The 144,179-nt window shown below is 41.4% G+C and overlaps 3 protein-coding genes across 7 annotated transcripts; 2 read left to right on the plus strand and 1 right to left on the minus strand.

The window, feature by feature from the left end:
- Positions 1–52,095: 52,095 nt before the first annotated feature.
- Positions 52,096–69,003, minus strand: Spryd7 (SPRY domain containing 7). The gene is made up of 5 exons (XM_036198471.1): positions 68,721–69,003; positions 64,127–64,243; positions 60,976–61,142; positions 55,480–55,582; positions 52,096–53,019 (listed from the first exon to the last, which is right to left on the minus strand). The coding sequence occupies exons 1-5, from the start codon at positions 68,824–68,826 to the stop codon at positions 52,922–52,924; spliced, it is 591 nt and encodes a 196-aa protein (XP_036054364.1). The 5' UTR covers positions 68,827–69,003; the 3' UTR covers positions 52,096–52,921.
- A 179-nt stretch (positions 69,004–69,182) lies between these two features.
- Positions 69,183–111,124, plus strand: Trim13 (tripartite motif containing 13). 5 transcript variants are annotated; one of them, XM_036199630.1, is made up of 4 exons: positions 69,183–69,259; positions 70,905–70,985; positions 102,148–102,250; positions 108,748–111,124. In XM_036199630.1, the coding sequence occupies exon 4, from the start codon at positions 108,754–108,756 to the stop codon at positions 109,975–109,977; it is 1,224 nt and encodes a 407-aa protein (XP_036055523.1). In that variant the 5' UTR covers positions 69,183–69,259; positions 70,905–70,985; positions 102,148–102,250; positions 108,748–108,753; the 3' UTR covers positions 109,978–111,124. The 5 variants fall into 5 exon arrangements, with proteins under 5 accessions (XP_036055523.1, XP_036055524.1, XP_036055522.1 ...); XM_036199631.1 differs by lacking the exon at positions 70,905–70,985; XM_036199629.1 differs by lacking the exons at positions 69,183–69,259; positions 70,905–70,985 and adding an exon at positions 101,827–101,880.
- A 219-nt stretch (positions 111,125–111,343) lies between these two features.
- On the plus strand, positions 111,344–118,309 carry Kcnrg (potassium channel regulator). Its single transcript, XM_036200020.1, has 2 exons — positions 111,344–112,628; positions 117,496–118,309. The coding sequence occupies exons 1-2, from the start codon at positions 112,051–112,053 to the stop codon at positions 117,728–117,730; spliced, it is 813 nt and encodes a 270-aa protein (XP_036055913.1). The 5' UTR covers positions 111,344–112,050; the 3' UTR covers positions 117,731–118,309.
- Positions 118,310–144,179: the final 25,870 nt, after the last annotated feature.

A 144,179-nucleotide genomic window follows, 5' to 3' on the forward strand; every position in this document is an offset into this window, starting at 1 on the left:
CACTCGGGAGGCAGAGGCAGGCGGATCTTTGTGAGTTCGAGGCCAGCCTGGTCTACAGAGTGAGTTCCAGGAAAGGTGCAAAGCTACACAGAGAAACCTTGTCACAAAAAACCAAAAAAAAAAAAAAAAAAAAAAAAAAAAAGAAAGAAAGAAAGAAAGAAAGAAAGAAAGAAAAGAAAACAACTTGCAGGAGCCAGGGGATTTGTCCACATGCACAGAGCTTGAGGACAGCAGCACTGGCCCCGACTCTGTTTCATCTGCTGCTGATGTTGTGATCTCTGCTCCTGCAAGCAGCTATGACAGGCAAGGTGGGGACTCAGGACACCTAGCTTGGGAAAGGAGCTTAGGTAGGAACTGTGACAAGGACATGGAGACCTCCTTCAGAGCTGAGGACTGGCTCCAGCCAGCTAGACCAAGGCTTGAAAAGTCTTCTCAGACATGTTGCTCTTCCACAATTTTATCTCCAAGCATCTTCCAAGAGACGCTGCTGAGCCTCGACCTCACTGCTATTTACCAAGCCTTCGGTGGTGATGTCTTCCCACAAAGCTATCAGAAGAGAAGAGGCCTTGGAAAGACTTCAGAAGCAGGAAGTCCACTTCTGTCCTTTAACCTACACAACAGGAGCTCACTGGCCCCGGAGGTGCTTCTCCAGAAGAGTCAGGACAGTCTTTTTGCACATGGACATCATTATGCCTGTGAACTTTGTTGCTGATAGGAGAGATAATAGAGGCATTCCCAGAACTAATGATGTTAGTTTGTGACAAAAGAGACTGGCAGAGCCAGAAAGTAGTGTGTGTTCTTTATCTTACAACACAAGGACTCAGGACCTCAGCCACAGGGTTGGACGGGGGACCTGTACAGAGGACCTAAGCCCTTGCCTCCTGTGAGTGTTCTAAGTCTCCTCAACAGAACTACTGTGCACAGCTGAGTGTGGTGACTCATGTCTGTAACATCTTAGTGATTGGGACGATGAGGCAGGAGGATCACTGCAAGTTTGAAGACAGCTCAGGCTACATAAGGAGACCTTATTTCAATGCCCTCACCTCACAAAACAAATCTCCACCACCAACAAAACCACATAAACTCCAAAAAGCGTTGGCAGGCTCTGTGTGGGCACGGCCTCTGTTAAGAATGACTCTGATAAGCTTTCCCTGCCCTTCTCCAGCGAGGGCCGCACTGCTGGACCTTGTATCCTGACTGCGTGGGGGCAGGTCCGCCTTTCCACAGCACAGTGTGAGCTTACCCCGGACTCTGAGGTTTTGGTGGGAGGTGTGGATGGAGGTGAGTGAGGCTGTTTAGGAAGGGTGAGGAGATGTGGTCTTGTTGGAGGATTGTGTCACTGGGAGTGGGCTTTTGGTTAAAAAAAAAAAAAAAAAAAAAATCCAGGGCAGTCCTTGTTCTTCCTCTGCCTGTGACTTATGGATCAGATATGAGCTGTCAGCTGCTGCTCCAGCGCCTTGTCTATCTGCTGCCAAGCTCTCCGCCATGATGATTGGCCATGGACTAACTTTCTGAAACTGCAAGCAATTCCCCAATTAAATGCTTTCTTTCCTAAATTGCCTTTGTCACGGTGTCTCTTCACAGCAATAGGACAGTATCTAAGACACATGTTGTCAACGTCATTGGCATATTTCATTTTTATTTTTAATTGATAAATAATTGAACATTTACAGGAGTACGGTGTGGTCTTTTTGGGATAATTTTCTTTTCTTTTTTTTTTCTTTCCCGGAGCTGAGGACCGAACCCAGGGCCTTGCGCTTGCCTAGGCAAGCGCTCTACCACTGAGCTAAATCCCCAACCCCTTGGTGTGGTCTTCTTAAAGTCACATTTATTTGTTGTATGAATGTAGTGTGCCAGTGGTGCTTGTGTGAAGGTCAGAGAAAAACACATAAGAACTTCTCTCCCTTCCTCCATGTGGATTCTAACGAGCTAACCTAGGTCCTCGGGGTGGGGCCAAGACAGCTTTTCTCTGAGCTGTCTTCCCTGCCTGGTATGATGGTCACTGTAGCTGTATACAGCTTGCACTGCCAGACCAGGATATTAAGATGCCCATCACCCGAAACATTTCCTGTTTTTCTAAGTAGAGGACATTCAAAGTCCTTTCTTGAGAGCTGGGGGTGTGGTAAAGTGTGGGTTTAGCATGTGTGAGGCCCTGGGTTCACAAAAAACAAACAAACAAACAAACAAAAAAACCCCAAAAAACAAAAAACAAAAAACATTAAAATAATAAGAAAGCATTTTCCTCTAGGTCTTTTGAAGCACTGCTGCATGGTTTGTGTCAGGCCCCTGAAGTGGCCCTGTAGTGGCTGCTCTGGCTGGCTCTCCTTGCTTAAGCCCATGACTAAAGCCGCCTAGCTCCTTGGCAGGCTGCACACTTTAGCTACCAGATGGCTAATTCCCTCTAGCTGTGTGACTTTAGGCCAATTACTTAAACTGAGCCCGTCTTTACTCTGTTGAGTAAGACGAACAGGACTTAGCCATACTTCTGCCCTAGAAGCAGCAGAGCCCAGAGGCAGCTCCATCCCTTCAACCCCACAGCCAAGTGCAGGCGCGGGCTGGGGCTAGCGCGCCCCCTAGAGGCCGGCCACGGGAACAGGGCTGCTTCCAGGACCAGGCCAACTACAAAGCTTCAGGGCACCCCAGGAGTGAACACCTTCCATAGCAAGGCTACTTAAAGCCCGCGGAAGTCCTTGATATCCTTCTCTTGGGGCCCAGGGCAGATCTGCTGCCGTTCTCAATGCCTCAAGCTGGTGAACTGACCACCATTGGCTAAGCTGAAAACAAAACAAAACAAACAAACAAAATCCGCTACTTATTTGTTTAGCTGACATTTATCTACTGTGTCCCAGTCTTCTGCTGGGAGAGTTATCATTTATGCCTCTGAGAAACCCACCACCCATCACCGCACTCAGCTTTTTTCTTTCTTTCTTTGTTTTTTTTTTTTTTTTTTTTTTTTAATGCGAGGTGATTGGACTCTCAACCCTCACGCTTACATGTCAAACATTTTACAGGCTGAACCTATCTCCCCAGCCCAACACTGGGTTTTCAAAAGTTCTTCAAAGTAGGTGGGGTGGTGCACAGCTTTAATCCCTGCATTAGGGAGACAGAGGCAGGAGGATCTCTGTGAGTTCAAGACCATCCTGGTCTACACAGTTCCAGACCCCTCAGGGGCTACTTAGTGAGACCCTGTTTAAAAAAAAAAAAAAAAAAGCAAACAAAAACAGCAACTTGTGGTTACAAGTTCCTCATTCATGATATGGCATTAATATTAGAACCATCCGTTTAGAAAGGTTTCTGTCACTGTTTAGTGGGACCCATCACCCAGGAAGGCATGTCTTCCAGCCATGTAGACCAAGGAGAGGAGACCACGTCTGTCTAGAGTGCACATTTCCTTTTGGCTTGTCTGTGTGTGTTTGGTTGTTGTTGGGGTTTTTTACTTTGTTTTTGAGACAGGGTCTCTCTCTGTCACCCTGGCTGGCCTGGGAGTTGCCATGTAAACAAAACTGGCCTTAAATTCACAGAGATCTGCCTCTGTCCTCACCCTCAGTGCTGGGATTAAAGGCATGTACCACCACAATGGGTCCCAATCCCCTTCTCCTATTTCAGCATACCTGTTCTAACATGCGTCAGAGTCAGAGAAGCCGGCACAACACCCAGCACATGGTAAGCCGGAATAATGTTTGTAGAAGACAAGAGGGGAAGAAATGTATGGAAAGAAACAGAAGGAGCCAGAGGATCTGGCCTAGAGGAAGCTTGAAAAAGACACCCGGGGCAGAAGGGATGCTCTGGTACCCACTGGGGGAGGAGGTTGCACAAACAGTTCCAACTGATGAATAACTCACTACCAGCTTGCCTCCAGCAATACTGATGTCGCCTAACTTCCTGACAAGTCAGGATACCTTTCCTGCCAGAGCTGTCCAAGTGCAGCGCCAGGTATAGCCTGACTTCCTGTCAGAGCTGTAACACTCACCACCACCCTTGCTTGTGTACTGAAAGAGTTCCACATCCCACTATGAAGATATTTTCACAGCTACGCTTATTGCTGCTAAGTCACTCACAATAGCTAGGAAATGGAATCAGCCAAATATGGTGCAGGTACACACAGCATGGGACTTTATTTGGTTGTAAAGGAAAGTAAAAATTACGAAATTTGAAGGTAAATAGATGAAACTGGAAAACATTATGCTAAATGAGGTAACATAGGACCAACGAGACAAATGCCACATGTTTTCTCATATGTGGATGCTAGCTGAAATGTTTTAGAGTTGTGTGTTTAATTTTGAGTATGTAAAGGTATGTCGGGAAGCTAGAAAGGGCCCATGAGAGGTGGGTGGAGAGACTCTGGTGGAGGAAGAGAAGAGTGGGACACATGTGATAAGAAGTGGAGGGTGACTAGGCCTAAAGGTCTACACAGATTGGAGTGAGGGGAGGAGGGAGAGGGGAGGGCTAACCCAAACTAAGAATAGATGAAAAGCCTTGTGCAAACAAACTACTTTGTAAAACAACTTAAAAATAAACAATTTTCAAAGGGAGTTTGATGGAGAAACTCTGCGTGAGTGAATAAAGCTGCTCCTAGAAGCCAGGAGTTTTCAACAAAAATCCCAGTGCCAGGCATGAGATCCCTCCCTAAGAGCTGCCAGCCGAGGAGACCTCAGAACAACATGGGCAGTTGCCATTTCTCTTGGTTGCCCACCAAAACTAGGTGGTAAGACTCCCTGCTGCAGACACAAAACCCTTTGGTTACAGGACACAAAGAAATGGAGCTGGGAACTCCCTCCTTCCCAGGTAGCTGTTCCAGGGCTGAAAAGTGATATGCAGAACGATGGGAAGAAAGGACACCAATACCTCACTCAGTGTGCGCATGCTATGGTACTAACAGCTTTCTTTCTTCTTGAAAGAAGATTGTTTTTTAAAGTGTGTGTGTGTGTGTGTGTGTGTGTGTGTGTGTGTGTGTGTGTGTGTGTGTGTAATGCCCACGGAGGCCAGGAGAGGGTAGAAAAGAGCAGGAGGCACTTTTAAGCACGGAGCCATCTCTCCAGCCCCAAATGACTGCTTTCCAATTGGATTTTGTCTGCTCTACAGTCTGCTCCATGCCTGGCTCTATAAATCCGCTAAACAAGCTAACAAAGCTGGAAGATCCTGGAGGGAACTCATGCTGTTTTCAGCCTTGGTCAGTGAAGCTTCTCTCTGTAGTGGTGATGGATAATGCGGAAACGCGTAACTGGTCAAAATGATGAGCATGAGTAACTGTTGAGAGTTCAGCCCTCCTATGTGGAGGTCTATTTCACATACCTCTCTCCCTCAAAGCTCAAGGATCACCACAGAATAAGGGGGGAAAGTGACCCTGGAGGTTGGGGAGGAATGCTGTGGCACACTCTGGACATGGCATGGCCACTGTGGTCATGGACTCACAGTGGCTGTACTAACCCGAACAAACAAGACCTGTGCGAGCAAGATCAAGCCAGGCAACGTTCCAGTATGGGCGGGAGACTCTAGAGGCATCATAGGATGCTCATACTTCCGTAAATAATACCCCTGCAAAGAAAACAAACCAAGGAAAGTCTAGAGACTGTCCCCGCCCACCCGCCATCATGGACTCTAATCCTCTGGAAGCCTAAATAAACACTTCCACTAGTGGTCTTGGTCACAGTGCTTTACCACGGCAGCAGGAAAGTCACTGATACAGTGTGTGTCACTTTGTCCACGTTAGTACAGTCCCCCCAGAAGCCAGAAAGATAGTGGGTCCCCTGGAGTTACAGGCAGTTGTGAGCTACCCAAGGTGATGCTAGGGACTGAACTCAGGTCCTCTGGAAGAGCAGCAAGAGCTAATAAACACTGGACAGTCTCGCCAGGCCCTCAACATTCCTTTCCTGATAGTAATGTGAGGAAACCCTCAAAATACTTAGAATTCATTGTGAGAAATACAGATAGAGAGCTTAACTTTCTTGTCGCATGGAGTGCAAAAACCAGAATCATTCTCATGCTCCTGAGAAGGTTGACTTTTTGGTGTGCTGTGTCCAGCCTCCTTAACCTCGGTGAACGACACGTGGCAAGTTGAAAGGAAAGAATGCTTTTAACAAACGTCCTCTGTCAGAGACATTAAAGAAAGTTAGGAAGCCTCTCTGGAGGAGTTTAAAAAAAGGGGGTGGTGGTGTTTGTATTGTGGAACTATCTGGCTTCTAAGAGACAATAGGTTTCTTTCCTCTTTGTCAACCAAGTGTTCACAGGCAACAGGATGTGAGTGCTTATTGTAAGGATTGTCAACTATGCTGATTAAGCCAATTAACATTTTTAAGTCCTTTTTGCTGATGGCCACACCCAGAGTGGGCTGGTTGCCTCTGCAAAGTCTCTTGGTGCCTGAGCTCAGGGGTACAGCGTTTTTAAAGGCAAAACCCACAAAGGTCATAATTTACATCAGCATTAGATGAGGGTCAGAGGGTCTTGAAATGTTCATTCCTGGCAAAACATAGTTGTTCTTTTAGACATAGCATGTTAATTTTGGTTAATACATCTGGATCACGGTCAATCCATGGGAATCTCAAATGTGTTGCCAAGGTGGATGTGACGTTAGAGGGAAGAAGGGTAGAGGGTTCAGAATGGTCTAAGCAAACACAAAATGGAGTCAGAACAGTACGACATTGTTGTAGAATATTATTTTATTCTTATTTTTGTTTATGTTGCATTTGTTTAACTCTGTGAAGCTGTGTTACTGTGTCTGTCTTGAACACCTGATGGTCTAATAAAGAGCTGAACAGCCAATGGTGAGGTAGGAGAAAGGATAGGCAGGGCTGGCAGGCAGAGAGAATAAATAGAGGAGAAATCTGGGAGGGAAGAGAAGTGGCCAGAGGAAGAAGAGGACTCCAGGGGCCTGTCACCCAGCTATACAGGAAGCCACGGAGTAAGAGTAAGATTTACAGAAGTAAGAGAACTAGAAAAACTCAGAGGCAAAAAGTAGATGGGATAATTTAAGAAAAGCTGGCTAGAAACAAGCTAAGCTAAGGCCGGGCATTTATAAGTAAGAATAAGCCTCCGTGAGTGATTTATATGGGAGCTGGGTGGCGGGCCCCCAAAGAGTAAGAAAACAAACAACAACATGGCATTACCTGAGTCATTTGACTTATTACACAAAAAGGATTAGTCCCAGAGGTAGGAAAACTATTTTAAAACAAAACACAAAAGTATTAGGTTGGTGTGGTGGTCCATACATGTAATCCCAGCATTTGGCAACTTGGGCTAGAGGATCATGAATTCAAAGCCAGCCTGTACTACATAATAAAAACCTGCTTATGATTTGAGCTTGGTCCCCTCAAAATAAATGTTAAAATATCAACTCCTGGAACTGGATTTGGATAAAGGAATCCAAGACAGAAAATTCATTAAATTGGAGGGGATTGAAACCAGCTATGAGGCTGGGAAAAATAAAGGAAATAAAGAAAAAAAAAGAATAAGCCTGGTGGTGGTGGTATGCATGTTTAATCTCTGCACTCAGGAGGCAGAGGCAGGTGGATCTCTGTGAGTTCAAGGCCAGCCTGGTCTAGAGAGCAAGATCCAGGTCAGCCAGGTCTACACAGAAAAATCACCACCCCAAAGAAGTCAAATTTGGTTTCTATGAGAAAGAAAAACCTAAACTGTCATGGCCATGTAGAGATGAACAGGCAGCAGTTAGCTTTGACAGGAAGCAGCGACAAAAATAAATATTAATCAGAGATTTACATCAGGGATTTGCAAGTTCTGAAGAGGAAATTAAAATATAATGGTGACAACAAAATGGCAGAGGCGGCCGTTCTGGATAGTTTACGGCAACTTGACAGAGCTGGTGTCATCTGAGAGCAGAGAACCTCATTTGAGAAAATGCTTCCATAAGCTTGGGCTGCAGGCAAGCCTTAGAGCATTTTCTTAGTTCGTGATTGATGAGGGAGGACCCATCTCATGATAGGTGGGACCACTCCTGGCCTGGTGGTCCTGGGTTCTATAAGAAAGGCTGAGCAAGCAATGAGAAGCAAGCCAGTCAGCAACACTCCTCAATGACCTCTGCATCAGCCCCTGCCTCCATCAGTTCCTTCCCTGTTTGAGTTCCTGTCCTGACTTCTCTTGATGATGAACTGTGTTGTGGAGGTGTAAGCCAAATAAACCCTTTCCTCCCCAACCTGCTTTTGGTCATGGTGTTTCACCACAGCAATAGTAACCCTAAGGCAGAAGCTGAAAGGTAGCTCAGCAATTAAGAATGCTTATTGCTCTTCCAGTGGGCCTGAGTTTGTTTTCTAGAACCTGCGGCAGCTGACTCACAGTTGTCTGTAATTCCACAGGCAGGGGGTCCAATGTCCTGGCCTCTTCCAGCACTTGCAGACATATGCATATACATAGACATTTACAAATAGTTAAAAATGAGATTTATTGTTTGTTATCTAGGGTCTCATTATGTAGACTGTAATTTTTTAATGTAGACTAGACTTGCCTTGAACTGATGGAGAATATGCCTCTGCCTTTGGAGTGCTGGAATAAAAGGCTTACATCCCCATGCCAGCCCTGAAAATGAGATCAATCTTTTAAAAAAGGAAAACACACACACACACACACACACACACACACACACACACACACACACACACACACGTGTATGTGAAGACTGTGTGCATGCATGCGTGAGCATGTGTCTGTCCTAGAGAACAGGAAAGCTTGCCTGTGGTCAAAATGTAAGTTTGGCTTTTTTTTTTTTTTTTTTTCTCTCTGCAAACATCTCTACTTCTTTCTGGTTTTGGAATTCTGTGAACAAAGTATTTCAGACAGCTTACCTTTCTGCAGCCAAAGCGCAGGTGGAATTGACAGCACAAACATGCTTTTCTTGCATACACTGAGGAAGTTGCTAGGCAGCTGCTCACAGGTAGCCCTGGCATACAGTCAGGCATGCCAAGGGCAGCTCATACCCAGGAGGAAGAGGTTCCCAGGCCAGGAGCTCTGAGCCGTCCCTGCTCTGGAATTCCAGGGCAGAAGTTATTTTTTAATGCCAGGCAGAATGTTACAGGGAGAGAAAACACCAAGTCTCCCAAACTTCTCTCTTCTAAGTAAAAGTTCAAACACACCACTTGAGGAAGTTTGCTTTCTCTCATGCTTGGAGAGTTTGCTGTAGGGACAATCATTGCTGCCGTTCACAGTAGATGTTCCCACCCTGCAAGGGAATCTGAAGCTTTCTCTGCTGAGCTCCCTCTCAGGTTTTGCCTTGTGAGTGCCGCCTGTCTGGAGCTGGACAGACTTCTGTGTGATTCCCCGGGAGCTCCTTCCAGTACAGGCTGATAGGAAAGGCCTGTGCTCTTTACGATAACTTGCCCATCAGGCAAAGCACAAAGTATGCTTAGCTGTTGGATTTGGCTCAGATGGGTAAAGGCTCCAAAGAATGCTGATAAAACAGAAGGAAAAGAAATCAGGCCTAAAAATTCTGAGTGTGTACCCAAATTTAAGAGAAGGAAATTGATGATGGTAGTGGCAGTCCTCAAAGGAAAGGCATGCAAATGACATAGGGGAGGACCCTGGTCTTCCCTGGCTTCTGTTCCTCCTGAGAACACTACCCATGACACACCAACATTTCACTGTCTTCTGTCATACTTCAAAATGATCCGAGAGTCCTTATCATTAGGAAATATCACTCAACCTTGAACAAAACCTAGAAAATGGTCTGAAGATCCCAGTTCTCACAGATGCAGGAATAGCTCAGCAGTTTAGAGCACTGGCTCTTCCTCCAGAGGACCCTGGTTAGATCCCATCACCCACACGGCGTCTCACAAACACCTGTGCCTCCAGTCCCCAGGTATCCAATGCCCTCTTCTGGCCTCCATGGCACCGGATATGCATGCGGTATTGCCATACATACAGGAAAAACATCTACACATAATATATAAATGAGTAAATAACTAAATAATTTAAACAAGATTACAGCTCTCATCTTGCTATTGTTTAGTTCGATCCTAAGCCCAGAAGTATCCCTCACTACAGCAGAAGAAATGCCCCGAGCTGAGTAGCAACCTTCCATGGTTGGCCAGGAAGATAGTACAGCCTTGAACATCGGCATGTCTTCGTGGGGATGGGAGCTCAGAGTGGCAGAAGGAGCAGCAGCCCAGGTCAGCAAAGATGAAGTGGATGCCACCACCTTTGGAACAGCTTGGCCTGCAGAGCCTGCAGGGTGGTCTGTACACTATCGTAGTGTTCCTAAGAGTGAATGAATGCAAGGGGTGCTCCTAGAATTTTGCCTGGCCTACAAAAGAAAACCCTCCAGGTCAGGTAGCCACACACCTGGCCCAAGTACAGTGGACACTACTGGCCTCTGCTACTGTTCAAGACCAGAGGCCCCCAAGCTCCTTGAGTAAAGAGAACCCGGGGCCTTCTAGGGAAGACCCTTACTACTTCCCACAAGGCTAGAATCTTGAGTTCAGAATCAAGGGGAAGTGGGTCTGGCTCTTTCTGCTATTGTATCCAATTACACACTTACAGCAGATTTTCACTTCTGCTCCTGGCAACCATGAACTCTGCTGAATGTTAGTTTCCAAAGAGAAAAATGTCTCAAAACAGAATGAGGGGCAGCCACTTGGTCATTGAGACTCCTTGTGCTATTGGACCAGTAGGCATAAAGGGTTGGCTGGGCTGATTGTCTTAGTCACCAAAGGGAAAAGTACACAAAGAGAAGTATGTCTTTCTGGGGTTTCTTTTAATAGGCCCGTGCCCAGTGGCCATCACAGAAACAAGCAAACAAAACCTTGAGGCAACAGAGTCCCCGGTCCTTTGAGAGGGAAGGGCAGGGGAAATACAAAATGGGTGATAAAAAGGAAGGAGCTGGAAACAACAGTAATGGTCTGGTGGCTAATTAAAGAAATGGAAACACGTTTATATCTGCATGCTTTCTCTTTGCTTGTTATACGCGCATGGAGACCGGAGGCTGACGTCTTCCTCAATCACTATCCACCTGTTTTTTTTTTTTTTTTTAGTTCTTTCAGTGACCATGAAGCTGGCTGACTCAGCTACGGAATCAGTGGGGATCCTCACAGGCACTGATGTCGCTGCTTTCACTATGATACCTCAACTACTACATCCCCTGTGGTGAGGAACACCACGTCCTCATGCCACAGAAGAGCAGGACAGACAGGAGTCTCAGCTCTCAGCCCACAGCGGCACTAACTTGCCTGTGACCTTATGACCTATGCACCTCTTGTTAAGGAGTTCATCCCTCAAGAGTGAGACACTGTTGATTAAGCTTTTAATGGTTAAATCCCGAGAAAATAAAAACACTTAAACCCTGAGAAATTGAAGTGTGAGGTCATAAAAATAGAATCTATACAATTAAAATGGAACAGATGAGTTACGGTTCTTGCATTAAGAGCAGGAATTGCGTACACAGAATGCTGACAAGAATGCCGGATTAAATAGCATTTGGGTGCGGTAGAAAGCAAATACAAAAGCCTCTGAGGCACTGGTCATGTCCTATTTTGGGCTGTGCGGTGGTTAGATCTGTGTATGTACAAGATGATCATTCAGGTGTTCACTGTGGGGGTCTCTGAAACCACCACGGTCAGCAGAGTGACATTTGAGGGAGACAAGAAGGCAGTTTGGCTCAACATGACTCATTTCAGACATATACAAGCACAGCACAATTTGGTGAAAACATATTCTGGTGATAATAACTCAATCCCATGTTCACCACAAAGCATACATGAGTTTCTTTGAGGAACAAAGTCAGCTAAACCCAGATCAGACATGACTACCTCGACATTCTGTGTAAAGTCCATAGAGACGGCTCTATAGATTGGGGTCTGGGGGAAGGTCTGACTTCAAAATTTGGATATAAGGATATGTTGCTTTGGAAAAGAGTCTCTGCTTTTGTTTCCACAGAAAGCCAGAGGCTATGGACTTGTTCCAGATTAAGATACATCAGGTTTGATCAGCCAAGACCACCTGAAAGGTTTCCAATGACACCATGGCCCAGATGATCTGACATCCAGAATGGTTTCAAGGCAACTGGCTCAGAGGTTCACCCTAATGGACTACTCCATAATCCTAAAATTTTCTTTGTGTCCCCATAAGATACAGCGCCCCCCCTCCAACAGGAAGTAGTAATAAAAACTACGCCCACATTCCCAAAATTATCAAGCTGGCTTTGGAGATGGAATTGGCTCACTCCTTCTCTAAACCCAGACGTATTGTTAAAAGTAAAGGTTAAGAGATTCTTGTGTCCCAAATCAAAAGAGCCCTCTGGTGTGGGGCAGAGAAAAACCAATATTTTTATTTAAATCGGGTTGATTATAAATGCAATCTCTTTCTAAAGAAGAAAAGGGGATATGATATAGATATAATAGGATGAAAGGGTAGATTAAGGAACTTACTTCTAAAGAGCAACAACTTGTTTAAAATGTTTTACATTGGTATAGACTTAGTCTATTGATACAAACTTAAAGTTAATTTTGTTATACTGTGTGCATATTTCTACTCATGTTTAAGGTATTATGTTTGTATAGCTCATTTTAAATTGTAATGGATAATTAAAAATAGATTAATAATTAGTCATCTAGGATAATCATACTTGTAGCCATGTTAGTTAAGTCTTCTAGGTATACATAGAGATATTTCAGACAGATAGGTAATCTTCAAATACTTCAAAGACCTACAGAATATGGCATTTAAAATACTTTTAAAATTTAGACTTTCTGGACAGTGAGACATGTCTGCTCCTGGCAACACCAATTTACTTCAGAGAGGAGGATGGGCATTGGAGACACTTCATATCTTATCTTCACCTTTACAAAAATAGCCATTTGGGCAAGAAACTGTTCTTGCCTGGACTGCTTGATCGACTGGACATGCAGGACCCATAGAAAGGTGACCACTAAACTTTGCTTGACAAAATGGTCCTTCAGGTTCCTGCTTCGAAGAGGAAACTGCCAGACATTCTACAGGACACTGAGAGAAGTGATCGAGAGACTCTAGCCCTGTGGGCTGAAAACAAATGCCCCAACTTTACAAAGGAACATTAGGTGACTGTCCAGGCTGCCAGCTGTCTCTGTCTACTCTTACAAGACTCCCGAAAAATGCTTGCATCCTTCTCCCGGTTCTCAGGTAATATTATATCCTTCTGAGGTCTTTGATGTGGTTAAAGACTAGATAGTTATAATTTCCTCAATTATGATAAAAGATAAGTAAGATATAAAACCTTAGACTCACAAATATAAGATAGATAGGATATCTTCTTTAATATTATAACTGTAATTCTTGCTTGATAATTGTTTTGTTATATGTAATTGTACTATGTAAAAGTTAAAACCTTCCTTACAAAAAAAGAAAAGGGGAAGTGCTGTGGATATGGCTCTGTGTAAATAAAGTTCTGATTGGCCAGTGGCCAGGCAGGAAGTATAGGCGGGACAAGAGAAAAGAGAATTCTGGGAAGTAGAAGGTTGGAGAGAGACACCACCAGCCACCGCCATGAGAAACAACATGTAAAGACACTGGTAAGCCACAAGCCATGTGGCAAAGTATAGATAAACAGAAATGGGTTAATTTAAGATAGAAAAAGTAGATAACAAGAAGCCTGCCATGGCCATACAGTTTGTAAACAATATAAGTTTCTGTATGCTTTCTTGGTTGGGTCTGAGCGACTGTGGGACTGGCGGGTAAGAGAGATTTGTCCTGACTGGGCCAGGCAGGAAAACTCTAACTACATACAAGCACAGCACAATTTGGTGAAAACATATTCTGGTGATAATAACTCAATCCCATGTTCACCACAAAGCATACATGAGTTTCTTTGAGAAACAAAGTCAGCTAAACCCAGATCAGACATGACTACCTCGACATTCTTTGTAAAGTCCATAGAGACGGCTCTATAGATTGGGGTCTGGGGGAAGGTCTGGTGCTGGAAAATCTCGGGCCACACGGGAAGAGCAAAGGTCACCAGGCTAGCAAACACATGTGCTCCAGCCTTCTGGGTGGATGACAGGTATAGCATGTCTTTCATTGAAGGAACAACCCTGTGTATTAACATGCCAGGTTCCCCTAGTGCTTATCTGTGAGCACAATGACCTCCTCGGCTCCTACAGCTTGCTTTTTAAAATGAGGGTAAATTAATATGATATAAACTAACTTAACAATCAGCCTTTTGAAAGTGGAGAGTGCGTGACGCCACAGGCTATATCTAGTTCCAAGATATCCCCACCATCCCAACAGGAAACCCTTCCCACTGAGCAGTCTTTTGCCCTCTCCTGTTACTACAATAGGATTTTTAAAAAAAATTTTTTTTAAAGGTTTATTTATTTATTATGCATACAGAAGAGGGTGCCAGATCTAATTTCAGATGATTGTGAGCCACCATGTGGTTGCTGGGAATTGAACTCAGGACCTCTGGAAGACCAGTCAGTGTTCTTAACCTCTGAGCCATCTCTCCAGCCCATACAATAGGATTTTATTTCAATCAAAATGATAGTTTACTTATTTGGTTTCTTTATTTGTTTGTTTCGCCTTTGTTTTGTTTTGTTTTTTTGTTTTTCTCAAGTCAAGGTTTCCTTGTATAAAACTGGCTGGAACTCACTCTGTAGACCAGGCTGGCCTGGAATTCACAGAGACCCGCCGTTGTTTTTAATAGTGTAACTATGTAAGTTTATGGGTGGATTTTCTCCAAAATATTCAACTCGTCAGATTCAGGTAAAAAGCAACTTCAAGGCTGAGGGTATACCTCAGAACAAACCAGAAAGGCTTAAGGAGTGGAGGGCATTCACAGGGGTCATGTGCCTTTTCCTGGGGAGACAGAAAACACACCTCTGAGCACTGAGAACAGACCAAAGAAATGAGCACATACTCATGAACTCAAGAACTAGTAGGTTTATTGGATTTACTTAATGAGCATTAGTGAGGAGTTACAGCGGAGGTGAGCCCACCCTGACAGAGGTGACAACATATAAACACTGCCCCCACAAAACTTCCACCAGCCTCCAAGCAGCTTCAAAGAGTCTCATCCCCCATTCCTTACCACTTCTATAACACTGGGAAGGACCCATGTGAAAGCTGTGAGTCCTGGGAGCCTCCCTCTCCCTGTAGGGAGCCATCTATTAATTCAGAGGAAACAGCTACATAGCAATAAGAGACCAGCTATAATGGTGGCCCATGAAAGCTAGGATGTCAAGCATCAGAAAACCATGAAATTATGAGTAGGCTGATGAGTGTGCAGCCGAGGCAGGAGCAGGGACTTATAGCTCTCAAAGTCAAAGAGGTGTGATGGGTACAAAAGCTAGGATGCTTGTTGTGGAGTATTAGTTGAAGATGTGTTATATTTGTTTACGCTGTGGAACATTTGTTTTATGATGCAAAGATGTGTTGTTTTCTTTTATGTTACATTTATTTAACTCTGTGAAGCTGTGTTACTGTGCCTGTCTAAAACACCCTAATGGTCTAATAAAGAGCTTAACATCCAATAGCAAGGCAGGGGAAAGGATAGGTGGGGCTGGCAGGCAGAGAGAATAAATAGGAGGAGAGATCTGGGAAGAGAAGATCAAGGAACAAGAAAAGAAGGAGAGAGGATATCAGGGGCCAGCCACTCAGCTACATAGTAAGCCACGGAGTAAGAAGTAAAGAAACGTATATAGAATAGAGAAAGATAAAAGCCCAGAAGCAAAAGGTATATAGGATAATTTAAGTTATGAAAAGCTGGCTAGAAACAAGCCAAGCTAAGACCAGGTATCCATAAGAAAGAATAAGTCTCCATGTGTATTTATTTTAGAGCGGGGTGGAGGGTCCCTGAAAGAGTAAAATAGTATATGTGTGTGTATATATATAAACAACTACAGATGCTCCAAGATTTCAGAGGACAGAACAAGAGCTGGGAGGGCGGGAGGCAGGAAGCTCGTAGATTTTTGGGAGGGAGAAGAGAGAAGAGGATTCATTCAAGAGAAAGACACTGAGATAATCTCCATCAGGTATGAGATTTATTATGAGATTGTTAACACCACAGACCGTGCGGCAGGGAGAAGAGGTCTTGGTCCCAGCAGACCAGCCAGGTGCCTCCCCCTCCCAGTGTTTCTGAGGGAAGGAGGGACCCCACACCCTGCTCCTGGGATAATGGAAATATCTGTGAACTAGATAGAGGTTGTAGGTGCACACACTGTGACCAAGGCAACAGAAAGATTACAACTCACCCAAGTCCTTTGTTTTAATTTTCTCATTTACCAAGATAGTAACTTTACAGTTCTTACCAAGGCTTTTAAGATGTTTTTAAAGATTTTCTCAAAAGCGCTTTGAGATTATGAGTGGTAGTGCACACCTTTAAACCCAGCACTTGGGAGGCAGAAACAGGAGGACATCTATGAGATTGAGGCCAGGGCTACTTAATGAGACCCTACTTTTTGGTAAAAAATAAAAAAAAAATGCTTTGAGAATCACATGTTGTAGTGATCTGAACTGAAATACAGAATGAACATTGAAAATTCACCAATAACCAAACAACAACCCAATTAAAACAAAGGGCAAAGAACACGAACAAGTGGGTAACACCATTACTCATTAGGAAAATACAAACGAAAGTCATGAAGTGACATATTTCCTGTCAGTTCCTGGAGAGATGGATGGGCATCTATTCACCCCAGGTGGGGCACCAACTTCAGCCCCAATGATCCCACTGAAGTCCAAGTTGAAGGAATGAGATTACAGAGCTTGGTGAAGGGTTACCCACTCAAAAAAGCTTCGTCAACACACAGTTCCAACCTAGTACGGATGATGTCCTCAGGGAAGCTTCACCCGTTCAGTTCACCGCCACCTCCTCTATTCTCTAGTGTCCTCCAAGACCAGTACGGCTGGAGGCAGGAGGGAGCGGTGGGTAGAATCTCTAATGGGAGTCTAGCGACCTTGGCTCCTGTCTCTGCTGGGGAGAATTACCAGCCCATGTGAGTTTGGTTTTCTGTTGCTATGGTAAACGCAATGACCAAAAGCAACATGCAGAGGAAGGGGTTATTTGGCTTACACATTCTTATCACACTCCTTCACAGAGGGAAGGCAGGTCAGGAGCTCAGGGCAGGAACATGGAGGCACGAGTTGATGCAGAGGCTGTGGAAGAATGTTGCTTATTGGCTTGCTCCCCGCAGTTCATTCTGCTTGCTTTCTTTAAGCACCCAGGACCACCTGCCCAGGGGTGGTACCACCCATAATTGGCTAAACCCTCCTACTTCAATCACTAATTTTAAAAAAACTGCCCCACAGGCTTGCACAGGCCAGTCTGGTGGAGGCATTCCTTCAATCAAGGCTCCTCTTCCCAGATGACCCGAGTTCATCTTGACAACAACCAGTGCAGCCCCATCATTGTCATAGACCTCCACTGGCTGCTGCTCATCTTGTCTCCAGCAAAGGTGCTGGGGTGGTCACACTGTGTCCAGTGAAAAGGCTGTATCACAGTAACATAGTGCTGTACTTTTGATAAAACTCCCAAAGCTCGAAAGACTGGCCATGATAACTTAGGTGGAAAGGTGGGGGACCTCATCCCTCTCTGCTGAGGCATGGGAAAATGACGTAGGAGGTAAATGAGTAACTAGGTCATCTGCCACACAATCCAGCCAGCCACTGTGAGAAATAAAGCAAATGTCCCCAGAGACAGCAGCGCTATCGTTTGAAGTAGTTCAAAACCGAGAGCCAAAAGTGAGTGAATAGTAACACACCAGATGCAGTGGAGTACTACTCAGCAATGAAAAGGAATGAACTCTTAACACGTTTAACGTCAGGAAATCTAATAATTACGCTGAGTGGAAGAAGCCAGACTGTTGTGAGTACACTGTGTCAGAAACATAGGCAAACACCTTTTGTGTGTTGTTCCACAAAGTCACAATTTATTGAATTACAATAAATCCACAGGGGTTAGCAGGGTTCTTTTTGGGAGACAGGATTGAGGTTACAAGTCAAGAGAGCACTATTAAAATGAAGAGATCTCACAAAGGCAACTTACTCCTGACCAGAGCGTGCTTAGCAGTCCAAAAGCAGTCATAATGGTGCTCATCTGTTATCCCAACACAAGGGGGACTTGGCTGTCCCTTGCTGGTGGAAGTGTTACCTTATGACCTATTAGCCTTGGAAAAGAAAGGGAGTGGGGCAGCTCTGCCATGTCCAGGCTTCACGGAGAAAAGATGATTGACAGGTGGGATGGGAAGTGGGGGGGGGGGGAGTGCTGGGGGCCGGAACTGATGCACACCTGCTGAGCTCATTGGACAGAAAAGACAATATCCCCCGTAGTTTCGGTGACGGAAACTTGACCTGCAATCCTGCTTTCTTTGGTGATCGGGCCAAGGCGAGTGCAGGTGCTTTCTTGTGATCTTAATTGCTAACGCTAACCCTCATATCGCATATCACACAGTAAATATCCCTATATACACATGCATGGTCTATAAAATCAATACATGAGGCAGAGCAGGGCTGGAGGGAGCTGCTGGCTAGAGTGCCTGAAGTCAGCGTTTGAGAGCTGCAAAAGGCAGCTGTGAGGTGAAAGGTCAAGCCAGGGCCTGAGAGCAGAAACATCTGGTTAGGTCCAGAAGGGCAACCAGGGCAGGCAGTTGAGTCTGCTGCATCAACACTGAGGGGCCAAACTGAGCAGAGCTCAAGGGACAGTTGGGGGGTCAGTCCCCTGCTTGGTCCTTGACACACACACCAGGCATCAGATGATAGGTTGGCACTGGGCTATGCCACTTCAATGTCATCACTTTATGAGGTCCAGGTCGGGGAGTAACACCTTTTTCTTTGGCTGGTATGTCTGGTAAGTTCTTGGGCATGGTTTTCCTGATAAGATTTTAATGCGCTGATGTAGCAGGAATCTTAAAGAGTCTTACTAATAAAACAAACTCAGGGCCTGGTATTGGGGTGAATGCTGGAAGATCAGAGACACAGAACAAGCCACAGCTACCTCACCTTGCCAGTTCCTTAGCAGATCCTGTTTCCTCAGAATGGAAGCTTCTGAGTCCTCATCCAAATGGGTCTCAGCTGAACTGCTGCTAGAAGCCTAAAAGCTTAACCAGCCAAATGCTTCTAGTTCCAGGTCTTCATGCCTTATATACCTTTTCTGCTTTATACCACCACTCCCTTGAATTAAAGGCTCGCTTTCTGAGATTAAAGGCAAGTCACCATGCTTGGCTGTATCTTTGAACAGATGGATTTCTGCCTCTGGAATGCTAGGATTAAAGGCGTGTGCTACCACTGCCTATTCTCCATGTCCAATATTGTGGCTGTTCTGTCTCTGACCCCAGATAAGTTTATTAGGGTGCACAATATTTCGGGGAACACAATACCACCACACGCTGACGCGTCTCTACAGTCTCAAATTACCCTCCCCATAAACTACAAGATGGATCCCTTTTTATTTCCAGGAATTAGTCATTCATTAGTTCATGCTGGATGGGTGGTGCCTAATGGATCATTCAGTCTCTGTGTCCACCCAGAGGCTGCCTCCTTCTCCCTCACAGCGGAGTCAAAAGCTGCTTATAAAATGGGGTCTCCTAGGGCAAGGCATAGCCTGAAAATCCATCGCTTCATAATTGTGTTTGATTCAATAACTTGGAGAAGGAGCTTGCCTGATCTCAATACAGATCTTTCCCCTTTAACATAAAAGAGTGAATGGGGCTGGAGCAATAGCGCAGTCAGGATGGTGCTTGTCACAAAGCATGAGGACCTGAGTTTGGATTCCCAGCTCCCACAGAAAAAATCTGGGCACATCTGTGCGCTTGTAATCCCAGCACTGTGGATTACAAGGCAACAGAACCCTTGGAGCCTGCTCGTCAGCTATTATAGCTGAATTGGCAAGTCCACGTTTAGAGAGAGAGAGACTCTGTCTAAACACTAACAGACAAACAAACTGTTGAGAAATAGTCAAAGGTATTCGACATTGGCCCTCTGACTCTGTACTCATGCACATACACGTGCATACGCACCTGCTCTCTCTCTCTCTCTCTCTCTTGTGTGCGCGTTTGCGGGCATGCATACACACACACACACACACAAATACTTTTTTGTTTTGTTTTTTTTAATTGCTTATTTTTTAAAATATATTTATGTATTAAGTTTTTTCATTTTACATACCAAACCCAGTTCCCCCTCCCTCCCACTCTACCCCCATCCACTCCTCAGAGTGGGTAAGGCCTCCCATGGTGGTCAACAAAGTTGAAGGAGAGCCTAGCCCCTCTCCATTGTATCAAGGCTGAGCAAGGTATCCTACCACAGGGAATGGGCTCCAAAAAGTCAGTTCATGCACCTGGGATAAGTCCTGGTCCTGCTGCCAGGGACCCCACTAACAGCTCAAGCCACACAACTGTCATCCACAAAATACTTTTATTTATACAAAAGTATATGCTATGATTCCATTTCTGTAATACTATAAAATTAAAACTAATCAGTAGTGTCAAGGAGCAGGTCAATGGCTTTAGGCGGACAGTTTAATATTTTTCCTAACGTGTTTCTGAAGGATGGGTTTGATCCCTAGCACTGACTGCATTAACTGGACATAGTCATAGATACTTGCAATCCTAACACTTGGGAAGTAAAGGAGGGAAGATCAATAGTTCAAGGTTATCCACAACTACACAGTGAGGACAAGTCCAGCCTGGGATAGTTGAGACCCATCTCAAAAAAATAATGTTATTACCACTAGACATCTAACCAGAAATCTAACCAGAATTCAAAGTCCAAGTGTTGGGATGGACTTTCCACAATCACTTTTAAATATCAGGATTTCGTCCAGCAATGTGGTACACACCTGTAATCCCAGCATTCTGGAAATTTGAGGCTAGCCTGGGCTTCATAGGGAAATACTGTCACAAACAAACAAGCATGTGGAATATTCCTTTACATTGTATAAATACATGTCACTGTGATTGGTTTAATAAAGAAGCTGACTGGCCTATAACAATGCAGGGTAAAGTTAAGCAGGAGAACCAAACTAAGGAGGCTGGGATGAAGAAGGGCAGAGTCTGGGAGAGTCTGAAGCAGATACAGGAGAAACAAGATGGGCGTGTCATACTGGGAAAAGGTACCAAACCACATGGCAAAACATAGATAAGAATTATGGGTTAATTTAAAGACAAAGGTTAGCTAGTAACAAGCCTGCTCTAGTGGATGAGCATTTGCAATTAATATAAGCCTCTGTGTCAGTTCTTTGGGAACTGGTGGGCCAGAAAGAAATGTCTGCCTACAAATGGTACCCAAATGTTCAGTAAGAATTTCCACATAAAACCTGAGAAAGCTTTAAAAAAGTTCTAAAGCAGAACCAAATGCATCTTCCTAGCCTCATGTCTCTCATGCCAGCTAAGGTACAGAGAGACATCTCCCAGCTGCCACCTGTGAGCTTGAACCACCATGAGCTGAGCCAAGGCACTGCATGGTGGGTTTGGGGTTTTGTTCATGCAGACTGAAAAGGTTGCAGATGTGCAATAAGGACAGATGCAGATGAATAGAGGCTCTAAACAGGCCACAGTGTGTTTGAAAATATGCATAGGCGTGGAAGAAAGAAGAGGAAGAGTATATAAAGTCTTAGATTAAAAATATAGTTTTAAAATAATAAAGCCCTTAAAAAATACAGTAATAAAAAATATAATGAGCTACATAAAGATGGAAAATATACCGAGACTCTGGATACTGTATGGTATTGTGTTGTTTTTAATTTCTTGACTGCAGAGGAAGGAGCAACAGCTGCTCATAGATATTTGATTATAAATGTTGCTGGATTCATCCAACCTATGTATTTAAAAATTTCTTGACTTCAAAATTTAAGTCAAAAGGTGTATTGTTATAAGGGGAGGTTGTGCTTTTATTTCCACAGAAAATGAGAGGCTGTGGATTCATTCTTGGTTAAAGAAAATCAGACAGGAAGAGCCCCTGAAATCCTGTCTACAGACATAAAATAGTAATAATAATAATAAACCTACAAGAGCTACAAGGCATGTTACATATATTTTATCTTATCAAACATAAAATAAAAAAGTCATCTTTAACTGACTTGTGCACATCACATATTCCATACTTGTAATGCATGTTACCTTTAAAAGTTTATATATTTTCAGAGCAAGGGGACTAGATACTAATGAAAACGGGTGGTCCACATGATCCAGACGGCCTCTGTTACAGTTTCCTCAGAGTTCTGCATCCAGAATAATTTCAAGGCTGCTGGCTGAGATGATCCAGCCTCACATACTACTCCAACCAAGATTTAACAATTATATTGATTTTATCAAGGTTCCCCCAAAGATAACAGCATCCACAAACAACAGGAAGTAGTCTAGAGAATGGCACCCACATTCTCAAAAAATAGGTTATGGATATTTATTATCACTTAAGGGGGGTTGGTTACAAGTTGTTATTGGTATTGGTCAAAAAAAGCTACCCAAGGGAGATTAGATTCAATGACCTTGTTCTGTGGAGAAAAGGGAGGATATAGAAATGACAGGATGAAAGGGTAGATTATTGGCTCTACTTTAATCCAAAAAACAACCATTAGTCTAAAAATATTTTACATTAGTATGGATTTTGGTTTATTGATACAAATTTAAGGTTAATTTTGTTATGTTGTATGTGTATTTCTACTCTTGTTTAGGGTATTGTGTTTATGCAAATTATTTAAAAATATAATGTATAATTAAGAAATACAGATTAATAGTCATTTGTAATAGACAAACTTATAGTCATGTTAGGTATGTTTTCAAGGTCATATATAAATATATTTAGACAGATAGATGGTCTTCAAACACTTCAAAGACCTACAGAATATGGCATTTAACATGTTTAATAACCTAAGACTTTTCATGACAGTGAGACACATCTGCTCCTGGCAGCACCAAGCTACTTCAGAGAAGATAATGGGCATTGAAAAACCTCCATATGGAGTTTGTTTTCTTTATGGCAAAAGCTAGCCATTTGGGCAAGAAACTGCCCTTGCCTTAATTACTAACAGTTACTGTCCAAACTGGACCAGCAGGACACACACACACACACACACACACACACACACACACACACACATTGGCTGCCAGACTTTGCCAAGACAAAGTAAGTCAGTCCTTCTCTGCTCCTCAAAAAAGTCTATTGGATATTATAGGCCATAGGCCAAAGATGGATGCCACAATGTTGCAAAGGAACTTTGGGTGACTCTCTAGGCAGCCAGCTGTTTCTGTCATTTCTCCTATTTTTGGAAGTTGCTTGCTATGCATTTCCTGCTTACTCAGATAATATTATTTCCTTCTCAGGTCTTTGATAGAGTTGAAGACTAGATAGTTATAGTTTTCCTTAGTTATCATAGAAGGTAAATTAGGTACAAAACTTTGAACTCACAAAGATAAGATAGAGAATAGAGAATTTTCTCTAATTTTGCCAAATATAAATAGACTACATATTATAACCGTAATTTTTAACTGTTTTTGTTGTATATAATTTTACTATGTTAAAGTTAAAACTTTCCTTTTAATTATACAAAAGGGGGAAATGTGGAATATTTCTTTACACTGTGTGAACATATGCCACAGTGATTGGTTTAATAAAGAAGCTGACAGACCTATAACAAGGCAGGATAAAGTTTCCTGGGAGAACCAAACTTAGGAGGCTGGCATGAAGAAGGATGGAGTCAGAGGAGTCCCCAGAGATGCAGAGAGAAACAAGATGGGCATGCCATACTGAGAAAAGGCACCAAGCCATATGACAAAACATAGATAAGAAATGTGGGGGCTAGGGAGATGGCTCAGAGTTAAAGAGCACTGACTGCTCTTCCAAAGGTCCTGAGTCAACTCCCAGCATCCACATGGTGGCTCACAACCATCTGTAATGAGATCTGGTGCCCTCTTCTGGCCTGCAGGGACACATACAGATAGAATACTGTATACATAATAAATAAATAAATAAACAAATAAACAAATAAATAAATAAATAAATCTTTTTTAAAAAGGGTTGGGGATTTAGCTTAGTTGTAGAGTGCTTGCCTAGCAAGCGCAAGGCCCTGGGTTTGATCCTCAGCTCAAAAGAAAAAAAGAAATAAATAAATGTGGGCTAATTTTAATTTAAGAGTTACCTAGTAACAAGCCTGAGCTATTGGCCAAGCATTGGTAATTAATATAAGCCTCTGTGTGGGTTATTTAGGCAGGTGGGAAAGAAACATTTGCCTACACAGGCAAATGAAACCAAAGTCAAGATTGGAATAAGTACAGTCAAGTTGTAGCTTTTCAAGCACCCATGACACCCTCTCCCCTATAATTCTTTTCTTCATTTAGCTGTTTGTGTTGAACATAGGTGACATATTCTGTGAAAGTCCTAGGGATTAGAGTCTGAAGATCTTTCCCTCCACCCTGGGAGTGGGGGATATTGTTATCTGCAGCCCTTGAAATTTCCTATCAATTGGGTGAAGCCTGGAAGTGAGCCCAAACTCAGGTTCAATGTCTGTGGCAATACCATCATAGGTGGTGGATGTTTGAAGGAACTAATGTCACCCAAAGCAAATATATTTACTGGACCTTCCCCTCCCTGGGCTGACTGCGGAAAGCCACTGAAGCAGGTTATCTGTGAAAATCTTAATGGGGAGGCTACACCTCACACCCTTTCAATTTATCCAAGTCCTTCATTTCTCTGCTTGGTGACTTAAGTCCACGGGGTTGAAACTCCACAGCCCTTGCTAGCCCAGGGCCTTTCAGGTCTGTGGGCACTCTGGCGACATAACCACAGGTCACATGTCCGGGTAAAATGTACAAAAATAAGACTTAGCCACAGCAGCAAACGGCTGTCTTTTCTGCCCCAGCTTCCTGTCTCACTTCCCCTTGTTTGGGGTAAGAGCGGTCACAGGAGCGAATGATAAAGGGATGTTCACCTGGGGAATTCTGCAACTTACTCTTCTCATGGCTGTGACCAGACACTTGACACAAACAGCTTAGAGGAAGAAAGGTTAACTGTGCTCATGCGCTCCTCGGTGGGGGTGTGGTGGGACACAGTGCCTCCTCCTGTGGCTGCTAGAAGGCAGAGAGAAATGCAAGAAGGAGCGAGTAGAAGAAAGAGCCCCAAGGACACACCTCCCAATGCCCCTCTTCCTCCGGGTAGGCCCCCCTACTTCCTTTTACCATTTTCTAATAATGCCGCCATGTTATTAATCTGTGAAGCAGTTACTCCATTATTTTGGCCAGCATCCTTATGCTCTAACGGTCCCTGGATACACCCTCACAGACAGGTTCACAGGCATATTTGCCAATTACATGTTTCTCAATCCAGTCACATTGGTGATCAAGATTAGTTAAGGTTTCCTGGGATGTATCCATATAGTTCAGATTATACATACACACACATACATACATACATGCATACATACATACATACGTGTGAGAATGCATATGCATGAGAGTATGTGAGACTATATATGAGAATATATCATATCATATCTGCATTTTCTCAGTGTCCCAGCCTTCTCTGATGTATTAAATTTCCAATGTGCCTGCTGTTCCAAATGACTAAAGAACTTCTCAGTAATTCCTACAATGCTGTTAACTTTTATGAACGTTTATGTTCTACTTGGAATTTCTCTCTCACATGCGGCTTTCCTGCCCTCATGAGTGGGGTCATTCTTTGCTCTATGCTGCATGGCTGACTGCTAACAGCAGCACTGTGGGCCAACCTAACAACACCCTTACACCATATATCCAAGACACCGTGTACAGTGGAGATGAGACCCCTCTGAATTTCCTATGGACACCAGAAACTCCACCGAGACTAGCGGGTCCCTGGCCCTCAGGCTTAAAGAATTGTCATCTAGGATTCTGACCATGTCCATCATTCCCCTTACTTTCCCAGAACGAGATGTTTCCATTCTTACAAGCCAAGTCGCCTGCGTTTGCCACCACTGGAGTCTGAAAAGTGCCGGACAGCTGTGTGCTATACTTTTCTCGTCACTCTGACTGGACAGGTAGCAATTACAGGGAGGAAAGGTGTACTTGGTGCGCAGTTGGAAAGGGTACAGTCCACCATGGCGGGAAAGGCGAGGTGCGAACAGCTCCACGGAAGCCAGAGTGCGGGGCTGGGACACCAAAGCCGGAAGCCGGAATTCCGGGCTGGGACGCCAAAGCTTCTCAAACCTTGGGGAACAAACTGAGACATGAAACAGAGCTGGGTTATAGACTTCAAGGCCTGATCCACTTCCTCCAGCTGGCCAGCCCTGCAGGTCAAAGGTCCCACAACTTCCCAAATCAAGCACCATCTGACTGGGGCCGAATGTTCATACCTGAGAACCTGTGGGGACTTGTACAACCGGGCCATAACATAATCCTGAGCCTCCAGCTTCCTTTCTGAGCTTCGGAGTCTCTCACTGAGGACTAGTGCTGGGTTAAGCAGTAAAGTAAGGTTTATATGAGACGGAAATGTATTTGCTCATGCACAGGGCAGAGGGTGAGCAGTCCAGAGCATGAGCAGTAGTTCATGGTGACAAGGACTTTCCACGGCGTTGATACTATGTAAATTGTCTGTGTCTGAGATGAGGCCATCTCTTAAGGTGTCCGCTTCCATTGTCTTCTTCCAAGAAGACACATGCTCTACCCTTTAAGAAAACACCCTGGAAATTTTATATGCCATCCGTAGGCCAGAAGAATACGTAATGCAGGCATTGGGCTGCAGTAGAGGCTGGGAAACACCCCTGTTGTAGACTATTGTTTTAAGGTGTGTTACTTTTGTTTATGTTGCATTTGTTTAACTCTGTGAAGCTGTGTTACTGTGCCTGTCTAAAACATCTGCTGGTCTAATAAAGAACTGAACAGCCAGTAGCAAGGCAGGAGAGAGAAATAGGCAGGGTTGGCTGGCATACAGAAAAAAGAGGAGCAAGAAAAGGAGGAGGAGGACACCAGGGGCCAGCCACCCATCTACACAGCAAGCCACAGAGTAAGAAACAATGGAAGGTATACAGAAATAGAGAAAGGTAAAGCCCAAAGGCAAAAGGCAGACAGGCTACTCTAAAGAAAAGCTGGCAAGAAACAAGCCTCGCTAAGGCCAGGCATTTATAATTAAGAATAAGCCTCTGTGTGTGATTTATTTGGGAGCTGGGTGGCAGGCCCCCAAAAGAGCAAAAGCAACCAACTATACACCCCCATCACCACATGATCAGCTAATAACTGAAGATTCTATTTAAAGAAGGGAAAGAAGAGGGAGGAGGAGGAGGAGAGATGAGACCCATTGCAGTCTCTGACACAACACCTATAAGTTATTATTCCCTTTTCTGAAGTTCTAAATACTAGAGAGCAAGGTCAAAGTTCAGCTTTCATTTTCCTTTGGTTTGAATAGGAATGTCCTCCAAAGGCGTATGCCACCATGGCCTGCAGTACTTAAAGATCTTATGGGCCTATGCCCCAGCCAGCGGGGTCCTCAACAGGGACCTGAAGGGAGGGCCGGTGAATGAGAGGGACAAGAGACACAAAGAATGAGAGCAAGACAGGATGTCTGATCAAGCTCCAAAATTTTATTTTCCTCTTAAGGCATATATAGGCAGGGGCAAAAGGGGGGGGGTGCAAGCAGGGAGGGGACTTTACTCATGGGTTGTGCAGCCAACAGGGAATTGTTGCTATGGGGATTATCTATCTACTCTTGCCTAACTGCCTAACTGCAGCACAGTCACCTGATTTCTGAGAAGAGGTTCTGGCATTTATGAGAAGAGATTCTGGTGCTATGGAGACTTAAGCAAGGCCTAGATCTAGAAAAAGAGGAGAAAAGCCCAATTTTGGCAGCATGTGTGTCAAGGGTCACTTAGGCTTATGGCTCCCATCAGGCCTAGACAAGGTGTGTTTTAGAAACCTCAAACTGGCCGAGTCTTAATGACACTGAAGATGCCACTACCTCACCCTTCCCCTACACCAGGATTGCTAGACTTAAAGACCTCTGTAGATGTAACCGTCTTGTTAAATAAGAAACACAGAACCAATTGCAGAGTTAAAAGCCAAGAACTCAGAGCAATAGCTGAGAGCTGAAAACCTTACCCTTCACTGCTGCTCTGTCTTTCCTCTCCGCAAGAGAGCTACTTCCTGTGTCCTGTCTTTTATATAGGCTTTCTGTTCTGTCTTCTCATTGGTTGGAAGCCCAGCCACACGACCTCCTCGTCACTGCCTGTCTGTACAGACCTCCAGGTCTTCTATGGTTGGTATTAAGATTAAAGGCGTGTGTCACCATGCTGGCTATATCCTTGAACACACAGAGATCCTGCCTAGCTCTGCCTCCCAAGTGCTGGGATTAAAGGCATGTACCACCACTGCCCGGCTTCTGCTAAGGCTTGCTCTGACTCCAAGGCAACTTTAGTAATATACAAATAAAATCACATTTCAGTACAAATAAGGTATCACTATAGACCTCACTTCCTGCAGTTCTCAGGCTCCACAATGCACTCTCCACAGACTGGAAGAGATCAGCTGGCTCTCATCCCTCTCAGCTTTGACTTGGTGGTGCAATGGCTCCTGGGTTTTTGCTTCCAGATACCCAGGTGTGATCTAGAGAAACAGTTCTTCCTTACATTGATTGACTTGTGGTGTGTGCTGGCCATTGCACCTGGCCTTGATCGTTCATGACAGGCAAGGGTTCTAACAGGAAACTTCATCCTGAGCCAACAACTCTCCTTTAAAACCCCCAAAGAAAATAGTTCATTCTGATCTGAACTGTGAGTGACCGTGCTTTGGAAACATAATTCAACTTACCCAGAACATCATCAGGTAGACAGGCAGCCTGAGGCAGGGAAAGCTCTTTGTTGGGTTCTTGTTAAACCCAGTGTGCTGGCTAGTCAGTCGTAAGTCAATTTGACACAAGCTAGAGCTGTCTGAAAGGAGGGGACCTCAATTGAGAAAATGCCTCCTTTCATAAGATCCTGTTGTAGAGCATTTTCCTAATTAGAGATTGATAGGAGAGGGCCTACCCCATCATAAGTGGGGCCCCTCCTGGGTTGGTGGTCCTGAATTCTATAAAAAAAAAGCAGACTCAGTAAGCCATGAGGAATAAGCCAGGATGCAACACCACTCCATGACCTCTACATCTGCTCCTGCCCCCAGGTTCCTACCCTGTTTGAGTTCCTGTCCTAACTTCCTTTGATGATGAACAGCTACATGGAAGTACAAGCCAAATATATCTTCCCTTCCCTGTTGTGGGATATTTTGTTCACACTCTGACTCTCCCAAGACTGCCAATAAAGTTTCTTTGAATCAGGGGATGGAGCTAGTTACTAGCTGACCAAAATTAGCCATGGAAGTTTTGGAGGACCAAGGACATATAGAGAGACACAGGAAATAGTAGGGAGGTGCTTAGAAAGAGGCTCAGATCTTTTGGATCAAGGAAGGAGAGAGAGAGAGGTCACTGGTCACTTCACCACTTCTCTGATCAATCAGGTTCTTACCCTGATATCTGACTCCTGAGTTTTTATTGATAAATGCTTCATCTGGCATCCAATGCAGGGCTCAAGATCATGCGGCAGCCACTCACTGCCGGCTTTGCAGCTGTCAGAGTCACTGCTGTGGCTGGATTTCCCTCTTTCCCCCAGGTCTTCCTTGTGAGTCTGGGGTTTCCCCATTGCAGCCTCTCTACAGCAACCTCCACCTGTCACCTGTCACCTGGCCCTGGCCCCAAACGCCACATGTGGGCTTCTTCCTCATGTCCCCCTGTGTCCACTTTTCAGGGGCCCCTTCTCCCTATGGGCCGCAGGTGTCCCCTGGACCCTCTCCTCAGGCCGCTGTCATGCCAGATTGTTTGTCTCAACATTCCTCAGATACCACCAAGACCCAGCAGTCCCATGGCCCATTTATAGAGTAATCACTCAGAATCCTATATTAATTATAACTGCTTGGCCATTAGCTCAGGCTTATTACTTACTAGCTCTTACACTTAAATTAACCCATAATTCTTATCTATGTTTAACCACATGGCTTGGTACCTTTTCTCAGTTCTGCCTTGTTATCTTGCTTCCTTCATGTCTGGCCAGGGACCGGCATCTTTCCTGCCTCTGCTTTTCTTCTTCCTGTCTCTCTCCTTAGATTTCCTGCCTGCCTCTAAGCTGCCTTGCCATAGGTCAATACAGCTTTATTTATTAACCACTTAGAGCAACACATATTCACAGCATACAGAACAGCAGTCTCTCTCTCTACACACACACACACACACACACACACACACACACACACACATACACACACACACACATACACACACACATACACACACACACACACACACACACACACACACACACACACACACTCAGGCTTTTACTACTGCTCCATCCACCACTCAATCTCAGCCCCCCAGTACACGAAAGCAGCTGCAGCTGCCCTTGGCCAGACTGTACACCTCCCAATTCTCTGCCTACCCATGCGGCGCAGAGACAGCCCACCTCATACTCATTCCTCACTGCCATTGTCAGCAGGTCTAGTGAAACACCTGGGAAATTTTAAGGTGGAAATTAGTTTTTAAAAAAGTTTTTCTCCATGTTAAGAATGGGGAAATATTATGATGCAGGGAGTTAGGTCTCTGTATGGTTCCTCAATGGATGGTTTGAAAATGGAAAAATTAAATGAAGAGATAAGCAACTTAGCCTAGCCAGGACTGACATAATTGATTATAATAATTATCAGTTTGATAATTTATGTTTTATCCTTTAAAAAGTAGTTTGATATTTGTACCAAATATGAAAAATTGACTGATAAGAATCAATCCTTAGAAATACCTACTAATGAAACTAAGAAAAATATTCACACACAGACAGAGGAGTTTAGAGCAGAACCTACCATACCATTGCATTATGAAATTGAAGAGGAGTGGCCCAAGGTTATTAGAAAACCAACCTTAATTTATCCAGGTACCATGCAAGAATGACCACCAGGCTGGGCAGTGGTGATACATGCCTTTAATCCCAGCACTCGGGAGGCAGAGCCAGGCAGATCTCTGTGAGCTCAAGGCCAGCTTGGTCTACAGAGTGGGATTCAGACAGGCACCAAAACTATACATAGAAACCCTGTCTTGGGGAAAAAAAAAAAAAAGAATGACCACCAGATGACATGCACACACCCCCCCCCCATGGCTATTCAGAAGTTAACTGGGATCCTTAAATATTTGAAGATATTTAAGGAATCAATAGTTTCATATAGTATGTATTCTCTTTTTGTGAAGCAGATGTTAAATTTATGGGCAACCCAGAACAGAATTATTCCACAAGACTGGAAAGGTTTAGCTACAGCAATATTGGAAGCTGGTCCTCAGTTACAATGGAAAAACATAATGGAGAGAGGAAGCTAGGGTCATGGAACAACTAACATGAAGTTAGTCTAGAGATATGGAAATTTCCCAAGACCAGCTTCTCGGTGAAGGTCAGTATGCTGATTTGCAAAGACAGTTTAGATTGGATGGTCACATTGTGACCTTATGCCATATAGCAGCTTTGAATGCTTGGGACAGGGTTGAAAATCAGGAAAGAGGACTGAGTCATTCACTAAAATTATACAAGGCCCAAATAAAGCCTTCACTGATTTTTTTTTTGTAAAGAATGATTTCAGCTGTAAATAGAATGATATCAGATCCAGAAGTTAGACTAATATTAATTGAATCTGTGGCTTTTGAAAATGCTAATTCATAATACAAAAGGGTAATTAGACCTTTAAAAGCAAGATCAACACCAGTAGATAAAAGAATTAGAAATATAGCTGATGTTGGATCTCACATTTATGATGATACTTGGACAAGAGAAGTGATTTCTAAAAATTTTAAGAAAAACCAAGCCGGGCCGTGGTGGTGCATGCCTGTAATCCCAGCACTTGGGAGGCAGAGGCAGGTGGATCTCTGTGAGTTCAAGGCCAGCCTGGGCTACCAAGTGAGTTCCAGGAAAGGCACAAAGCTACACAGAGAAACCCTGTCTTGACAAACAAAACAAAATAAACAAACAAACAAAACCCCAAAAGATTAAATGTTTTATCTATGGTAAACCAGGTCATCTGAAAAAGAATTGTAGGCAAGGCATTCCTAGAAACAATGTTTTTTCTATGATAATCAAAACAGAAGGCCCTGGCCTCCTCCTGGAATATGCAGGTATGGCAAAGGCTGGCATTGGACTAATGAGAATGCAATCAGCCAAGGTAACTCTTTGCCATCAGTAAACATTATAGTGGGGGCCTCTTGAAGGCTCCAGTGTCACATTTGGTTCAACCATTCTGTGTCAACATCAAGGAAACTCTTTCACAGAGCAATTAAAAGACTGCATGCCTGTTGTTAAAAGCCATACTGCTCTGGATGACAGAACAGCTTCATTGGATAAAACAAAACTTTCAAGAGAGGCCATAAAACAAGTATTTTAACAAACTTCTATAAATGATCAAAGACCAAAGCTAAATATACAAATAATATCATTGTGATTGAAGATTTACTAGACATAGGTACAGATGTAACAATAATTTCATCAAAATCTTGTCATCCAGATTGGCTTCCTCAGGGGGCAAATATTCAGCTTCTATACAAAGCACAAGATGGATAGAATGTACAGGGCCAGAAGGACAAGTAGGGAAATTAAAGCCACATGTGGCTAATATAGCAATGAATTTTAGAGTTCATGATTTGTTATAGCAATGGAAAACCCAGATTAACATTCCTCCAATCTCAGAAACAAACTATAAACTAAAGAATGCATCTAAGAAAAACACTAAAAGGTATTATCAAGAACACTCACCAACCATTCAGGTTGTACATAAGCAGGACACAATAGCTGCTGATCTTTCAAAAGTACCAACAACCCTACCTTTAAAATGGTTAACTGACAAACCTGTGTGGGTAGAATGATGGCCTTTGACATCAGAAATATTACAGGCACTAGAAGAGTTGGTACAGGAGCAGCTACATGCTCAACATATTGATGAATCAACCAGTCCTTGGAATTTTCCTATATTTGTCATTAAAAAGAAATCTGGAAAATGAAGAATGGTAACAGATCTGAGAGCTATTAATAAGGTGATCCAGCCAATGGGTTCTTTACAGCCTGGAATTCCCTTGCCTTCTTTATTGCCTAAAGGATGGTCTATTATAGTGATTGATTTAAAAGACTGCTTTTTTACTATAACTTTACAAAAACAGGAAAGAGAAAAAATTTCCTTCATAGTGACTACTATAATAATTCCCAGCACATTAAGAGGTTATCAGTGGAAAGATGTTCCATAAAGGATGTTAAACAGCCCCATCTTGTGTCAATATTTTGTACAACAGTCATTGGAAATAATTTGAAAACAGTTTCTTCAATTTATAATTTGCCATTATGTGGATGATATCTTACTAGCTAATTCAGATTCAAGTATCTTAGAAAAAAAATGTTTGAAGAGGTAAACAAAATTTTGCCTTGTTGGGGATTACAAATTGCTCTTGAAAAAATAAAAAGAGAAGATTCTACTAATTACTTAGGATATAAGATAAGTTTACAGAAAATTCAACCACAGAAAGTACAAATCAGGAGAGATCAATTACAAACTGTTAATGATTTTCAAAAATTGCTGGGAGATATTTACTGGCTCTGGCCCACAATTGTATTGACTCAAGGACTAAGTAATTTATTTCAAACCTTACAATGTGATAAGGACTTTAAAAGTCCAAGAAAATTATCAGCTGAGAGAAAATTGGCTCTGGTAGATGAGACACTATAGGATGCACACATGGATCTCTTGGATCCAGAGCTTGATTGTATCATGGTCATACCACCTATGCATTCTCTTACAGGAATTCTTATACAGAGAGAACATAATATCTTAGAATGGACCTTTTACCACACAAACAGAGTGAAAAATTAAAGACCTATGTAGAAAATGTTTCTGAGTTGATTCTGAAAAGAAAATTAAGACTTTGTCAATTAATAGTAATAGACTCAATGGAAATTGCGTTACTTTTTACTAATGCTGAAATTGTCTCATTATCGACAGAAAATAAACATTGGCAAAGAGCTTTCAGTAATTTCTTGGGAAAAATTAGCAACAAATATCCCAAAAGCAAGAGACTTCAGTTTATAAAGAGAACTAATTAGATCCTTTCTCACATTGTGCAGGAAACACCAATTTCTGGAGCCCCTACATTCTATACTGATGCAAAGAAATCAGGGAAGGCAGGCTATAGGTCAGAAAACTTAAGTAGTGGTCAAGGCCCTTATGATTCTGTTCAAAAGTTGGAATTACATGCTATTCTCATGGTATTATTAGATTTTCCAAAACCTCTTATAGTTACTGACTCTCAATATACAGAAATTTGTTTTACATATTGAAAGGGCTGAACTTATTCTAGATCATTCAGATTTAACTTTATTATTTATTCAATTACAAGAAAAAAATCAGAAATAGATCACCCCTTGTATATAACACATATCAGGTCCCATACAGGTGGACCAGGCCCTCTATCACAAATAATGATGAAATTGATCAGATATTGATAGGAAATGTGCTAGAAGCCTCAGAATTTCATAAGAAACACCATGTTAATAGCAAGAGTTTGAAAAAAGACTTTTCTATCACTTGGCAACAAGCCAAGTAAATTATAAGGAAATGTCCTATTTGTTCTTTATACAATCTATCTCCACTACCTGCAGGAAGTAACCCAAAGGATACTCAAAGAAATGAAACCTGGCAAATGGATGTGTTTTATTTTGTAGAGTTTGGAAAATTAAAATATGTACACCACACCATAGATACATATTCAAGATTTCAATGGGCAACTGCTTAGAGTTCAGAAAAGGCTGATTCTGTAATTACACATTTATTAGAAGATAGGGTCATCATGGGAAAACCTATACAAATTAAGACTGACTTCTTCAGCATATGTCTCTGGTAAAATGAAACAGGTTTTTCTTTGCATATTACAACATAAAGCATATTACAGGTATACCACACAATCCTATAGGAAAGCAGTTATAGAAACATCTAATTACACTTTAAAGATATGCTTAATAAACAGAGATAATAAAGACCCCCAGAAATACATTGCATAATGTTTTATTAACTTTAAATATTTTTAATGCTAATGAGAAAGGAACAACAGCTGTGCAGAGACATTTGATAGTAGGGGGAAAAAAAACCCTGAATTAAATCAGCCTGTATACTTTAAAGATGTATTGACCTTAGAATGGAAGCCAGGATATGTGTTGTGTTGGGGAAGAGGTTTTGCTTTTGTTTCCACAGGAGAAGATAAGCTATGGATACCATCAAAATTGATAAAGATTAGATTCAAACAGGAGAGACCTCTTCATTAGGAAAGACAATCGTTTATCAGACAGCATGGGTATTTGATCTAAACTCACTTAAAAAATGAACAGATATCTTTCCTTTGATCAGATATAACCTGCCAAAAATGGAAACTCCCCAAAGTTAGGCTTGGGTCAGAATTTTGCTTTTGTCTTTCCAGGAAAATAAAAGCATCCAACTAAGAAATCTGAAGACCACTGGACAAATCAGACATCTGAAGAAGGGAAAATCATCCAGAGAAAATGTTCTAAGAAAAAGAGTAAATTGGTCTAATGGTATAGCACATTTCCAACAGGATAAAATTTCATACATCTCCCCAAATGTTTGTTTCTGCTGATTTATTTATTTATTTATTTAATTTTTTTCTTTTGAGACAAGGTTTCTCTGTGTAGGTTTGGTGCTTGTCCTGGTTCTGTAGACTAGGCTGGCCTCAAACTCACAGAGATCCACCTGGCTCTGTCTCATGAGTGCTGGGATTAAAGCCCAGCCTCTACTGTTCTTTATAGACATATAAGGCCAATGGTCTTTTTGTAGTCCCAATTGAATTACAAATTAAAGCCAACTTTGGAGTTGGAGTGTAGCTCTCTCCTTCTCTAAACCCAAGCATGCTTGTTTAAGAAAAATCTAAAATTTGTCTTATGTCAGAAGAGCCACCTGATATGGGATAGAAAACCAAAATTAAGGGACTATTCTATTGCCACTAATCTCATAATCATTTAGTTTTATTTTGACTCTTTAAAACTTTTCTTAAAGTATAAATATTATCTCAAAATTGATAAGATTAGCATATATACACATATATTTTAACTTTCTGTTGTGATATTAATGATCATATAGAGTACTAATTAATTCTAGAAATAGGCTCCATCTAGCTTCCTATACATGATTTCAGGCTTGAGTCTGAAGCAGGTAACTAGGAATTAAGTTTGTGTATCCCAGTTGTATTTAATAATAGATTGTGGTCTTTTAACCTCTCTGAGGTCTGCTGCACATGACATTTAAAATATTTAAGTTTTCTGCAGTGAACTGTGGCCATTCCTAACAGTGACCTTTGAAGTCTCCAAAAAAAGATGGGCCCCACAATGATGATTCCACCTAGATTGTAGTAATGCCACTAAGCTGACAAACACCACCCAAAGATCAGCTTTGAACTACAAACTGCTCAGGACAGTTTCAAGGCAGTTATCTGAGGTGGTCCAGCCTCACAGACTACTCCAGCCAGGACTTCAGATAAGCTCTACACTTTCCCATCCATAGAGACTAAACAAAAGATAATACAGCCAGCTCTCCCAGGACTTGACCATTATCCCAACTATCCCTGAAGACCCCATCACCCCCAGAAACAAGAAGCAGTCTAGAAAACAAGATGCCCACATTCCCAAGTGGTGGGGTGGGTGTTTTTTGGTCATTCAGTAGATTATGGATGTTTGTCATTGTTTAGGGGGGTTGGTTGCAAGTTGTTACCGGTCATGACTAATTTGGATAAGCAGGACACAAAAGAAAGTAAGTACCAAACTTTGCCAAGACAAGGAAAGACAGTCCTTCAATAACAAACTAAGAAAAAAACTAAGTTAAAGAAATTAGTTTAAGCTGGGTGGTAGTGGCATACACCTTTAATCCCAGCACTCGGGAGGCAGAGCCAGGAGGATCTCTGTGAGTTTGAGGCCAGCCTGGTCTACAGAACAAGATCTAGGACAGGCACCAAAACTACACAGAGAAACCCTATCCCCCCAAAAAACAAAAACAAACAAACAAAAAGAAGTTAGATTCAGAGATCTCTTCCTGAAAAGAGAATAGGGGAGCATATAAGAATGATGTGATAAAAGGGTAGATTATTAAATCTACTTTTAGACTAAAAAAGCAACTACTAGTCCTAAATATTTTGTATTGGTATGGATTTTTGTATATTGATACAAATTTAAGGTTATTTTTGGGGCTGGAGATATGGCTCAGAGGTTAAGAGCACTGACTGCTCTTCCAGAGGTCCTGAGTTCAATTCCCAGCACCCACATGGTGGCTCATAACCATCTGTAATGAGATCTGGCACCCTCTTCTGTATACATAATAAATAAATAAATCTTAAAAAATGTAAGGTTATTTTTTATTATATATATATATACATATATATGTTTCTATTTCTTGCTTAAGGTATTGTACCTATGCAGCTCATTTAACAATGTAATGTAAATTTATAGTCCTTGAAAGTTATTATTACAAACTATTTAGGATAATTAATTAAGAAATACAGGTTAGGGTTTAGGATTTATCTCAGTGGTAGAGCACTTGCCTAGCAAGCACAAGGCCCTGGGTTCAGTCCTCAGCTCGGGGGGGGGGGGGGGGGGGAGGGGGGGGAGGGTGGGGGGAGAGAAAAAAAAGAAAGAAATACAGGTTAGTGGTTAGTCACCTAACAATCAAATTTGTGGGCATGTTATATACATTTTTAAGGTCAAACAGATATGTTTTAGGTACATAAATGGTCTTCAAACACTTCAGAAATCTACTGAATATGGCATTTAAGATGTTTTAATAGCATAAGGTTTTTCATGACAGTGAGATACATCTGCTCCTGGCAGCACCAATCTACTTCAAAAAGGCTGATGGGCATTGAAGAACCTCCATTTGGAGTTTGCTTTCTTTGTGGCAAAGTTAGCCACTGGGCCCTTGCCTTGACTGCTGACTAATTTGGATAAGCAGGACACAAAAGAAGGTAAGTACCAAACTTTGCCAAGACAAGGAAAGAGAGTCCTTCAAAAATTCCTGCTTCACAGAAAAGTCTATCAGATATTCTAGGCCTGTAGGCTGAAGATGGATGTCCTAATATTACAGAGGAACCTTGGGTGACTGTTCAGGTAGCCAGATATTTCTTTCATTTTCTATAATTTTGAAAGTTGTTTGCTCTACATTTCCTGTATACTCAGGAATATTATATTCTTCTTGGGTCTCTGATAGAGTTGAAAACTAGACAGTTCTAGTTACAGTTTTCCTTGTTACCAAATTAAAAAAACAAAACAAAACAAAACAAAAACTCATGAAAGAGGTAAAAAGTATATAAGATTGAGAGACATAAAAGCTTAAATTCTTTATCTAAGAAAATGTCTTAAGGTCTAAAAGGATAGTTTTGGTATAGTAATACAAGTTAGGATAGAAAGCGAGTTAGGTAGAAACTTTGAACTCACCAAGATAGGATAGATAATGGAGTATTTTCTCTGAATTTGCCAAATGCAAATGGACTGGACATTGTGAATGTAATTCTTAACTGATAATTGCTCTTGTATATAGTTTTACTGTGTTGGAGTTAAAACCTTCCCTTTTTATTTAGATATTTTAGTTGTACTCTGACACTCCCTGGACTGCCAATAAAGTTAACTTTGAATCAGAGGGCAGAGCTAGCTACTAGCTGACCAAAATTAGCCATAGAAGTTTTGGGGGACAGAGAACATATAGACACAAAAAGTAGAAGGGAGGGGCTTAGAAAGAGGCTCATTTTGGATCGAGGAAGGAGAGAGAGGAGGTCATTGTTCGCTTCTCTGATCAATCAGATTCTTACCCCAGTATTTGACACCCAAGTTTTTACTGATAAAAAATAATCTGGTAAACGAGGGTGTTTTGTTCCAGCAATAGCCCTGACTAAGACAGCCAGGACAACTTTACAAGATGCAGATAATGTCACATGGGAATGGTAGATGCTAGAGGTCTGCAGACTTGGTCTACATGCAAAGAATTTTGTCTAGTAGTTCCAATGGTCAGAGCAGTGCTTGATGGTAACTGTCTATTGAATGGGGCTAATGAGGACCCAAGATAATTTTGACTTCTTCATTTTTTAAAACATTTTTTACATTTATTATTTATTGTGTATGTACATGCATGCACATGTGGTATGGTGCATGGCATGTCTGGAGGTCAAACGATAACTTTTGGGAGGTGGCTTTCTCCTTCTGGGTCCCAGGGATTGAACTCAGGCCTTCAGACTTTATGGCAGGGTCCTTTGTCTACTGAACTATATTGCCAGCCCAACTCTGTCTCCTTGATCTGCAACATTGTATCTCTCCACACTCCCCAGGCCCCAGCCAGCCAGCATCAAAGGTTTACAGGCTTCTGAATGCAGGTGCATCCTCTTGGAGAACCTGGTTCACCCACACTTGCATTCTAGGTTCTCCAACCCTGGCTCTTCACCTAGAGCAGGGACTGAGAAACTAACTTAGGGAGTCCTTTTTTAATTCATACCATGTCCACACCCAACTCTACCACCACAATATCCTGCCCCTTTAAGACAGTGGCTGCTCTTAAAAGAGGAAGCAGATCTACATCCCTCAGCCCAAAGGGATCAGGATCCTCCTAGCTTCTGGGGGATGAAGAGTTAAGCCACTTTTGGCCCTAATCAGTACCTGGCTTCTCCATGTCCTTTGTCACTTAGGCTATGTTAAACTAAATCAAATAATGTGAAATTCCCTGCCAATGTGAAATTGATGTCAACAGGTCTGGGCCAGTCCATCTGATGGTGAGGACCATTGCCAATGCCCTCAACTTGGTGAAGATAAGGAAAAACTAACATACTCCAAGTCATAAAAGTTTGGTTTTTCCTTTGTTCCTGTGATTGTTCGGGATTTCTCTGGAGACTTCCTGGCTTCTCTACCACATACATGCTTCTCACAGTGGGTGTCTCTCTCTCATCTCCCTAGCTTTCCTGCATTCTCACTCCTAATGAAGCTACCCTCCAGGTCTTAAAGAGAAGCCTCTCCTTCCATTGAAAGGTGTGCCATTTCTAATGCATTGTACCATTTTCTGTCTAATGTTCCTCCCACCCATTTTGAGGTCTAGTCATGGCCTCCAGGCCCTTTATCCTAATAAACCTCTTTCTGAAAGGAATGATGTCATTTTTTCCCCTGCAGCAACAAATGTGACTTTCATATTCTGTCACTGGAGTTAGCTGTATGCTCCACTTTCGATCTCCTTGCAATGTCCAGCCATAGTGGACACAGGAGATGCTCACTTGTCACTGTCCTCTTACAGACATGCAGGCTTGCAAGCAACCCAAGCACCGCTCTTACTACCCTGTACTGCATTCGGTGCATTTAACTGTCAAATGGGAGAAGCATTCTACTGGAAAAAAAGAAAAAGAAAAAAAATCTACTGGATATGGATTTAAGAGAACACTCCAGAATGATCCTAAAACAATGAAATAAAACCTCACAGCTGTAAGTAAGTCATAATGTTCTGCTATCATGTGAGTGATGTTAGCACTCCAGAGTTATGGATCTAGGGCCATTCTCTGGATACTCTCTGAAATCACCTATCATGTCAGCTGGGCAGCCATCTTGTCTTTCAAGAGCCTGTCACACTGCCAGGAGCTTTGGGTTAGTGCTTGGAAACATTTTCGTGATGGCTCCTGAAGTTTCCCTGTGATGGCATTTTCATTATGCTCGGAGAAGTGCCCTCCAAAATCAAAACATAAAAAAGGGCACTTCAGAGTTTGAATCTGAGTTGGTAAAATCCAGCACATGGCAAACCTTTCCCCAAAGACCAGTTTAATGGAATAAACAATCCAGGAGAAATTTCTAAAATACAGATGTGGAAATATATTGTCATAAACTTACTTAAAGCTTGTGGATTGGGTTGGGGATTTAGCTCAGTGGTAGAGCACTTGCCTAGCAAGCGCAAGGCCCTGGGTTCAATCCTCAGCTCAAAAAAAAAAAAAGCTTGTGGATTGTCAGATATTTTTAGATACTGTGCAGTCCAGCTGGAGTATAGGAATACACTTGCAAAACCCAAATATGTTCTCCTTATCTGCCATTGGGCCATCCCTCTACTAAAAATAACCCACAGTGCTCCAGTGGTGCATGATGAGCTGCGGATGTATCTGTGCTGATGGAGAGACATCACACAGGTAAAGCACAGGTCTGGTGACTCTTGGCACTTCCCCAGCACCAAGCAGTACACCCGTAGTAATCAAGTGCCATCTCTGATGGTCTTGCCTGGCTCTGCTCTGGCCCCAGTGGTCGTGTGAGGATTTGTTTCCTTAGGTTTACGAATCTGTCCTTTGGGCTGTCAATGTTAAAAAAGAAGGTACTCCTAACTTCCTAGTTTCTATGAAGACCCTGCAGGAGTTACAAATGGATTTATATAACCACACAGCAAGGTCTGATGAACCCTAATGGTGCAGCAGATTAAATGCTTGACTTTATGTGATGAACACTGGAATTCCTGGAATTTGCTGTGTCACCTCGGCAAAGACACCTACCCTCACTCAAGTTACTCTCCTAATTTGTACAGTGAAGATTTGGGACAAACTGTCTGTAGTGTGGCTTCTTGCTTCGCCATTCACTTTCCAAACTCCGAGGCTAGAAATGTAGATCAGTGGTGGGATGTTTGCTTAGCACACATGAGGTCTCCAGCACTTCAGACAAAACAACTGTCTTCCCCTGCCAGCCTTGGATGGAACAATTCTATCCCTTAACACACCATGAAAGTAACATCAGCTTCTTGGCCTCTAAACATCCCCCCCTTTTTTGGTTGGGGTTGGGGGTTGAGAGGGGTTGTGTGAACATTGTTACCTCTCAGAAACCCATGACAAAAGACTAAGGTGCCTATTTACAGACGACACTGGCCAACTCTCCCAGCATCACTCAGTCCCTGAGGCCCCTCCCAGCACTTCTAGCCCCACCCCCACCCTAAACCTCTCCCTCTCAGGAGCTGGGTTTCTGCTTCCTTTCCCCAGCCTGACCCTATATAACTCTGCAATGTTGGCTCTTGGTGGGTGGCTCCTCTCTTACTCTCTCTCCCTCCCTCTTTCTCCTCTTATGGTCAGGTTTAGTCTGTTGGCCATGCTCAACCTGGACCCCTCCCTCTGCCTGCTTTCTGCCTTATATCTGCAATAAAAATCTTCTCCATACTTCAGTAATCATGTCCTCCTCCTTTTATTTCATTTTTTCATTCAAACATATGTTTGAGTGCATGTGAAGGGCAGAGGTCAACCTTGGGTGTCATTCCTTATTAGCTATCCACCTTGGTGTTTAAAGCAAGGTCACTCACTAGGATCTGGTGTAAGCATTGCAGCTTGGGTGGGAAGGGATCCTGGCAGTCGGGAGCCAAGAAATACCTCAAAGTGACTTAAGCTTAGCAGCTTACAGCCAAGTAACAACTCTGCTCTGGCAGGGAAGGGTTTCGCCAGAGAAGTTGTTATAGTTCTGCTCAGGAACCTTGGAGTGCAACAACTTTGTTCTGCTTGAGGAAGGTTCCCCCAGAGAAAGTGTTACAGTTTTGCTCTGCTGGCTGGCTTCGGTTAAAACTGGTACTTCAAGTTGTTACTTCTCTGCCCCACTCGGGCGAAAGAAGGTCTTCGCCCAAAACTCATTCAAGAGATTTTTGGGAAAGAAGAACCCAGACAGGTGGCTGCATCTGCCAATGTAGAAAAAGGTAGCTGCCAACTGAAGAGGAACAGGGCTTATATAGCACTTCTGAGGGGCGGAGTTTTTCCAGGGTGGGAATTGGTCAGATTTCAATCCCTGAGCTCAGGCAAGCTCAGAGATTGGCTGGATTTCGTGCTCAGGTATTGGTTGGTTTTTGTGCTGAGCAGGTCAGGTGCAGAGTATGTTTCTTTGGCTCTGGTTTCAGGGCCAGGGTGAGTTTCTTTGGCTGGCCCTTTTGCCTTACACCTGGAGCTTGTTGATTTGGCTAAGCTGGCTAGCCAGTGAGTCTCAGGGATCCTCTAGTCAGTGCCTCCCCAGTGCCAGGATTACAGAGGCGCACTGCTTTGATGTCTTATATACATGGTGCTAGAGAGGGAACTCAGGTCCTCTAGGCTGCATGGAAAACACTTTACCAGTGGAGCTATCCACTTGCATAGCTATCTCCTCAGCCCCTAAAAATCATTTTGATTTTATTGAGGCAGGGTCTCACTAAGTCGCTCCTACTGCCCTGGACTTGACTTCACTATGTAGACCAGGTTGACCAATCTCACAGCCATCCACCTGCCTCTGCCTCTTGAGTGGTAGGATTAAAGATATATGGTGCCACACCCAGCTCTTTTATTTTATTCTTTTTATTGATGTGAATGTATGTATATAAATGCATGTGAGTACAGGTGCCCATGGAAGCCAGAAGAGAGTGTTTGTTCCCCCTGGAGCTGGAATTACAGGCCATTATGAGTCACCCAACACAGGTGCTGAGAACTGAACGTCAGTCCCTTGCAAGGGCAGTATGTGCTCTTAACTACTGAGTCAGCATCTCTCTGGCCCCAAGACTGGCCACTTCTTTAGTTTCAGGAATTTGATAAGTGAACTCTTAAGTTCACTCATTCATCAACATTTATGGGGTGATTCTGATTGTCAACCTGATTGGAATAGGGAACGACTAGGGCGTTAATGCAGCGTACTATGTCTTGTGTCTCTTCCAGAGAAGATTGTTCAAAGGGGAAGTGCCTGCCTTGAGTATGGGTGGTAACATCTGATGGCTGGAGTCCCAGACTGGGTAAAGAGAGAAAGAGGAAAGAGCCAGTTGAACACCAGTATTTCCCTTTCTTTGTTTCCTGGTCCCCTGAAATGTGAGAGGAACTTGTACTCATATGCCATGGGGAGGAGCCTCCTTGCCCCCATGCCTCCCTGACAGGATGGACCGAACCCTCAAATGTGAGCCAAAATAAGCCCTTTCTCGCTTGCCTGGTATTTGGTCATAACAACTAGAAAAGGTTCTGGTACACTCGTGGTATATGTATGATATATGTAGATCTGCTCAGAGTCCTTCTGGGTCTTGACACTCAGAGCTAAAGCCTGCCTAGTGGCCTTCACTTCTTTCAATCTCTTTTGATTCCCTCTGGGGTTTTCACTGGAAATGCCATAAACCAAGTCCAGAAAAAAAAAAAGCTGGGAAATGTAAGCTTTATGTTTTGTTCCTTATAACCGTTAGTAAGATTCTCTGTTTAATTTACAAAGTGTCTTTCTAGTGTGTCCAGCGGCTACTTTGGGTGGTCATGACAAATTGTACTGGTAGTTTCAGACTTCTCCCTCAAGTCAGAACACATGGGAGACTGTCTGCATTACTTCTGCTCTGACCAAAATACTCACCACATACCAGGAGGAAATACTCATCTGGGCTCCTGGTCTTAGGACATTCTCATGCTTATGTGGCAAGCCCTGTACCAACTGAGCTACTTTCCCAGCCCCTCTCATTTATTAAAATTATTTTTCTAACTCAAAACAAGTGATTTAAGGGGGCTGGAGAGATGATTTAGCGGTTAAGAGTCCTGACTGCTCTTTTAGAGGACCCAGGTTTAATTCCCAGCACCCACATGGTGGTTCACAACTATCTAACTCCAGTTCCAGGGGACCTGACACCCTCACACAGATGTACATTCAGGTAAAACACCATGCACATTAAATAAATAAATACAAATAAAAAACCCAAGTGATTTAAAAAATTACCAGGTAACAAAGAAGAGATCAGCTAATAAATGAGCCTGTAATCTGATCGAAGATTAAATATTTCAGTGTAAATTACTTTATACTATTTCCAATGCAAGAGGCTCTAGGTTTTCAAAAAATGGAGATTTTGCATATTGATGTTTAACAACTTGTATTTTCATATACTAATATCACTTGGAAACTGCAGTCATATTTATGAATGAATTACAGTTAGTAAAATTCTTTGAGGAAAGGCTATGCTATGGTAGTTTATGAAACACTGTGCATAGTTAATTGATAAATGACTTCATTGTGATGACTTATAAGGAACTACAGATTACACGTTTCAACTAACCATGGAGCAAGTATTCCTTTAAATTTTTGTATTACTCTTAGATGTTGTGTGATTTGTTTACATTGCTAATTATAGACAACATTTCATTTTATGCTGTTACTGATTTAATTCCAATTATTGACAAAAAGCAGGTTGAAAGGGAATTTCCTATCTGATTCAGCAAATGGCAGAACAATGATTCCACTATGTTTTCAGTCATTCATGTGAATGAGTCAGCTCTTAACAGTGTTACCCGTAGGTTGCATTAATAATGTCAATTAATATAAGTGGCAGTTGATTATATTCTACTTATGATTATGGCATTTGGTTATATCTATATAGAATATAATTCTAGCTAGATTCTCCATCCTACAATGTGCTATTGTATTATATATGAACAAAAGAAATTATCAGTTTAATGCCACATTGATTTTACTCATATTTCTGACTTTCCTTCTGGCCTGTATATAGGCTTATATAGACTTACACTAAGAAACAAGCAGAAGGGCTGGGAAGATTGCTGAGCAGTTAAGAGAACGCTGCTCTTGTGGAGGACCTAAGTAAGGTTTCCACCCTTGCTGGTTGGTCCATGACCGCCCATAACTCAGTTCTAGGTGACCTGATACCCTTCCCTCCTCCACAGGCACCTGAATTCACATGCATACACACACACACACACACACCAGAGAGAGAGAGAGAAGAAGGAGGAGAAGGAGGAGGAGAAAAGAGGAAAAGGAAGAAGAGGAAGCGGGGAGAAGATAAGCATTTACTCTCCCTGCTGACTGGATGCTTCGGTTCCTGCCCTGACTTTCACACGAAGATGGACTATAACCTGGAATTGTAGACGGAATACCACCCACACCCTTCCTTAAAGTTGCTTTTGTCAGAGAGTAATTTGTCACAACCACAGGGAGCAAAACTAGGACAGAAACTGGTAACAGGCAGTGGCGCCACTGCTGTGATTAACCTGCGCTTCTCGTGACGCTTGAATGATGTTTTGACTGGGATAGGGAAGCATTTGGTACTTTGGGCTAGAGAAATTGAATGCTGGAAGCAGAGCTTAATGGTCATTCTGCTGAGAGCTTAGATGACCGTAAAGGGCCAGCACATGAGGTTTCAGAGATGAACAAAGAACTGGATGCACTAGGACCCATTCATACGGCATTTGGGCCAAGGATCTGGCAGCATTTTGCCTATGTCCTGAGAGCTTGAATGTGGTTCAGTATAAAGATGGAGGACTGGATTGTTTGATGGAGAGAATTTCAAGGCAGGTACTATTCAAGCCAGCGCAGCTGTAACTGAGATCAGCACCACTGTAGGGAAGCCTCGGTGCTGTACTGGGGCAACAGGAAAGATGTTCCATCCTTGAGGGGATCCGAATTCATTTAAAGGAAGAGAATCTTTTTTTTTTTTTTTTCTTCTGAGACAGGGTTTCTCTGTGTAGCTTTGCGCCTTTCCTGGATCTCACTCTGTAGACCAGGCTGGCCTTGAACTCACAGAGATCCGCCTGCCTCTGCCTCCCAAGTGCTGGGATTACAGGCATGGGCCACCATCACCCGGCCAAGGAAGAGAATCTAAGCTGAAGGAGTTCCCTGCTCCTCAAAAACAACTGCCTAGGAAAGTGTATCTGTGTCAACAAACAGCCAGAAGTTGAAACAGTTGTGGTTCATGGGTATTAGGCAACATCTCCACCAGGCATCAGAACTTAATTTGACAGTGTCTTAAGCATTATGCACATGACACTAGCTTTGAAGACATCAAATATGCAAAGAAAAACAAACACAAGGGTGATGGCTATGATAAAGACAATCCAGGCCTTGGATGTGGAATTCGATAAGAAAACAGAAATGTTGAAGGAGAATCAAGCTGAAATGAAGATGGAATTGAAAAACCCAATAACTCAATGAGAAAACTCAAGGGAAAGCCTTACAATTAGAATGAATTAAGATGGAATGTCAGGACTGGAAAATATAGTATCTAGATCAAATAAGCAAGGATTATGAAAAATTAAAACACACACACACACACACACACGAAGGAAACGAACATACAGGAAATATGGGATCCCCATAAAACAAAACAAAAACCTTTGAATTAGAAGTATAGATGAGGGAGAAAATCCCAAGTCAATGGCACTGATCAGATCATCAACAAGATCATAGAAGAAAGTTTCCCCAAACTAAGGAAAAATATACCCATACAGATACAAGCAGCATGTAGAACACTGAATAGACAAGACCAGAAAAGAAAATCCATGTGGCATATCATAGTTAAAATACTAAGTATACAGAGCAAAGAAAATATATTAAAAGCTGTAAGAGAAAAAAACGTAAGTCACATATAAAGGAAACCTCAAGAGTAACAGCTGATTTCTCAATGGAAACCTTGAAATCCAGAGAGCTTGGAGCAATGTGTTTCAAGTCCCAAAAGACTATGATGACCATCCCAGACTAATATAGCCAGCAAAACCTATCTAGCATGAATGAGGGAGAAAGAAAAACTTTGCATGACATAAATACCCTAAACATTTTATATCCAACAAACTAAACCCAAAGAAAATATAGGAAGCAGTATTTGGGGTTGAAAAGAGGGATGAGAATAGCAGAGAGACTGTGAAAAGAATTATAAAGCCATAATTATTATAATACAAACTACCACTAAGAATAGAAACACCACCATCAAAAATCAACACCGCCATGACCACAATTAACACACATATTTCAATGACTTTAAATATCAATGGCCTCGATTCTCCAGTCAAAAGACACAGGCTTACTGAATGGATCAAAAACCAAAATCCATCAGTGTCTACAAGAAACACAGCTTTAAAGATAGGCTTGGCCGCCAGGCGGTGGTGGCGCACACCTTTAATCCCAGCACTCGGGAGGCAGAGCTAGGAGCTGTGAGTTCGAAGCCAGCCTGGGCTACAGAGTGAGTTCCAGGAAAGGTGCAAAGCTACACAGAGAAACCCTGTCTCGAAAAAACCAAAAAAAAAAAAAAAAAAAGGGCATGGCTTTAGAATAAAAGGATGAACAATGTTTCTTCAATCAAATGGGATCAGGGAGCAGGCAGGCATCACTATCCTAATATCTGACAAAATAGAATTCAAATTAAAAACCAATCTGAAGATATGATGTGAGGAAGCTGGCTGTGGCTTGTTCTGTCTCTCTGATCTTCCAGCAGTCACCCCAATAACTGGCCTCAGGTTTGTTTTTATTAATAAGACTTTTAAGATTCCTACTACAATGATGGGAGATACTTCATTCTTATCAAAGGAACAATTAACCAAGAAGACATTACTATCCTAAACATATATGTACCAAACTCTGGTGCACTCAATTGCATAAAAAAATCTACTGCTGAATTTAAAGACAGATTAACATCAACCCTTTTTTCCACAAAACTTCTAGAAATGATAAACAAATACAGCAATGTTGCAGAATACAGAATAAGCTTGCATAAAATCAATAGCTTTTCTATACACCACCAACAAGCATACAGAGAAGATCGTGGACGCACCCCCATTCACAAAAGCATCAAATAAAATAGCTAGGAATAAACCTAACCAGGGAAGTGTTGGACCTCTACAATGAAAACTTTAAACCTCTGAAAAAAGAGGTAGAGAAAAACACTAGAAATGGAATCTCATTCTCATAAATCAGTAGAATAAATATTGTGAAAATGACCATCTTTCCAAGAGCTATTTACAAGTTCATTGCAATCCCAAATCACCAAAATACTCATCTCATCGTTCACAGAAAAAGCCACCCTAAAACTCATATAGAACCACAAAAGACCCCAGAAAGCCATAACAATCCTCAACAACAGTAACAACAACAAACAATACTGAGGATTGCAATTCCAGATTTGAAGATCACTGAATGTCTACATACAGAATGAAATTAGACCAGCATCACACAAAGAAATCCAACTGGATCAAAAACCTAAAAGTAAAACCTGAAACACTGAAACTGTTAGAAGAAAATAGGCAATACCCTCCATGTCACAGATGTAGCAAAGTTCTTGAGTAGGACCCCATTTACCCAAGGAATAAGGCCAACAATTGGCATGAAACTATTACCCCAGTAGTCAGAATAGCAAAGATCAACAAAACAACCAACAACAAATGCTGAAGGGGATGTGGGAGAAAAGGACCCTCATCCACCATTGGTAGGATGGCAAACTGGTGCAGCTACTATGGAAATCAGTATGGAGAACTCTCAAGAATAATCTACTGTCTGACCCAGCTACACCCTTCATTGGCATATGCCCAAAGGACTCTCCATCCTACTCCACTGATACTTGCTCAGCCATGTTCACTGATGCTCTATTCACAATAGCTAGGATATGGATACAACCTAAATACCCTCAACCAACAAGTGGATAATGAAAATATGGTACACTACTGAATACTATTCAGTTGCAAATAAAGTGAAATCATTAAGTTTGTAGGTTAAATGGATGGAAAGATCATATTGAGCAAGGTAACTCACTCAGACCCAGAAAGACAAATGTTGCATGTTCTCTTATTGGAGGCTCCTAGTTCTAAATCTTCAGATATGAGTGTAGTCGTCATTCCTCAGTGAAACTTCTCTTTGCAACAGATGGAGACCATTACAGAAAACCACAACAACCAAAATGCAGAGTTGTGGAATACAGTCCCAGTGGACAAGACAAGTCCTACACCTATGGCTCAGTGAACATTGTTCTCTGAGAGAAAAGGGAGTTGAAAGATTGGAGGATCAGGGAGTTTGCAGTGAGACTGTGTCTCCTAGTAATGTCAGAAGCTAGACCCTGAAAGTCTTTTCAACATGACTAACTAACCATGTGTTGAACAAGGACAACAGACACGCCAAAGTGGACAAAGGAAAGGTGGCCTCAATCCTACACAAAGAACTGCAGGCAACCAGAGAATGCCGAGAATGGGAGAAACAGCTTTCCCCAGGGCAGAGCACACCAATAGGTTATCCAGTTCCAAATGGTCAGCCCTGCAAACATGAACAGATGAGTTAACATTATACAAACTGGGCAGGTTATATTTAGGAATATACATGTATATACATCTATGCATGTAACAACAATTAATGAAAAAAAAGAGGCCATGAATTTGAAAAAGAGCAAGGAGGGGTATATGAGTTTGGAGGAAGGAACAGGAATGGGGTGGGGGATTGACGTGATTATGTTATAATCTTAAAAATAAAAGAAAAATAACAACAAAAATATAAAATTGTCAAAGAATAAATACAGTATTAGAAAAAGAGACCAGAGACCATTTCAGGCTGCCAGAAGTCTAGATTGGTGCCTAGCCCAATCATCACCATCAGAGAGGCTTCCACAGACAGTTAATAGGAGCAGAGACCCATAGCAAAACACTAGGCGGAGAGAGAGCCAAAATTGAAGATCTCCATTGGGTCCCTCCCCTTGGAGCTTGGGGAACCCCATGGAAGAGGGGGGAGGAAGAATTGTAGGAGCCACTGGGGTGGTGGACACCAGGAGAATACAGCCCACAGATACCAAGTAGCAGCAATCACTGAGTCTGCATGGGTCTGCACTAGGTCCTCTGCACATATTATGATTGTTAGCCTTGTCTTTTTGTGAGACTCCTAACACTGGGAGTGGGTGTGTCTCTGACTCTTTTGCCTGCTCTTAGGATCCTTTCCTTCCTAGGGTTGTCTGGCCAAGCCTTGATATGAGGGTTTGTGCCTAGTCTTACTGTATCTTGTTATGCCATGTTCATCCCTGGGTGAACTATCCCTGGGAGGCCTGCTCTTTTCTCAAGGGAAACAGAGGGGTGAATCTGGGGGAGAGGAAGCATGGTAAGAGGAGTGGAGGGAGGAAAAATTGGTCGGGATGTATTGAAAACAATAAATAAATAAGACAAAAAGCAATGTAATAATTTTAAAGTTAGCTTATAAAAATATAACTAAGAATTTGGGGCTGATCAGATGACTCAGCCATTAAAAGCACTTGCTGTTCTTGTAGAGGACTGAAATTTGGTTGTCAGGACCCACAATGGGCAACCCACAACTGCATGTAACTCCAGCTTGAGGGGATCTGATGCACTCTTTGGACTACTGTGGGTACCTGCATGCAAGTACACACACACACACACACACACACACACACACACACACACACACACATCAAAAGAAATCTAAAAACATAACTGAGAAGTGGATATATTAGGACCACTAAAGGTAGTATACTTAAAGTAGGGAATCCTCTTTTCCACGTACTGCTGTTTTCCTTTGAGACAGGGCGCATTTCAGTACAGTCTAGTTGGCCTTAAATTTGTGAGTCTCCTTCCTTAATTTCCCAGGTTCTGGTTTTTTGTTTGTTTTGTTTTGTGAATCAAAATTCTTAAAACAGAAAGTCAGATGAAGATGAATAAATAACACATATCAATCTGAATTCTATGTATCTTTAGGGGTAAAATATGGGTTTAGTAAATATATGTTTACAAAACACATTATCAGATGTTTGTCTACCAAATAACAAATATGCATTGTTCATAACTCAATAGCTTCTGGGATAAAAACAAAACAGGCTACCTTAAATCCTCAGGAAATTTGTATCTTGTAATCCCTCTCAAAAAGTGTGCACAGGTTCCTGAATGCCACCCCTAAGTCTCTCTTCTGGTGTCTGGGTTGGTTATGAGAATGTTCCCTATTCTAACGAGTTCCTCAGTGACCCTGCTGGTCTGAGACACCATGAAAACCACGGCTTCACAGCAAAGGCAGCTACGTTTAAAGGCAGCTGAGTGTCCGATAATTAAAGCATTTTACACAATATCAATAGTTACAGGCTCTCAGAAAATCAGTATGATTACCTACCCTTTGCATAAGATGGGAAACAACCAGAGCCCCAAGGCTCTAAGGAAACTCAGCAGAGGGCAGGAGATAGGGCAACTGTTCTCTGCATTCTAGCGCCCATGTGTTCCCTGCTCCACGCACATGCGCCATACCACTTGTGATGCATCCTGACTATGCTTATCGGAGAAGGAGAATGTACTGAAGATGTGGTTACTTCAGTCAGGGTGTTAACTAAAGGACAGGGACTCATAAGACCAAAGGCTCAGGATCATCAGGACTCACCTCAAAACTTCTAAAATTATTACCATGTAATAAACAAAACAGGAGAATGTTTTAAATATAATATTGAATAATCCTTAATAAGTGTTTATTATTCCTTACAGCAAACATACAATTAGATTTTTTTGATAGGGTCTCCCTACATAGTCCTTGCTGCCCTGATATTCAAACTTAATATATGAACCAGGCTAGCCTCAAACTGTCTCCCAAGTGCTGTGTGCCACCACACTTGGCTCATTTAAAGCATCATAACTCTTGTAAATGTCCGCCAATGTACTACGTACATTCAACCACTACTTACTCAGCTTTATGGTTTTCAACAAGATGGTCTGATAACTATAGTTTCTCATCTTTCAAAAAGGCAACAGAAAGCAGTGATATAACACAGCAAAAGCAGCAGTCTGTTTTAAGAAAAGTGGTCCATGAACAGAGGAAATATGTCAGCAAAGCTAAGCTGCCAGGTATATAAGCTACTGCCGTTCAGTTTATCACAAAGGACAAGGAGACACAAAACTATTGGCTTAGAAGGACAAAAAAAACCAAAAAACCACTCAGTTACACATTACTGTCAAACAAATACTTTATATAAGAAAAATCCCTTTAAATATTTATATACATGTTACCACGTAATACTGTTAATCAAACCCATGGTTTATTAGTTTAAATAAGATTAAATAAGAGGCCCCAAATGCTGATTTTTCATCACAATGCCTAGACATTTTAAATCCAACTTCAGTATGGTATGATGAATACACGGGTCCCTTAGACAACAGTAAGAAGAGAAATTTCCAGAATGTGTTCTCATCTCTAGATCAGGGAGAGCTTTATTAAGTGGTGAACGCTTGTGTGATGGTGCAGAGGTGCAAGTTTTGAGAACAAACACATTCAGAAGATCTGCTGCTCAAACAATATTTTTTCAAAACCAGGTGGAGGAGTATGATAAAATTCACTGAACTGGCAATCCAAAATTGCACTGTCATCAACTAGAAGAGAGAATAAGAAAGAAATGAAATTAGAAGGATATTCAAATGCACACATAATTATAAAACATACTGTTTTCAGGCAGGGATGTAACTCAGGGAAAGAGCACCTGCTTAGCAACATAAGTCCTGAGTTCTAGCATCATAAAACAATTCTCCTAACATCATAATGTTTAAAATTTTTTAAATTTTTTATGTGCATGGGTATTGGCTTACATGCCCAGTGCCTGGGGAGGACAAAAGAGGGCACTGGATCCCCTGGACCTGGAGTTACAGATGGTTGTGAGCTGAACCCAGGTCCTAACAAGAGCAGCAGTTAGTGCTCTTAACCCTTGAACCACATATACAGTCCTTAATAGCATATTAATTGTCAATAAGAGTAAAAACACCAGCCATCTGGGTTATGAAGTCTTCAAAAATGATTATTCTTTTTTAGTGTGTGTGTGTGTGTGTGTGTGTGTGTGTGTGTAAGTATGTATGTATGTGTGCATGAATGGTACACACTCAGAGTTAGAGGACAACTTTCAGGAGTCAAGTTCTCTCCTTGCACCATGTGGGTCCTGAGGGTTTAACTTAGATGTCAGGGTTGGCCGCAAAGGCTTTCATCTGCTGAGCCATCTAACTGGCCTTGGGTTGCAAAATCTTTAGGTAAAAATACCCACAACAAATTCTGCCAAAAACATATGGAGGTTATCAAAACATTATTAATAATAATCCCAGCCACATATGGTGGTGTATGTCTGCAGTCTCAACTATGTGGAAGGCTGAGGCAGGAGGATCTCCTGAGCTCAGGAGGTTGAGGCAATATGGTAAAACTCTGTCTCTCTCACTCTGTCTCTCTGTCTCTCTCTTTTCTTTTTTTATCTTCTTCTTTTATTTTTTAAGACACTGTTTTTCTGTGCAACTGTCACTGAAAGTGAGTTTAAGGAGAAAAGAGACTACAGGGACACAACTGAAAAGCAAGCCGCCAGCTTTGGTCATCATTAAATATTTATCCCCACGGCTGCACTCCTTCTCACACACTAGCCTATCATTGTTATAAAGGGTCAATAATAGCTTTTACTATAACCCAAATCTAAGAACTTACACAATTAAGGCAATGTTTTAGACAGTAAGCCACAGGCAGAAAAGTCATGTATTTATTGACCTGAAGTTGTCAAGGTAAGTAATAAAAGCAGGACAGAATGATAAAGGCATTAGCTACATGTTTTCAGAGCGACAGAGTTCCTATGTGTCTCTGGCTGGACTGGAACTCTGAGAGATGGATTTGCCTCTGCCGCCCAAGTGCCGAGATTAAAGGTGTGTGCCACCGTGCCTGCCTGAAGATCTTAGAGTTTAGAGATAAGTATAAAGTATTTACTAACAAGATGATATGTCTGACAGATGCCTCAGAGTAATCCAAGGAGGGAAAGAAGTGCTGGGTAGAAGAACCCTGACTGTCTACAGATGGTGATCAAGTACCGAGGGCTCAGTATAATAGTCCCTTTACTTCTGTGAAAGTTTCAATTTCCTAATAAAAAATTAAAGGAATTAAGAGTCATCTACACTGCCTGATTCTTAGGAACCAACTCATACAGAAATGATAGCACCTATACATACCCGCTTATCAAAAGCAAAGCAGTTAACCTGAAATTATTCTAAGTCAAAATTTCTCTCAGAAGAGTGATAATATTTAGGTAATTTTATAAAGACAGTAAATGCTCAATTCACATAAAATTGCCTAGTTCCAAAACACCTGTTACAATTTTCTTTCCTGGTCATCTAATCTTCACTAGTAATTAGTAGAAAAAACTTTGTAAATTCAGTGAAGTTTGAACTTTCTAGAACATAAAACTACACCATAGGTGGCTGGAGAGACGACTTGATGGTTCAGAGCACTAGCTGTTCTTCCAAAGAAGCAGGATTCACTCAGTTCCCAGCACCCAACTGGCAGCTCACAACCATCTGTGACTCCAATTCTTCTGGCATCCTCCGGCACAGGCACACATGTGGTGCACAGACACACACTCAGGCAAAACACAGTCACATAAAATTAAAAACAAACAAACAAATGATATGATAAAAGGGGACGTGGTTGTAGATGGTTAACTACAACCACTATATTTAACAAACTTTTTAATATGTAGGGAATAAACCTGGTGGTAGCACACACCCTTTAATTCCAGCACTTGGGAAGCAAAGGCGGGTGGATTTCTGTGAGTTTGAAGCCAGCCTGGTCTACAAAGTGAGTTCCAGCATGGGCTGTTACACAGAGAAACCCTGTCTTGAAAAACAAAACATATACCTCGTTTATATAGTATTATCCTTAATTCTGCAGATAATGTAATGGTCTGAGTACATTCCACATGAAATGTCCTTATTAGCAACTTGTTCAGACTTCTGAATGATAACTATAAAATTAATATAAATTGCCAAATAACAGTTAACATGTATTACTAATAAATGAGTAACATATTAGCTTACCATACACAACTGGATACACTGTCCCTCGTATACCTGATGCTGGACAATGCATGTTTTTCCCATTCAAATACACATTTAATTCTACATGGTCATATGTAATACCCTATGAAGGAAAGAAATAAATTTAAAGGTAAAAATATAAATGTTGGACAAAAACCTGAATAACCTAAAGCACCAACTGAGAAGCATGCACACAGAAACTAAGTGTGGGGTCACAGGAGCTTTTATCAGGGCTGACAACCTGGCAGACCACTTTAACTAAAACATTACTAGTGATTATAGGGGAGGGGGTTTGCAATCTAAAATTCCAATTGGAGGTTAAACAATGATAAGAGTTTAAATTACAGTATTATATTTAGATAACCTGAATTTTATTATTTAAATAGTAAGGGTAAACTCATTATGTCATGAATACTATTTTAAATCTATAAAGAAAACCTTGGGCAGGGCAGTGGTGGCGCACGCCGTTAATCCCAGCACTCAGGAGGCAGAGCCAGGCGGATCTCTGTGAGTTCGAGGCCAGCCTGGGCTACCAAATGAGTTCCAGGAAAGGTGCAAAGCTACACAGAGAAACCCTGTCTTGAAAAAAAAAAAAAACAAAAAAAAAAAAAAAAGAAAACCTTGGTCTTTCTCTAGAATTTAATCTGATGGGAAAAACACTGTTCTCCATTAGGGACTACCTGTCACTCTTTTCAAGCCATGAAGAGATTAAATGATACCTGTCATTTTCTTTTTAATTTTAATCATTTTTTTTAGAAATATTTTTATTATTTTTGTATCTGGTTATGAATGTTCACATAAGCAGGCAGGTATCCAAGGAGGCCAGAAGAGGACATTGAATCCCCTGGGGCCACCCAACGTGGGTACTAGGAACTGAACTCAGGTCTTTAGAGGAACAAGTACTCCTACCCACAAAGCATCCCCAGACAAGTTGTTTCTAAGAAGTCATACATTTCTCTCTTTTTACCCTGGTCTCAAGGTAAAACCAACATGTACAATTCAATATGAATGATGCTGAGTATCCAGTTAAAAAGAATAGTTTACAGGATTTAAAAAAAAAAAAAAACAACAGAATAAAATGCATTGCTGTATACACTAAAGACGGTTTAAAAGTGACATTGATCATAATGTTAAAGTGTTGAAGGTCACCTGAGACAGTCTGCACTGTGAAGCATTATTCTAGGCTTTCATACTTAGTCATTTAATGCTTACAAGACAGCTATATCCACTTAACAGATGAAGCAGATGAAGCACAGAAAGGTTAAGTAACTTACCTAAGGTTGCATAGCTAGAAGTGGCAGAACTGAGATTGAATCCATAAGGTTGGCTTCAGGACACTCTTACTCACCATGTCATATACATACTACTTTTCTTTAAAGTTGTACAAGACAGGTTGGAATCCCCAGTCAGAAATATGAAATGCTCCAAAACCTGGAACTTTCTGAGCCCTGAGACTACACTGTTATACCACACATGGAAAATTTGAAAACTGAGCCATATAATGGACCACAGTCAAAACAAAGGCACACTAAAAATACTGTGTAATTTAGGCCAGCAAAATGGCACAGCAAGGGAAATACACTTACACAGAACCTGAATCTGATCCTGGACAATGGTAGAAGGAGAGAACTCCTACAAGCGGTCCTCTGAGGGCCACCAGTTCCATGTTATGTGCAAGCCACCCCATACTACAATGTAAATAAAGTTCTAAACACCTTATGGTGATGCACATCTGTAATCCCAGTACTTGGGAGGCAGAAACAGGTGGATCTGAGTTCAAGGCCAGCTTGGTCTACAGAGTGAGTTCCAGGACAGCCAGGATAACATAGTGAGACCTTGTCTCAAAAAACAAAACAAAACAACAAAAAACCACCTTACACTCCAAAGATGCTCAGTGGTCACACTGGCTGTGCCTGTGGAGGACTGGGTTTGGTTCCCAGCACCCACAAGGCAGCTTTAATTCCAGGTCCAGGGATCTGACACCCTCTTCTGGCTGCCACAGGTACTAGGCATGTACATGTGCACATGCACGCAGGAAAAACGTCCAGACAGTTTGAGGCCAGCCTGGTCTACAAAGCAAATTCCAGGAAAGGCGCAAAGCTACACAGAGAAACCCTGTCTCAGAAAGGAAAAAAAAAAAAACACCAAAAACCAAAAACCAAAACCCAAACCAAACCAAACAAACAAAACAAACCGCCCAGACACACAATAAAACAAAATAAAATACATAATACAGATTATCTCTCAGCTGAGTATATAGGTGGATTCCACGCTTACTTAGGTCCCGTCACATCAAGAACTCTCACTGTATATATATATATATATATAAAAGAATTCCCACGTCAAACAAAACTCTGGAGCTGGAAATACTTCTAGTCCAAGTATTTCAGATAAGGCCTAATGAACCTATAGTTACTAACTAGTGGCAACAGCAAATCTTTCTCTTGAAGAATTAAGAACAGAAACACCATGGGTTGGGGAGGCAGCCTATGTGAGACCTGAGCTTTGAGACCCAGTACAACAATAACAGTCATTTTTAAAAAGAAGAATAAACAGAGGCCAGAGAGCGCTTACAAATGATACACACCACACACACACAAAAACAAACAAACAAACAAACAAAAAAACAACCACCACCAAGGATAACTGGACATGGCAGAGAGCTTTCTAGTATGCCCAAAGCTCTAAGTTTGATCCCTGCACACCAAAAGTGGATGTGGTAGTGTATGCCTGTAAGTCTAGAACTTGGGGTAAGGCAGTCTTTGATGAGCTAAAGGTCATTCTATGTAGCTACTTAGCAAGCCTGTGGCCAGTCTGGGCAACAAGGGACCCTCTCTCAATAAAAAACAAACATACACTGAACTACTGATTTGAGGTGGAGTCTCACCCAGTAGCTCCGGCTGGCCTGGAACTCAGTATGTAGAGCTCAGGCAGGCCTTGAATTCCAGGTGATCCTCTTATTTCTGCCCCTCTAGTTCTGTGATTAGAGGGTCACCAAAAGTACATTTGTCACATTTTTAGTAAAGAGGTCTGTTTTCATTTTTAAAAAATCAAAACATAATTACATTAAAAAGAAACAAAAAAAAATGTGATCCTCTTTATGAGACTTTAGTTCAGGCACCCTTCACCACCTTGTGGCAGCTTAATCCATTGCAAATTAAGTTATAAACCAGCCATCTATCAGGATAATAAAACTAAAAAAATGTGGAAAGATGTAGGAATCCCACCTCCTCCAGCCGAGTTCAGTTCAAATATTGTTCAAACCCAGTCTGTTTCTAATATGACATCAAAACCAAGTTTGAGTCTGTCACAGCCACACCATAAAACACAGCAACAGTTTCCTGTCTTACAATCCTCCTTCTGCTGCCACTGTTTACAGCTTCGGACAGGTTATCCGCAAGTGTTAGATAGGAAGATGACACGGTTGGCTCTCCTGACTCTGTATACACTGAATGTTCTAGGTCTTGTTTTTTTTATTAGACCGGGCATGGAAACTCAAAGTCTAATAATAATGTTGACAGACTATGAGTGGCATTTTTAGATCTGTTAATATGTGGTATCAGTCATCTCAATGAATGAGATGGGACAAGAAGGCAAAATATGCATCAGTTCAGTATTACAATGAAGAAAACATCTGTTTCAATTTCATCTTTTATTATAACTAGGTTGACAGCCTCAACTTGACAGCAAAATTCTCTTTCAAGAAATGATCAGTTAGCTGGGCATGGTGGCACACTCTGATGTGTGTCAGCACTCAGAAGGCAGAGAGGCAAGCAGACTGCTGTGATTTCCAGGCTAGCCTGGTCTACACAGTGAGTTCCAGCCCAGTTAGTAGGACTGCATACTGAGATCCTTCCCCCCAATTTTTTTTTTTGAGGATATTCCATATTATAGCTATCTGATAACAACCTAATACACAAAATCAACTAATGTTAGTTTGCTTTTTATGCTCTGATGAACTCCATGACTGAAAGCAACTTGAGGAGGAAAGGGTTTATTTCATCTTACAGCTTATACTCCACCATGATGGGAGTCAGGGCAGGAACATGGAGGCAGGAACTGAAGCAGAGGCGTGGAGGAGTGCTGCTTACTGGCTTGTTTTCCATGGCTCATTCAGCTTGCATTTTATATGATATAGGATCTAGGAACACTTGTGTTGGGATGCCACTGTCCACAGTGTGTTTGACCCTGGCATACCCTCAATTGAGGTCTCTCTTCCCAGATGACCCAAGCTTGTGTCAAGTTGACAAAACAACAAAAAACTAACCAACATACAACTACTTTAAAAAGGAAAAGCAGACTTTATAAGAGTTTATGCCTTTTGTCTCTTTTTCTTTAGCAGGTAATTATTTTCTCTTTTGAGACAGGATCTTGCTATATAAGCCAGGCTGTCCTGAAACTTGCTAAAACTACTAGTACCAACAACCAAACTGAAACAAAAAACTTCTATAAGCAAGCTTTGAGACTGTGTTTTGGACAAGGTCTCACTATGTACCCCTGGTTGGCCTGGAACTCACTATACAGAGTGGGCTATCCTCAAACTCATAGAGATGTCCCTGCCTCTGCCTCCTGACTGCTGGGACTAAAAGAGTGTGTCACCATGTTCTGTTCTAAACCTTGGGATTTTTGAGTCCAGTTCTTTGAAATGTTCTAAAAGTAGAGGCATTTAACAAGATTAAATTTAACAAGGATCAATACTTGCAGTAAAATGCTGTCATTTCTAATATGTTTCTATCTTAGTTAGGGTTTCTATTGCTGTGACAAGACACCATGACCACAGCAACTCTTAAAAAGGAAAACATTTAGCTGGGGTGGCTAACATTTTCAGAGGTTTGGTGCAACATGGTGGTATGCAGGCAGACATGGTGCTAGAGAAGACTCTAAGAGTCCTGAATCTTGACCCTAAGGCAACAGAAAGTGGTCTGAGACAATGGATGTGGCTTGAGCATAGATGAGACCTCAAAGCCCACCTCCACAGTGACACCCTCCTTGACTTCCTCCAACAAGACCACACCCACTCCAACAAAGCCACACCTCCTAATAGTGCCACTCCCTACGAGCTTATGGGGGCAATAACATTCAAACTACCACAGTTCCTAACATTAATAAATGTAAAATATTTTGAGAGATTTCTGGCCTCAAAAATACCTAACATCCTGTAATATGATAAGAAAAGCTTTTAAAATTATGTGTCAAGGTTTGTCTGTGACAGTAGTATATTGCCTAGTAGCCAATCTGTAAATGATCTTGCTTCATGGAAATACAGGGTCAGTCATCTTCATATCCTGGTCTGCCAGCAATTCCAGAAAGGCCTGGGCAGAGAAGCTGAGGTAGCAGTATCTGGCAAGTGTTCTCTCTGGAAATGGTACTACCTCATTAGACCCAATCCCAGGGCTTTGGAATAAAAATTACAACCTGCCATGTAAAACCATGTCTAGTCAAAACAACTCAGGTTTAATAATTTACAATAGACGGGAACTCTACCAGGAGACTCACCACTACATCTCCCTCCTGAGGAAGGCTGTTTGCTGGCAGTCTGTTTTTTTCTTCGTTGTTGTGGTACAGGGCTCCATCATTTCTCATCACCAGACTATGCATGTCTCGGCCAAGAGGAATCTGGTTCAAGTTAACTTTCTGAGTTGCAACACCTATACCCCAGATTCCTAAAAATACAAGTTTAAATATATCACAAATCTGAAGAACACAAATGAAAAAGTTATTTTAAAAGGAAATACTTTCTCTCTCCCTCTCTCTCTCTCTCTCTCTCTCTCTCTCTCTCTCTCTCTCCCCCTTCCTCTCTCTTCTAATCAGGTCTCACTATGTAGCTCTGGCTGGCTTGGACTTGTAACTCACTATGTATACTGACTGGGTTGGCCTTGGATTCAGAGAAATACCTGCCTTGGCTCCTGAGTGCTGGGATTAAGGGTAAATCCTTGTGTTTTGTAAAGCAAACCTTTTAAAAAGCAGATTGCAGGGCCAGAGTGATGGTTCAGCCGACAGTGACAAACCTGAAGAGCAGGTGAAAGTGAAAGGACAGGCCAGCAGATTCTTTAGCGGAGCTCCGATTTCCACACCCCACCAGACCATATACACACACAACAATAACAAAGTTTTCTTGAAGTAAGCTGCAAAGTATGCGAAGTTCTCTATAGGTAAACTAGGAGGCTAAGAGCTGTATTGCTGAGGTTCACACAATCACAGCTATGTTATCTTGGGCAAAGTACTTAACGTCCCTAGTTCCTTTCTGTTGAGTCTAACAGTACTTGTGAGGTGTGGTAGTTTGAATGAGAAGGCCCCCATAAGGCTTATATTTGAGTGCTTGGTCTGCAGTGGGTAGACTGTTTAGACAGGGTTAGGAGGTCTGGCATGTGGCCTTGTGGAGGAGGTGTGTCACTGGGGGCAGGCTTGGAGATTTCAACAGCCCACACCAGGCCCAGAATCTCTGTCTTTGCCTCCTGCCTATGGATAAGATGTCAGCTCTCAGCTATTGCTCCAGCAGCAAGCCTGCCTGCCTGCCACCATGCTCCACTCCATGAGGATCACTCTGAAACTGTAAGCAAGTCCCAATACAGTAGAGGGCACCAGATCTCGTTACAGATGGTTGTGAGCCCATGTGGGTGTTGGGAATTGAACTCAGGACCTCTGGAAGAGCAGTCAGTGCTCTTAACCTCTGAGCCATCTCTCCAGCCCCTCAGTACCTACTTTTATAAGTTAACTTGGTCATAGTGTCTCTTCTCAGCAATAGAACAGTAGCTAAGACACAAGGAAAAGATATAGGACTACCCAAACACAGCACTTAGGATAGGCTAAGAAGTTTTTTTGTTTTTGTTTTTGTTTTTTTTAAATGAGCAACTAAAGCACACATTGGGTATTTAAAAAATGCTAGTTATTACCATTACTATTTTCTCTTAAGATTTTTTTTTAAAGCACTGTAGGGCTAGAGGTGGGAGCACACTTTGTGGTAGACTTGGCCTTGGGCTGAATTCCCAGCAAAGCACACTCCTGCCCTGCTCTGTTTCTAAGAAATGTGAGGTTACTGTCTTTAGTTAAATTTATGATTAACAAGTATATATGCTATGAACAATAACATAAAGAACACAAAGGTTAAACATGAATAAGAGACACAATCATTTTCTTAACGCTGGGGATCTAAATCCAGCACCTCACACACACCAGGTGTGTTACCACCAAATTATATCTCCAGAAGCAGGCATTCTCTTTCCCAGCCAAACAAAATACCTAGTGTCCTAGACTTTTCCTCAAGCTGCCACCTTTCAGTTTTCATTAAAATCAGAAGAAATGCTACACATGGAAGGAGGTTTGAATTCTATGCTGTTAATACTCTTTCTGGATTGACTGAATCCATCAGAAAGCCGAGTGCATGTCTGGATCTGACTGACATCAGAAATACTCTGACCTATGTACAGTTCTTCTCCCCAGAGACAACTGTGAGGATGACCCAGGTGACAATAGTGACTTTATAGCATCTGCAGACAGGGTTCTGCAGTCTCCTTACTCCGAAGGACTGTGTACCGGATGACTAACGCTCCAAGAACCATCTGTCCCAGGATGGCATGTGGAGAATATCCCTGACAGAAAAATCCACATCTCATTTTTTACTAGGCTTGAGGCTCAAACATTATTTGCTTCTTTTATGAAGAAAAAATATATTTGGGAAAACAACAGTCCACAGCCACTGAGAAAACTTACAATAGCACAGTGGACAGACTTGGATTTACGTCATTTACTTTAAAAAACAAAACAAAACAGCATTAATCTACTTTAAAAAACCAGCTCCAGAAGTACCATATTGTTTACGGAACAGGATTCACTTATTTCATATAGTCTTCTTACTCTGCACTTAGGCCACTCATGAAGATTTCATGGTTTTTTTGTTTTTTTGCTTTTTTTTTTTTTGAGCTGAGGATCGAACCCAGGGCCTTGCGCTTGCTAGGCAAGCGCTCTACCACTGAGCTAAATCCCCAACCCGATTTCATGGCTTTTACTAAAAACAAAAACGCACCAATCTCCCCACATGTAATACTGCTATAAGTTATGAACCTAATATAATTCAAGAAACTCCTTAAGTGGTAAGAGAGAAGTGTCCTCTCGAAGGCCCAGGCGGATCCCTGCTGGTGGATTCCCCCATGGAGAAGTGACTGTGTTGGGGGTTCCTACCATTGAGGGGTTATTCGTAGTGTGGTGGGGTACCAGAAGGTTGTGAAGGTAGGAAGTAGGGATGGTTGGAGGAAGGCGGCTACTGGAAGCATGCCTTTGCAGAGTCTATCTTGTCCCCGCCCCTTCCATGCCATTACTGTTTGCTCTCGTGAGGCGGGTAACTTCTGCAAAACCAGTCTTTCCCCATGATTTTCTGCCTCACTGTGGCTGGGTAACAACAGAGCCAGTGACCATGAACCTCAGAAATGAAGAACCACAATAAATCCTTCCTCTTGAAGCTGTTTTCTGGGGTAGTGTGTTGCAAACTGACTAATGTAGCCTGGATCACAGAGGGAAGACTTCAGTCCTGTATAGAAGAGTTCGTGACTTTTCTCAACCATTTCCTGAATTGTTTTCATAATCAAAATTATCTTGGATATTCTAAATAACTAATGTTTAACAGTTAAGTACAATTATAAACCATACGAACCAGTAGACTGGATTTTGAACTCAAAGTAGCTTTTGTTCTGATGTAGAGGCGCACTGGCTAAACACCCTCCGGTGCCGCAGATTCTTCTTCCATTTTTCACAATGACGACATCTGTTCCTAAACAACACACACAGACAGCATGTCACCATCAATCTGTATACTAACTGTGTGCATAAGAGCGGCCAGGAAGGGAGAGGGCGGGTAAGCGCACGAGTGTGGTGATTAAAGGTCAGTGCAATGTCTTCCTCCACAGCTTTCCACATTATTTTCTGAGATGGCACCTGGAGGTCACCCATTGGTTAGACTGGCTGGCCAGTGAGCCGCTTGGACCTTCTTGTTTTGGCCTATCAGTGCCTCAATTGCAGACATGTACTGTCATGCTCAGCTTTTTGTGTGGGTGCTGGGGAATCCAAACACAGCAAGCACTTTACCCACAAAGCTATTGCCCCATCCCCTGTTCAGTAACTCAGACAACAACAACAACAAACCAGGAATATTATAAGTCTCCTGAAGTATGGGGAATATTGATAAGTTATTTTAAATACTCAGTTTTCTACTTTTTGAGAGACTGATTATATATAATATTCATTTGTAGCAACAAGTCTTTTTCAATTAAGTTGTTTCAAATAAACTAAATTATGCTGACCATTTAAATTATTTGTAAGGGGTCAATGAGATGACTTATCTGGTAAAGGCACTTGCCACCAAGCATGATGACCACCGGAATTTGATCTCAGGAACCCACAGGTTGAACTGACACTCAGAAGGTGTCCTCGGACTTAATATAAAAGTCATGGCATGTGTGTACCCCATACACGCACACAAAATAAATAAAATGTCTAACATTTATGCCGGGCGGCAGTGGCACAGGCCTTTAATCCCAGCATTTGTGAGGCAGAGCCAGGTGAATCTCTGTGAGTTCGATGCCAGCCTGGTCTACAAAGCAAGATCCAGGACAGGCACCAAAACTACACAGAGAAACTCTGTCTCAAAAAAATAAAAAAATAAAATAAAAACATGTATAAGTAAAAGTATAAGTAAAACTCATTTAATTTTTAACCAATAAACAGATTTGATAATTTCACAATTTTCATTTAAGCCAAACCATAAACACTTAAAAAACACTTAGTATATTGGTACAATTTTCAATTCTAACCAACTGCATTAAGACAATCTATTAAAAGACAGCTGAGGGTCTACTAGACAGAAGGCATTAACCACCAGTTTTATACTTACTCCTCCTCCTCACACTGGAGTGGTCAGGTAAGAGCAGAGGAGTAAGTACATCTGGCTTCATGCTGAATTGGCTGACACTGAAAAGTACTTAGTTTTTGGATCTTAACATGTTCACTAAGAAAGCTTCTGTTAGGCACATGGCAAAAATGTAAGCAAGTTGTTTGTTTTGAGACAGGGTCTCTCTGTATTGTCTGTACTAGACTCAAACTTTTGACTCTCTTGCTCTTGTGATGGGATTACAGATGTGTTCCACAACGCCTCACTATAAATAAGATCTTAACATCATTAAACACACTTTTTTTTCATAGAAAATTTTAGTTTCATCTCAACTTCATAGACGACAATAAAATAATACTGCTTTTGAAATGTGAACCTACTAGTACTTTGTTTCTGAATTTTGGCTTAGGAAAACAAGTCCATCAGAGATCATAAAGAGCCAGCACAATTCCTATATGTAAGAAAAATCCTTTAACATTAATACACATGACTCCCAAGGTCTATGGCCATTATTATTTCCTCACCTGTAATAAAGCCATAAGCCAAGCAGATACAAATATTAGGACTAGGTGGCACTCCTCCAGAGTGGCTAATAAAACTAGACAACAGTAATAAAGGGCTGAGTTCCTACTTAAACAAAACAAAATAATCACTCTAAACCGGCCCTTTCAAGATCATATACTGTTACGGTTAAGTAGATTTTTTTTTTGTTTGTTTGTTCAATTAAAATTTTAAGGGCTGACACCTGCCACAAAGCCTGAGGATACCTGAGTTTGACCCCTGGAACACACATGGTAGGAGAAAACTAACTCCTGTAAGTAGTCCTCTGACCTCCATATACACTCACTCTCTCTCTCTCTTTCTCTCTCTCTCTCTCTTTGATAAAACCCAATTTCTGAGCTGGAGAGATGACTCAGCAGTCTCAGGCACTTGCACCAGATCTAACAACCCTCCATGTGTTGACTGGAGAGTGTACTTCCACATCACAATCCATAGAAGGAAGACAGGAAGGTCCTTGAGGCAGGAAGTGAAGCAGAGGCCACAGAGGAGCTCAACATGCTTTCTTATGCAACTTGGGACAACCTGCCCAGGGATGGCATCACCCTGAAGTCCACAACAATCACTGGTCAAAACAAAATAAAACAAAACAAAACAAACCCTACAAACTTGCCTACAGTAGACAATCTGGATGGAGGCAAGTTCCCAAGTAACTTTAGCTTGTGTCAAGTTGTCAAAAATAAATAACAATAACAAAACATAACCAGAACAAGTACTGTCCCTTTCAAAACAGCTACCCTGAAAGGCATCTGTTTCTAAAAGACCTAATTTACAATTAAAAGAGTCAATGAAAATATGTCCAAAACTCCAAAATAGTCTTAAGTAATGCAATATCGATTGTACATTTCCTAAAAAGAAAAAAAAAAAGAAAAAGAAAGAAAACAAGTTGGATATGGTGGTACACATCTGTGGTCATAGATATGTGGAAGGCTGAGGGGGCAGTTAGGCTTTAGCCTAGGAATTGGAGACAACCTGAACAATATAAAGAGACTGACCCCTTTAAAAACAAAGTAACAACAAACCCAACAAAACAAGCAAAAATGAAATAAGTATGAAACAAAAAAACCCAAATATATTCTTTAGGTTTTGTAATTTTTCCATATCCAAATACATACAGTATGTTTCTCATGTTTCCAACTTAAGATCAATTCATGTTTGAATCATTCTTCTAATGCAACATTCCTCTTTCTTTTTATTGTGGTTCTCATATCAAGCTTTTCTGTGTTTGAAGAGTTAGAATTTATTGGAAGACAAGAAAAAACTTTGTGGGCAGTGGTGGCGCACGCCTTTGATCCCTGCACTTGGGAGGCAGATCTCTGTGAGTTCCAAGCCAGCTAGGTCTACAACTACACAGAAAAACCCTGTCTCAAAAAAAAAAGCCAAAACAAAAAACAAACAATAACTTCCATGGAAGAAAAGAAATTGGGAGATGAGATCACTGTGCTACACTCAGGACCTGAGGGTGATTGCTAGATAACACTGTAGAAAGGGAAACAGTAGATCATACTAAAGAAGACAGAGATCCGAGATCATGTTCTACAGAACAGAGAGCACAGCAGAGGCTCAAAAGTCCACGAAAGTCTTCAATTGTTAACACAAACTGTCTTGTTACCATGTTCGTCCAGTGAGTGAGTAAACTAAATAGAAATGTTTCCTGAGAGAAAGTACAAGATCTGAACATCTACTGTCTATAGTGATGGGTAAGAAAGAATTTAGCAGAATGGTGGTGTCAGAATTTGGGAGGCAGAGTCAGGAGGATCTCCATGAATTCAAGGCCAGCCTGGTCCACAGATCCAGGCCAGCCAAGGCTACACAGACAAACAAACAAACAAACAGAATTTAAAGGCATTTATTTAAATACCGAGACTCTGTACCACACTAGAAACTTAGAATTAAAGTACTGTAAGTTTGTATTGGTATTGTACAAGGTACTGAACAATGACTGCATATTATTTTGCAATAGAAAATATAATGGGCAATGTTTCCAGAATTGTAGATTATCCGGGCTGAAGAGAGTTTTGCTATAAATATTAAGAATGCATGTGTTACTTAAATACACAGTCCTTTAGACAATGAGGTACTTGGGGACATCAAAAGTGCACTAGTTTATTGTAATAATCCACAAAAAGACAGTAACTGAAATAGTTATATTGGGAAATCTCTCCTGCCTGGACAATATTTCAGAAGCTTGGAAATATATGGGGGGAAAAAAATCTAAAAAGTGAAGTAATGGTGTATGGGAAAAGATGCTACGGAGGGGAAGAAGAATATTGGATGAGAAATTATTAAGCCATTGGGAACTGGAAAGAAAACAACGTAGACGAGAAGGAGCAAAGTGCTGTTCTGTTTTGCAATCGCTTGATCCGAAGGCAAGAGGAGCGTGAGATGAAATTACAGCGATCCCAACAGTGACTAAGGAGTCCAGCCATGGAGATCTTTGTGGGAGCGGTACGGAAGGACCTGAGGTGCTGCTGCTCCTGCCTTCTGCAACCGGCCTTGTTCGGGCTTCAGGGAGCGAGGGGGAAATTACTGCCCCAGAACAAGCTTCAGCCTCTATCCCCTAGTGCTGAAGACAGGATTCTGCAAACACGGGGTGACACCCGACACCCTGGCACGGACGGCGGGCGCCCCCGCATTCCTCACCTGGGAACACCTGACTCCTCGGATGGAGTCAACCTCCCCGGCTCGGTGGCCGCAGCCAGCGAGGCCACGGGGTGTCCGGGCGGCTGCGTGGTCACGTGGTCCCCGCCCCCCTTGCCCGCGGGCCCCCACGGGCCGTTGGGTCCAGTCGATAGGCCCTTACCCATGTGCTGCGTGTCCAGCTGTACGGCCGGCATCTCCTTGAGAGGAATGTGGCCGGTCCCGCCGTCCCTGCAGCAGCGCAGGCAGCACCAGGCCGACGCGGCCATGGCGCAGCTACACAGCCCCGCCGCTCCGCCCGTGCCCGAGTGTTTCTGGGTCGCGGGAGCTTCGCAGCCCGCACAGCTACGCCCCGGCGGGGAGGCGAAGCCACGGCTGAGGAAAGGTTCCTGGTGAAGAAGCGAGGACTGCCTGGAGGGGTGGGGCGGGGCGGAGCGGGGCGGGGCGGGGCCGGGCCGGAGGTGGGCGGGGCCGACCGACTGCGGGCAGGCAGGGCGGTGTTCGGAGCTGGGCGGGGCCAGTGGCCTGATTTACTGGGAGGGGGCGGGGCCGGTGGCTGACGGATGGGAGAGGGCGGGAGCTGCTGTATTTCCGGAAGTGGGCGGGGCCAGTGGCCTGTCGGATTTGGGGGCAGGCGAAGCGGCGTGCGCCTGCGTGCTGCGATGTCGTCCCCTGTCTCGAGGCGGCCCCTGACGCTAACAGGTGAGTGGCTGGGAGCCGCTCGGGTTCTCCGAGGCTGTGATTCTGTTGGTTTGTCTTGCCGTGCTGCCCAGGGTCTGGAACTCCCGGCCTCCATTGTAGCTCCGTGCTGCTGCCTCGTGGTTCCGTACTGCCCGTGTGTGTGTGTGTGTGTGTGTGTGTGTGTCAGGGTGTGTGTGTGTGTCAGGGTGTGTGTGTGTGGTGTGTGGTTGGGGGGGGCATGGGGCTCCGCAGTGATTTTTTAGGGCGAGTTGACAGTAGCAGATCTGCTTTGGGGAAGGAGCTAATAAAACGTAAAACGCCCGGAGTTTTCCCAGCGAGCGAGCGCCGGGGCTCTCGGCACCTTGCTAGTCGGGTGCACTGCTCTGTGGACGTGAGGCAGGGCTCCCCGGTGGCGCCGGAGCACTTTCCGTGCAGGGGCGCTCATCGCTGGGCTTGTTGCTGTGCTGACCCAGGATCTGCAGGCGGCCAGCCCTGTGAATGGACCAGGGAAGGCGGGGCACGACTTTTTAAAAAGTCATTTCTGTGTTCACGTGCGCACGATGTTCAGGCGCTCTCCTGCCACGGCGAAGTCAGAGGACAACTTTTGGATATAGGTTTTCTTTTCCCACCTTGGGGATCGAATTCGGGCCTCCAGGCTTGCTTTAGTGGCAGAGCCATCTCGCCGGCTCCTGATAGGCCACGTCCATGCTCAGCTCCCTGGTGCACCGAGAATTACTTACTAGAAGTGTGAAAGGAATCCAGGGAGGCACTCTGAAGGGAAACTCGGAGTTCTTCCTGATACCACAAAGGCGGCCCCACCGGTGGCCACTTGTCATCTCCCTCATCACTGAGATCATCCTTCAGACACCATCTGGTGTCCAACAGAATCTGGCTCAAATGTTTCCACCCTGAAAGTTTTCCTGGGGTTCATCAAATCCTGGGAAACTGAATATCAATTCCCTATTTATTCATTTATTTGTTTGTTTGTTTGTTTGTTTTTCAAGACAGGGTTTTCCTCTGTGTAAAGGCTCTGGCTGTCTTTGGAACTTACCTTGTAGACCAAGCTGGCCTCAGACTCACAGAGATCTGCCTCCCCATGCCTCCAGAGTGTTGTGATTAAAAAGGCATGCACCACCACCACCACCACCACCACCACCACCAGGCACATTCCCAATTCATAAGTAATGGTTTTCCATACCTAACTTTTTAGTCACCTGAGTATGAATATCCTTTATGGAGATTTTTATCTATAGAATGAGGGAAATTTTCAGGCTTTGGTCTGTTTTCTATTTATAAAAATATTTTCATTATAATACTAAGGAAAATATCCAAAGCTTGTACTTTGAGATTTAGTTACTACAGAATTAATATCCAGAGTAATTGCTAAAATGATTGAGGGCTGCTCCTGCCCTTCATTGCCTATGTACCTTTGAAGTATTGTCTTGGTAATCATTTTCTACACACACACACACACACACACACACACACACACACACACACATGTATGACAGAATCCTTGCATATTTCAAGGCAAATACTTTCCCCACTTTATAAGTGAAGAAATAGACTTAGATTAAATGACTGTGCAATTTCATAAGGGTAGAAAATATAGAAAGCAGGATTCAAAACCCAGGGTTCTGACTCCAACCTGTATTTACTTCACCAGATCGTGTTGCCTCTGGAATTCTGAAGTTCAAACTTAGAATTCAAGCTACAACCCTCTGAAAATGATCAGTTTAAAATGCAAGTTTGTACCTCATGTTTTGTGTGTTTTATTAGTCTCCACTTTAGCTAATCTGCTATAACTTATGTGTAAAGAATAAAATTGTTTTATAAACTACACCTGTTGCTTAGAAGTGTTATTAAAAGTAGTACATGTATTAGATGTGTAATAATCTGTCACATCTTCAAACGAAGACTGTTAAATGGCTGTGAATAGGCCAGTAATGTAGAGAGGCAGAAATCCTGGTTGGAAAAGAAATCTGTCAGGGCGCTGCCCAACATACTTTGCCCTTACAATCGAAACTCAGGTGTACTCAGCAGAATGAAGCAAGCAAAACCGGTTAGCTCTTGGAGCAGACTTTCCAGTCTTGGCAGGTGAATGAGTATGAGCTCATGGACTTTCTTATATCTGGCTTCTATTCTGTTTATTACTTTCAAAGGTGTTACCAGTTCTTTTTGTATTTTGACAGTCTTTACCATCACTTTAAATAACAACCACAAAGAGAACCTACAAACGTTTTCAGCAGTTAGAAAGTTGTTTAAGTCAAAAGCAGTAATGAAGAACGACAACCAGGCAAAAAATTCCATCTGCCTCCCTGATGTGTGCTCCAAACAGGTGAACTGATAGGATAATAACGTATGGCATGTGGCTGATGGTCAACTGTAAACATGCTGGGGATTTCCTCTGATGGCTTTTGTGGAAGACAGACACTCTGTGCTGGGTCATGAAAACAAACTGTTTTCATCATTTATCAGTTTTTAACTTTGTGGACTCAACCATGTTTTAGATTCTTAAAAATTATAAATAGTAACAAACCAACCCCTACTTCTGTAAACTAGCATGTTTCTGGTGGCTGTGACCCAGTCACAGTTATGTTTTGAAGTAAGGTTAGCTGGACCTTTATCTAGTGCTTCTGAAGGTCAGGCGCCGATCAAAGTGCTTTTTGTAAACTGACAGTCCCCTGTGGGGAAAAGTCATTATTTTACAGACAGGGAGTCTGAGAAGCACACCCACAGCCCCATTCTCCAAGGATGGCACTGCATTCAAACCATGCAGTTTGGCTTTTACGCCTTTATTCCTAGGCACTTTGTAAACTGTCTGCCTAGGGTACTATGTTTAAAGATACATTCTATCACTGGGCGGTGGTGGCACATGCTTTTAATCCCAGCAATTGGGAGGCAGAGGCAGGTGAATCTCTGAGTTCAAAGCCAACCTGGTCTACAGAGTGAGTTCTAGGACAGCCAGGACAACACAGAGAAACTCTGTTTGGGGGGGGGGGAGGAGAAGAATACATTCTACCATTGTTTGAATATGAAATGTAACCTACAGTCTTATATGTTTGAACACTAACCCTCCCCTGGTGGGTGCCCCATTTTAGTAGTTTGTAGAGCCTTTGAGACTGACCTAGCTAGCAGAAGTGGGCTACTGTGGGCAGCTTTTGAAGGTTCCAGCTAGAGCTGACCTTTTCCTCATCTGTATCCTCGGACTCCTTCCACCACAGATGGAGCTGCCCAGGTCTGAACCCTCCTGTACTATTAGCAAAGTAAATCCTTTCTTCCTGAGTTGTACTTGTCGGGGACCTTGTCACAGCAACTCAAGAGGTGGCTAGTATGACAGTTATTTTTATTCCCTTCAAGTCTTTACCCCAAATGTTGACATTTCAATTTATCTGGTGTTAATTATACTCATTTAATTCAAATTTACTGAATTATAAAGTTTTATATATATATCACAACCAAAAATATAAATTTGATTTTTGGTTGTGAGCCTAGCCTATAATGGCTGAGCCAGCTCTCCAGTTCCCAAATAGACATTTTAAAATGAAAATTTTTGTACTTCATTGAATTACTGTCATTAGTTGGCTTAAAAATGCTCTATTAGCAGCACCAATGAACATTACTCATTCCTCACAGGACGTCTTTAAAGGTTACTTAATATTTTTAATTGCTAAAACCATTAAGCAAGGTTAGTGACTTGGAAAATTCAAAGACTGATCACTAGGAATAAAAGAAAATATTGGGTAAAATAAAGGAATTTGAAAAAGGTACTGAAAAATTAAAGGGTATTACAAAATTTTTTTAGTATAAAAATAAGAAAGTAATAGCAAAGTCTCTCTAAAGAAGGCCCTATGAATCTTTTTTAATAATGTCATTTCTTCAAAACTTTAAACCTTCTTCCCTCCAGTGGAAGATAAAGCAGCTGTCCCTGCCCAGCCATTAGTCCCCTTATTCTGAATGGCCACCTCTTAATCTCTTCCTTACCAGTTTAGATCTGAGACTGCTGCTATAACACGTTTCAGGAACAGGCTATTGAGGAGACGGAAGGGAAGTGTGCTGGCTGTTCTTGGTTGTCAACTTGACTACATCTAGAATGAACTACAGTCCAGATAGAGGGCATGCCTGTAAGAGATTTTCTGCTTGGTTTGAAGTAGGTGAATCCACTTCTAGTCCAGACCTTTGAGCTGGAAGATACACACCTTTAATCTGGATCTTGAGGTTGGAAGACATGACTTTAATCTGGACCATACCTTCTCCTGATATTCGGGAGAGAAGGCAGCAGCTTCTGCCCTTCCCTTCCTAAGTACATCCATTCCATTGGAGCTGACTTCTTCAGGATTCCAGTATATACCAAAGACCAGCTGAGACATCCAGCCTGTGGACTGAGAAACTACTGGATTATCAGCCTTTCTGTTCACAGCCATTGTTGAATTAGCTGGACTTCAGCCTGTAAGATGTTTCAATAAATAACATAGATAGATAGATAGATAGATAGATAGATAGATAGATAGATAGATAGATGGATGTACATATAGATATATAGATATAGATATAGATAGATAGATAGATAGATAGATAGATAGATAGATAGATAGAAAGAAAGAAAGAAAGAGATTCATTCTATAAGTTCTGTTACTCTAAAGAACCCTGACTAATACAGGAATCAAAGCAAAGTCATTCCAAAGTTGCTTTTACATCCTTAGAAGAGATAAAGGTGATTAGGTGGGACTCAGTAAAACTGATTCTCAGATCTGCACTCCTTGACTATGGGTAGAGAGGGCATTTCAACCTGTGGCTTGCCTATAGAGGGCAGATAATGTTCTGGACAGTTTTTATAACAAATAAGACTACCTACATAAGAATCTAGTATTTCAGGGAAATCTACAAATGTGCCAAATAGTCAAAGGTTTCCCATAGCAACTCAAATATTCAAGTGGTGTGTGTCTGACTTACATTAGGGCCAGTGAGCAAGAGGTCACTGTGTCCACACATGTAACCTAGTACTCAAAAAGCTGAGGCAGCCTGGGCTACATAGGGAGAGCCTGTCTCAAAAAAATTTCTTCTGACACTTGCAGATCAAAGCCAAACAAACAAACAAAAAAACCTTCTTGGTGTATGTATAATATTTATGACAAAACAAAATTACATATAGATGATTGAGATTATGAAAAAAATTCTAAAATTTGTAATAACAAGGATGGGCACATGGATTATTAGTAAAAAGTATATCAAACTTTGTTAACTTAAGATATGTAACAATGTCATCATCTATAATTCTATTTTGGAAATGTAAAAAGTAAAATTATCTGAATTTTGAGGGTTTTCAGAAGCCTTATTTTGTTCTGAGAAGAAACTGTCATGTTTGTGAAGACACTTGTCTGTGTTGTAGATGTACTGGGTAGGGAAGTGCAGTTCTGTGGAACCATGTGGTCACTGCACTTTGAATAGCCTGAGTCAGAGGATGTGAGACTACCCAAAATTGTTGAACGTGTATTGAACTTTTTAATGCAGAATGCCCTAGATTTGATCTGTAGTATTCCAAAGACAAAACACAACAGAACCCTAACATGTTTGAAAACTACTGAACAAATAAATACCCATGAAACACCCTGGGACTATCAACACTGAGGCGATGTTCTGGGGATTGGCCAAGAAAGCTTTATAATTCAGCAAGTGGTGAGTGAACCTGCCAAGAACAAATGCTATTAAAGCTTTTTCTTTTCTTCTTTGTCTTCTCCTCCTCCTTTTCCTGTAATCATCATCATCTTCATTATCATTATCATTCCTCTTTGTCATCACTGTTGTTGGGTCTTTTTGTTTGTTTGTTTTCCTTTTTTAGATGGGGCTCTCTTTGTGTAACCCTGGTTGGCCTAGAACTTGCTGTGTAGACCAGATTGGCTTCAAACTCACAGCAATCTGCCTACTGCTCTCTCCCAATGCTAAGAATTTTTTTCTGTAGCAGAGAGTTTGCCCAGAATGCTCTTGGTTCAATTTCCAGTAACACCATTTTTTTTTTCTATTCTAAAATTTAATCACATGCTTTAATAATTATTTTATAGCCCTGAGTGGAGATGTAGCTCAGTGGTCAAGCTCTTGCCAATCATGGTTTGAGCCCTAGGACTGGAAAGACACTAGCAAAACTATATGCAAGGGGGCACATTAGAGAAACTGCCGACATGGCCACTCCACTGAGGGGAAGGTTTTTATTGTGGGTGAGAGAGAGACAATATCTAGAGGCACCTGGAAGAGTCCAGAACAGAGATAGGAAAGCAGACAGACATGGCCAGACCCAGGGAAGCAGGAGAGCCAGAGAGAACAGTGGAGATAGTAAGAGCTAGAGCATAGCAAGGCAGTGCAAGGTACAGAGAGAAAAGATGGCAAGAAAGCAGACAGATACGGTCAGTGCTAGGGAAGTGCAGGGAAGTGGGGAAGAATGGTGGAGACAGCAAGAGACAGCATAGCGAGAGAGCAGGGGATGACAAAGCATGTGGGTTATTAGGGGAACCAATAGCTGGGGAGAGGGACTCCTTTGGGGGACAGAAACCCCACTTGGTAAGTTCCTGAGGAATGCTAGCTTTTATCTAACTGCCAGAAATCTTTCCATAGTCCAGCTGAGCTCATTTCTGGATGTATGGACTTCCTGAGACCTAACAAAAACCCCAGGACTTGTGATTTGTAGATGTAATGTCTAATAGTTAATGTAGATATCAGTCTCCATTAAACATGTAGTAAGTCTATAAAAAGAGGGAAGGGAAGAGAAAGGAAGACACTTAAGTTTCCTACTTTTTAAGGGAAAAAAGAAAAAAACTCCATTTTAGCTGTCTTAATTCATTGCCTCTTGTAGTGATCACTCAGTAAATTATTTATTTTAGAAGGAAAACACTGAGTACTCTGTGAGGGGGCAGCAGGCTGAGCAGTAACCAGAGTGCCCGCCTGTAGCATTGGTAAATATCAAATTAATTCATGAAGCCCTAGATAACTAAACAGGTAGCACAGGAGTGGATCTCAGAGTCTCTACATTGAAGGCACCAAGACAGGTTGCGATGTAAAGGAATCCTGTATCCAGAAAATTTAACAAAAAACAATTTGATTGAGCTACAGTCTTCATGCTACAGAATTGATCCTGATCCTGATTTCCAGCATAGCCAGAGTGACATAGCAGGTTCCCTTAGCTTCCAAAAACTCTGTACCCATCAGTAGTTACTCCTCATCTTCCCCTCTCTAGCCCCAAGTAACCACCAACATACTTCCAAACACAAAGGGTTTAGGTCTCTCTTGGGCATTTCATATGTGTTGTCTTTTAGATATTTGTTTATTTAGCATGATGTTTTCATGTTTTTTTTTTTCTGTGTTGTAGCATGGCTCCTTCCTATTTATACTCAAGTAATATTCCACTGCATGTAAAGACCATATTTTTGTTTCTCTGTTGTTGTACATCCAAGTTTCTACTTTGGGGCAACTATGAATAATATTGCTATGGACATCCATTGTATAGGTTTTTGAGTGAACATATTCTTAAGTTTTCTGGCTTATTACATAAGAGCTGAATTGCTGACTCTTGGTAACTTCATACATAAATGTTTGGAGATCTGCAGAGCTATTTTTCTAGTGTAGTTGTATTATCTATAATCTCACCAATGATGTATGGGCTTCCACTTTCTCTACATCCTTGCCAATGCTTATTATTGTCTTTTTACAACTTCAGTCATCCTGGTAGCTGTCCAATAGTATCTCATTGTGGATTTGCCTTTCTCAAGTGACCAATAACACCAAGTAGCTCTCCATGGACTGACCAGGTATTCATGTATCATTGGGATAATTTCTCCTCCTCCTCCTCCTCCTCCTCCTCATCATCATCATCATCATCATCATCATCATCATCATCCTTCTCCTCTTCTTCTCCTTCTCCTTCCCCTTCTCTTTCTTCTTCTTCTTCTTCTTTTTTTTTTCTCCCAAGACAGGGTTTCTCTGTAGCATTGGAACCTGTCCTGGATCTCGCTCTGTACACCAGGCTGGCCTCACAGAGATCCACCTGCCTCTGCCTCCCGAGTGCTGGGATTACAGGCATGCGCCACCACCGCCCGGCGGTGACAGTTTTATATCTCAGCTTGACTGGGATAAGGGATGCCCAGATAGCCAGTACACCTTTCTGGGTGTGTTTAGGAGGCTGTTACTGAAAGAGACTAGTAGATGCATGAGACTAAGGATGATGTGCCCTCATCATGTGGGTGGGCATTATCAATATGTTGTGGGTGCAAATAGATCTAAAAGGTGGAGGAATGATAAGGTTTCTTCTGAGATATAATATATACTTCCTTTTGTCTTTAGAGTCCAGGATTGTCCTGGGTAGTTTTTTTGTCACTTTGACACAACCTGGAGTCATCTGGGAAGGGGAACCTCAGTTGAGAAAATGCCTCCATCAGCTTGGCCTGTGGGTAACTCTGTAGAGCATTTTCTTGGTTAAATGATTGTTTGATGTGGGAAGGCTCAGTTCACTATGAATGGTGCCACCCTGGAGCTGGTGGTCCTGGGTATAAGAAAACAGGCTTTATTTATCAACCAATGAGAGCAACACATATTCACAGCATACAGAAAGACATCCCACAACATAGGAAATATAATACAAAAATCCATGGGCTCACATGAAGGATAGCAATGTATTTATGGAGATGAAGAACAATTGATAGATAATAGGTACTTACATACTTGTTTATCCCCAATCAATATATATGAAGACATTGGAATGGGGCTTTGTGACAGGATCTTGCTATAAAAATCTCCCAACTCACTAGTCCAGGCTGGCCTCAAACATGTAATCCTCCTGCCTCAGTCTCCCAATTGCTGGTATTATAGTGTGCCACCATACTGAGCTTTCTTGTAGATATTCTGATTAGAAGTCAACTGATACTTTAATAATTCATTAAATTTTTTTCTATAAAGAAACATTACTAAAACAATAACTCTTTTTATAATTGCATAAAGGACATTCTATGCTTACTTACAAATATTACTCAATACAGAATAGTACTATTACATTCACTTAGAGTCAAAAATAAGGGAGAAGTCTAAAGCTGGTAGGAGCAAGGAGTTACATTTCTTCCAATGCACTGAGCTATACTGACTTATGGTCACATAAAATGTAAATGCTTCCAAAATAAACACAGTGTTTAACATGGAAACTGGTAATCCACACAGTAGAATACTAATTGGTGGTGAAGAGAGACAAATTAAATCACCTGATAATAGGTGAATCTTAAAGATATCAAGACCATTTTAGAGGCTGGAGATAGGAATATGAGGGTTCATCATTGTCCTGATTTTGTATGTGATTGAAATTTTGCAAAATCAAAGTATTAAAATGGTATTTTAATGACATCACAATATCTAGGCTCTGCACAGATGTAAGAAATGGAATGCCATGTTCTAAAGCCAGAAACTGCAACTTAGATGAAGATAAGTATGTTAGTGTAAATAATTTTGTTTTATAAGAGACGATTAAAAAACATTTTTTAGGGGTTGGGGACTTAGCTCAGTGGTAGAGCGCTTGCCTAGCAAGCGCAAGGCCCTGGGTTCGGTCCTCAGCTCTAGAAAACAACAACAACAACAACAACAACAAAAGATTTTTTAATGATTTGTAATGCAACTTTAGGAGAAATGGCCCATTGGTTTAAGAATTAACTTAACTGAGTAGTAGAAAAATTGCAGAAAACACCCCGACCCAGGAACCACACATGCCCAGCTGCCCTGGGGCTGATTGGTGTGCAGGTTACTGCATTGGGTGGTATGGTAGTTTGAATGTAATTGACCCCCATAATCTCTTAAGAAGTGCCACTATTAGGAGGTATGGCTTTGTTTGAGTGTGTGTGGCCTTGTTGGAGGAAGTATGTCACTGTGGGTGTGGGCTTTGAGGTTTCCTATGCTCAGGATACTGCCCAGTGTCTCAGTTGACTTCCTGTTGCCTGCGGACACAGGGCTCTTAGCTACTGCTCCAGCACCATCTGCCTGCACTCTGCCATGCTCCCCATCAGGATGGTAATGGACTGAACCTCTGGAACTGTAAGCGAGCCACCTCAATGAAATGTTTTCTTTATAAGAGTTGCTGTGGTCATGGTGTCTCTTCACAGCAACAGAAACTACCCTAAGGCAGGTGTTCCATCTCCTCCTTGTACTGACCCTAAACTCTGTGCGTCTGCTAGTGTGTGTGCTGTAGGAGTCTCTGGCAGATGCTTTTATGTTTTATCTTATGCTCTTTTATAATGTGTGTCTTCTTAAATCTATGCATTTCTTACATTTGAATTGTAAACTTAAGATGTGGACAGTGCATGCCCTGCCGTCTAACGATCCTCACCTCACTTTCCATATTCCAACACTGTCCCTCCTTCCTTCCTTCCCTCTTTAACCATCTCTGTTTACCACTCTTCTCTCTTTCCAGCCCTCTCCTTCCTTCCTACTTGAACTACCCAAATCCCTCCCCTTCTATTTTCCAACCCTCTCCTTATTTTTTACACTGTCTCTTTTTTAAAAAGAAAAGGCGTTTGGGGTTTTTTTTTTTTTTTTTCTTTTTCTTTCCAGAAAGGCCTCACTGTGTGGCTCTGACTGGCCTGACTCTCTTGCTTTGTAGACTAGGCTGGCCTTGAACTCACAGAGACCCACCTGCTCCTGCTTCTGGAATGCTGGAGTTAAAGATGTAAACCACCACACCCAGCTATTCTCTATCCTTTTATGAATGTGTTGGTAAGGGTTCTCTAGAGGAACAGAACTGATAAATATATATATATTAAAAGGGATTCATTAGGTTGGCTTATATAATATGGTCTAGGCAGTCACGCAATGGTTGTTTCACACTGGAGAGGCCAAGAAGCCTCAACCAGTGAGGGTGAAAGTCCCAACATGGTGCTGATGACATGGAAGATCCTTTAGTCTATACTAGAAGCCCAAAAAAGTTTGTTCTACTATCTGTGGAAGGATGCTGCAGCAACAGAACAGATGAATTGCCAGCAAGAGTGAGGGCAAGCAGGCAAAAGGCAACACTTTCCATCTTCCATGTCCTTTAATCTGGGCTGCCATCAGAAAGCACCACCCACATTCAGGGAAGGTCTTCCCACTTCAAATAATCTGATCGAGAAAGTCCCACACAGAAGTGCCCAGGCTTGCCTTTCAGTTTGTTCCAGATGTTGTCAAGTTGACACCAAGATTAATCTTCATCTCCACACACACAACTCTTTAACAGCTGAGCCATCTCTCTAGTCCCTGTGAACATCTAACCTTTCCCTGCAGTGCTTGTGTGTGTCCTGAGGGGCTGGCTGCCAGGACTGCTCCCAGGTGACCCGGGTCTGCAGGGTAGCGCACCACGAGCTGTGTTGCTCTTGGGCAGCTCGAGTCATCATTCCTAGCAGAAGAGCCCTGTATTGAGCTGTATGGTTCTTGTGTAAACTTGGGGTAGAAACCTAATGGGGACTTGAGAGGTAGTGCTAGCCCTAACTCCCAAGTGGCATGATGCTCAGATAGGGCGCACCCTCTTATACTGTGAGGCCTTCTAGGGCCGGGGAGCTTTCATTTGTCTTTGTATGTCCAGCCCTAAACCTGCCTTCCTAGCTTTGAAAGTGGTAAGTCACTGTTGGTTGAAGGCAAAATGAATTCTTTCCTCCATGGAGCCAGGCCCCTTGCTGGCCCAGTGTATGCTTGTGGCCAGCAGAGGGCGCGCTTGCACCAGTGTCGGAGAAGCTACGCGCGCTTGTCAAATCCAACCCACCGAGGCTGTCCAGAAATTTAATGTAAACCTTCACAGACACATTAAAATATCATCAGTGTACATCACAAACCCAACTCATTGTTGGTCTAAAAGACACAGACCCCATAGGGTTATCTTACGGGACACAAAGCCATGGAATCTCACAAAGTGCAATATAAAGTTTCCAGGTCACTCTTCCTGGAGAGTTTAATTTTTAAATTGGAAAGCTCTTGACATTCTCTTGGTGAGCCCCTTCATCTTGCAAAGGAAACTGGGGTTTATGAAGCTGGTCCTTTAAACGCGAAAGAATGTGACTGGGGAGAGGTGGCTGGGAGAAAAAGGCAGCTAAGTTCCCCATCGATGTTCCTCTATATGTGCATGTCAGTAGAAAGATTTAGGACCTGGGTTCCAGTACAGGTACTGAAATACAAACTTGTGTCCCTGTTTCATACATTTAAATATGTAATTTTTAGGACCTTATCCAGTGGTTCTCAACCTTACCATTTAATACAAAACCTCATGTACAGCCATACAATTATTTTGGTGCTGCTTCATAACTGTAATTTTGCTACTGTTTTGAATCATAGTGTAAATAATTTTGGAGATAAAGGTTTGGTGAAGGGGTCACAATCCACAGGTTGAGAAGCCATTCAGACTATCTGGACTACAGTTCTCATTAGTCTTAAACTTTCTATGCCTTTATCTCCATCCTATCTATAAATGAGGTTAATAATTGCCAGCTTCACTGGATTGTTTAATGAGTTAATCTTTGTAAAACTGTGGGGTGTGACAAGACTTCCTGGGGGGACAGAACACTCATGTCTACTCACCCCAGACAGGAAGCCCATGACAGACCAAAGTATGGATACTGCCAAAGTCCAACTTGGTGAACCAATGAGTTTTATTGGTGTTAACTTACAGGAGTGTGTGAGAGGGGTTACTTACAGAAGCAGCTATGACTCAAAGGCAGAGTATCACCAAAGCCCAGCCCAGCATGGATGACAGCTCACAAAGCTGGGAACCTGGAGCACACTAAACAGCAGGCAGGCAGCCCCACATGTTAGAGACTGTCTATTCTAGGCGACTCAGTTGGTCTAACCCTCATCCAGGCTGCTTGGAGGGTTCTCTGCTTCTTTCAGACAGCTGGACTTGTTTGATAGAGACTCTAAGCAAGTCTTTATTGTTTATTCTTGGGAGGGAGGAGCCTAGTGAATCTGCTCAGTTTCAGGGACTTCTTGAAGCCATTTTGAGTTGTTTACTTCCTGTCTTAAGGAGCTTTCCCTCAGGATGGAGTGTTTCAATCCTGGAGGAAACTGGCTATACAACAGTGATAAGAACAGTGATATTATTATTGTTGTTATTATTAATTATTATTTGACTACAAAATAAAAATACACAAAACTTTTGGAAGACACTATTTTAATGAATACAGGCATCATTCCAAGGATACTTTTAAGCTTGAATGGTCAAGGGAGAGCTTGAGCTCAGAGTCAGCCGTGGGAAAGGGGATTCAGCCCATTAGAGGTCCATGAGAAGACACATCCTAGAACTAGGGCTTCGGAGTCGGGGCTAGCTCAGGCTCTCCTAGTCAGACCGAAGTAGCTCAGAGGTGGCACAGAGGCAGTGGTATTACAAGTCCTACCTAGGAAGAAACACAGGAAAACTCAGCCCTTAGAGAAAGGCTACTGTCACCGGGCGGTGGTGGCGCACGCCTGTAATCCCAGCACTTGGGAGGCAGAGCCAGGCGGATCTGTGTGAGTTCAAGGCCAGCCTGGTCTACAGAGCGAGATCCAGGACAGGCACCAAAACTTATACGGAGAAATCCTGTCTCAAAAAACTAAAACAATAAAAAAATTAAAATTAAAAAAAAAGAAAGAAAAAGAAAAAGCAAGTAAGCAAGCAAGCTACTGCCAAGAGATGAGTCCCGCCTGAGCATGGGGGTCAGAAGCCACCTGGTAGAAGGGAATGGGGCAGGAGAAAGGTGAATGGAAGAAACTGAGACAGTGAGGCTGAAGATTGAGGGGACTTAAATAGGTCAATGTAATGGGGAGACCTGTCTGTGAGGCTACTCTAGACTTCAAGGTAAGTGCAGGCCTGAAGACCCTGAGGCACCGACCTTCTCAGAGTCTGGAGCAGACCTTGTAAAACAGATGTGAGAGGTCTGAGTTACTCTCTGTGCAACTAGCCTTGAAGAAGGATGAGCAAGGGCAGGCAGCCCAGCTTTCAGAAGCACACAGCGGTGGTCACTATGGTGTCGTCAGTTAGGCAGGTGACTGACCCTAAATAGAGATACGAAATGAAGGCAGTCAAGTCAGGTTTTCAGCCTTGTGGGCTGTGAGGAATCAGCACTTTCCAGCAAAAGCTGTTTCTGACTGGCTGTTTTCAAAGGATTTGAGAGGGCCAGGCAAGTACAGGAAGGGACCCTAGATTTATTGACCCCCCCCCCCTCTGCATCTCTCTAGGGCTTAAAAGCAAAATAGCTGCCTTCATTGCAGTGGGGACCAGTTCTCCAATAGTCAGGGAGGTCTGGTGAGGCAGAGAAAATTTCTAAGGGCCAGATGTGATGACTGGTGTCTGTAATCCAAGCTGGGAGATGAGAGGGGAGCTGAGGCAGGAGGATCCAGAGTTTGAGGACAACCTGGACAGTAATGTGGGCCCCTGTCTCAGAAAGAGAGTGGAGGGAAGCCCTTCCAGGACCTTCTCTCAGAAAGAAAGAATGGAAGAGAGAGTAAGTCCCTCAAGGGCCCAGATACTGCTCAAAGTCCATACAGGCAGCCACGGGGAGGTTTGAAACTTCCAGGGTTACCTCAATCAAGCTCTTGCCGAGCCAGATGGTCTTCTGAGAAGCAGCTAATGGCAACACAGGCTGCAAGTTCTCGCACTAACTTTAGAACAGTGTTCAGGGGGAAATGAGGACAAGCCAGTGCAGCCAGGGAGGGCTGGGGGGACGGAGCTCAGAAGGTTGACATATACTCAGGAACAAGGCTGCCAACCATCCTGTAGTGAATTGGACAATGTGCAGTTTGAGCTTTTAGCCCACTCAGTGCAGTTGATGCCTGTTTTAAAGTCTCATTATTATTTCAGATGTACTTTATCTTATGTTTTGGTTGATTTATTTAATCAGCAGAAGTTTGTAATTTCAGCTTTTAGTTATGCCTCCTAAGTGCTGAATGAACAAACATGACCTGAAAGAGCCTTCAGAATCTTTTGAAATGTGAGGAGGCCTTTTATTTATCTGTGTAAAAGTTAAATGTTCCCAAACTACTGGTGAATACAGTAGAAATGTACTCCTCAGGAGGACAGGGCACACAGAACAGCAGAGAGCTGTTTTCCCTCAACCAGCGTGGGATGAACAGTTCTGTAATTCTCTTTACTGACAAAGCAGGGAAAACACATTTCCCTTTGGGGCAACAGCATCGAAGGGAGGTTTGCATACCTCCTTTGCAAGTAGAAGTAGAAGACCTCCTTTCTCATAGCAATCAAGCTCATCAAGATTCAGGATTGAGGCCCAACCTGAAAGACTCGTTAACTCTTCTCTAAGGCCCCGGCCAACCTCCTGACAAGTTCTATCAGTTGCCACCTCAAAACTACGACTTGAAAACTTAACCTTCCTCTTGCTCCAGTGCAATCCTCCCTTCTCTTTCTTGTTGTTCTCCAAGCTGCTCCTCCATGCTGCCCTTGCCCTCAGCAGCCTCCCCACTCGGCTGTGGCCAGAGAGCTCTCTTAGACTGTGAATCTGATGACATACCCTGATGTCTTCCTTCACATGCAAAATAAAACCGATCAATAGGAGCAGGGTGGTAGGGCAAGAGGCACAGCTCTGTGCTGTCTCGTGGCTTGAAAAGCTCCTGGAATCTTTTAGGCCATCCAATCAAGGAGAACTGGATCCTTGGCTTGGACACAGGAAAGAACTTCATGGTGAGCCAGTGTTAAATGTGTTAGGGTTTATTAAGAGTTTTTTTCAGGTATTTATTTTTATTTTACTTGTATGCATGTTTTGCCTGACATGTCTGTGCACCACGTGTGTGCAGGATCCCAAAGAAGTCAGAAGAAGGCATAGGATCCCCTGGAACTGGAGTGGCAGAGGGTTGTGAGCTGTCATATGGGTGCTGGGAAGCAAACCTAGGTCTTATGCAAGAGCATCGACTTCTCTTAACTGCTAAGCCATCTCTCCAGCCCCCTTAAAAATATTTTAAATACCTATTTTAAGCATGAGAATTAGGGCAAAGAATGAAGCCTTAGGAAGAAAGTGATCTGACAGAGGCTTATAAAGGATTCAGATGGGTTTTGAGGTTGTTGTCCTCAGTGATTTGTTCGGAACCTAAATGAGATCACAGGGTGGCTCCAGAGGAGTTTCTGATAGAGTCAGAACTGCTGGAGCAACACTCTAGGTCACAGGGATGCAAAAAGGACACACTTCTCCACTGGAAGCAGTCTTGGCCTTCCAGGATGGCTCAGCAGGTAAAGGTACTTGCCACATAAGCATGGCAGCCTGAGTCCATCCCTAGAACTTGTATGAAGCTGGAAAGAGAAAATTGACTACACACACACACACACACACACACACACACACACACACACACACACAGAGTTTTAAAATTCCTGGGGAAATGAGTGAGGCCCCACTCAAGGTTGGATGCATTTAGGCATTAAGCCTGGTTCATTGGTGTTTTAATATAAAATACCTATGTATGAAAGAAATATTATCTCTGTAAGCAAACTTTACAACAAATGATAATAGTATGGATTTTTTTCTAATCTACTACTACTATTTTTTTTAATTGACAAGTTTTTTCATACAATATATTTTGATCATGATTTTCCTCTCCCAATTTGCTCCTGGATCTTCCTTACCTCCCCAACCACCCAACTCTACATTGTTTTTTCTCTCTTTAAAAAAAAAAAAAATTAAATTAACCAAACAAACATATAGATCACTACAAAAACTCAAAAGCAGAAATCAAAATAAACAAGCAAAAGAACAATAAGATAAAAAATGCCAGGGTTGGGGATTTAGCTCAATGGTAGAGTGCTTGCCTAGCAAGTGCAAGGCCCTGGGTTCGATCCTCAGCTCCACCAAAAAAAAAAAAAAAAAAACCTCCCCAAAAGCAACATGAGACAAAACATCTAGGGAAGTACTGTTGAGTTCATTTTGTGTTGGCCGTCTCCTGCAGAACGTGGTGTCTGCCCTAAAGTCTGGTTAATATATCCAATAAGATTCCTCTGGAGAAAAATGAGTTCTCCTTTGTCAGTGGGTGCAGATAGCTTATTGCTTGGGGTAGGAGTCCTGCCTACTCCCCCCTCAGTGCTAGGACTCCATCTGGCTTCAACCTGTGTGCAGGCCTTGTGTGTGCCTGCCATAGCCTCTCTGCGTTCATATGTGTAGGAGTCCTGTTGTGTCTGGAAGACACGGTCTCCTTGGAATCATGCTTTACCTCTGGCTTTTGTTTGTTTTGATGCTGAATTTTGAGACAGGATTTCACTGTGTAGCCCTGGCTGTCCTGAAACTCACTCACCTCTGGCTCTTTTTTTTTTCCATAGTCGTTCCACATCATCTTCTGCATAGACCCCCTGGGCCTTGGAGGGAGGACTTTGAATTTAGGACTGAGTGCTCCAAAGTCCCTCACTCCCGCCACATTGTCCAGTTGTGGGTCTCTGTGTTAGTTGCTGTCTATTGCAAGAAGAAGTTTCTCTGATGGGAGCTGAGAGAAGCACTAATTTATGGATATATCAGAATGTCATTAGGAGTCGTTCTATTGGTGTGTTTAGTAGAATAATAGTATTGGGTTTTCCCCTAGACCCATAATCTATCTAGTCTCAGGTTCTTAGCCAATCTTAGCAGTGTCAGCATGGGTTCCATCTCATGGAGTAGGCCTTAATCCAATCACAGAACGGGTGGTCACTCCTGTAACATCTGTGTCACTATTGCGCCAGTCTGTCTTCAGGTAGGTCACTGTTGCAGGTTACAGGGCTTGTAGCTGGAGATACTGAGGACTGCCTTTTCCTCTTGTTAGTCTGAAGAGTACCTTCCAGTGCCATGAACACTAGGCAGTAGAAGAGAAGCCTCTGGTTCGGCACTAGCTCTACTGCTCCATGTTTGATGACATATGTAAGTGTTGTTTCCAGCAACAAGGCCTTACCATCAGCTTGTACAGAGTAATCAGTAGGCTTGGCAGTAGCCTGTGATGTTTGGGAGTTTCTGTACTGGTTCCCTTGGCCAGCAGCTCAAAAAGATGTAACCTGTTCCTGCCACTGGAGTTTTTACTTAGTGGCATAAAATGTCTAGTTGGCACATTGTTGTCCTTAATATTTGGTGACTCCATTTAGATTCCTAGCGTATATGTATATGTTTTAGGAAAATTCTAGAGTAGTAGGTTTTCATATGGTTTTTCAAATGGCCTTTTACCCTTCTCTTCCATCCTCCTTCCTATTTAATCCTCCTATTTTAGTCTCCCCTTGCCTCTCTATAACAATATTATTCCATGTCCACTTCACTGGGAGATTCTCTCCTCCCCTGTAGTTCCGGGATTTGCTGTCATTTGTTTTAGTGACCTTGACCATTCTGACTGGTGGGAGATGAAATCCCAAAGTAGTTTTAATTTACATTTCCATGATAACTAAGGATGTTGAACATTTCTTTAAGTGTTTCTCAGCCATTTGTGTTTCATCTCTTGAGAACTCTGTTTAGTTCTGTACCCCATTTTTTAAGTTGGATTATTTGGTTTCTTTTTATATTCGCCTTTTAAAGTTCTTTATATATTATAGATACTAACCCTCTGTAAGATTATATATAATTGGTAAAGATCTTTTCTCATTCTGTAGGCTGCCGTTTTGCCTGAATGATGGTGACCTTTGCCATACAGAAGCTTTTCAGTTTCATGAGGCCTTAGTGTCTATGCTACCATTGTCCTGCTAAGAAAACCCTTTCCTGTACCAATGAGTTCAAGACTGTTCCACACTTTCTCTTCTGTCATAGTCAGGGTATCTGGTCTTATGTTGAGGAGTGATCCATTTGGGTTGTTTTGTACAAAGTGACAAGTATGCATCTTGCTGGATAATTTCACATGCAGCCATCCAGGTTGACAAAAACCACTGGGTGATGATGCTGTCTTCAGTGATTATTTTTTACTTGGTTTGTTAAAAAAAAAAAAAATCCAGTAGTCATAGATGTGTTGACTTATGTGTTTATCTTCAATTTAATTCCATTGATCAATGTACTTGTTTTTATGTATACACACTACTATTTTATTACTATAGCTCTGTAGTAAACTTGGAGTCTGGCATGGTTCTTTTATTATTCAGGAATGTTTTAGCTATCCTGTTGTGTGTGTGTGTGTGTGTGTGTGTGTGTGTGTGTGTGTGTGTGTGTGTTTCCATATGAAGATGAAAATTGTTTTTTCAATTTCAGTGAAGAATTGTGTTAGAATTTTGTTGGAGATTGTATTGAATCTGTAGATTTCTTTTAGTAGGATGGCCGTTTTTATTGTGTTAATCCTACTGATCCATGAGCGACCACCTTCTGGTTTCTTCTTCAACATCTTAACTTTTTTTATTATTATTATTATATAAGTCTTTCACTTGCTTGGTTAGAGTTTCCCAAGATATTTTTTGAGACTATTGTGAAAGGTGTTGTTTCCATGATTTCTTTATCAGCATGCTTATCTTTTTTTTTTTTTTTTTTTTTAGCTGAGGATTGAACCCAGGGCCTTGTGCTTACTAGGCAAGTGCTCTACCACTGAGCTAAATCCCCAACCCTATCTTTTATATAAGAAGGTACTGATTTCTGTGAGTTAATTTTGTATCCTGCTACTGTGTTGAAAGAGTTTATCAGCTATAGAAGTTTCCTGGTGGAATTTTTAGGGTCTTTTATTATGTATAAAATAATATCATCTGCAACTAAAGACACTTTGACTCCATTCTTTCCTATTTGTATCCCAGTGGTTTCCTTTCATTGTCTTATTGCTCTAGCTAAGACTTCCAGTACTATATTGAATAGGTATAGAGAGAGTGGACAACATTGTCTTGTCCCTGATTTAAGTAAAAATGCTTTGTTTTTTTTTTTTTATCCATTTAAGATGATGTTAGCTGTGGGCTTGCTATGAATCACCTTTATTATGTTGAGGTATGTCACTTGTATTCCTAATCTTTCTAGGTCTTTTATCATGAAGGGGTGTTGGATTTTGTCACAGGCCTTTTCTGAATCTAATGAGATGACCATGTATTATTGTTGTTTCTGTTTAATGTGGTAGATTATGTTTTCTGATTTACGTATGTTGAACCATCCCCATGTACCTGGGATGAAGCCTACTTGATCATGGTGGATGCTTGTTTTGACATGCTCTTGGATTCGGTCTGCAAGTATCTTTTGAGAATTTGTGCATCTGTGTTCATAAGAGATATTGGTCTATAAGTTTCTTTGTTGTTGTTATTGGGTCATAGTGTCATTTAGGTATTGGTAATTGTGGCATTTTAAAAAGAATTAGGAAATTTTCCTTCTGTTTCTATTCTGCAGAATAATTTAAGGTGTATTGGTATTAATTCTTCTTTGAAGGTCTGGTATAATTCTGCTCTGAATCTATCTGGCCCTAAGTTTTGTTTTGTTTTTTTCTTTGAGAGACTTTTCATCACTGCTTCCTTCACTAAGGGTTTTAGGTCTGTTTAAATTGCTTATTTGGCCTTGATTTAACTTTGCTAGGTTGTATAGATCAAGAAATTCATCTGTTTCTTTTAGGTTTTCCAGTTTGGGTAGAGTACTGCTGAACAGAGGCTTCACCTAGGACTCTAGAGGATGCCTTTTCCATTCTCGTGTTCCCATAGTTTCCTATTTTCTGTCCTGCCTCATTTTCGAGGATTTCTCCTATAGGTTCTGTTTCCTGTTGCTGTGTGAACTCCTCCTCCTTAATAATCCATTAACATCTTCACTCATCAGATGTTAAATGAGGGCCTGCTTTATGCCTGGTACTATTCTAGACACAGGCATGTTGTTCCTGCATAGTGGAAGATTATAATTGAGGTCCATAGTGTGTCAGATAAGTGTAATTGCCACTTGGAAAATTTTCTGCAAAGTAAATGAAGCAGCTATGAAAAATAGGCAGTATTGAGTGGAAGGTGAGGCCATGAATGGAGACCAGGCAGTGTGGAGTGTCAGATGGGGTCCACAGATGGAGAGCAGGCAGTGTGGAGTGTCAGGTGGGGTCCACAGATGGAGAACAGGCAGTGTGGAGTGTCAGGTGGGGTCCAAAGATGGAGAACAGGCAGTGTGGAGTGTCAGGTCGGGACCACAGATGGAGAACAGGCAGTGTGGAGTGTCAGGTGGGGTCCACAGAGGGAGAGCAGGCAGTGTGGAGTGTCAGGTGGGGTCCACAGATGGAGAACAGGCAGTGTGGAGTGTCAGGTGGGGTCCAAAGATGGAGAACAGGCAGTGTGGAGTGTCAGGTGGGGTCCAAAGATGGAGAACAGGCAGTGTGGAGTGTCAGGTGGGGTCCACAGAGGGAGAGCAGGCAGTGTAGAGTGTCAGGTGGGGTCCACAGATGGAGAGCAGGCAGTGTGGAGTGTCAGGTGGGGTCCACAGATGGAGAGCAGGCAGTGTGGAGTGTCAGGTGGGGTCCACAGAGGGAGAGCAGGCAGTGTGGAGTGTCAGGTGGGGGCCATGGTTGTTACAGGGTGGCAGGAAGGCCTTCTCAAGAAAGTAACATTTGAACAGAAACTAAGGGAAAGCATGTCTTGGAATTGCTGGGGAGAAGATTGACCCAGGGAGTAATTTACAGTCCATCTTGCCACTCTCAAACCAGGGCCTTGGACTCTGAGCTGGAAGTAGGTGGGAGAATCTGATATGAGATGAAATTGTGAAGCAGGGCAGGTGTGGCTGCAAACAGGCTCGGAGCAATACCTGTGTCATGGGCCAGAGTAGTTTTGGGGGAGGAGTGAAGGGTGAGGATACAGCTGAGAGATTAGTGAGTGAATGAACTTCTCCATGCTGCTCCAGGAGTGATGGAACCAAGATGCTCATGCAGCAGTCTGACCTTCAAGCCCTGTTCTCAGCCACCCTTGGGTAAAAGAAGAGTGAGGAGAAAGAAGGCTGAGGAGCTTGGAAGCTTCCTTCCTCAGAGATGCTGTTGGAAAAGATAGAGTAGAAAACTAATTCCAAGGTACAAAAACATTTGGAAAGTTAAAAAAACAAAACAACTTCTGTCTTAGTTAGGGTTTCTATTGCTGTGAAGAGGAACCATGACCACAGCAATCTTATAAAGGAAAACATTTAATTGGTGCTGGTTTACAGTTCAGAGGTTTAGTCCATCATCATGATGGCAGTGAGCAAGCAGACATGGTGCTGGAGAAGGAGATGAGAGTTCTATGCCTTGATCTGCAGGCAACAGAAGCAGCTGTTCCACATTGGGTGCAGCTTGAGCATCTGAGACCTCAAAGCCCATCCCCAGTGACACACTTCCTCCAACAAGGCCACACCTATTAGTGACACTCCTATGGTCTATGAGGGCCATTTTCTTTCAAACCACCACCACCACCACCACCACCACCACCACCACCACCACCACCACCACCACCACATCAAAAACCCAATCCCTAACTATGTGTCTTGGTTGGGCTTCAATTGCTGTGATGAACACCATGACCAAAAGCAACTTGGGAAGGAAAGGGTTTATTTCAGCTTATACTTCGACATCATAGTTCATCATTGGATGAAGTCAGGGCAGGAACTCGGACAGAAGCTGATGCAGAAGCCATTGAGGGGTGCTACTTACTGGGTTTCTCCTCATGGCTTGCTTGGCCTGCCTTCTTTCAGCACCCAGGACCACTGGCTGAGGGTTGACACCACTCACTGTGACCTGGGGTCTCCCCCATCAATCATCAATGAGGAAAATATATATAGGCTTGCCCACAGGCATGCTGATGAGACCTCCTCTCAGCTGAGGTTCCTCTTCCCAGTTAGCTTGTGTCAAGTTGACAAAAACAAAAGCCAGCATTCTGTGTTGTGACACTGTACAGCACTGAGACTGGGGTGCTGGCCTGTGTGTGATTTGTTTTCAAGAGAATGCATTATAAACAAAACAGAACAACAACAAAACACACACACATTAATGCACACAAACATGAACACATTTGTGTGCACATATGCACTATGCATACACACTCGCCTGCACGCACACACACACACACACACACACACACACACACACACACACACACACACACAGGCTGTGACTAAATTATTCTTCCTGGGAGAGAACCCAGATGCTCCCTGGCCTGCTAGGACATCTTCAGCTTCCTCCGGGGTGGGGGGACTTGAAGGCTGTTCTTCCTGCAGTGCGAAGCCGACTGTGGATGCTGTTTCCCATGTGCTCTCAGCTGGATGCACTTGAGTCCTGTCTCTGTAGATTTGTTTGCTTCTTTTGGAAGTGTTTCTTCCTTCAGAGAGGTTTCAGAAACCAGAGCCGAGTGCTACAGCTGCAGAAAGCACGTTTCTCCTTCCAGATTTAAGATGAAAACCATGAACATTCAGAGGATTGCTTCCATATTGAAACTGACCAGCTTGGTTAAGTTCTATTTCTTAACACAGGAAACTGGGGGTAGGGTGTCCACATATCCCAAGGAGTCAGGGAGGTCCCATTAAGATCAGGAAGTGGGTCACTCAGAGGCAGATATTTGGCCTGTTACTTTCCTAATCTGTGAGATTTGTGTCCCCAAAGGCCAGATCGATATATGGTTAACTGGAAGGCTGTGTTGTGTCACAGGGTGGCTTGCTGGTGAAAGACGCTGGCAGAGCTCATCGTGCTTTGCTATTCTTGTTTCAAGACTAGGTCCACTAGGACCGAGTGGAATAGAACGGCAGACACAAGCCACAGTGCTAGCTGGCACAGAGGACAGGACTGTGTCCATGGGAAACTGGTAGTGTGGCCACTCCTGATGACAACCCACATTGAGACTGAGGTCCCTGGAGAAGCTGATTGCTCCCATGGGTCCACCCACAGCTGGAGAAAAGGAAGAAGCAGATGGGGTGGACAAGTCCTATCTGTGTTCTAACTGTCACTGTTGGCTAGTTAGTAAATGTGGTAGCATCTTTTTCTCTTCCTCCCACCTTGTAATTTGCTAACATGCCTCTCTGGGGGGCCCAAGTTTTTCTGAGGAGATAAATATAGCTGGCAGGTGCCAAGATGACATGAAACCCAGGGCTAGGCTGAGATCCCAGCATGGAGTTATAGGAAGGCCTTTCTTGTGAGCCAGACCACAGAGATTCATACAGCCATGCTTATTTCTTTTTGTTACTTTCCAACCTAGTGAACCTCAAACTCACAGGAATTTAAGGATAATTGGCATTATTTTAAAATATCTATTCCCAGGTCCCCACTGCAGATCTTCTGACTCCAAGTTCTGTGGAATTCTGTTTATTTAAATGTGTCAATGACACCCCTCTTTGACTTTGCAAGGCTGGGGAAATGTTGCTTTAGGCTGTGTGTGTGTGTGTGTGTGTGTGTGTGTGTGTGTGTGTGTGTGTTGTGTTTGTGCACGCATGCGTGCCTGTGCCTGGTGTACATGTGGAGGCCAGAGGTTGATGTAGGGTGTCTTTCTTGATCACTTTCCACCTTGGGAACTGTTGACACAAAAATTATAACTACCTCAGGGGATGAGAGAGTTTATTCTGGAGCCAAAGATGAGTGATCCTGGCCTGGGACACAGGTGACACAGGTTATCCAGAATTCCATTCTTCAATATGCTAACTTTTTGATGAGGTTTTTACATCAACAGAACAAAGACTCATGGTACTTCTCAAATTCGTTTGTGGAATATTAATTAGGTGATTACAGCACAGCAGAGAAACTCTCCAGTCTAGCCTCAGATGCGTCTGATTATAGTCCTAGCCATTTGGTTGGTGGAAGTTGGGGTTTTATCTTTTAGACACAGGATGTTAGATGAGGACCAGACACAAGTGGGTAGGGAGGGATGGCTGGGTGACTGAAGATGCTCCAGGGAGACTAAGCTCTAGACCTGCAGCATTCCAACCTCTCCATCATCACCGAAGTGCTAATGAGTTAATCAGTCTGGTAGAAGGTCCAGGGGAACAGGAAGAAGCAGAGTGCTAGAGAGGTCCCCAGAAATCCACAAAGATACCTCCACTGTAGACTACTAGCAATGTCGAGAGAGTGCCTGAGCTGACCTGCTCTGGTGATCGGATGGCTGAACACCCTGGCTGTCAAGATAGAACTCTCATCCAGTGTCTGATGGCAGTGGATGCAGAGATCCACAGCCGAGCCACAGGTGGAGCTCCAGGAGTCCAATCCACGCAAGAAAGGAGGGGTTGTATGAGCAAGAGATATTGAGACCATGATTGGAAAAAGCACAGGGACAAATAGCCAAACTAGTGGAAACACATGAACTATGAACCAATAGCTGAGGAGCCCCTATGGAACTGGACCAGGCCCTCTGGATAAGCGGGACAGTTGATTAGCTTGAACTATTTAGGAGGCCCCCAGGCAATGAAACCAGGACCTGTCCTTGGTGCATGGGCTGGCTTTTGGAGCCTAGGGCCTATGCTGGGACACTTTGCTCAGCCTTGATGTAGGAAGGAAGTGACTGGCCCTGCCTTGGCTGAGTCTACCAGGATGGGCTGACTCCCCAGGGGAGACCTTGCCTTGGAGGAGGTGGGAATGGGGATTGGGCTGGGGGGAAGGGTTGAGGAGTGGGAGGAGAGAGGACAGGGGAATCCATGGCTGATATGTGAAATTAAGTTAATTATAAAATAAAAATATATTTTCTTTTTAAAAAAAGAAGGTTCAGCAGAAGGTGCACTTCCTTTCTCAGAACTTTTGCTCACATTCCTCAACTCCAATGGACATCACACTTTGTGCATGTGGGGCCAGGGGAGAAACACATACTATTTGTCAAATATTCATGTTCCATTTTACAAGGCAAGGCTTCTGATGTAGGTCTGATGTAGATAAGGCTGAGTGGTAGGTGGGAAAGTGGTCTTTAGGAGGAAGGAATAATGGTAATATCATTAAGGAAGAAACTTCTGGATCATATTGTTAGACTCTATTAGCCTTTATGATCCACATCTTATTTTTTAATTAGTTTTACTTGATATAATATGACATATTAAGAGTAATATACCGGGGGCTGGAGATATGGCTCAGAGGTTAAGAGCATCGACTGCTCTTCCATAGGTCCTGAGTTCAATTCCCAGCACCCACATGGTGACTCACAACCATCTGTAATGAGATCTGGCGCCCTCTTCTGTATACATAATAAATAAATAAATCTTTAAAAAAAAAAAAAGAGTAATATACCAAAAGTTAAAATGATCAAGAATACTACCTGGCCTACTTAATGAGCTCCAGACTGGAACAAGCTACAAGGTGAAATTCTGTCTCTATACATCAATCAGTCTAAAAATAAACTTTTTTTTAAAGCAAACTTTCTCTTGTTTTATTTACTTTTTATTTTTATTAAGAAAATTTCTGTTCATTTTACATACCAACCACTAAAAATAAACTCTTTAAGAGATTAGACTGACTGTGCATGCCCTGTGTTATAATCACATGCACTCCATGACCTCCTCTAATGAGAATCCTAATGTGGAAGTATAAGCTGAAATACACCCTCTCCTCCCCACGTAGCTTTTGGTCCTGGTGTTCATCACTGCAACAAAACTCAGCTAAGACACCTAGTTAAGGATTTGGGATCTTTTTAACTTTCCCCATGTTTTCTATCTCGACTAGGACTTTCCTGATCTCTGTCTTTTGCAGCAGCATGTAGAGGCGGAGGCTCTTGAGCCAGCATTGGCCTTCTCCGCACTCTTCCACCCTAGGGCAGCTGAGAAGACATGACCTTGCTTTTCCTGGAGTATGGAAATAACCTGTTAGGTTTTCATTTTAGTTTTTCTTTTGTCCAGCTTGATCTTACAATTATAACTGCATGTGGAGTGGCTAGCTCTAACACTTAGAAAAAAATTAGACTTTAATTTTTAAATGATCTTAATTCTTATCTGTGGATACTGATTGGATCTGTTGTTTTATATTGGCATTATACCATATTTAATGTGGAAAACTACATTGTAAAAACTAGAGAAGAACACAGTGTTCTTTTAAATTCCTTTGAACGAGATTGTCTTTCATTACCGTGACAGTACAAGTAGCAGTGATAGAGACAAGAGCACAGACCTGTTCCAAGTCAGCACTCTCTAGACCTAATGGACATACCCAACCTTATTCCTTATTTCAATAGTTACAAGTGGAAATGGGGTTTGCCTGGTGCCTGAGAAGTTTAAAAGAGGCCATCGGATCCCCTGGAACTGGAGGTACAGGTGGCTGTGAGCCAGCATGTGGGTGCAGGGAGTCAAACCTGGGGCCTCTGCAAGAGCAACAAGTGCCCTTAACTGCTGAGCATCTCTCCAGATATGTTCCTCGTCTTTTAAAAAGATGTTTCAAATTTAAATGAAAAAACTCTTAATTCCCTAGGGATGACCCAGGACCCTTAACCACCTCCACGGTTTTACTAGAATGGGCGTTATTCTTGATTGTCAGTCTGACTATCTGAAATGAACCACAACCCAAACATGGAGGGCCCGCCTGCGACCCTGACCTTGAGCCAGGAAGACAACATGCTTTTGATCCAGATCTTGAGGCTAGAAGACACACCTATGGTGATATTTTATTTGTGCTGAAATGTCGTTTTATTTGTATGTCAATAAATAAAGTTGCTTGGGGATCATAGGTTATAGCAATTAAGCAGAAGTCTGGCAGTGGTAGCACACACCCTTAATCCGATCACATGGCAGGCAGAGTCTGTGTGTTTAAGAACACAGCCAGCATACACACCTTTAATCCAAGTACCAACCATAGAGACTTGGAGGTCTGTATAGACAGGCAGTGACAAAGAAATCATGTGGTTGGGTTTAGAGCGAAATGAGAAGGTAGAACAGAAAGTCAATAAAAAGACAGACACACAGGAAGTAGGTCTCTTTCCCAGGGGAAGGATGGCAGCAGCAGTGAGTGGTAAGAAGGTGGTCTTAGCTTTTCGCTACTGCTCTCTGACCTCTGGGCTTTTAATTCTACATTTGGCTCTGTGTTGTTTTATTTAATATGACCATTTAGAATTACATCTACACACACCTTTAATCTGGGCCATATCTTCTGCTGAAAGTCTATATAAATAAAGACAGTACCTGCTTGCCCTCACCTTGCCAGCACATCCATTCCTTCACTGACATTGGAGCCTATTTTGTCTGGCTTCCAGAATATACAGAAGACCAGCTGAGACACCTAGCCTCATGGGACTGAGCAGCTACTAGATTCTTGGACTTTCTATTCACAGCTAGCCATCATTGGATTAGTTGAACTGTAGCTTGTAAGCCATTCCAATAAATTCCATACATATGCATGGAGAGAGAGAGATTCATTCTATAAGTTCTGTGACTCTAGAGAACCCTGACTAATACAATTATCCTTTGCTGTTTATTCCTTTAAATCGGCATACTGGATATATGGCCAAGCTACTTAGCCTGTTTGGATAATTGGGGTTGGGATTTTTTTCCCTTTAAAATTTTACTTTTACTATAAGTCAAAAGGAAGCTGGGCCAATTTAACAACTTTTGTTTACATGGGCACTTACAAGCCAATTTAGTATTGAGCAAATTATATAAAAAACATAAACACAGTCCATATATGCATAATCATATATAAGGATAGATTTTTTTTTTTACACTATCAGTTTTATATGAAGAATATATAGATTGAAGCCTGGGCCATCACTGAGATTATTAAGGAAAGGATAGTGCTCTGGGCTGGGTCAGGTGGGTGGCTCTATTTCTGACCCTTGTAGTCACTTGGGGATACTTTTCCACCTCCCGCCTTGGAACTGACCTTTACTATAAACACTATGATGTCCCTATATGTCACCTTATGCTGCTGTCTCTCTCCTACCATTCTAGGAAGAGCATCCATACTCTCTGAGTCCTGTCTCTATGTCCTTAATCCTCCTTTGCCTACCAACGTGGAATAAAGACTGGCCTATGTGACTGTAGGTCAAGAGGCATTCCAAACCATTTCCCCCTGCTGTGATCTCTGCCCAAACCTCCGTGTTAATGCTTCACAGTCACATACCTACTTCTAACCTCAGCTCCAAACATGGACTTTTCTTTTCTAAAGCCATCAGTAACATAACTGGAAGATTTAAGTCATTTTCAAGACTCAATCTCCTTTTCTTCTCTTTGTATTTTTAAATTTTAATTTAAAAAAGAATACATCTGTATATGTACATATTCCTGGGGTTCCTTGTGGTGTTTTGATGCATAGACATCAGGCAAGTATACCATTCTCCTTAAGCACTTATGGCAGTGCTCTCCACCTTTGGAGTTTACACTGAATCACTGTTACCTGTAGTCATGGGCCGCACAGACAGTAGAGCTCAGCTTGTTCTTGCCAACATTTAAGACTAAACTCAGCCCTGGGTACTCTGGTTCTTTCCCTACTTTACGCTGCCTTTTCCTGGTTCCAAGGTTATTCCCCTGCCCACCCAGCAGATCAGTCATTAGACTTTTAAATCTCTGCCATATTAGTGAATTTTAAAAGGCTGTATCAATGCTGTGTTTTGCATTTGATTATCAGTGATGAAGAACCGCTTTCCTCATGATTATTGGCGGTTTATGATTTTATCGTTTTGTCAGCCATTTAGCAAAGTTTATTTTTTTAAAGATTTATTAATTTATTATGTATACAGTGCTCTGTTTGCATGTGTCCCTACAGGACAGAAGAGGGCACCAGATCTCATTACAGATGGTTGTGAGCCACCATGTGGCTGCTGGGAATTGAACTCTGGACCTCTGGGAGAGCAGTCGGTGCTCTCAACCCCTGAGCCATCTCTCCAGCCCGCAACGTTTTAATATATATAATGGTTCCATTTCTCTCTTTTTTCCCAAGATAGGGTTTCTCTGTGTAGTTTTGTTGCCTCTCCCGGATCTCGCTCTGTAGCCCAGGCTGGCCTTGAACTCCCAGACATTCACCTGGCCCTGCCTCCCAAGAGCTGGGATTAAAGGTGTCCTCCTCCTCCTCCTCCCCCACCACCTGGCACTCCTTTTTTTCTTTTACAAATTTACCTTGCTTTCTTTTTTTTTTTCTTTACATTCCAAAAATATTAGTTTTGAATGCAAAAATTTGCTTATTTGTTTGGGACTATAGATCTGACAGGCTTCAAACTCAGAAATATGCCTGCCTCTACCACCATGCCCAGACTTAAACATAAAAACAATTAAAAAAAAAAAAAAAGGTCAGACAGTGGTGGTACACTCCTTTAATCAGCATTCCAAAGGCAGAGACAGGCACATGTCTGTGAGTTCAAGGCCAGCCTGGTCTACAGAACAGAACTACAGAGTTCCAGGACAGCCGGGTCTACACAGAAAAACCTTGTCTCAAAAAGAAAAAGAAAAGAAAAAAATTCTAAACTAGTCATGTATTTTGAGTCTCATGCAGCTCATGTGGGTCTTACTCACTGCACAGCCAAGGACAACCTTCAACCTTTTTTTTTTGAGCTGAGGATTGAACCCAGGGCCTTGTGCATGCTAGGCAAGCGCTCTACCACTGAGCTAAATCCCCAACCTTCAACTTTTGAGCCCCCCTTCCTTTGCCTCCAACACCCAACAAAATAATTTTTTGTTGTTTTTTTTTTTTTCCTCGAGACAGGGTTTCTCCGTGTAGCTTTGCACTTTTCCTGGATCTCGCTCTGTAGACCAGGCTGGCCTCAAACTCACACAGATCCGCCTGGCTCTGCCTCCCAAGTGCTGGGATTAAAGGCGTGAGCTACCACCACCCAGATTTCAAAAGAATTTTTAAAATACTGAATGAATGCTTTTAATCCCAGCACTCAAGAGGCAGAAGCAGGTGGATCTCTGTGAGTTCGAGGCCAGCCTGGTCTACAGAGTGAGTTCCAGGAAAGGGGCAAAGCTACACAGAGAAACCCTATATCCAGGAAAAAAAAAAAAAGAATATTGAAATATCTCACATTTAGTATAATTTTTAAAGAATTTGGCATATATTCCTATATATGTTTTTTTCCTACTGGCATCCTACCAACTGCATTTCTTTTCAAAACTAGAATTAAAGTATAGCTTTTCTTCTTCTTCTTTTTTTTTTTTTTTTTTTTTTTTTGTACATTGGTGTTTGACCTGCATATCTTTGTGGGAGACTCGGATCCACTAGAACCTGAGTTACAGAGTTGTGAGCTGCCATGTGGGTGCTGGGAATTGAACTCAGGTCCTCGGGGAGGGCAGCCTGTGCCCTTAACTGCTGAGTGGTCTCTCCAGCCCTACAGGATAGCTTTAAACTTGAATAGTCACTGTCTATCTTACTCTGATTCATGGAGCTATGCTTTTTTTTTTTATTTAAATATTGTGCATGAGTGTGGTCATGCAAGTGCCAGGGCACCAGTTTGGAGGTCAGAAGACTTTTAGTAATTGGTTCTCCATCTACTGTGGTTTCCAGGGAATGAGCTCAGGTCGGCATCCTTGGTGGCAAGCACTCAACCTGCTGAGTCACCTCACTGGCCCATTATAGACTTTGTATTGGTTGTATGCTATTATTATATGATACACAGTTTTTATATTTTTACCTCATTATATCATTCAGTGTTCTTGACGTCGTTCAGGACATCAATTCAGAGCCTGAAATGGCAGGAAGCATTCTATCACTGAGTCACACCCTCAGCCTCATTCAGCCTTTTTGTTTTGTGTTTTGAGACAGGGTCTCACTTATGTAGCTCTGGCTGTCCTGGAACTCATTGTGTAGACCAGGATGGCCTCGAACTCACAGAAATGCGCCTGCCTTTGCCTCCAAGCCCTGGGATCTTAGGCATGTGCCACTATGCCCAGCTGCCAGCATATTTATAGTGATACCAATTTTATGCTGGTCTGAGATGAAGTTTTCATTTGTACTGACATTTTTGGTGCTGTAGAAAGAACGTGTGCATGGAATTTGATATCCTTTCGAGCTGCCTTTTGTTTTCCCACCTTGTAGAAAATCTGTTCGTTTAAAGGATAAGGTTCTTGATTCCACTGCTCTCCTGAGGACTAAGCTAGAAATTATAGTGATTTGTCTGCGAAGTGGTGCAGCCGGGGATATGTGCACTGGGGTTGGAGTGAGGTAAAGAGGGGTTTTTTATTGACTCAGAAACGCACTTTTCCCCAATTTGCTCTCCTAAAAGCCTAGACTCTCCCAAACAGGAATGGACATGCTCCTCCGGCACACTCAGCCTGCATTACCTCATTTCCTCCGGTTTTTTGGATAGGAGTCGTTTTCTTCATCCTTTGTACACAGTCCCCGCACAGTCAGGATAATCAGGGCAGTTACTACCGACAGATATTTTAAAAACACTTAAAAGTTCTTTTCTTGGGCTGGAGAGATGGCTCAGAGGTTAAGAGCACTGACTGCTCTTCCAGAGGTCCTGAGTTCAATTCCCAGCAACCACATGGAGACTCACACCCATCTGTAATGAGATCTGGCCCCCTCCTCTGGCCTGCAGTCAAACACGCTGTATACATAATAAATAAATCTTTAAAAAAAAAAAAAAAAAAAAAAAAAAGCTCTTTCTTGCCTCTGAGTGGGGAATCATGGTAATGCTTTTTCCTACGGTTGGGCCAATGTGTTCGACCTAGCGGTCGCCGGGCCCGCGCGGGTCCTGAGATGCACGCAAAGAGGTGTGAAGGCTTAGGCTTTGTTTTTGTTGTTCCCCAAAATGCAAGGAACAGAAACAAAAAGTACAGCAATCCAAACCCATCTGTCGGTGTCACTGGAGCACTTCCCTATGGTGGGGACGATTAGGGCGCTGCGCAGGCGCGGGGCGGCGGGAGGCAGAGGGCGTGGCCGCCGTGTCCATTTTGCAGCGGAGCTGCGGGCCGCAGTCCGCGGAGGTGAGCGGTGTCCTCGGAGGTGGGGTGGGGTGTCGCTGAGCTCATGGCGGCCGCGGACACCTGCGTGGGCGGAGGCGACAGCGCGGCCGGTGTCGCCACCGAGAAGGTCCGCGCGCCCCTGGGGAGGCGCCCTGGCCAGGAAGTTGAGGCACAGCGAGCTGGCTTTTTTTGGTTGTTGTTGGGAGGGGAGATTGAAAAAAAAAAATTTAAATGGAGCCTTAAGAATGCAGATCTGCGTATGTAACACTTTTTCTCCTTTCTCTACAGCATTCTCTAGTTTTACAGTCAAAACGTGTGGGGAAAACCAAAAATCGGGTTTTCCCTGAGAAATATTAACCTCACCGAAAGCACCTGCTTGCCGGGGACAGAGGTAAACGTTAGTATTTTCCTTTATGTTCTGGTATTTATGAAAAACACGCTAAATTTTATTAGCCCTGGGGCCATTCCAGATCGAACTACGGAGTATATATCCACATCCACCATCCTTCAGTAATAGGTGGTCTTTGTTCTTTTCATATTCAAAACTCAGACAAAATCCATGCTTGCCATTCCTTTCTTTGGCAATTACTCTACATAATTTAAGTATGCTGTAAGGGAAGAAAAGGGATTCAGCAGCATTTCTTTTGTGGGGTTTGTCTGAGTTGTCCAGCTACTGGGGCAGTGGAACGGGGTGTGTTCCTGCAGCTCTTTAGACCTTTGCATGTTGGGCACTTTAAAAACAGAATGCCATCTCATATTCTTTCTGCTGGAATTCAATGGGCTATTGGCTGATTATGCCTCTTTCATACAGTTTTTGCTTTAAAATTATCATTTGGTGCTGGAGAAAAAACCCAGGACACTTTGGGGTATGGTAGCCAAGTACTCCCCCTCGGAACTACACCCGGCCTACACTGTGTATCAGCTTGACACAGCCTGGGATCACCTGAAAACAGTCTCAGTGTAACTGTTTTCAGCTGGTCTCTGGATATGTCTGTGAGGGACTGTCTTAATTCACACAGAAGGGTCCAGCACATTGCGGGCAGCTCTGTCCCTAGGCAGATTAACTTGGGCACCTTAAGAAAGCCAGCTAAGTGTGAGCATGTTGTGGGCCAGAGCACAGCCAGCAATCCACATGGATTGACTGTGTCTGCTGTACTTTATTGGATGGGAGTGAGTTCCCAGGCAGTGTGTGGAATAACAAGCAGTTTTGCCTTGAGTTCCTGCCCTGATTTACCTCAGGGATGGGTTGTGACCTGGAAGTGTCAGTTGCTTTTGGTCATTATTTTATAATAGTGACCAACATGTCCAGCCCCAGAAGATACATTTCTTCAGGTTTCCTTCCTCCCCTAGTACTTCTTTAATTTACGTATTTGTTTATCTATTTTGGTACCAGTTGACTTAATTACTGATACATCTTTTTCTAACACCAGACTGTTCTTTTCACATGTGCAATTATTTGCTGGTGGTGCTGGGAAGTGCTCATGCTATACAGGTGCTTGCCTCAGCCTCAGACCTGCTGTGCATGTATGCTAGGATATCTAGCCCTCATGAGATCATGCTTCTGTGTATCTGGTACCCAATGGATTTGCTTTGGAATCATTGTCCAGGAGAATTAAACTCTGTTGAGCCCTGTTCTCATCCTTTAATATAAAACCTTAAATGTGTATTTATAATTTCCATAGTATTTGTATAATGGTGTAAAGTTTATGTTATGATTTATGTAAACTTATGAAATTTCCTTTGTATTTATTTTCCAGTAATATGAAGATAGTACTATAAAGATCCTCATGAAACATGAAATATGAAACAGTTATTTGTGAAAATTATAGAGTTTTAGAAGAGATTTCTGGAAGTTTATGAGATAAACTTTGTTTTATGAATAGAGGTACTGAATTATTCCCCCACACTTTGGTCCTGGGAGTCTAAACCAATGTCTTCAACATGCTAAGTACACACTCTCCATTTGCTATACTCTCAGTTCCTAGAATACCAAATTGTTGTTTTTCCTTTTGTGACATCTCCCTACGTAGACCAGGCTAGCCTTGAACAGATTTGTCTGCATCTACAACTCTGAGTGCTAGGATTGGATTACAGGTGTGTGCCGCTATGCCGGGTTAGATGCTGAATTTTTGACTCACTTTCTGGATAGTGCTGCGTCCTCCTAGAGTTTTGAAAACTCAAGGCCTGTGCTTTGGTGATAGAAAGGCAAAGTGAGTTGGGCTCCATGTTTTTACTTATGAAGTTAGGGGCTTAGCTACACTAGTTTTGAGCCTACAACTTAGATTTCATTCCTACCCTTTTGTTCTCAAGATATATATAAAATACAAAGATGCATACTAATGGTAACTGACTTAAATTGTTTTACATTTTAAACCCAGGTGAGTAATCCAAGTGCTGGGATTAACAACGTGTGCCATCATGCCCAGCTATACACACCCTCTTTAGAAAAACACTTGGCAATCTTTAGTTTTAAAATGGCTCCTAGGGTATAAAGGTGCTTGCTAACGCCATTGACAGGATCTGAGTTCCATCTACAGGTCTCACGTGGTAGAAGAGAGCCAGCTCCCATGAATTGCCCTCTTACCTCAGCACACACGGAACACACGCACACACACGCACACACACATACATACACACACACACACACACACGCACACACACTCACACACACGCACACACACTCACACACACGCACACACACACACACACACGCACACACACACACACACCACATATCACACACACACACACACACACACACCACATATCACACACACACACACACACACACACACACACACACACACGCGCGCGCGCGCGCGCGCACATACATACACAATAAATAAAAATTTAAAGATGGGCTTATTCCTTGATCCAGTATTGTCTCTAAGGGAGCTATCTAAGGAAATTGTCAGAAATTAAGAGGTTGTCATTAAAACTTTTTTTATAAGGCTTTTACTTAAACAGTACCATTCCAAAAATAAAGAGAATGACAGATAAACAATTAGATCCTAATTAAATCCCTAAGGTGGGATAGCATAGGTTTGAAGAACAGGTACTGATAGGGAAAATGTATATTTGTAAGTAAAAATGGTAACAAAATTGCATCACAGTTCAATATTAAATAACAAGAAACAAATGTGGTCAGGATGGATAGGAGAGAGAGGGTACCTGAGGCAGAGAAAAACTTTGGGAAAAATGGAGAGAATACAATAACAGGGGACCAAAAATTTAAGGCAGTCAAATATGAGGAAAAGGAAAATGTGAAATTTACAATAGCCATTCAAAGTCATAATCATACTGTAAAGGCTACTCATGCATTCATTCTATCTAAAACCCCTGCTCTTCTTGCCTTTGCTTCCCAGGTGCTAGGATACAGGTGTACACCACCATGCCAACTTTGTACTCACTCTTAAGTACAAGTTAATCTTCCCTTTAAAACATCTATTATGGGGGCCTGTGAGGTAGCTCAGTGGGTGGAAGTACTTGCTGCCAGGTGTGGCAGCCTGAATTCAATCCCTGCAGCCCTCACGGTGGTAGGAGAACTGACCCCAGTAAGCTGTGATCCCTCCATGTGTGCACACAAAATAAATAGTAGATATAAAAAAACAGAATAAAACCATGTACTGGGAACAAAAAGAAGAGCCATTATATTGTGCTTTGTGTCTTTGGGATTTGTTTGTCAGGGCTGGGCATTGGGCTCAGGGCTTCAAGCATGCCAAGCAGGTGCTCTGCCACTGAGCCAAAGTCTAGGCCTCCTGTATCTTGGGGCTTTCCATCTTGTCTTAAAGCATCTTTGTTTGGGATTTAGGAACTTCAAAACAGTGTTTAAATTTATCAGTCAGGAGAGGATCTTGGAAAATAACTAAGTCAGTAAAGTGCTTGGCTTATAGAATAAAGAACTGAGTTCAATTCCCAGAACCCACTGATAAACAAAAACAAAAAGCCATGTGTGGATGTGTAATTGTAATCCTAGGACTAGGGAGGCAGAGAGACAAGTGGCTGGCCAGCTAGTCTAGCCGACTTGACAAGCTCTAGGCCAGTGGGAGATTCTCTCCCCCCCAAAAACAAACAAAAACCATAAATATAAATTAAATAATAAAACTAAGACAATAAATACTAAAACTCTTCATAGCCCCTGAATCATCTAAGAGCCACCAGGTCTACTTACCTTGACATAATACTTTCAAGAAAAGCATACCTTTTTAAATATTATTTTTATATTTAATTAGTTTCTGTGTGTGCATAAGTACAGGTGCCCACGGACACCAGAAGCTTCAGTTCCCCTTGGAGCTGGAGTTCCTGGAAGTTGTGAGCTGATATGGGTCCTCTGCAAGAGCATATGTGCTCTTAACTGCTCTACCACCTCTCCTGCCCAAGTGTACTTTTTTTTCTAAAGGCCACAGGCCAGGTTTGGTGGCACTTAACTTTAATCCCAGCACTGGGGAGGCAGAGGAGGAAGCGATCTGTGAATTTAAGGCCAGTCTAGTCTACATAGCAAAGTTCCACCTGGGACTGCATATAGAGACCCTGTTTTGAAAAAATAAAATAAAATATAAAATAAAAAAAACAAAATTATAAACATAAAAACTCAATTTACTAGCTAATCTTATTTTTAAATAATGTACGTAAGAGATTCTAAAATGGAGCTAAAAACAGCTTCCTAGTTATGTCTCAGGCAAGCCATGAGCTACAGTATGCTGGGTTCGCAGCACTCGAACTTGGACACAGCATAGTGGATTCCTGCCACAGCACAAAGAGCGTCTCCAAGCCGTGCAGCACTCTGCGTGGCGGATTTAGCTTTGCCGGTACAGGAAAAAAAAAGTTTTAGATAGAATGAATGCATGAGTAGCCTTTATAGTATGACTATGACTTTAAATGGCTATTGTAAATTTCATATTTTCTTTTTCATCATATTTGACTGCCTTAAAATTTTTGGTCCCCTGTTATTGTATTCTCTCCATTTTTCCCAAAGTTTTTCTCTGCCTCAGGTACCCTCTCTCTCCTTTCCATCCTGACCTCCTTTGTTTCTCGTTATTTAATACTGAACTATGATGCAATTTTGTCTGCACTAATGACTAGCCTAGGCCCTTGTACATGCCAAGTGTGCTTTCTACCAACTTTTGAGCCATATCCCAGCCCTGGATGTTTATTTTATTGAAAACAACTGTTCTAATTATTTTGACTGACATACACAAGAAAAAATTGGCATTACATAGATCTGTGGTTGGTAAAGGGAGTAGTATTTTAGTACCTTTTTGAGATAACTGTTGCTCTTCTTTAATACTGTGCCAAGCCTCAACAAATAGTAGCACTTTTTTGTCATACTGTAGTATATGAGATCATATTTATTGAAAATGTATTTGTCTCTGTTACTTTTTTATGTTTTATTTCTGCAGTGTTGGGAATTGAACTATGGACCTTGGCACCACCAAGCTACACGCCAGCCCTTTCTAATGTTTGAAAAGAGTCTTTTTCTCTGTGAATGATATATAATATTGACTTTTAAAAAAGCATTAGATCATTGTTTAGTAGACCTCCAAATATTGACATATTTCATTTTATAGTAACCTTCACGTTTATTAAGTTCACCATTTATCAGAGTCTTTAATAGGATGCTTACAAGTAGTAGACACATTTTGCAAAAATACAAATTTTAACATAAAAACCCAGCATTTTCATTGTCTAGAAGTAATGTGTTCTGGAAGTAGCAAGCTCATTTTTACTCATTTTCAAGATGTCTGTCAACTACCTAAATTTGCATAGTGCTGGCTTACATTGTTTTCCTAATAGAACCTGCTGGCTTCTCTTGTAGTTTGTCAGGGGAGCCTGCTGCTCCTTTAGACAGCATCTTCACGCACACAAATGCTTTGGGGTATAGTTCTTACTTTGTCACACATATTTAAAAGACATGTAGACAAGATTCGGGGTTTTATTATTATTTGGTTTTGAAATGGGGTGGAACTTGCTTGGCAGCCTGGAGCCTTGAACTCATAGCCTTTCTTTGCTCTTTTTCTGAGTATTGGGATTCTAGGTGTGTGCCTGACTGAGAGCACTTCTCCCCTGCCCTCTGTGTGCTCCTGAAGAACACTGAGTAGTGGCACAGTGCAGAACTTCCTACAGTCTTCCTGGACTCCTGTTAAAGTTCCAGCAGAACACACCTCCTGTTGGCACATCATTATGAAAATGCTTTTGGCTTCCCCAGTTCTCTGAAAGAGGGACACTTCGGTTTCTGCCCCTCATAGAGAGAATTACTGCTGTAGTGTAAAGGATATAGGATGAGTTTGATGGTTTAAAAACAACCAATAAAAAAAAAATACCCCCCAAACAACAGCAAAAATCCACCTTATTTATTCCCTAGACAAGATTGAATTACAACTCTTTTGTGCTTTTTAAATTGTGATTCTCTTAAAAAATTGTAATCATGTCTTTGAAATAGGAAAATATGCCAATTTCCAGGAAAAGTTGGAATAGAGTACTTGCTTGGATTTCTATTGTATGCTTCTGTCTTTAGCATACCATTTCATATTTGTGGGCCCAAAGTAAAGAGCCCATTCTCTTACAGACACTGGGACTCTGTTTCCGACATCTAGTAGTCAGCTCTGTTTAAAACAATGTTGGGTCCTGTTGGCTCAGTTTGATGTTGTCCCAGTCCTAACCCTGTCTTAGCAAAGGCTGTTGATGGGAAGAAGCCCTCATAAAGGCCTGTGTGCAGGAGTGTGCTCTTGTCCCAGTGAGTTAAATATGCTTTAGTTTGCATGCCTTCTCCAAATTTCTTCCTTATATCCTTTGATTATGTCAGCAGGCAATCGTTCTATTGGGAAGATAGTGTTTTGTAATTAGTACTGAGGGGCTTACCAGAGCTAAATGTTTCTTTCTCTGTGGCAGGATGTGATGGAGCTGCTTGAAGAAGATCTCACGTGCCCAATTTGTTGCAGTTTGTTTGATGATCCCCGAGTTTTGCCCTGCTCACACAACTTCTGCAAAAAATGTTTAGAAGGGCTCTTAGAGGGGAATGTGCGGAATTCATTGTGGAGACCATCTCCTTTCAAGTGTCCTACCTGCCGTAAGGAAACTTCAGCAACTGGAGTCAATAGTCTGCAAGTTAATTACTCCCTAAAGGGTATTGTGGAGAAATACAACAAAATCAAGATTTCCCCCAAAATGCCAGTGTGCAAAGGACATTTGGGACAGCCTCTCAACATTTTCTGTGTAACTGATATGCAGCTCATTTGTGGGATCTGTGCTACTTGCGGCGATCACACTAAGCATGTCTTCTCTTCTATTGAAGATGCCTATGCTCAGGAAAGGGATGCCTTTGAGTCCCTCTTTCAGAGTTTTGAGACTTGGCGCCGGGGAGATGCTCTTTCCCGCTTGGACACTTTGGAAACAAACAAAAGGAAATCCCTACAGTTGCTCACTAAAGACTCAGATAAAGTCAAGGAGTTTTTTGAGAAGTTACAACACACATTAGATCAAAAGAAGAATGAAATCCTGTCTGACTTTGAGACTATGAAGCTTTCAGTTATGCAAGCCTATGACCCAGAGATCAACAAACTCAACACTATTCTACAGGAGCAACGGATGGCCTTTAACATTGCCGAAGCTTTCAAAGATGTGTCAGAACCTATTATATTTCTGCAACAGATGCAGGAGTTCAGGGAGAAAATCAAAGTAATCAAGGAAACTCCTTTGCCACCCTCTAATTTGCCCACAAGCCCTTTAATGAAGAACTTTGACACCAGTCAGTGGGAGGACATTAAACTAGTCGATGTGGATAAGCTTTCTTTGCCTCAAGACACAGGTGTGTTCATCAGCAAGATTCCCTGGCGCTCCTACCAGTTGTTGATGGTGGTAGTTCTGCTGGGTCTCCTCATGTTCTTTGGTCCTACCATGCTCCTGGAGTGGTCTCCATTGGATGAGTTGGCAGTTTGGAAAGACTATCTTTCAAGTGTCAGTTCTTACCTGACTAAATCGGCTGATTTTGTAGAACAGTCTGTTTTTTTCTGGGAACAGATGACAGATGGGTTTTTCATTTTTAGTGAAAGAGTCAAAAATTTTAGTTTGGTGGCATTGAACACTGTTGCAGAATTTGTGTGCAAATATAAACTACTATAAAATCTTTCAACTACACAGTTCTGTTTCTTGATGGGATTGTTAGAGAACACAGGAATAATTCAGATTTGGTCAAGATTCCAGCCCACTGTTTCTTTTAGAAGTACTCCTTTAATAATGTTTTTTAAATGTTATTCAAATGTGAACATAAAGATGAAAGTGAAGTTTAATAGTCCCAACCCTCCCTTCCTTTGTAAAGACAGTTTGAAAATAATTACTCTCCCTCTAGTGTTCACTGAATTTGTCCTGTGGCACATGGCACATGAGTGATCTCTTGAGCCTGGGACTTTGAGACCAGTCTGAGCAAGAAGTAAGCAAGCAAGAGAGGGAGTTGAGAGTATACATGATTTAACATTGCATCCAGGACATAGAGTACACATGAGCTACCACCTCATTGGCTCAGGTAATGTAGTGCTGAGTCATCAAGGGTACTGTGAAAGGAGCAAAGTAACTTTTCTGACTGAACATTCCAAAAAAGTAAAGACTGTTAATACATTGGATTCCCAAGTTTGTTTTAGAGGAGTGTTTCTCATGACAGTGTAAATGTAATTTTGGAAACTCAATCTCTCCCTCCTGTTATTGCTGACAAGCCTGACCTGGTAGTCCTACCTCAGGCCTCCCATGTATTGGCATTACAGTGAGCTGGGTACTTTTCACTAAAGGCGACACAGCTGTAGGTCGCTGTGTATACGAAAGGGCAGGAGTTGGGAAAGCCACTTTCTAACTGGTACCTAATGTTGTAGTTGTGCTCTACAGTACCACGGCAACTGTACAACCAGCCCAGGTCACTTGCCTACAGTTCTGACAACAGAAGAGATAGTTTGTTAGCACAGATAAAATATAAAGTCATCAGGTGAAGACTCATCCTCTCTGCTTGTAGAGAAAAAGATGGCCACAGGACAGAAGTATGTAATTTTCTCACCTTGCTTAGAATTCAAATGAAAACAAAGAAACCTTAAAACTGTTTTTAGTCACCTTGTTTCTTTCTTGGGAAAAAGGGCCCTTGAAAGCCCATTAAGTGAAACTGGGTTTTAGAGAGCTGTGTCTTTACCTCATCTTTTGATTGAGAAGAACAAAATGATCAAGGATGAGAAAAGCTGGCAACTCAAAAGCACAGAAAATGTGGGCAGTGGTGGTGCATGCCTTTAATCAGGAGGCAGATCTCTGAGTTCAAGGCCAGTCTGGTCTACAGAATGAGTTCCAAGACAGCCAGGGCTATACATAAAGAAACTATATCTTAGGGGGAAAAGGGACAGGAGAGATGGCTTACTGGTTAAGAGCACTGGCTGTTCTTCCAGAGCACCCACATGACAGCTCATGCCTTCCCGTAACTCCAGTTCCAGGGGATCTGACACACTCACATAGACACACATGCAGGCAAAACACTAATGCACATAAAATATTAAAAAATAAAGTACAGAGTGACTTCCTAAGCTACCAGCCATGAAATGGTCAAGCTGAAGGTGAGGTAAGGGCTATTTATTCTTAGCATAATTCATGATTGAGCCATTAAATCACTAAGGGGGTTCTCAAACCAGATCATGTTTTCTATAAGTCTTTCCTCAGCCATAAGGGCTTGGTAAATGTCTGTGGAGACAATGGTTTTCTGTCCTCATGATTTTGTTTGAAATACAGATTTATGTTATGGTTTCATGAAAAATGATTTCTTCAGTGCTGGAGGCAGAACTCAAGGCCTCACACACATTAGGCAAGTCTTCTACTCCTGAACCACACTCCTATTGGACGGGTTTTTTTTGTTTTGTTTTGTTTACTTGTTTTGTTTTTAGTGGATTATAGGAAAGGGATCTATTTGAAATCACGAGATATATTGACATTCTGTTTCATTTGCTATTTCCATTTTCTACACTGCATGTCTCCAAGCAACTCACATTTGCAAACACAGCTATGGATACACTATTTGTCTTGACAATAGTTACCTTGGAATTTTAGGTCTAGTTTTTTGTCTCCACTTTCCTGTTTCTTAATCATATATGACATTATGGTAGCAGGTTGAGTTAGAGGGTTTCTTTAAGTCTGTGTTAATGGTTTGTAGCGTCTAATGAAAAGCTAGGAAAAATGAATAACCAGGAGCTGGTCACTTTGAATGTGGGAGGGAAGATATTTACAACAAGGCTTTCTACCCTAAAGCAGTTCCCTACCTCTCGGTTGGCAGGCATGTTAGATGGCAGAGACCAAGAGTTCAAGACAGTTGATGGCCAGATTTTTGTGGATAGAGATGGTGCTCTGTTTAGTTTCATTTTAGATTTTCTGAGAAATCGTGAGCTTCTGTTACCCTCTGACTTTTCAGACTATCTTAGGCTTCAGAGAGAGGCTCTTTTCTATGAACTTGATTTTCTTGCTGATCTCTTAAGCCAGCACCTGCTACAGTCAAGACCTGCTGTCGTGGAGGTGCATTTCTTAAACCGAAATACTCAAGCCTTCTTCAGAGTGTTTGGCTCTTGTAGCAAAACCATCGAGCTGCTAATGAGAAGGATTACAGTGTTTGTAGAGCAGCCTACAGCGCTGGCCTGGAGCAGTAACCCCTTCCCTCCTCAGGTGACTCTGCTCGAACTGCCTCCACAAAGACCTTCTCACCATGACCTGGTTTTCCACTGTGGCTCTGATGGCACTATTGAGAACCACGCTGGAGTCAGGTATTTTGAATGCTGAAGTGTCTCTTTTATTCCAGTTTTCTGACATTTTCTCTCAAAACTGAAAGTTCTTTATGCCTAAAACTCTTCCTGGCCAAAAAAAAAAAAAAAAAAGTGTTTATTCAGACTAATGTTTTGTTCAGCTAGAACAAGTAGTTATTTTCTAAACTTGGGCACTTTCAGACTGAGAAGGTATTGTGGGACAGGTAATAAACCAAGACTGCCCAGGGAAAATAGAAACTTCGGTGGAGTTCTAAGCGGAACTGGTTCTGTAGATTATATTCCATTGCTAATGAATGGCTTAGAATGAGTCAGCTTCTTTCCGGCTTACACATAGGAGAGGTTCAGTGCTTTGGCCCAATTCCCTCACACACTATGCATTTGTTCTAGAACTTGAAAAAGGATGGCTGCCTTTTTATTTATTTCTTTATTTTTTGAGACAGGGTCTCATTATGTAGCTCTGGCTGTCCTGGAACTCTCACTGCCTCTCTCTCTGAGTGCTGGGATTGAAGGTGCACCTGCCTCTCCTGCTCTGCTGAATCCTAAGGCTGATTTCTGCCCTGCAGTCAGGGACACACCACCTCATCCCGTTAGGAATGGCTTAATGCTGCATATAGTCATTACCAACTGTGAAAGCAGTCTTTAACTTTTAGTAGGAAAAAGAAAACTTTTTTGTCTTCTTTACTTACAGCATTTAAAAGCAATCACTTTGAAGAGATAGACATATTTTAGAGTTCTTAGTCTTTACAGTAGCTATCAGGAAGGAGTCCAGTATTATTTCTCCCACAGCACATCCACCCCTTAGTCTCAGCTACCAACTGGAGGACAATGAGCAGTATAGCCAAGTATGACAATAAATCTATATAAATCCTTATTCCCTGGTCATCCAAAGAAGCTGAAATGTCATTTTAGAAATGGGTACTACTCAAATAAGCCATGAAGAACATCTAAGGTCCTGTTGTTACCAAACCGCTTTAAACTCTGTCCTTCATTTTCATTGGGGAAGGAAGTAGTTAAATAAGAGGAATAATGGGATTTTTTATTGTTTTAAATTTCAACTGAATAAATGATAATGACCTTTTTGGCATCCCTTTTCAGAAAGTTAGAAACCTAACGAAAAAGGGCATCCTCAATTTTAGGAAGACACATGATAGGTGAAAAGATGTCTTGGAAATACTCAATGTTCTGTTAGAATTTGGACAAACTAAATATAATCTTAGAAAACAAGGTTAGAAACAGAAATTGGATCATTCTTGTATATATACTGTATCAAGTGACTTCCCCCTTTTTGTTACAGTTCAGAAACAGCACAGAATGTTATTTGTAACTCTTAATCTGAGAAAGGTATATTTAGTTTTCATAACAGATAATTCTAAGACCAGAGCTATTTCTTTAGTAACTATTTTTTATAGGGTCACATGTGGCTCTGGACAGCCTGGAGATTCTGATTCACTTGTATCTGCTTCCTGAGTGCTAAGATTATAAGCATATGTTACCTCACCCAACTACCATGTGGTGGTATTTTTGGTTGTTTTAAGTTTGGAATTCCTCTTGTGTTTAATTTACATAGTGCCAGTTTCAGAATGGAGATATATAATCTATTTAAAGTGACATGAAAATAAATGGTAATTGGGTAAAAATTCTGGCCATAACTACTTTTGAGTAACTAACTGGCAATTATTTGTAATTTTTGCTAGTCTTTGGTCTAAATCTGTCTATTCAGATGTTTTTGGATGGTGGAAATGGTAAAAGAAGCCTGACTGGCTTCTAAGCTTCTTCAGTATGTTCTTAGTACTTGGTTATTCCTCTCAGGTTCCCGGCATTCATCTTTAGTTGCCTATTCACATGACAGCACACTACTTAGTTCAAGTTATGGTCTCAGGATTCTAGAGTTTCTTTTGTAGCCATTTTCTGATCTCTCTTTTTTAGATTAAACTAGATGGAAGATTATAGTTGACCTTAACTTTTAAAAAATAAGGTGTGGTGACGGAACTCAGTGGAAGAGTCCCTTGCCTGTCATGCACTGGGAGGCCTTGGGTTCTACCTGCAACACTAGAGAGAAGTGCAGGCTTTCTGTTAATTCATCCCATTCTTGGGTCTTGAAATTCTTTTTCAGTTTGGTCACAGGGAATGAGTTATAGTAGTTTTGGCTCAGTGGTTTACTGAATGTACATTCTACATTGCTTTTTTTTTTGGCCACCTATTACTTTCTATTTGTATCTTAATAATTTCATGATATTCTATAACTTTCTGACAACTGTTTCTAGACTATATTATTTAGATCCAGACTTGGGAATAGATGAAATGTTTTACTATTGTAAAAATTTGTATCAAACACAATAAACTTTTTTTTTGAAATGTGCTTTGTAGATTGATAACTTTTAGCTGTTAACTGTCTTCTTTGCCAGTAATACTGAACATAACCTCCAGTGACCATTTCAACATGACCTCAGTTAATAATGACTAGGGATGTGCTCAAACATTGTTTTATACTCATGAAACTATGCACAGCTTTGGTGTTTGCCTGGAACTAACCTAAGCCTTTTTTCACATTTTTAGAATAAACAGTGGGAAGACACAAAAATATCCTTGATGGCAGATATGCTCTGTGCTATATTGCCATTATTAGAGCAAACATGGGTGTTCTTTTCTGGAGCCATGTGCTGGCTTTGTGGAGTACTTAGTGAGTAAAGGGGTTTTCTTTCTTTCTTTCTTTCTTTCTTTCTTTCTTTCTTTCTTTCTTTCTTTCTTTCTTTCTTTCTCTCTCCTTTCTCTTCTCTCTTTCTTTCTCTCTCTCCCTCCCTTCCTTCCTTCCTTCCATCTTTCTTTCTCTCTCTTTCTCTTCTCTCTCTCTCCCTCCCTCCCTCCCTCCCTCCCTCCCTCCCTTCCTTCCTTCCTTCCTTCCTTTCTTTCTTCTTTTTTGAAACATGGTTTCTCTTGTGTAGCCCTGGCAGTCCTGGAACTCACCCTATAGACCAGGCTGGGCTCAAACTCACAGAGCTCTGCCTGTCTCTGCCTCCTGGGATTAAAGGTGTGTGCCACCGCCACCTTGTGGGATTTTTTCATTTTCAATACGGTTTTTACAACCATATTTTACTTTCCAATAACAGGCAATTACTGATGAAAAGACAGCAATAAAATGGAGTCTTGAGAGCCGGGCGGTGGCGGCGCAACCGAGGCCAGCCTGGGCTATAGAGTGAGTTCCAGGAAAGGCACAAAGCTTTTGAAACCCTGTCTCAAAAAAACCAAAAAAAAAAAAAAAAAAAAAAAAAAAAAATGGAGTCTTGACAGAACTTCAAATCTTAACCTGAAAAGGTTGGTTTGATAGGAATAAATCACGAATTATGATAGTACTAGTAATTAGATTTAGTGGAAAATTGTGAAAGTACAGTGTTAATAAAGATAATTTAATGATCAGTTAGGCAAATTGGGTAAAAGAAAACTGAAAAAAAAAAAAACCTAGAAGTTACATTGTATCAGAAATTAGGCCAGTTTAATTGACAAAATTGTTCCAGAAAAATAAATGGTAAGTCAACAATTTTGATTATATTCTTAAATATAGTTGTGATGACTTGGAATTACAGTTTCTATTTTAATATTTAGAGTTACTGATTCAAATTTGAAAATGAAATCTCAAAAGGAAATCTGTTAAAAAAAAAAATGTTATGAGCCAGGCATGGAGGCCAGTCTACATAATGAGTTTCAGAGTGGCCAGAGATAAAAAAAAAAAAAAAAATAAGACTCAGTCTCAAAAAAGAAAAAAGTCAGGTTGCCAAGCTTCGGTGTACACCTGTAACCCTAGCATTTTGTCTGAGGCAGAGGATCATGAGTTTGAGGCCTGTTCAGTTCCAAACCTGGGACAAATAGTTTAGGTACCTATTTAACATATCAAAGTGGATGCTGGCCGCCAGGTTTTCCCAGTATCCTTCAGTCCTTACCTGTAACAGGCTGGCATACCCTGCCCCCTACCCTAAACTATGGTGATATTTTATTTGTGCTGAAATGTGATTTTATTTGTATGTTAATAAAGTTGCCTGGGGATCAGAGGTCATAGCCATTAAGCAGAAGTCTGGCAGTGGTAACACACACCCTTAATCCCGATCACATGGCAGGCAGAGTCTGTGTGTTCAAGGACACAGCCAGCATGGTGACACACACCTTTAATCCAAGTACCAACCATAGAAACTTGGAGGTCTGTATAGACAGGCAGTGATGAGAAAATCATGTGGTTGGGTTTACAGCCAATGAGAAGGCAGAAAAGAAAGTCAATAAAAAAAGACACACAGGAAGTAGGTCTTTTCCTCAGGGAAAGGATGGCAGTGGTAGCAGGTAGTAAGAAGGTGGTCTTAGCTCTTGGCTACTGCTCTCTGATCTCTGGGCTTTTAACTCTGCATTTGGCTGTGTTTCTTATTTAATAAGACCGTTTAGAATTACATCTACACTAAACTTCTCCAGCCCAGGGGTTGGGCTGCCCTCCCCTATACAATCCAACCATTTTGGTCACCTGGTCCGTTTTGTTTACTCTCTTTGGGCCTCTTGGCTACTCACCTGGTTCCTCTCTCTACTCTCCCTTCTCCCTCCTCCTCACATGGCTCAGGGTCATGTCCACTCTGGACTCTCTCAGATGTCCCTGCCTCTGGCTATGCTCACTCCCTTTTATCTATAATAAATTTTCTCCTCCGTTGTACCTTTCCTTTTTATTTTATTTTTTCATTCAAGGCCATGATGGTCTACACAAACACTGTCTCAAAAAACCAAAACAGAGAAAGGTATGATGCCTTTATCTGAGGTTGTAAATAAGTTTACTTGTGTAGTTTTATTAGCTGTTAAAGGAATGCTTTGTAATTAAACACTTCTTTGTATGTCTCAGGTACATTTCCATAAAGCCTGATAACCGAAAGTTGGCGAATGGAACAAATGTCTTCGGCTTGCTGATCGATACTTTATTAAAGGAAGGCTTTCATCTGGTCAGCACTAGAACCCCAGCCTCTGGAGACAAAAGTGAATGCTATGTCTTTGAAAGGATAAAAAGCCCTCAAGTGCTGGGGGTTAATAAAACACGAAAACCAGAAAATACCACCATACCAGCGCCATCTCAGAAGTGACACTGTTAAAGAGGCAGTAAAGGGAAATGGTCTTGTTTGGAAATTCCACACCTGGAGCATGCATGTCAGTCAGAGTTGTACTCAGTCTGACCTTGGATGTTCTCTTGTATCTGCCCTGCATGCTCTCTCAAAACAACACTGCACCGTGTGCTTTAGTACTTGGTCCTTCAAAACCTTTTGACAGGAAATCTCACAGCTTCTAAAAATGGGCTCTGGACTTGGACTGTGTCTGATCCTAGTTTAGTCATTTATTAGCTATGTGACTTAAGCAAGGCATTTAACATTTCTGTGTTTCAGCTTTATTAACTAGGGACAAAAGGGTGGTGGTTAAAGGGAACAAAGTTCTTCTCATGTCCTGGCATGTGGTAGGCACTCAGTAACTGTTAATAATGATAATGACCATGGGTCACTTAATTCCAAACCCATTTCTTCTGAGACCTTGTTTTCTCCCTTGCCCTTTTGTTTATCTGCAGTGTCAGGGATTGAACCCTCATGCATGCAAAATGTCCTCTAGGACTAACTTGTACACCCCAGCAGCTGGTCATTCTGCACAGACTTATATATCAACATAAAACCATGTTTCCCTCACTTAAATATAAGTTCTTTGAAAAGTTTCTAATGCTACTATATATACAATATTGTGCTAAACTTATCAATCATACAGTATCTAAATTTGGTGAAAAGTTTTAGAATAACATTTAAAATACACATAATAACTTAGCTTCTCTCGTGTTACATTTGTGTTATTTTAAACACTGGGATAAACACTAAAAGAAATCACTTCATCAAAAGGTTTCTAATGTTTGCTTATAGTTGAGTGAAAAGCTGTTGTGCGGAAACACTTCAAAGTTTTCAATTCATTCAAGAATATCTTTTAGATATTTGTCTTAGTTAAGATTTCTATTCCTGTGATGAAATACCAGGACCAAGTTCAAGTTGAGGAGGAAAGGGCTTAATTCTGCTTGCCCTTCTGTGGGGTCCCTGTAAACACCAGGACCTGCAGAGTAACCATCCATCTGAGGCAAGAAGGAAACCCAGTTTAACACAACTTAGCCTGTGTTGGTTCAGACTTGAATCTGACACTGGGCAGTTTATTTTAGTCATATTTAAGTGCAGTACAACACTGGAAAAAAATTTCCTGGTGACAATCACAATAAAAAAAAAAAGGGTGTGTGTGTGTGTGTGACAACATTGCAAAGTACATGTGACCTCTTCAGTAAGAATGGGTGCTATAGCTTAAAGTCCCAGGGGAGGATCTGATGTGGTTTGGTCATCATAGAGGTCACCAAGTTACAAAGTATGTGTGACATGTCTCCTAGGGATGGGTTCTATTGACTGAGAGACAAAGATAAAGATACAGGTCTTGGGAGGAAGAGTCTGGGATAAGCATAATAGTCTGGGGGATCAGGTGTGGCTTGGCATAGATCATTAGTCTATTAACTACATTTATTCCCAGACTTCTGGGTAGAAAACTGGTACACGTCTCCTTAATTGAGGAGATGTATTTAATATTCCTGCTTTTCCTAGTACTTATCTATGAGGCACCCCTAGTGCCTAGGGACCCTGTGCCCTCTACACAGTTCCATATTTTAGTCCATCATTAAAGGAAGTCAGGACAGGAGCTCAGACTGGGCATGAACCCAAAGGCAGGCGCTGATGCAGAGGCTATGGAGGGGTTCTGCTTATTTGCTTGCTCTTCATGGCTTGCTCATCCTGCTTTTTTATAGAACCCAGGACCAGCAGCCCAGGGATGGGCTTGGCCCTCCCCCATAAGAAAATGTTCTATAGGTTTACCTTCAGCCTGATCTTATGGAAGCATGTTTTTCAATTGAGGTTCCCTCCTTTCAAATGACTCTATTCTGTGTCAATTTGACATAAAACTAGCCAGCACATTATACTAAATTCTAAAGATTAAAATAAACATGGAGTAGGTAAAACTCCTAATTTCCAAGCAGCATGCATTCAAATAAAGAGATGAATAACCACAGCAGAAAAAAAGCTCAAAGTTCACCACTATGGAATAAGCAATAGAATGATTTATGTAGATCCTTACAAAGTATGAGGTAGGGCTGGTGAGATGAGTTCCTGTGAGAGCCAAAGTTACATTTTAAGTTTTAATTACTATGCCTAAGAGATCCATGAAACAAAAATACCTCTGATCTGTAAGCCCCTTGCCTAAGGACAGATAGCTCCTGAAATGCTGGAGACTATTGTTTAAGGGAGATAACAAGCTACTTGTTTTCACTCCCCTAAACAAGTTTGTTTGACCCATCTGCACCACATGCTTGATCACATGTGGGCAGGAGGTTCACAGGCAGGAAATATGTCAGGATGTGTGCTTGTCCCTGACTGGATCTGATGGGAAATACTTAAGCTACTGTAAACCATGGCTCAGGGTCCTCTTCTGGAAACCCAGAGAAGGACCTGGCCAGAGCCCACCCACCTGGCCAGTATTTCATGAAAGCTTGCTTCAAATTTGGCTTTAAACTCACTCTCGATTGGTGGGAGTAACACTCCATCCTGAGAACCTCCCTGGAAGAAGGAGGAAACTGCTCCTAAAAGTTGTTCTTTGACTTGCACATGCTCCATGGTGCACACATGTGCACACACGAATGCATGAGCAATCTCCAAGATTGTAAAACCAAAACCATGAAGCAGAGCTGGTTGTAGTGAACGTCTTTAATCCTAGTACCTAGGAGGCAGGTGCATTTCTGTGAGTTCAAGCCAGCCTGGTCTACATTCCTAGTTTCAAAGGCTATCCAGGGCTATGTATTAAGACACAGTCAAAATATGTGTGTGGGAAAAATCTGGGAAATCCCTAGGACACAGGCTTGGTGAAAGTGGCGCACACCTTTAATCCTAGTACTTGGGAGGCAGAGATAGGTGGATCACTGTGAGTTCTAGGCCAGCCTAGTCTATAGAATGAGACTGTCTCCAAACAAAAGTTCTAGGGTACATATATGTACATATAGTTTCCATTTATAGAAAAATGCATATACACATTTAATGGATTTAGTAAAAATGCAAATCACTTGTGGAGAGGACACTGAGTAAGTGGAATTTAGGTATGGATGAAAGATGTTTCACTAGACCATCTAGTATATGGCTATTAAAACTATACATTCATCAATATCTTCCAACTATAAATCCTGCAACCTGTTATAGTGACTTGCCTGCAAGACACACTGGTGCAATAGTGACACAGATGTTACAGGAGTGACCACCCGTTCTGTGATTGGATTAAGGCCTACTCCATGAGATGGAACCCATGCTGACACTGCTAAGATTGGCTAAGAACCTGAGACTAGATAGATTATGGGTCTAGGGGAAAACCCAATACTATTATTCTACTAAACACACCAATAGAACGACTCCTAATGACATTCTGATATATCCATAAATTAGTGCTTCTCTCAGCTCTCATCAGAGAAACTTCTTCTTGCAATAGACAGCAACTAACACAGAGACCCACAACTGGACAATGTGGCGGGAGTGAGGGACTTTGGAGCACTCAGTCCTAAATTCAAAGTCCTCCCTCCAAGGCCCAGGGGGTCTATGCAGAAGATGATGTGGAACGACTATGAAAAAAAAAAGAGCCAGAGGTGAGTGAGTTTCAGGACAGCCAGGGCTACACAGTGAAATCCTGTCTCAAAATTCAGCATCAAAACAAACAAAAGCCAGAGGTAAAGCATGATTCCAAGGAGACCGTGTCTTCCAGACACAACAGGACTCCTATACATATGAACGCAGAGAGGCTATGGCAGGCACACACAAGGCCTGCACACAGGTTGAAGCCAGATGGAGTCCTAGCACTGAGGGGGGAGTAGGCAGGACTCCTACCCCAAGCAATAAGCTATCTGCACCCACTGACAAAGGAGAACTCAATTTTCTCCAGAGGAATCTTATTGGATATATTAACCAGACTTTAGGGCAGACCCCACGTTCTGCAGGAGACGGCCAATACAAAATGAACTCAATGATATTTCTCTAGACTTTTTGTCTCAGATGCTTTATTTGGAAATTTTTTGTTTATTTTATTGGTCTTTCACTTGTTGATTTTTGTTTTTGTGGGGACTTTTTGTTTTGTTTTAAAGAGAAAGAACATAAAGTTGTGTGGGTAGAGTGTATAGGGAGGTAGGGAGCATCTGGAAGGAACTTGGAGATGGGAAAACAAAAATATAGTATGAAAATTTTTTTTCAATAATATGTTTAGGAGTTAAAAGTATTCACCCAAATTCATTTATAGAGAAGCAGAAGGGAAATATATATATATATATATGTGCACACAAGGTACTAGGCATAGTAGCTCATGACTGCAGCCCCAGCACCGGGAAGCTGAGACAGAAAGGAGGACCCCAAGTTAGAAAGATCCTTGAACTGTGTTTGCTGGGCTACAGAGTGATAAAATTAAAAAAAAAAAAAAAAAAAAAAGAATCAAACACACACCAAAAATAAACATTGAGCAGTGGCAAAAACAAACAAAAACAAAACAAACAAAAAGTTCTACATTAAAGATCCTCACACCAAAGCTATGGTGAACCTTCAATTCCAGAAAGACAACCCCAAGGTGGTCTAAGCCTTCAATGGAGGATCTGGGAGATAAGGCCATGTACTGATGCTGCTGGAGGTCTGATGGGGCTCCCCTAAAACATAAAGAAGAGACTGGAGACAATGTGGATGGAGCCTCTGGTCAAGAAAAAAGAAACTGGCCGGGTGGTGGCGCACGCCTTTAATCCCAGCAATCAGGAGACAGAGGCAGGCGGAGCTCTGAGTTCAAGGCCAGCCTGGTCTAGAGTGATTTCCAAGACAGCCATGGCTTTGACATAGACAAACCCAGTCTTGGAGGAAAAAAAAAAACCAACGTAATGTACAGTTTTGATGCTGCATCCCAGCATGTTGTAATGTTACCTGATCATTTAATTAGAATTGCACCCACTCTGATTGGCATCCTGAGTTCTAGATATTGTGCCTTGCAAATTGCAGCTTTCATATTCATGGCATCAGCCTTGTTATTGAAACATCATGCTGCACATTTGTTGAAAGAAGCGGGGAGGGGTAGGTGGAGAAAGGCTAAATCAAAACAAATAAATAAGCATTGAAAAGGAAGAAGCCATACCTGAAAGACTGCGTGTGTATGCCAGGGATTGTGGCCACTCTTGTGGCATAGTAATGCCTATTGTTTCATACTGACAGAGTTTTACTGTACCACACCCTTCCTGGTCTACAGAGCGAGTTCCAGGACAGCTAGTGCTACACAGGAAAACACTGCCTTAAAAAGAAAAGAACAGAAAAGAAGGAAGGAAGGAAGGAAGGAAGACAGAAAGGAAGGAAGGAAGGAAGGAAGGAAGGAAGGAAGGAAGGAAGGAAGGAAGGAAAGAAGGAAAGAAGGAAGGAAGGAAGGAAGGAAGGAAGGAAGGAAGGAAGGAAGGAAGAAACAAAGAAACAAAGAGAGAGAGAAAAGAAAACCTTGGTAGAAATGGTGATACTCCTAAGAGCCGTTTAGAAATTTCTGAATTCTAGGTTGTGGGAAACAAAGAAAAACTCCAACTTTTTCTAAGAGTACCTCAATAAGTTATGTATAAGGGAAAAAGCAGGATACTTTTAGTAATATTAAGGTCAGTGACTGATAGTAATGGTCCAAAAGGAAGAACTATCTAAGAATGGATGTCTTGATTTGTTTTGTTTAAGTAGTATCCATTCTTTCATTTTTTATAGAAATAGCATCTTACTTTAGTGCACTGTTTCAGTTTGGGGAAGAATGGGTTTAAAAAAAACACAATAAACATGAACAATTAAAAAATAAAAACAAAAACAAAGCTTAATATCCACATTGCTGTCTTCAGGGGTACTTTGACTATAGGAAGGTAATACATTTCTTTCTGAAACCTTCCATAGAGTAACTTTTATATTACTAAACTTTGCTCTTGGCAAATTTTTTTTCTTTAACACTAGAAGAATCTCTAGTAATAGACACTTCCAGTGATGTAACTTTTCCTGTTATTTATGAGAATCAGCATAGTTTGTCAGATGCAAGTAGTATAGAAGAAAAGTCAGACACAAGCAAACTAGGTAAGTCTCAAGTTTGTCTTAAATAGTCTCCTACTATTTTAGATTCTTGGTCTCATATGTATTTTAAAGCCAACTCTAAGTTAGCTCCTGTTTCATCACAATGCAAGCACTCTGTAGATATAGTGTGTATGTTTAACTCAAGAGTAAAATTAAGTTCTAGTAGCACCTTTCAAAAAACTTTTACAGGAAGCATTTCCAATCAATCTTGTAAGTCATAGAGGTTCAAGAAGAATCAGAAGCTAAAAATTTTTGATGCCTGTTCAGAAATAAAACTGGATGATGGAAAGAAACTTAAACAAACATAACAAGTAAGGAAATACAAGAGGACCACCCAACCCATTAATGGTGCCACTATGATTACACATGAGAAGTAATGATAGTATCTGGGATTTGTTAGGTCAAGGTTTTTGGTGTTGCTGGACAAGGTAGATTTCTGTCATAATTTTCTTATAACTTAAAATAATTTAAGGCTTAAGAGATGGCTCACTGGTTAGGAGCACTTACTGCTTTTCAAATCAACACAGAACCCATGTCAGGTGGCTTACAACTACACATGACTTCAATTCCAGGGGAGTCAACACCATCATCTTGCCTCTGTGGGCAGGGATACATATACACAGAGACATGCACATAAATAAAAAATATTTAAAAAGTAAGCAAATTAACTCAATGAGGAAGAGTTGATTGGTCCCCATATGAAAAATTTTGAAGTCATTTATTCCTACACAAAAATATTGACTTTCCTATATTATCTGTAAACTACCCCATTTTATTAAAACTATATTGTCTGTCTCCCTTTCTGAAAGACCCATACCTAGATACTCCAGTTAGTGTCCCACTCAATACAGAATAAACCAAAGAAGCTCACTGAGATGACAGATGTTTCCAGATGTGATAAATGCTAAATTAATTAATGAATAAACTCTGTTCACTCTGAAACTACACTTTTCCTAATGAATAATGTGGAATATTCCTTTACACTGTGTGAATATATGTTGCTGTGACGGGTTTAATAAAGAAGCTGATTGGCCAATAGTTAGACAGGATAAGTATGGTGGGAGAGCCAGACTAAGGAGACTGGGAAGAAGGGTGGTCAGGGCAGTTGCAAGCAGATGCAGAGAGAAGCAAGATGATCATGCCATGTTGAGAGAATGTATCACCAAGTGGCAGAGGGTAAATAGAAAAATATGGGTTAATTTAAAATGTGAGAGCTGGGCATGGTGGCACATGCCTTTAATCCCAGCACTCAGGAGGCAGAGATAGGCAGATCTCTGAGTTCAAGGCCAGCCTAGTCCACAAAGTGAGTTCCAGGACAGCCAGGGCTACACAGAGAAACTCAGTCTTCAAACAAACAAACAAAAAAGTTACCTAAGTACCAAGCCTAGGCTATCGGCCGAGCATTTATAATTAATATTAAGTCTCTCTGTATTTATTGGGGAGCTGGCAGTCCTGACAAAAACTCTGCCTACAAATAATATATATATATATATTCAAATTATGGTCAACTCTTCTTAAAATAGTGCAGTATTGTGATCTCATGAGTTTAGAGAAATTATTTGAACTGCTTAATTTAATCCATTGTCCATATTATGAATTGTGCTGGCAACTAGAGAGGGACAGGAATTTTTGTCCTACACAATAAGGTTCTTCAATGCTGAGAATAGTACTTAGTACATAGTAGATATCAATAAGTACTCACTGAACAAATGACTGTTATGTTTATTGTATATTTCCATGGATATTATATCAGCTCATTAAAATCTATTTCTAATCTCAAAATTGTCATCTGGAAATATAGATGACTAAAAACACATTAATAGCAGCTTAAATATTTCCTGTTTTAGTCCTAGATAACTTGAGATAGTATATTGTCTTTTAATTAATTTTTAGCTTTTAAGTCTAATCAGCAAACACCATAATGAATTAAACAGCATTATATGCATGTCACTTACACTCAACTAGCTAAATCACATACATAGCAAAAATTTATCAAAATAAATATATTGTAGAGTGTACTGCGAGCAAGAAAGTACACCAAACCAATTCTTCCCCAAACTAAGACAGAGAAAACTGGAGCCAATTGCAATTTGTTTTTGGATAAGACATTTATTTTAGGTTATATTAATTTTTGGCTTGTTTGTTTTAGTTTTTTGAGACAGAGTTGAACATAGGTGAGACTGATCCTCCTATGTTCATCTCCCAAGTGGTAGGAAAGTTATAATGTTATAATTTGTAATGGGATAAGAATTTATTTTTATGTGTCATTATAGCTTTTATAGAATACATTTTTTTTGGTAGTGTAAGAGTTCTCCACCATTTACAACATTACTACCAGGGCTCTTCATTCTGTGTTACCTGTCTACATTCAGGCAACAAGTCTCACATACTTTAAATGTCAATTAAAAAAAAAATACAAAAACAAAACCTGAGCCAGGTGGTGATGCAAGCCTTTAATCCCAGCACTCAGGAGGTAGAGGCAGGTGGATCTGAGTTTCTGGTCAGCTTGGTCTACAGAGTGAGTTCCAGGACAGCCAGGGATACACAGAGAAACCCTGTCTTGAAAAACCAAAATCTGAATCCTTTGGGTCAACTGTGCTTTTATAGTATTTACACCTATTTATTATGCAATGTGGAGGGATTGCTGGGAGTCAACTCCAAATCATCAGGTATACTATGAACAAATTCTACACCTGAGCCACACCCCCATCTATTGTTGGAAGTATTAAGGCAACTCCACATAGATAAAAGGGAGGTTTGTTTTGTGGGGTAACTTACAAGTGAAGGGATAGGTTACAGGGTCCGGGAAAGGTGTAGCGCAGTCCAGCAGTGTTCTCTGGAGAACTCTGCTCGGTCTACCTCCAGTGTCAAGGATCCAGGAACCAAGAGAGCCAGCACATCTGGATCTCAGGTCTTAAGGGCTCCCATCTCCACCCCGCCTTGTAGGCATGAGTTACGGGAAGCCTCAGTGAGGGTAGTACTTCCAGGTCAAAGCTGGAAATCTACCCACTACATCCATCCCTTAATTATTTTTTGAAAAGCCTATTCCTGTTGGTTTAGGTTGGATATTAAAGGTGTTTTGATATATGGTCAAATGTCAAATCAACCAATAGTTTCTGTGGTTAAAAAAAAAAAAAGTTTCCTTTATATCTTGACTTGCTTTATGACTTGTTTTGTAGGTATGAATTTTGAAACCATGGGTATTACACACCCCCTCCCCACAAGAGGCAGGGGGTTAAATTGACCAAACCACTTAGACCAGGTGGAGAAGGAACTAAAAGTGGAAACAGAAAGACACTGTACAAGACAATGTCTGACAACAGCTTACTTGGTAGACAGAGTAAGTGCCACATGAGATGATCCCCTCAGTACAAGACTGTAAGTAATCTTAAACACTTTCAGGGAGATTGGACAGTTGCCAGTAGAATGTCTTTGGGTCTAGGAATGTGGCTTAGTTGGTAAGATGTCTTCGAACACACACAAAATTTGTAGTTTGGGCACTATCACCATATAAAATTGGGTATGTTGGTACATGCCTATAAATCTGGCACTTGAAAAGGTAGAGTTGGAAGGACAAAAGTTTGGTTCATCCTCAGCTATATTAGTTTGACATTAAACTGGATTATAGGAGACCCTGTCAGAAAAAAAAAAAGTCTCTGTTTTATAATTTGTGGCCTACATACTTGCAAACTATAGGATATACTGAGTTCTCAGATGTCCTGGTTTTTAGGTTTAAATTTTTTTTTTTTTTAAATCTTTTGAGACAGGGTTTCACTTTGTAGCTTTGGCTGGCCAGGATGGGATTCACTATGTCAACAAAGCTGTCCTGAATTCAGTTTTATGGCAAGGAAATTTGGCATGACTATTGTAGCACCCTAGAAGCAAAGAAAATCTAAACCAAATAATAATGATAACAATGGAAATGATCATGAGGCATGGTGATACTTGCCTGTAATCCTATCCATTGGGAGGCTAAGGCAGGAGGACCACAAGTTTGAAGCCCATCTGGGTTACATAGTCAGACTGCATATGCAAAAAAGAAAATTGGTTGTGAAAGAATAAATGTAACATATTTCAAAGTAAAAAAAATAAAATACACAGAACATTTGATTGCTAAGATTTAAAAAAAAGGGAGGTATAAAAATCACATTTTCATTCTGGAAAGTAGTAGTAATATTACTAAAGGCTGACAAGCTTATGATATCTGAAAGACTGTGAGCTCCTTGTTTACAATATTACATTTGAACTGATAGTTAGGCATTTAGTCAAAAATACTTTAATTAAAGGTCATCCGCTTTGCTAAGATAAGACTCTATGTGAAAATCAGGCTAAAGAAACAAATTTGGCAATTATTCACATAAAGCCAGTAAGATCAGACAAGCTCACTGAAGCTCTTTAGTAAGGTTAGTGAATCCTTTTCTTTATAAAAGATGTATAGGGCTAAAAGGATGGCTCAGAGGTTTAGAGCACTTGTTGCTATTACAGAAGATCAGGGTTCAGTTCCTAACACCCACATGGTAGTTCATAACCATCTGTAACTCCAGCTCCAGGGGATATGATGCCCTCTTCTGACCTCTGAGGGCATCAGACAAGCAGGTCATACACAGACATACATACAGGCAAAATCCTCATAAAATAATAAATTAAAAAAATTTGAATAAAATTTAAGCTATAATTACTTATATAAATAAGCTATTTTATTAGGTATAAAATATTCAATAGTCCCCAAATTGAATTAAAATGCTTTCTTTTTCCTAAGAGTGTCATCTCTTAAAGTCTATATTTGTAGGAAAATCCCTACACTTGTGTCAGTTAGAAGGGTCAATGACTAAAATGTGCTAATACTATTGAACTTTACCTTCTTCTTTAATAAAAAAAGTATTTTCCCAATATTAGACAGAGGGAATGAAATTTAGGAATTAAAGTCTAAATTTGGTCAGTTCAAATGTTACAAAATTTGCATAGCTTTAATTTCTCAAATGGGAAAACCAAATAATGGAAATGGGGGAAGTGTACCAATTTCTGGTTTCACTAAAACACAAAGATCTGGCATCCTGACTGAACAGCTGTAATAAGAAAATAGAAATTTAGCCGGTCATAGTGGTTCACACTTTTAATCCCAGTACTCAGGAGGCAGAGGCAAGTGGATCTCTGTGAGTTCAAGGACAGCCTGTTATACAAAGTAAGTTCCAGGACAGCCAAGGTTGTTGCAAAGAGAAACCCTGTTTGGGGTTTGCAAACAAATAAACAGAAACTTGAAAACCAGGAAGACAAGTTATTCAAGACTACAACTGTGGCATTTCAGAGGAGATTTAGCAAGACATTCCAGCAGATGTAATTATTTGCTTTATCTATTTGCTTTAGATAATTGACTTGTTCTTAAGTATGTTTCTCCATCAAAAGCAAGTTAAAAAAAAAATCAACAACTCAATTATCTAAAATAGGATGCTAGGATGCCAGGTTTTTGTGACTGGGGAGATGATTCAGTAGCTAAAAGCACTTCTTGGAGGACCTGCCTGGTTTGATTCCCAGGGCCCACATGGCAGCTGACAACTATCTATAACTCCAATGCCAGGAGGTCCAATGGCACTAGGAACACACACAGTACCCAGACACACATGCAAGCAAAACACTTACACACATGAAAAAATCATCTTGTGCTTTAGCCTCCTAAAAGGCGGGTGACAGGCTAGCGCCACCAGGCCCGGCCATGCTTTCTATACTTTAAACTACTTCTGTTTTGTTTTGTTTGTTGAGACAGGGTTTCTCTGTGTAACAGTCCTGGCACTTACTCTGTAGACTAGGCTGGCCTTGAACTCAGAGATCTGCCTGCCTCTGTCTCCCAAGTGCTGGGATTAAAGGACTGCACCACCTCTGCCCAGCATTTCAATTATTTCTTACAAGCTGATTTTTTCTTTTTCTTCAAAGCATCACATTTTGACTCCTAAAGGGCTGCATGCAATCCTGAATGTTTGCTTCAACAGAAATGAGGGCATCTTATGCAAAAGAAACCAGTCTCAAAGTGCCAATCCTCATTTCTCTATCTACTGCCCAGGGCCCACTTTCTTTCTTCACACTACACTATCTGCTGCTCCTTCATCATGCCTTGATTCCTGTCTTTTTTTTTTTCTTTTTCTTTTGGTTTTTCGAGACAGGGTTTCTCTGTGTAGTTTTGGTGCCTGTCCTGGATCTCACTCTGTAGCCCAGGCTGGCCTCGAACTCATAGAGATCCGCCTGGCTCTGCCTCCCGAGTGCTGGGATCACAGGCGTGTGCCACCACCGCCCAGCGATTCCTAATGTACTTCGTCTATCATTGTCTCATTCCAGCCACTGCTTATCTTCTACCTCCTTTAAGAAGTTCTTTGAGTTTAAATCTAATTTCTTTTGAGCTACTTGTTAGCAATAGTTTACATTCCATTAATCTGTTTTTGTAAGGTTCCTTGTTTACATGACCATCTTTTATAGATGTACAGTGAAATATTGGTTTTAAAATATGCCCTTAATAAAGATTATCTTGCTTGAAAAATGTAAACAGAAGTCTTGGAAAGCATTTGAAGTAGCATTTTAACAATTCTTGTTATTTTTGAGACAGTGTTTCAGTATGTAGCATTGGCTGGCCTGGAGCTTGCTATGTGGACCAAACTGGCCTTGAATTCACATAGATACTGATTGCTTCAGCCTTGTTATATTTTAGTATTTTATTTTGTTTTTTTGAGACAGTGTGTTGCTATGTGTAGCCTAGGCTGGCCTTGAATTTGTGATCATCCTGTCTCAGCTTTTTGAGGGCCTAAGATTACAGTTGAGTCCTACCATACCACACCTCTAACAGCAACTTTTTCTAAGTACTTTGTTTGTTTATTTGTTTATTCGGAGCTGAGGACTGAACCCAGGGCCTTGCACTTGCTAGGCAAGCACTCTACCACTGAATTGAATCCCCAACCCCTAGCAGCAACTTTTGATGGAAACAAACTACATTCATTTGAATAGAATTTGAAACGTGAAGTTACTACATTTTAAAATTGTTTCAGTAAAAATACTGTCCTTTTTCATCACATATAAAAGAGCCATAGTCAAAACTAGTAGTCATTCTTTTTGTTTAGTGACACTGTGGATTGAATACAGGGGCTTAGACATATTAGATAAGTCCTCTATCACTAAATTATACCTTAGTTGCTTTTTTTTTTTTAAACCAAATCATGTTAAGTTGCTTGGCCTAGCCTTGAACTTGCTTTTGTAACCCATGCAAGCACTGAATTTCTGATATTATTGCCTTAAACTATTGAGTAGCTGGGATTCTAGGTCATCTACAATAGTCATTCATAATAATCCAAGCCCTTTGACTGAAGCAACTTCAGATTTTGCAACCAATAAATTTTTAACTGAAATGACTTATAATTTGAAATCTTTAGTGTGAAATTAATACAATTTTGATCGAAACAGTGAATTTTTGCTTTAAGGAGTGGAATTCTTCAAGTTGAACCTTTATCCCCAAATTAGTGACTCACATTTTGGGAAGTGGTGGGAAGGGTCTCATATATCTGAGGTCTTAAACTTGATATGTATCTGAGGATCATGAAGTGGATTCTTCCAATTCCACTTCACAAGTGCTGGGATTACACAGGTATGTACCACTAGGCTCAGCTTAATTAGACATTGAAGATCAAATCTCCAGCTTCTTGAATGTGAGTCAAGCACTTTACTAACTGACATCCCCAGCTTGTACTCTTCTGTTTAAAACAGTCCAAATAGCCAAGTGCAAGTGCAGTAGTGTGCACTTTAATCCCAGCACTCAGGCGGCCAAGGCAAGGTAGACCTCTGAGTTCCAGGCCAGCAGGGTTACATAGCGAGACCTTGTCCTTTTTTTTTTTTTTTAATGATCAAATACTGTGTTGACAGAACTTAAGTAAGTATAATTCTTAAAGTTTCTATACATGCATTATACTTTATAATGGTTTATAGTAAGGTCTTACTCATAAAACTAATAGTGCTCTAAGATGGTACACTAAAATATTGCAATTTCTGTTACTGCATTAGACACTGAAGGTAAACTTCAGTTAACTACACTGCACATTTCCTACTAATCAAACTAAATATTTTTTGATAAAATTTAATTTTTTTTCTGTTTGGTGATTTTGAGACAGGATCCAGTTATGTTGGCAAAAAACAAACAAACAAACAAACAAACAAACAAAAAAATCACAATTGATTCTCTTACCTCTGCTCCAGAGTACTTGGATACAGGTATTATCAACACTTACTATGTTTTCCTTTTGGAACCTATTCTCCAAGGTGCAGTGGAGATCATTTTTTCTGTTTTGTTAAGGAAAAATAAACAAATGCAAGTTTTGTATAATGGCCAAGTTAAAATTCCAGAATTGCACAGTGACATTGAATATTCCATGTATCTTCAAGTTTAACATGCTTTTTGCTTTTAAGTATCATGTTATATTAAATATTAATGTGTTTTTGGAAGTTGATTCTTGTCTAGGACTATAACAACTTCAGAACATGACAGAGTTCAACTTCTCAAATTTGGGTAAGCTTCATAGCTAAGCAGCAGCACAGCCTATTTCAAAGACTACACTGGCCGGGCGGTGGTGGCGCATGCCTGTAATCCCAGCACACGGGAGGCAGAGGCAGGTCAAGGCCAGCCTGGTCTACAGAACTAGTCCAGGACAGGCTCCAAAGTTACAGAGAAACCCTGTCTCGAAAAAAACAAAAAAACAAAAACAAAACAAAAAAAAAGACTACACTGAACTCTAGTATAGAAAATTTTAAACTTGTTTACATTGTTAATCCCTGAAAAAGTTACAAAGCCAACTAAGTATTTCTTAAGCAAACTATTTTTTCCACAAATATGACTTTTTTTTAGTGTTTGGGAATAAATCCTGGGTCTTTACATGTTAGGCAAGTACTCTACAAGTGAGCTCCATCTTCAACCCCCAAGTGACTCTCCTTGCATTATGCCCGTTCCTTTTATTTTCATGTCCTTCTTTACTACTGGGAAAATCTTAAACTTCTCATACATGCTCAATTATTATCCTAATAAACTAGATCCTGGTGATATTAAAGGGACTAGTAACAGAGGCAACTGCCTTTGAACAAAGTAACTTGTTAGATCAATAAAGAGTATACATACTGGTGAATGAAATGGAAGCTACATTGTCTGAGACTTTAAAAAAATGACAAAAAAATGAAAGTACTTTACTGATTCTTATGTATAGAATCATCTAAACAATCTAATGGACATTTGTTGTTTCACTTTACATATTATTTTGTGGATTCCTTAATTAATCTTGACTCCAATTTTCTCTAAACCTAGAAAGATTTTTTTTCCTCACAGGAACAAACAACAGGTTGAAATTAGTATGAAATAAATTAACCTAAAAACCTCATTTTATTATTTCTGTAATAATTTTCGTGTTTTCAGTTATGAGAAGCTAAAAGCAAAAATACTGATAAAAGTAAATTTGAAAAGAAGCTATGGTTATGACTACTTATACAATTTCAAAACTCAAAAAAAGTGACTTGCTTTTTAAAGTTGCTGCTAAACATTTATTTGAGTATTAAGTATTAATATCTACTATGTATCAAATACAAAACATATTCAATATTTTCCCTATGCCCTAAAGAATTGTTAAAATTACTATCTAGCAACCGATAAACTATTATATACATGAAAATCAAAGCAGAACAAAAGGATTACAATCTCCGTACTCAGGAGGTTAAGGCAAGAGGATTGCCATGACTTAGAGGCTAGTCTAGGTTACAGAGTGAAACCTGGTCTTAAAAGAAAGAAAACAAAAATGAAAACACAAAAAAGAGTCACTATTTTTCATTTTTTTGAGACGTGGTTTCTCTGTGTAGCTCTGGCTGTCCCGGAACTCACTCTATAGACCAGGCTGGCCTTGAACTCACAGAAATCTGCTTGCCTCTGCCTCCGGATTAAAGGCATGCACCACCACCCAGTAAAAATAGAAAAAATAGAGAAAAGCATTCTCAACAAAGATATTTCCATGACCTGTAATTCTGCAGTTTGTGGATGAACTCTACTAAGCAATTACAAAAGACAAGCTAACTGCTGCATTGAAAATCTTAACGTTCAAACTGTATTCTAAAGCAACAACATCCTAGCCTCTTTTGTCACAAGATGAAGTTGACAGTGAGCAGTTAGTTTATAAAACCAATTAAAACTGGATACCAGCTATATCAGAAAATGATAAAGGAATATAAAGTAAGTATATATTTTCTTGACAGCTAGAACAAGTGTAATTTGGGAGTAATCAACTATAAAGAAAACAGAGGTCATGATATGAAATCAAGCCAAGAGATTTCACTAATAAATGGAGTATTTTTCATGATAAAGTTTACAAAACAAAACAAAACAAAAATAAGCAGAGTGATTAAGGTTAGAGCATCAGTGATTTTTGTACAGCTAAGTTCAGAAACGAGATGATTTCCAAATGCAGGACAAACATGAGTGCTATGGATTGAGGCTGGTAAGATCCAGTCCTGGTACTCTGGGGTTGTGTAAGGAGGTTAAAATTCAGTATGGGAAAGCATAAAGAACATAAATAAGTGGTAAGAAGTCCTACTTTATTGCTGCAAAACTTTCTTGGAGGAGGCAAAAAGAATTTCTGTTTTCATTGTTATGAAAAAGCTCATTAGCTTAAGCAAGCTTGACTCAGAGTTTGAAGCTGTTATAACAGAGAAACCACAAAGTCAATCATGATAAAATTAAAAATCTGGCCTACTTAAATATATTTATACTTTAAAAACCCTTAATCTTAGCCGGGTGGTGGTGGCACATGCCTGTAATCCCAGCACTCAGGAGGCAGAGGCAAGTGGATCTCTGTGAGTTCGAGGCCAGCCTGGTCTACAGAGCTAGTCCAGGACAGGCTCCAAAGCTACAGAGAAACCCTGTCTCGAAAAACCACAAAAACAAAAACAAAACAAAAAACCTTAATCTTAAAAAACTGGAATTTCTTATCTCCAAAGTACTTTAACATTTTAGAAAGAGCATCTGGGAATGTATTTTATTCTGCTACACTTTCTGAAGGATTAAGATAGGTAGACACATACTATCACCGATTCTCCTGGCTTTGTAAACTTTGTCCAACTACTATGTCATCTCTATGAGAAATAAAGAACATTTTTAAGTCTTATTCCACACATGAAATACTGTTCCACAGGTTTCATGCTTCTCATTTCTTTCATCTCATCTTTCAGTTAAACTGGGATGTTGGTAACTTATAACTTTTATTTAACCTAGGCCTGAAAATTCTACTGAACAGACACAATTTCAGGCTAGCTGATCAACAAGTTGTTCTTTCTTTCAGTTTTTTGAGATAGGTTTTCTCCTCTGTGTAGCTTTGGAGCCTGTCCTAGAACTCTCTTTGTAATCCAGGCTGACCTAGAACTCACAGAAATCTGCATGCCTCTGCCTCCTGAGTGCTGGGATTAAAGGCGGGTACCACCACCTGGCCAAGCTGTTCTTATTTGGGTAGCCACACTACATTATCACTGTATTCTAGTGAATAACAGAACTAACGTGTTTGCTGATGGTGTGTGGAATTAAAAGCCCTATTTACAACACTGATCATCAAATAAGCTAAGATACCCTGGGTTCAAGCCGATTCCACTAACAGGCTAGTAGGAGAGGAACACAGAAGCATATTATCGTATTATGACAATAATAAGCAAGAATAAAACTAGTTGCATAATAGGTAAGGCAGACTTTCTGAATCAATACCCAAGAAAATTTCTACAGGTTAAGTAGGACTTTCCATAGTACGTAGGATTACTGTGAAAGGCAAGAATGAAAGCAGCAATTAACCATTTCTTATCAGTGCAGTTTAGACCATCAATGGCAAAGGTGTGTTTTCTCTTAGACAACGAACTCCCAAAGACATTTTTTAAAATAAATTTATTATTTTTATTTTATGTGCTTTGCCTGCATGTATGTCTGAGTTTGGGTGTCCCCCTGGAACTGGAACTAGATAGCTGTGAGCCGCCATGTGGGTGCTGGGAATTGAACTTGGGTCCTCTTGGAAGAGCAGCCAATGCTCTTTACTGCTAAACCATCTTGCCAGGCCCATCCAAAAGACATTTTTAAGGGAATAATTTTGATGTTCAAGATGATCTGTCACATTTCATTTCAAGAGAAGCCTTTAAAATGTTTTTTTTTTAATTTCACCAATTCTAAAGTCCTTATGAGGTTAGTTATGACCATAATTCCTCCATAGTTGACAGGCTTTTAGAGTTTATGTGCCTCCCAGAGCTTACTTATCTCACTTTTGTCCTTCAGTGCAATCAATAATTCTCATTCCCCCACAAACAGCTTTTTCGTTCCGTTGGCTGCTCCTTAAGACATGGATATTTCATATTTTTCCTTTTTTTTTAATACATTATTGGTTCACACCCATACTTTCTACATGTGTTTTAATATTAGCCATACATTAAAGACTTCCAATCACAAATTTATTATCAATATTTTAATTTGCATAAATGAAGGATTTATCTCTTGAAGTGTGGCAGTATGGATGTGTGGGTTCATGTGGATCCATGGAAAGAAAACTCAGAGGCACCTTTGCTTTTTTTTTTTTGGAGCTGAGAATCGAACCCAGGGCCTTGCACTTTTGCTCTATCACTGAGCTAAATCCCCAACCCAGAGAGGCAATTTAAGAATGAATTTAGCCTTTTGTGGCTACAGGGGGTGGGTGGGGGAGGATCCAATCTCTCCTCCCTTCACCCAGGGCATTTTCATTTTTCTCAATATTTACGCTTAAGCCAGTTGATTTCCACATGTTCAAAACAACCTCAAAGAAGCTCCCAACAATACAATGCCAAGTGCAAATAATTCATCATGTATGAGTTTTCCAGGTTTCCTGAACCAAGTTTTGCATAGGCCTTTGTATCATTTGGAGACTCTGAGACAAGAATCACAAAGGGGACAAGAGAAACCAAAGGTGTCTGCTACACAAAAGATGGACTAGGGCTAGGTGCTACTCTCTGGGGGCAGGGCAGGTGTAGATCAGCAGGAATGCAGCCACCGATTGATTTCCTTTTTCTTTTATACAAAAATCAATTATTTTGAAGGTTATGCAGCCTCACAATAAATACAGTCTTTGTCTATGTCTTACAATCTTATGTAAGTAGACCAAAACATATATTAAGAGAAATAAAGTTCCTATTGCTAGAACAAGAGCAACCCCTGCTAGGATAAAAATCTATTCAAGTGATTCATAGGACTTAATGAGGCTATGGTATCTGCTAGACACTCCATAATGTCCATTCCTGTTGTGTCTGGAAACGTTTTTATAAGTTTAATTTCTTTCTGTAAACCAAAAACCATTTGAGAAGAATTAGGGTGACCTAACAAATGCATCTTAACCTTTTCCCAGTCATACTTGCTTTCATTAAATCTTAAGGATGTGATACAATAAGAAACATTCCAATCACATTTTATCTGCTCCTTCAAAATTTTTAGCTGATCTCCTAACAACAGCTTGACTTAATTCAGTTCATTTATTATCTCATTATCAATCGTATTTTGTTCAGTACAAAGTTCTTCAGTCTTTCATGCATGCAGCCACAGATCTATATGCTAGTTTTTCAGAATCTTTATTTATAGAATTTAAGTTTAATCCTTCAATTTGACTATACAGAAACTAAGGCAATCTGGTATAAGGAAGCATGTACTGAAACAACTTAGTTTTTTAATAGAATACAAGTATATGAAGTAAGAACATAAGAACATAACCACTTCAAGGTATGGTTGAGAGAGGGTTTTGATTGTAGATATGAGGGAGAGTATAGTCAGAGGCATCTGGAAGAGTCCAGACCAGGGAGAAAAAGTAGTAGATTGAACATGCCAGCAGAATAGACAGAGCCATGGGGTTGGGGTTGAGGGAGCTAGAAAGCATGACCAAGAGAACAGCAAGCCAAGAGAGTGCATAGCCTAAATGGCAGGGTTATATAGGAATAAAATGCTGAGAGAAGCTAGGATGCTGGTCAGCATGGACTCTTTTTTTTCTTCCATTTTTTTGAAAGATGTATTTATTATGAATACAGTGTTCTGCATGTCTGCACGCACTCCAGAATAGGGCACCAGATCTCATTATAGGTGGTGGTGACCTGCCATGTGGTTGCTGGGAATTGAACTCAGGGCCTCTAGAAGAGCAGCCAGTACTCTTAACCTCTGGGCCATCTCTCCAGCCCCAACAGGAACTCTTTTTTTTTTTTTTTTTTTTTTTGGTTTTTCAAGACAAGGTTTCTCTGTGTAGCTTTGGAGCCTGTCCCGGAACTCACTCTTTAGCCCAGGCTGGCCTTGAACTCAAGGAGATCTGCCTGCCTCTGCCTCCCAAGTGCTGGGATTAAAGGTGTGTACCACCACTGGACTCTTTTAAGGGTACTTTCAGTGCTGAGAGAGCCTGAAGGCCAGCATGCTCTTTGGTATGCTAATAGGCACCAGTTAGCCATTTGTTCCCAGTTTCTTTGGAGCTGACAAGTATTTAAAATCATTGCAAAGTTCTCCTGAGTTACAGCAACAAAGCACTTTACAGAAAGAACAAGTTACTGATTATATTTTCTTTTTTCAGAACCCAGTCCCATCTCAAACCTGAGCTCTTCCTGCTAGTCTATGTGCACTGGGAAAACTTAGTCAAGTTATCAATTTATAAACTACAAAGTACCTGCATTTTGGAGGCTTCTAAGAAAATGAGAATCTTTAATTTAAAAACTTACGTTAGTTATTATGGATTGCAAAATATTAATTTTTTTCTTAAAAGAGACTCTAACTTGATTTAAATTAAGTTGAATTAAAAGATTGAGTTGTTGTTTTGTTTTGTTTTGTTTTTTGGTTGGGGGGTGCTGGTATGATGGCTCAGGTGGTAGAAGAAACGGATGCCAAGCCTGACGAGCTGAGTTTGACTTCAGGGATTCACATGGGACGTTGTTGTTCTCTGACCTCCACTATCACACCGTGGATGGGAACAAAAGAGCATGTGGGTGCACCCACTCATACACACCTATTCAAAATCAATGTTAGAAGCGTAATTTTGTCTGCATGTGTGTGGTCTGAGGATAACTTGCAGGAATTTGTTCTCCCCTTCTACCATGTGGGTCCCAGGGATCAAACCTTAGTTCTCAGGCTTGGTACCAGGTGTCTTTACCTGCCAAGCCATCTTACTGGCCCTGACTTGAAACTTTGATTATATGCTTGTTTTTGAGGGAATATTTCCCCCTTAATCAGACTTTTAGACAAATGAATAGTTTATTAATATAGCTGTTTATCAAGTTCTTGAGTTTTATATTAAAAAATAATTTGAGAAAAAGAAGTTTAACTTTTTTGCTTATATTCTAAAGGAGTCACATTCAGAGAAAAACATTCATTGTAATAGGCAAAACAATATTGATCCAGTTTACTGTTGTCATGTTTACAACTTATAGCCATAATTACTATCATTAACAATTTTAGAATTTGAGGGGGTGAGGTGATAGTGGACCTTATGCATGCTACATAAACACTGAGTGGAGAATGTTTTTACAATACCAAACAAATTTCACTTCACATTTTGATAAACTTCGTGTGGTCACTGAAGTACAAAACTTAAGGACCTCCTTTCCTTCCAAGTACCTTTCAGACCATGGGAAGCATAAGCAGGCATGGTAAAGGAAGAAGCCACGTAGGAAACATGCTTTACCTTTCTACATTCTTAAACTCAAATTAAATTTACAATTATTTCACCTTTTCTATTATAATGTTTTACAATTTTATTAAACTAAAACTTTTTTCTAGCAGTTGAGGCTAGAAAAACTAGAGTGTAGCTTAAGAGAGCCTACCAAACATATTTGAGGCCCTAGCTTTGATCTTTAGCAAAAACCAACCAATAGGGGTGGGGAGACTGGAGAGATGGCTAGGCAGAAAGGAGCACATGTTCTTACAGAAGACCCAGGTTTGATTCCCAGAACACGCATGGTGGTTCACAACTGTCCATAACTCCAGTGCTAGGGAATCTCATAGCTGTAACCAAGTGCTGCAACTCTGGAGGAAAGGTATCCTGACTGCTCTGGGGAGTCAGGTGATGTCTGGAGTTGAAGTTGCAGTGGGGGATGGTCTCCCCGCAAGATATAGCAATCCTGCTCCTCTGTAGAAGAGCCAGCTGAGCCTTGGTCAGCCCCACTTAAGGGGGCTTCCTAGCACAGCTCTGCTTCTTCTGCTTTACTCTGCTAAAGGGGAACCCCCTGCAGAAACAGCAATCTCCTCCAGCTCCAGAGGAAAGTGTTACTTTTTCTGCTCCACCTTGCTCAGCACCCTAAGGGACATCTTAGCAAGGTTTATTCTGTTCAGCTCCACCTTGCTCAGCCCCTTACAGTACATCTCTGCAAGGTTATCTGCGCTGCTAAATTAAGATCTTCACCCAAGACTCTTTTGAGAAAGAGATTTATTTGGTAAGTAGTCCAGGAGAGTGGCTGCTTCTGCTAAGGTGGGAAAGAACAGCCCACAACTGAACCGGCAGGGTGGTTTATATTGGATAACTTAGGTGTGAACTTTCTTCAGGGAGATTCTGCCCAGGGATTGGTTAGTTTTTTCTGCTCAGTGATTAGTTGGTATGGTTGGTCAGGGGCAGAGATGGCTCTGATTTCAGAGCCAAATTGTTTCTTTAACTGGCCTTTCTTAGCTTTTTGGCTCTAATTCTAAGGCCAGGGCATTTCTTTCACCAGCTCTGATTCCAAGAACAAAGAGTGTTTCTTTGGCACTGGTTTCAGAGTCAAGGCATGCTTCTTTGGTTCTGGGTTCAGGGATAAAGTATTTCTTTTTCTGGCTCAGATTCCAGATCTAGGCTGTGTTTCTTTAGCTGGCCCCCCTTCCCTACAATACCTCTTCTGACTCCTAGGCACAAGGCACACATGTGGTTGACAGACATGCATGCAGGCAACACACACAGATAACATAAAATAGATTAAAAAAAAAAAAACCAACCAACAACTAAAACAAAAAACAAACAAACAAAAAACTAACAAAATATCTAGAAGAGCATATGGCTAAAAATAAAGTTGCCTGTGTTTTGTATTTTGTACTTTTGAGATAGGGTCTCACTCTGTACATCAGGTTCTAATGAATGAAAGGCACTAATTCTTCTCAGTATGTTTCACTGCATTATCAAAAATAAACCATATTTTGCATATTTTGGCTGGGCATGGTGGTTACATACCTCTAATGCTAGTAGTACTTAGTAGGCAAAGGGAGTTGGATCTTTAAGGTTCAAGGCCCACATAGTCTACATAGTAAGTTCTAGGCCAGCCTGAGCTACAGAGAAACTGTCCTTAACCCCAAAAATATAATTTGTATTTACTTAGCTTATTAATAGTTTTCAAAATGACATTTACCTATTGCTTTTCTCTAATACTTACCTTTTGAGATTTTGAAGGCTGGAACTATAAATGATAGTGAAATCCTACAATTCAGAATTCAAGAAGTGGGGATTAAGTGCTTACTGCTCTTCCAGAGGATCAGAGATCAGATCCCAGTATCCATCTCATGCAGCTCATAATGCTTGTAACTCCAGCTCCAGGGTATCTAATGCCTCTAGCTTGTATGCTGTATGTATGCATGAATGCATGCACATACATGTACACACACAAATTTAAATAACAATTCTTGAAGTTCTTTTCAATTTTGCTTTGAGAACTTATAACGAAAAAAAATGAAACTAAATTCTGAAGTTGTCTAGTTCTGATAGTGAATTCTTAGTTATCACTCTTAAATTCTTCCACAGTACCATCCCATTTTATAAATTTCCAAAGGAGATGACTGTGTGGTAACAAGACTACTTCAAATGATTTATTTTTTTTAAAGTTTCAAGAATTTCTCTCTTCCTTTCAAAAACTAAACATATACAACTTATAATAAAAAGACCCTTTTTGTTGGGTGGTGGTGGCACATGCCTTTTAGTACCAGCACTTGGGAGGCAGAGCCAGGCAAATCTCAGAGTTCAAGGCCAGCCTGGTCTACAGAGTAAGATCCAGGACAGGCACCAAAACTACACAGAGAAACCCTGTCTTGAAAAAACAAAACAAAAAAGACCCTTTTCATTCCTAATAAAATTTCTCTTCCCATAGTAAACCAGTGTGACAAGCATAATGAATCTATATTATTTCATAACTTTAATTTACTTACAAATAATTTGTTCACTTATTCACCTATGCTTTAAACAGGTTCAGAGCATGTTAACTTTTAATATAAACACCTTACAAGAACTTCCAATTGTCCTATTATAAACATAACACACCGGGGGCTTTTATAGGGTTAGGAAGAAACTTGGTGCCAGGAAAACTCCCAGGAATCCACAAAGATGACTCCCCACTAAGACTCCTAGCAATAGTGGAGAGGGTGCCTGAACTCAACTTCTGTAACCAGATTGATGATTACCCTAATTATCATCATAGAAGTCTCATCTAGTAATTGATGGAAGCAGATGCAGAGATCCACAGCCAAGCACTGGGAGTTCAGCTGAAGAGAGGAAGGATTATATAAGCAAGGGGTGTGTGTGTGTGTCAAGATCATGAAGGGAAAATCCAGAAACAGCTGACCTAAGCTCTTGGGAGCTCAGACTCTAGACCTACAGCTAAGGAGTTTGCACGGGACTGACCTAGGCCCCAATGCATATGGTTAATAGTTGTGTAGCTAGGTCTGTTTGTGGGGCCCCTAGTTGTGGGACCAGGATCTGTCTCTGATACACATACTGGCTTTTTGAACCCCATTTCCCTACAGTGGGATGCCTCACTCAGCCTTAATGGAGTGTGTGTGTGTTGGGGGGCGGGGAAGCTTGGGCCTGCTTTAAATCCCATGGGAGGTCTTACCCTTTCTTTGGAGTGGATGGGGGGAGGGGAGAGAAGGGAAATGGGAGGAGGGAACGAGAGGAGAGAAAACTGTGGTTGGTATGTAAAATAAATTTTAAAAATTTAATATATGAAAAAACCCCAAAAATCTATGGAATGAAAAAAACCACAATAACACATAGGAATTACTTAAGGGAGTTTACTAATCTAAAATTCTAAAACTATAATACTGTAGCTGGTTGACAACTATCTGAGAAATATCAGCTATCTCATTTGTTAAAATATATTTGAATGTTAGGATTTAATGTTTAAGCTAATGTTTTGCAGTTTTAGATGTATTAATTTTGTACCTCAAAGTTAAAATATTTATATTGCTAGTGTCTAAAAGATTAATACATGTAAGGAGGCACAAATATTGACAGAAATGTTAGTAACTCTCAGATGCATTAAGGTAATGAAAAAGGTTTAAGAACTATATAAAGCTGGCATTGCAGCACTTTCCTGTGATTCCATCTAATCACTCAGAAGCTGACTCCAGAGGACTGCAATTTAGAGAGCTATCTGGCCAATAGAGCCAAAAACCAATTTCAAAACCAAACCAAAGCCACCACATACACATACAGATACCAATTTGTTCAGCCCATGGGAGGAATAGTTAACAGCATGGTAATGAAGTACTTGGCACACAAGAGAGAGTTGGCTTAAATTAAAAAATCTACCAGAGACAGGAGACTAGCAAGATGGCCTATCTGGTAAAGGTACTTACTGTATAACCTCGGTGCCCTGAATTTGATCCCTGGAGATCAAAACTGAATAAACACTGAAGGAGAGAACTGATGGCAGTTTGTCCGCTGGTGTCTGCATAGGTGTTGTGGTATAAATGTCCAAATAATGGGGAAGTGGGGGTGTAGTGGGGTGGGGGAGAAATCATCTTAAGAAAAAAATGTAACTTGGGCTGATGCAAGATCATGATGTACCAATTATAGATTGATTTTCATTCTGTAGAAAAGAGCAGTGTTCTAGAAAATTCAACCAGTGGTATAAATTACAGATGATAAAATTCTTAGATTAAAACAGATGCAAAGAAATACTTGGTTGAGATGCTGCTGAAAAGGGGGTGAGAAATAACCAGGCACTTAACTACAGCAACAGTTCCAACACTGGAAGAATCAAAGGTGACTTGTGGCTATTTGGGCTGCAGACAAACATGAACAAAATTTTTTTTTATTTTTTTTATTTTTTCTTTGAGACAGGGTCTCTCAGTGTAACAGCCCTGGCTGTCCTAGAATTCACTCTGTAGACCAGGATGGCCTCGAACTCACAGAGATCCACCTGCTTCTACCTCCTGAGTGCTGGGTAAACATGAACAAATTTAGTATTTCTCGGAACTATTTACTTTGTTGCTAAACTGATGAAAAGGAAAACAATTTGAGAGCCAACAAAGTACTACTAACAAAAACCTGGCTAATCACCCATTTAAATACCAACCCCCTTCTCTTAATGGTCTCAGATGGAGGCTCTTGAGTAAGAAAAAACATTG

The sequence above is a fragment of the Onychomys torridus genome, chromosome 9 (genome assembly GCF_903995425.1).
Source record: "Onychomys torridus chromosome 9, mOncTor1.1, whole genome shotgun sequence".
Classification (NCBI taxonomy): domain Eukaryota; kingdom Metazoa; phylum Chordata; class Mammalia; order Rodentia; family Cricetidae; genus Onychomys; species Onychomys torridus.

Bases quoted from the DNA above. Each gene is read 5' to 3' on its own strand.
- Spryd7 (XM_036198471.1), bottom strand. From the start codon at position 68,826: ATGGCCGCGTCGGCCTGGTGCTGCCTGCGCTGCTGCAGGGACGGCGGG. The intron at 64,244-68,720 runs GTAAGGGCCTAT...TGTGTTGTTTAG, and splicing joins GCTGGACACGCAGCACATGG to GAACAGATGTCGTCATTGTG. The intron at 55,583-60,975 runs GTGAGTCTCCTG...TTTCCTTCATAG, and splicing joins CTCAGGAGGGAGATGTAGTG to GGTATTACATATGACCATGT.
- Kcnrg (XM_036200020.1), top strand. From the start codon at position 112,051: ATGAATAACCAGGAGCTGGTCACTTTGAATGTGGGAGGGAAGATATTT. The intron at 112,629-117,495 runs GTATTTTGAATG...TGTATGTCTCAG, and splicing joins GAGAACCACGCTGGAGTCAG to GTACATTTCCATAAAGCCTG.
- Trim13 (XM_036199630.1), top strand. From the start codon at position 108,754: ATGGAGCTGCTTGAAGAAGATCTCACGTGCCCAATTTGTTGCAGTTTG.